General features: G+C 41.7%; 1 protein-coding gene across 1 annotated transcript; it reads left to right on the top strand.

Moving 5' to 3' along the window:
• Positions 1-51,406: 51,406 nt before the first annotated feature.
• On the top strand, positions 51,407-136,627 carry EPB41L4B (erythrocyte membrane protein band 4.1 like 4B; the record flags this gene model as incomplete). Its single annotated transcript, XM_080610401.1, has 16 exons — positions 51,407-51,688; positions 102,949-103,053; positions 113,105-113,147; positions 115,324-115,402; positions 118,404-118,448; positions 119,252-119,304; positions 123,484-123,604; positions 124,228-124,315; positions 124,871-124,959; positions 125,659-125,728; positions 125,901-126,070; positions 126,158-126,267; positions 132,026-132,056; positions 132,532-132,565; positions 133,609-133,676; positions 136,480-136,627. The coding sequence occupies 16 exons, from the start codon at positions 51,407-51,409 to the stop codon at positions 136,625-136,627; spliced, it is 1,536 nt and encodes a 511-aa protein (XP_080466527.1).
• Positions 136,628-144,179: the final 7,552 nt, after the last annotated feature.

Raw genomic sequence — 144,179 nt, 5'->3', positions numbered from 1 at the left:
TACCAAAGCCAAATTACAGCTTCCCTGTCACTGCAGTTCTGCCACGTGAGGCAAAAGCAGCACAGAATCCTGAGAGGGGAGCAGAGGGTGCACACCTTCTCACTGCAGCTGGGGCACAGGCATCCCTTGAAACCTGAAAGGGCAAAGGGCTGCCATTAGGTGTGGTCATCCAAGAGGGAAAGCTGTGATAAAAGTGCTGGGCAGTTGAACTGAAACAAAGAAACCCAAATATCTTCCTGACGCTTTCTTTAATCAGTGGCTCTGTCTTTAATCAGCGACTCTGTCTTCTCAAACTACTGTGTAACATGACTTCACTGGAGGGAAGGCATCTTCCATCTGAATGACGTATAGGTGGTCCGGGGTCCTGCTAGAGGAGGCGTGCTACAGAAGCAGGCTGTCCAGCCCTTCTGCATGACATGTCCCAGCTATTACCCAGCACCTGCTTGTTTCTTTTTTGGCATCACTGAATTACATAGCCTGTGCTCTGGAGAGTGCCTTATGCCCTACAACCATTTTGAAATTACTAATACTTTATTTTGCTTTAGAAAGAAAGTCTTTCACAAAAGCAGAGATGGAGACTTTTAAATTATTCAACTACACTATGGAAATCGTAACTAATTTTTGCGATGCCCTGGTGAGGTACATAATTACATGGTATCCTTTCTGACAGGCAGATACATTAAGTTTAAATCACTGGCTCCAGACCAGAGGAGAACTTTGAACTAAATTTTCGTGGGCTCAGGTGAAATTTTAGGTAAATCTCTGGTTTGATCAAAATGTGGTTTTTCATTTTCCATTTTTGTCTCATCAAGAAACCAGGCTTGGAAGACTATCCCCTGGCTGAGCTGCCAGAATATGCTCATAAATGATTCACTTGAACCTTTTACAGTCAAAAATGACACTGAGAGTACCATGGAAATAAATTTTTGAGGGTAGATGAGTCACCTGGGCTTTATTGCAAGTAATGACAAAAGCTGATTCTGTTACTCACATGAATTTTACCCTTGCTGCCTAAAATTCTATTGCTGCATCCTCTGTGAGTGATCTGGCCCAACTCTCTTTCTGGTTTAGGGTCTTGTCACAGATGAGGCAGCATGGTTCTAGTGTGTTAAAACTGTGTAAGCCTGGAGCAATTGACACCCATGTTAGGTGCAGGCCCTCAGGAATCCGAAATTGGTTTGTGGTCTGAAACAGATTTTGTATCTCTTCAAAAATCTGCCACCTACAACAGCTCAATTATCTTGGAAATGACTCACTGAGCTCTTGTGGCAGTGAGCTCCCATCCTAATTTAGGGAACAACAACCTGAACTCTTTCCTTGTATAGCTTTCCTGTCCCCTTTCCACCTTCTCTCTGTCATTCCTCAAATTACTTCCCTTTGACCTGTCCCCACCTGTTTCTGCCCAAGCTAACCTTCCCCACTCATCACATGTGAATGCTCACCATCACTCTGAACCCCTTCTGCATGATTTAGGTGATCATGAGGGTGCACGATGCCCCAGGGGCAGTGACACAGGAGTTATGCAGCAGTGCTATGAAAAAGAGCACTGCTGCTTCTCCATTGTGACATCTTGCTAAGCTGCTGACTATAGGCGGGCTCTCACTGGAGATGTCAAATTGTACTTGCTGATGAAAGCCATCAGCCATGCTATCTGATCCCTGAGTACCCTGGGATGGGCACCTTTATCCCCGAGCCCATGCTACTCTGACACCACCATCACCTTTAGCTTCAGAACAAAGCAAAAATTGTAGTCGTGAAAAAATAAGGGAACTTCTGTAACTTGTCCTGCATTACACAAAACCTTGGTCCTGAAAAGTACTCCCAGCCCAATCCTCACAAGAACTGCAGCACTATAGAAGCCTTGTAATATTTCTGAAACAACTTTTTGTGTTTCTTGACAGGAAATTACAGTTTTCACATGCTTTGAAAGCTCATTCTTGGAAGAAAAAAAAAAGAAACCAAACCAAAACAACAACATTATTTCCTAAAGTAGTAATGTACAGAACATCACCAAATCTTTGCCTCAGACATTCTATAAAAGATCTCTTCATCCTGATTTTTTAGGGGTGGAGAATATGAGGCAAAGGATGATGAAGTAGTTTGACAAAAGTCATTCAAAGTCTGCTACGACAAATGAGGTTTGAACTGAGAACTGTGCTATACTTCTACTTTTCTGATATGCTGTTCACTAAGCTACTCAGTATCTATGCTATAGTTGTGCTTGTTTATTTTAAATCCAGTGTTTAGAAAGCAGAAATCAGTTCTTCTAGTGACGCATGCATGTGTGTACAAGTAGATAGGACATGTAGCTCCTTACCCTTTACTTCATGCTAATACACATAGAAAACTGCCATCTGCCACTGGCCAGGTATGGAACCGTGAGTTTTGCTATGACAGGGGGTGGGGTTCTCTTTGCAGCCAGGGTACAGTGAGATGTGCTCTTGCTTTAGCATCCTTCATCTTAGACCTTTAAAATGGAGGATGAAGACTTCCACTCCAATATGGCAAGGCTTTTTCCACTCTTTTAAATAATGCAAACACAAGTATCATTAAAGATGACAGTCTTATCAAATGGATATAAGCCATCCTTTTTTTTGTTTGTTTTCAGCCCTCATTGTCAAAAAGGGATTGAGGATCTGCTTGTGATGTAACTACCAACAAATCAATACAGTTAAATATCAATTTTCAAATTCAATATATCGTGTCGGTTGTTATAATAATTCAGGGTTTTAGAAGCATATGAAAGAGAGAACCTGAAGAGAGGCCTCACATAGGACAACTGAACTAATTTATCTGAGTTTTCTGGAGCCACCTCAACACATTTATTAATTTAATAAACACTCTTTGCTCCTGCTGGCTGGATATAGCGCTCACCACAGGTGCTATTTACCTCTGAAATGCACGATGACTACCAGTCAGACTCAGGGAAAGGCACATTTTTCAATAATAGATCAGTGTCTGAATGTGTCAGCAACTCCTTTTACCTCATCGCATACTTAAGTCTTGTAATAGTAACATTGAAAACAAAGGTTCAGTTAATAGATTTAGAGGATTTAGCTAAGACAAGAGTATATCAACTACAGTTTTATTACCTCAGGTTTTTTTCCTGTAATACGTTTACCCATCTTGTTATCAAAGGCATTCTCTTATATCGTTGCCAATATCTGGGCATCCCTGTGAGTGTACACTTGTTACAGATCTCTCTCTGGACATATGTCCCAAGGTCACATGTGGAACCAGGAGCATCAGCTGTGAGAAAGAGTCCTTATTCCCATTCTCAGCAACTTTCATCCTGGCCAGAGGATAAATAGAGAGCAGTACATGAAACTGCTGTGAATAATGAGAGGCAACAAAAAATAAAATAAGTGTGAAAAGGTAGAAATCCCACTTCAAGTACATTTGAAGATAGTAGGTCCAGCCTTGTGCAGGGATATACCAACAGAATGTGGTATTCCTGTGGTTTTAGCAATTTACATAGCTCTAACTTGGCTCAGGCCGGAAAACTGAGCTTTGTTTTGTTTAAAAATACAGGAGTTTGAAACTTTCTATTCTGAACAGAGTGAAAAGAAAACTGTCTGGCTTGGAAAAAAGAGCATAGATAGGATAGTATGAGCATGTCCACTTGAATATAAACAATAACCTGGAAATTACTCCGTGGACAGAAATTATCTGAATGTGATGGTAGAAGACCTAAGTCTACCTATGCTTACCATGACTCAAACAGCTTCTTAGATGAACAGATTTATGAGGAAAAATCTTTCCCTCCTTATAGGAACTATTCTAGTTTATATATTTAGCCAAATACTTGCCACTCTCAAAAGAGCGGTCAGAATTCAGTTTCACTCTTCTGTATCTCAGGAGAATTCTATAATCATTGTGTACTTGTTGATATGAATCTCAGTCTTTTTCACCTCCTGGAATCAATTTAGCGCTTCATAAGCCTTCTGGATCAATACAGTGAGTTAATTGAACCTTCCCGTAGAAAATTTCTGTTTCACCTAACTGAAGTCTTTTTCTTGGAAAAGACTCAGAAAATAACTCCATACCATTACTGCTTTGTATGTGCTGCATGAGAATGCTATCTATTTTGGCGACCTATTTTAGTAAATATATTTGAGTAAACCACAGTATTTTTTCCAATTGCTTTTTCTGATTCTGCTTAGACACTACACACAAGGGGTGGCTGAGAAATTCCTTTTGCTATATTTCCTCTCTGGATAGATTTTTTTTTACAGCTCTGCTGAAAGGAGATGAGCATCAAAACCTAGAAAATACTGAAACTGTCTCCCTAAAAAAGAAAAATCTACTAAAATAAAACAGCTCTAAATATCAGAATATCTCTCAAAAAAGTACGTAGTGTTCTGATGAGTCCACCTGATGTAGCATGGAATTGGAAAATGACAACCAGAAACACAGTCCCATCACTCTGTCATGACTGGCCCTACTGTGTTATGTGCTCTGACTTAGAGTGGGTTTGTAGTGTCATCCACATATCACAGGGTGCTTTCTAACACACAATCAAAAGTGAGACTTACACAAATGTGATGGTGATCTTGAGGGGTGGCATTCATCAATAAGAGGTAGGATTCACAAAAATTATAACTTCCAGATACCATCATGAATACATAGTTTTTCCTTCTGTTCATATTACTAATTGTTGCGCCCAAAAGAAGGCTCCAAGATCAATCAGAAGAGATTAATGAGGTAATAGCTGGTGGGTACAGATTATAAGACATGGGAGAAAGAAGGGAGGAAAATAACTATGAAAAATAGTAGCATTGTTTGAGAAATCAAAGCTCAAGTAGCCTATGAAGTGTAGTAAAAGTAATAAAGAACTGCAGAAATACGGAGATGTAGGCTTTGGAGTAAGCTTTAAAATCCTCTTTGCCTAAAGCAGATGAAGTGCCTGAAGAGAGTATTTCACAATATCTCTGCAAGTTCTTGGTCTCAAATCTCAGGAGTGAAGGAAGGCATCTTACTCACGTATAAAATGGATGTAGCTGAAGTGAATGAAGTGAATAATGAACAGCCACGTGGAGGGACTGCCGGTTAGGCACCAAAATAAATGAAAATAGACTGCTCAGCACCTATGCAGGGATAGAAGGTTGGATTGCTTCTCATATAGAAGTCAGAGGTCAGATGTTACAACTCTGCAGCTGCGGCAAATGATGCAGAATTAGAATGTGCTTGTAGAAAATCTATTAACAATTACCAACTGTTTCAATGCCTTCCTTCTCCCTTTCCTTTTCATGAGTGTTTCTTAATTAGACTATTTTTCAAATGTGGCTACTAGCTAATGAGAACCTTCAAAACACAACAGGGCTAAATTGACAATGATTGTGAAAATATGCCTGAGTCTTTTTGGCTTTAATCCTCCATGCCAAACAAACTGATGTTTTCCCCACTTTCATAACTTATGTCAGAAAATTTGGTTGCCTCACAATGAGCATCTGCAGACAAACAAGAAGACAGAGTTTGCTATAAATGCACCTGCACCCAGTTTTTGTTCTCAGCTGCTCAGCATGGGTATATTAGTGCAGGAAAATAAGCAAATCCTACTGTAGCTAGAGTTCCTTACAGAGCTGTAAGCATTTACCACTCACCTTTTTAAGCACACTTTCCCAATAAGGCAAATGCAGAGCTATCTGCCAACCTTGTATTCCCTGGTGCACATTTGTATGAAAAACGATGTTTACAGTGCTCTTGCTGCCCATACATGAATTTCTTAAGCTTCTGTGGATTGGAGCTCTCCTGGCTGAAGTACACACAGCAGTGAAGCTTTTTCCCTGGAGACATTTTGATCAAAGGAAGCCCAGGAGGTATAACGCTGAGGGGCGCAGAAAAGGCAGTTTCTGTCATGGGAACACATCCTAAAGCAAGTGAATTCACAAGAACTGGAGGGGGAGGAGAGAGCAAAAAAGGTAGGGTACATGGCAGGAGTTAATTTCAAGGGAGGGCACAGTCAATGTAAGGAGCCTCAGGGAAAAGCAGGGCATTAGTAAGAAGTCAGAAAAGCCTCAAAAAAACATGGTGAGCTGGCAAGGTAGGGGAGAAGATAAGGACAGAAGCAAAACTGAATGCTTTGGAGCTACATCGAACGTTAGATAGAAAAAGGCAAACTAGTCTGTGTGCCTAGCATGACCTACAAAGTGAAATAAAAAAGTCAGTGATGGAAACAGAAAGAAATGCTTGATGCTGCTCAAATGTATGAGGGATAAAGGAGAGAAGCCAGGAGAAAGAAACTGCAGGTTACAAAACTACAGGTTCTCCCATGTTTCTCTGGGTATATCCTTTTCTTTTTTCTTCCTAAAAAATCTAGATGTGGAGGGCTGTTACAGCTTAATGGTTCAACATTCCTGGACTTAGCTTGGCTTTAGCCAGAGGCACTATGATCTCCAAAATTCCTGACCCTGTGGAGAGTTCAGGTCAGTGGGACGACATGGGAAGTTGTTGCTGGCCCTCCCACTGCCAAAACCTTGCCACATAAACCCATCAATGACTTGCATAGCTAGATAGGTCCTAAGGATACTCAAGACAGAAACTGGGACTGCTTTGATTACAAGTTAAACCGAAGAAAAGGAGAAGGCAGGTATTACCTCATCCATATTTCATAGAATCACAGAATAGTTAGGGTTGGAAAGGACCTTAAGATCATCTAGTTCCAACCCCCCTGCCATGGGCAGGGACACCCTACACTAAACCATGCCACCCAAAGCCTCATCCAACCTGGCCTTGGACACCGCCAAGGATGGAGCATTCACAACCTCCCTGGGCAACCCATTCCAGTGCCTCACCACCCTAACAGTAAAGAATTTCTTCCTTAGATCCACTCTAAACTTCCCCTGTTTCAGTTTGAACCCGTTACCCCTTGTCCTGTCACTACAGTCCCTGATGAAGAGTCCATCCCCAGCATCCTTGTAGGCCCCCTTCAGATACTGGAAGGCTGCTATGAGGTCTCCACGCAGCCTTCTCTTCTCCAGGCTGAACAGCCCCAACTTTCTCAGCCTGTCTTCATACAGGAGGTGCTCCACTCCCCTGATCATCCTCGTGGCCCTCCTCTGGACTTGTTCCAACAGCTCCATGTCCTTTTTATGTTGAGGACACCAGAACCGCACACAATACTCCAAGTGAGGTCCCACGAGAGCAGAGTAGAGGGGCAGGATCACCTCCTTTGACCTGCTGGTCACGCTCCTTTTGATGCAGCCCAGGATACTGTTGGCTTTCTGGGCTGCGAGCGCACACTGCAGCCGGCTCATGTTCATTTTCTCATCGACCAACACCCCCAAGTCCTTCTCTGCAGGGCTGCTCTGAATCTCTTCTCTGCCCAACCTGTAGCTGTGCCTGGGATTGCTCCGACCCAGGTGTAGGACCTTGCACTTGGCACGGTTAAACTTCATCAGGTTGGCATCTGACACTACCACCATTAAAATAACTGGGATAAAACCTAAAGAGCATCACAGAACGCAAGTGTCTCACTGTCTGCCTTGAGTGGTGGGGCACAATGATGAGGATTCTATGGGGGTTTCCAGGTTTTGGCTCCTAAGTTGGGCTTGCAGGAGCAGGCAGTTGAGGGTAAGAGAAATCATGATGGCAAGTACAGGAAGGGAAAAAGACACAGCATATTACTTTTCAGGGGATTGTTAGTTACACAGTAAGACAAATATCATCTGACAACTTGACACTTTTCTATGCTTTCCTACATATACATATATGTATACATAGATATATAGGTAGTCTTTCTTTCGCATGCATAGTTATATCTCAACAATTCCTTAGAAAGTTTCTTCTCTGGTACTTTGCATGTTTTATTCCCAAGACAAGAGAAAAGAGGTGGAAACAAAACTGTTCTCAATACAAATCAGATCAGCCCCTTCAGATTCTTTGTTATGGTAATTGGTAATTACAGGAAAAAAAAATATCTTAATTTAAGATGAAGATTGCTCCAAGTACCTTCCCTACACATGATCTGTCAGCAGCCCACCTATGGATGACACCTACACTGGAGGTTAGAACAGGTCATACGAGCTCTCTGAGCAGCCACCAGCCATGGGTCTCTGCTCTGCTTTCCCCAGCATGTGGGGAACAGCTACAGCAGTGCTGAGACTTTGAGAGTCGAAATGGGATCCAAGGGGAAGCAGCTCTGGTACACATTATGTTTTCCTCTTTGTTTAGATCAGTGGATTGAAAATTGCATGGTGCTGGTGAAGTTTTCGAGCAAAACTCAGAAGCTTAAAGAGGGTTAATCCCTCTAAGGGAAGTCACTGCCTCATCATCCTCCTCTGGTGGAGACAGACAGATCCTTGTTCCTGGGAGGATGACTGTGGCTACAGGGTCTCTGCACACCTGCCTCTATGAACAGGACCTTCAGAGTAAAAACCTGCCCAGCTTCATGCCTACCTGTTGTACTTCAGCGAGGTGCTTAAGTGACTTCTCCAGAGTCAGCTTCTGCACATCCTGAGGAGCCACTTAATTTCTAGGGGGAGACTGACACATTTCTGACCAGCATTAAGCTATGGCACTTGCACTAACTTCCAAATTCAGGGTTGGATTTGTACCCAGTTCCTGTTTTCATCCTGGCTTGAACCCTTGGTCAGAGTTACAAGGCTCACTGCAGATTTCCCATCACGGGGTTTGACACTCCCCCAGCCTGCAGGTGAGCTTTCTTGGCAGTCTTTGGTAAGCTTTGCTCCCAGCAATGTGGGGGAACTGCTCTGACAAGTACCTGGGGACTTCCATAGGGAGAGCAACGGGAAATGGCTAAGGTCTGACAGAGGGCTGTTAGACCTATTTCCCCAGCTGCTTAATTATCTGGTTGCCTTCCTGACTGTGTTTCCTTGCTCACACACATACACATGTGTGTGTCTATGCACAAACACACACATTGATCACGCACTTCCAGGTTCAGATGAAAGGACTGCTATTCAAAACTTGGATTTTATTCTTTTTTTCCTGAAGCAAATAGGTGTCATCCATGCTGCAGAGATTAGATATGGGTAAATTCAACGTATGGTTAGCATCAGGCAATTTTCAGAGCGGAACCAACGTGGATGCCCCATCCCTGGAAGTGTTTAAGGCTGGGCTGGAGAGGGCTTAGAACAACCTGGTCTAATGGAAGGTGTCCCTGGCCATGGCACTGGGGTTGGAACTGGATGAGCTTTAAGGCACTTTCCAACACAAACCATTCTGTGATTCTGTGATTTTTAAAGTGGTCTTGGGAAAGGGGGAAATATTCATACTTCAGAAAAGTATTTGTTAACACCACTGAAAGGAGTCATAATTTGATTCAAGGATAGCCTTGTCTTTTGTTTCCTGCTAAATGCTTTCAAGAGCTTGCTTTTTAATCTTGACAAGATACATGTGCTTATGTATGCCCATTTTATACTGCTGTGCTCCTGCTTTTTATTTCTGAACTATTATATAAAGAAGGAAGCAAAGGAAAAAACACTGATGTGAAAGAAGTTTCCAGCTGAATTTGGGTGCTTGACAGTGTTTATAGATGTCCTGAAATAAAAACGCAGCCTCTCAGAAAATTTAAAGCAGGCATTCATGCACACTGTATGCACTGTGTGATACAGCACAAACAAATCTGCCAACAGGTAATAAATGACTAATGTCAGTGACTATCAACCTCAAACAAACATATTTCACTGTTAACCAGCGGATGTGTGCACTCAAATGCAGTCACAGATTATACAGTACCATTTTATAAGACATTGTATTTCTCCATAAAACCTTTAAACATAAAGGTAGAAGGAACTGACTTGGTATATTCAGTGAAAAATACCAGCAATCATGCCACACCAATTGGAGATACTATTGTCTGGAATGGAGCAAACTCAGTGTTGAGCCTTACTTTCATTAAGAGGCTGAGCAGTGTTGTATATAGATAGTGTGAGAAAAGCTAACAGAATCTGACATTATCTGGACTTTCTGGTGTGCAGCAAACACTTCTTTGTCTTTTACTGGTAATTTCTCAGTTCTAACTGACTTAAACTGTAATTGCATTGGTATTATCACTAGCGCTTTTCAATCTGGTTTTGCTTTATGAGATCTTTAAAGAGTTGTTTTGGTGTTCCCACTAATTCTTTCCTTTATCGTAAAACCAGTTACAGGATTGCAATCTCTCACTATCGATTTGGTATGTGCTGTGTTTGTATAAGATGCTGCATCAGAACTAAAGTAACGATTTGTGGTAATTGAGCTCATGTGGGAGCTTCTCATGGTGTGCACTGCCCATGAAAACATAGCCACTACATTAAAAATAACGCTTACCCCAGAGAACCGCAGCAGTTTCACACTGTGAGTCACACGTTCCCTACTTTTTACGCTTTTGGCCATTTGACACCAGAGGAGAGCAGCCACCACCAGCAACCTGTATCCGTGACAGCTGATTCCCTTGGCACTAAACCGCAAGGACTTTTGCTGGACCTGAGGCAGCCACTGTGGATGGGGAACTGCTGACAAGGACACCGCTGCCTTCCACAGAGATAAACCTTAGGTCTTTCAGCTACAGGTAGGTGACAAGGAGGGGCCGGCAACAAAACTTCAAACCAAAAGCTTTCTTTGAAAGCCTGTTTTTAATGTCCACTAACCCTTCCTCCATCAGAGGTCACACCTGATGCCACATCATTTCTGCACTGGTTCAAAACACCAGGAGGTCAGCCTGCCTTGGAAGGGCAAGTACCAGCTCATCTCCTAGAGGAGATGCCAGTTGGGAAATGCCAGTGCTTTCTAATAGCCACAGGCCAGCACCTTCACCCTGTCTCAGTAATGCATAAGTGCAAGTGCTGCTGCTTCCTCCACCACCATCTGCCAGCATTTTATGGGTTCTTCTCCAGGTCCCCTGTTCATTTACTGGTCAGGCCAAAACTTTACTGACCCTGTTAGTTCCATGAGTCTATAAAGGCTCTGACTCCCACACAGCAGCACATTAAAACTGAAGCTGTTATTACCTCCCAGCCACCCGTCACATCCTGCTTTAGCAGGCCAGGCTGAAAACTCACAACCACTCATACTTCTCTGCCTGGGTTACTTAAAAACTCACTGGTGCAGGGTGGCAGAGCATGGCACTGACTCCTCACACATATGGAAAGTGTCTGGTGGGTTCACACTGTAGTTTATGACCTTTTCCTTGGTGGGTTTATGCTCCTCCTTAGCATTTCCTGATTCACAGTTGTGTCCCTGACCCATATGAAGCCCAGCATAACCTATTCCAGTCAGATGACTCTCTGACACCATTAGTGAACAGAGTGGGACCATCCATACAGGAACCAGGACTGCAGCCACAGGTGTCCCTATGTCAAGCATGATGGCATCTAGCATGAGATTTCATAGGTCACAACTTACCTTCCGTTTTGTTTGCAGCTCTACGGTGCTACCACTTGCCCAAGCTGTCCCACACATGTCCAGTCACAGGCTCTGAGCAGCATTTGGAGAATCTGCTCACATTGTCCAGAGTTAGCTGGCAAACTGATTGGAGTGGCAGCAGTTGCGCTGACCTGCCTGCAGAGGTCCAGAAACGTCAGGCAGGCCAGCTCTGCCCGCTCCTATCACCTTACAGAGATGCTCACAGCATATCTGATATTGGCAGGCAGATAAGATGTACAGCATGTGACCCGTGCTGCATGCATCTACAACTGAGCAACTGCACTTGAAATGCATTTAGGCCACAGCTCATGTGGCACATCACACTCATGCTTCTCCCCAGAACTTCCCGGCTGGTCTCATGGCAACCCCATTTCTATGCCCTTGCTCTCTAGAGCTGCTTGTTGCAACATACTGGCCTCAGTCCTTGTGGGCTTTGGCCTTGTTATTCGTGCAAAAGTTTGTGATATTTTTAAGGTATAAACAAATGCTGTGCATTAGGTCACTATAGAGTCAAATATTTGGTGCAAAATCACATTCACACTTCATTTACCAGATCCCATAGCTCCAGAGGAATCAGGACCATTTGTTCCTAACCACGCTAATATAACTGAGAACAGCAAGCGAGATCAGCGGGGAGGGGTTATCTACGTTCATTTTAAAGCCAGTTTACAGGTCAATAAATACAGGTATATTCACTATAGCTGTATCCGGAAGCTGCATAGATAGAGTTGTACATTTGCAGACCATAAGGCTTTCTAATATTCAAGAAGGGTAACACTGAAATTGCTTCTTCTGCCCTTCGTGAAGGTGTGATGTAATGAATGACAGAGGAAAGCTACAGCCTTTGCTCAGAGACAACTTACACTTTCTAAGTGGCTCCTGAACAGATGAAGTCAACCAACTCATGTCAATGAGAGTGGAGTCAATAAAGATAATTGTATTTGCTTAGCTCAGGGGACTGGAAGTATAGGTGAACTGTGCAGAAGCAGAGCTTGCTGGGAACCTAAATGTCTTTTCCAAGGACAGTTCTGGCATTTTAGGCAGGAAAGAAATCCTTCTAAATTGGAACCAGGAGACAAAACCTTCAAATTTTACACTACATAAAATTTCTGGCAAATGTTGACTTGGTACTTAGTAATTTTCTCATGTCTGAGCATTTCAACAAGATAAAGACCTTTGTTTTTTCTTTACCTTTGTAATTAGTTTCATTTACAGATATGCCATACAAAATGTAATGTAAATTCCCCTAACTATTCAATAAGAATCTCTTCTGCCTCAACTTTTTGACCTGTTACCTATGGTATCTACTTCAGAAATCATCACATTCCTGAAGTCTGATCCCTTTTATATGTATAACAGAGTTGCAGTTATGGCTCTCTAGGTATTTTATAGTCAGATATTAACCCCACACTTATTACATTGCAGTTTGGAGGGTCAGATTATTTCTCTGTTGGAGCACATTCTGGGAGGGATAGGAAAGACTTATTGGAATATCCTCTGTCCTCTTAAGTTTTCATCAGTATTAACCTACAGCTTTCTCAGTCACTCTTGCTTCCATTTTTAATCTTTAATGAGCACAGGGAGAACTGGTCTGTTACGAAATACCAGCAAGATACCAACAGGCAATATCAACTGAAAGCACAGCAGTATGAATAGGTTTTAGCAAGATAGCAAGAAAAGCTCAAGTTCTACTCCCACTCTCCCCATACCTTAAAATCCTAAGGAACTTGACAGTGCTGTTGCTGGGACTAAAAAGTAACTTTGTTCTTGTGAGATGAATGAGGCCAGGCTGTACTTGGGGCTGTCATGCTGCAGCACATTAAAAATGGTCAAAAAGACCAACAAAAGCATCCCTGTCACACAGCTTGTCAAATCTGTGTGCCTCCTGGAAGGCCAGCACTCATTAGGTGCATCAGAAAGCATCTCAGCAAAGGTGTTTGTTATGCAGAATTTGCTGTATTTCACATTCAATTGATTTAAAGTGTTATTTCTCAGAAGATGTCATAATATGCTACTTTATAAAGTACATTGTATTTTAATTTTTCTTTATAAAAATACATACAAATACATTTCTATGTGTGTGCTCATACAAACTAAATTTAGAGCTGTGTTGACAATAATTTTTTGGGGTTTGCCTTTCATCCTTTTAATTATCAGTTTGTGCATCTGTTGTGTTTTCTCTGAGTTTACCTTGAATCAGTTGCCTAATGTGGGGATGCAATGGCTTTTGAGATGTTCTCTGCTCTCCCACCAGGCCTCCAGCAGCTGCTCCAGGGACCTGCCAATGCTGTGCAGACCTCTCTGCAGCCTGAGGGTGCCCAAAATGACCCTAGAGACCTGAACAACCGAATCCCAACTGACAACCTCTTCATTGAGGAAAATGATGGAGGGAGAGAAGCATGAGACACTGACATGGAGATTCAGGTTTCTAGCTGCTGCTGCCCATATTGCTGCTTTTTCAGCCTGGTGGTTGCTTCCTAAGTGCTGCTGCAGGGTGGCTTTGCTTTTTTAGTCTGCTTACGCTGCTGTTAGAGCTGCCTGTCAGGAGACGCAGCCCTTCTGTTTCCTGACTGAGTATGCTTATGTGGGGTTGGATTTAGTGAGGATCCCCATGGGAATGGCTTATAGGTGTTCTTGGTTCCCTTCCCAGCCTGATTTCTCCCCATGACAGACACCAATCCAGGTGCTGGCTGAGGGGAGGAGTGTGGAATTACCTGCATTCCACACGGAGCAGGATTTAGGATGCTTAACAGAAGAAAGGGCCTCATCTCTCCAGCTCTCTCATGGCTGCAGCATGTTGCCTGGACCAGAAATGGTGCTCTAGTTGCCCAGGTCCCACTACTCAGTGTGACTCCTCAATTCTAACCTATCTCCTGCACTTTGGTTTTTTACTTCTCTCTCTTCGCAGTTGCCTCTCAGGATGAAATTGTATTGTATTCACTTCATTTGAGAAAGCCTAGTGCTTTGAAAATACTTGTGTGCCAGAACTCCATGCCCATTTCAGTTTGCTTACAGGAGGTAGTTAGCACTGGCTTATGCAGAACAGACCTCCCACGTATCTGAGGGACAGAAATGGCAATGCATGAATCACAGGTCTTGTCAGGCTGGTTTTAACCAATGGTCCCTCTTGTTCCACCTTCTGTGTCCAGTGATGAGGCATCCCAGTGATGCTGGTGCTCCTTTCCAAACAGGAAAATGCATCTTAACCTCCTCAGATGAGGATTGTTCCATGCCCTGAAACATGAAACCATAAATTCCTCCTACAACCACATTTTCACTTCTGCAAACAGTTGAGCCATCTTCCACCTTTTTTGAAGCAGGGAAAAAAAAAAAAAAAAAAAAGAGAGAATTATTAGAAGTAAAATATGTTATTAAATGGGAGCTGGCATGTGTCAGGCTTATTGATGGGAACTTGTATAAAATGTAATATTACTTCATTCCTACCTTAATTGAAGATATTTTCAGCCTAAGTGATGTGTAACTGCTCAGTGATTTAGCTCTCTTTTATGAATAATTACATTACATGTATTCTCTCTGGATATTTCCATTGATACATAGGATGTGTTTCTCAGAATAGCCTGTAAAGGGGTCAGGCAGATCTTGCTTTATTGAATCCCTTTGAAAACAGCATATATTGCATTCTTAAAGTCAATGGTTAAATTAATAAACACAATGAGAAACCTTTCAAATGAGATGAACATTCCCTCTGCTTATGATCTAATTCCCTGGACACCCACTTACTAAAGACTTGACAGGAGTAACATGAAGATACAGCATTCACTATGTGGTTCATTTTTTATGAAACAAGACAGAAAGAATGAAGCCTTGTCTGTGTTTGAAAGCTGTATCGTGTTTCTGCCATTTCTTTAGGCATTCTTACAGAAACCTTTCAGTTCTCCCTTTCTCATCTTCTGCAGGCTAATGTATTAGCAATAGCTTCTCAGCGATTAACAAAATGATGGTGACTCCTGCATGAAGCATAGGAAGAGCCTCATTCTTACCTGTGTACTCATGAAATAACCAATTTCAAACTGTGATGAAAACAGAAATAATTATAAATACTTCAGCAAATAAAGAAATCTTCAAGAGCTATATTTAATATTAAACACTGCACAGAAAATTTCCCAGGCAACAGGCCAAGATGAGATTAACTGGATATTTTTTTAAGAGGCATTTGTAATATAAATTCAAAACCAAACAGTAAAACACACACTGACAAACCTTTACATTATTGCCAAAATCTCCATCTAGACCCAATAAAATAATAGACCGGAAAGCTGCCAGCATGCAAGCCAGGAGTATGCAAATGCCTTATTCTGCAGCTCACTGATAGCAGCTGGAGAGCTGAATTTGAAAAGCACCACTTCAAAGCTTTTCTAGGAAATAATTAAACACTTAATGATTTTAAAGTTCCATGATAGCTCTAATGCCAAATTGTTGTTTAAATTAATTTATGTAACTAATGATCAACACATGTGTCTGGAGGATGCTTCTCTGTGCATGTTTGTGGCTTTGCTACGGTGATGATTTTAAACAAGAAATACAGTGGGTCATGGGGCTTGTCCCAGGGCACCAGGGCAAGCTGGGTAGGCAGTTGGTTCTGGATGAGGTGAAGTCTTTCTTTCAGACCACCAAGTTACTTAAAATAGTATATTTGGTGCGAACTGGGTCTGCTTCCAGAGTGAACTAGGAGGGCATCCTTCTTCGAAATGGAACAAAAGACCCATACTTGCCTACAGCGAGGAAGAAATAACTTTTGCTTAAGGCTTTGCTGGGTGGTTTTGGTGTTTCAGTGACAGCTAAGGTGGCTCCTGACAGTCTGAGGCAGAGAAGACAGGGAGGTCAACCAGCAATGCCAGGACTGGGCAAGTACAGGAACTTGCATCTCTGACCAAGGTGGGGCAGAAGGAGCTCCCTGCAGAGCTGGTGTTGGTGGCAATGGTCCTGGGGGGGCATCACAGCAGGGAACCCCACTTGGGCAAGGGGTATACGGTTATGTGAGAAGGGTAATACAGCAGATAAAGATCCACAGCAACTTCAACAGCTTGTTCTAGCAAAATGCTTCTTGCACAGTTTTGAGGTCATTTCCCCTCCCAGAGCAGTTATACTATCACTTCATTTTGCAGTGATGAAAAAGTCTGAAGCACATGGGCTGTGACTGTAAGGGAACCCAATGGGCTTAACAGAGCTTTGCTCTGAAGTCAGCTAGCTCCTGTTTGAAGTGAGAAATAGTAATCTGGGCAAGGAGATAAGCTGGGTGAGAAAAAGCAATCAGTCCCAAAATCTAGTCTCACAGTGCAGAATCCCCCCATTAAAACTGCAGTTGTGTTTTCTCAGTGTACTGATGCCATCAGTGAGGACATACAAAATTTATGAAGATTCTTGACAGAGAAGTGAGGGAAACATGACAAAAGCCTTCACGCTCAGAAAAGGTGGGAGAAAGATGCATGTGAAATGATAATTCACAGTTTCTCTGAGTGCTAAGGGTTGAAACGATGGGGCAGCCCATTTAAAATAAAAGGCAATGCTGTTCCACACCACCTGTAACTGAAATGTGGCCTTCATCACCATGGCACGTGTACCTCCATTATGTGAGGTGAAGGTCGTCATGTGCTCCCCTCATGTTCCTGCTCACTTCCCATGTCCTAAGGGAACTTCATTTGCACCACCTCTAGGTATTCGCACTATATATGTCATGCCTTGCCACTTTTGCACATTGTCTCTTCTGGTCCCGGTACTCACTGTAACTTTGCCTGCCTTTCTGCAGGTCAATCTTGAAGTATGCTGATGGGTTAGTGCAAAGATGTTCATAGTGCCAAGGGCAAAATAGTTCTTGCCTTGTGGATAAATAGGAATTTTCACCCGCTGGGTCTCTGAATTAAAACACATGGCCTCAAAAGGCCGTAAGTCATGTTGGTGAAAAAATTCTCCACAAAAGTGCTGTGCAGAAAAAAGATTGAGAGCCTTGTAGCATGAAAGGGGGAAAGAGAAATTCCAACCAGCCTCGTCTTGTAGAGGGATTAATCCTTCCTTATAAATTAGCTTCTTTGTACCTTTGAAACGTGTTTGATCAGATTCCAAATCATGGCAGTGATTTGTGCCAAGTGGGAAGCTGAGGAATAGAGGAATGTCTGATATTTAAATATTTTACTAGCTCTCCATCTGGGTTAATATTTTATTAGCAGCAAATATTCCTCTTTGCTAAGGAGTCTACAATTACTACTCACTGTGGTGAGATAATGGGTGGTCTTGCACAAAGGTAGTGTAAAAGACAATTGTTGATGCCACTCACATCTCTTTTCTTAAAGATGCACTGCATGCATCCATATTGATGGGCTTTTGCATTCTCTGTGCCTTGATTTGCAAGCCTGAGGCATGTATGGGGCTTTTTCCCCATTCACGTTTTTTTCTGCAGTACATACCACCCCCTGCGTAGCTGCATCATCCTAACCATACCAAACTGCTGGGGCTGTGCCTGATCAGGATGGTGCTATTGAGGCAGCTGGCAGGTCAGTAGGATGGGGAGGTTTGGAACACTACGTGCTGCAAAAAGTAGTTCAAGCCTATCTCTGAGAAAGTGTTTGCTGGTGGGACAGGCATGCCCATGATTTGTGTTCCTTCATTCACCAGCAAATGTTTCACTGCAAAGGTCTATCAGCCTCTCCTTTGTAGGGGACATACACGCAGTAAGCTCTGGCAAAAGTCCTATCACTAGGTCTCAACAAAGATCAGACATGGATATGGAAGGGCAACCAACAAGTCCCTTGACCACAGCAGGTATGGGTAAGCACCATTATTTGAGGAGATTCTGCTTTTTTTCTGTGGCTGTGAACTGGAGTCAAACTTTCAGTTTGTTTCTTGAATGGACTATGCAACCAGAGGAGTGAAACAGGGTTGTGGTGCTGCCTCCATAGTCACATATATACCAATAAAGCGGATGTAGTAAACATGACTGCAGGGCTCTGTGCCCTACATAGTCTGGGACACTTCTTTTCTGGAAAAGCAGGATTCTTGGCTCACCAGGCACTCTTAATATTATTTGATCCTCGGACATTTCTTCTTTTTGCACTCCTTTATTTCTTTTAAAGGAAAGCAATTCCTTGAGTGCAGAATAGGATCTTGCAAGACGGTTAGCTTAGGGCTCAGGGTTCAAGGGCCAGAACAGGATTCAGGAGTAGATTCTGTACTGTGCTGCAAGCTGATCCAGCCACAAGAAACCATCTTCAGTATAAAACCCCAAGACAGCCTTTGAGGAGCGTATGAGTCAAATGGCAGCATAGGGGTGAATCAGCAGGCTGGGAGTATGGGGGAATGCAATGATAATGTAAATCATCCACACGAGAAGCTGATACATTACGGTAAAACTGATGTATTAGAGTAAAACTGGTGGGGAATTTGCCTGATTGTGTGATACTACCAAGTCTTGAAACTTTCATTTTCTTGTATTTTTATGCATATCTAGCCAGTCAGTTACACCCAGGCTTGCTGGCTGGCCAGCTTATACAGGAATATTTATTCTATCAGAAATGCTAAATTTATTTTCTTCCAGTATTTCGGTTGAGGAATACACAGAAGAATACCTGGAATTTGCATGAAATTTAGGATTAGTAGAGATTGTGGTAGTGACTAGGACCACCCTGCTTTTGCTCCTTCCTCCATCCTTTCATACTGGATGTCTTACTAAATTAATTAAAAAATTGGGGAGCCCTCCAGTGGCTAAAATTATAGAGCCTAAATTGTGTGTATTACAGAGGTATCCAAACATCTGATGGTGTCTTCAGACTTCACAAAAATCCATACAATTTAAACACGAAACTTTACAAAATGTTACTTTTTTTATTGAAGAGAATTTTTTTTAAGGTAAATCCAGTGAAGTACATGTGGAGATACTTGTGGGAAAAAAATCCTAAAAGTTCTTTTTAGAAAACACCCCCAAATGCAACACATAAACTATCAGCCTTCAGGTGTTAGAACCCCCCTTTAAAATGTAAGCTCCAGGAATTTTAGCATGTTCTGCGTTTGGCAACAAAACTGTACTCCTGCTCCTCGGACTGGTACTTGGCATTCTGTTCCTTATTCCCCAGAAATGTCAACCTCGGGGTGGTGATGGGAATCATACTCTTGACTCTTGGACAGCTCTACACTGATTCTTTAAAACCCTACATATTGAAGATTTATCCAGAAGTGATAACAGCCAACAAAGGTTGCTGGTAAAAGAACAGAGAACAGTACGCAAGCCTAAACCCAGATTTGCAGCCCAGAGCAGCAGCTTTTTGAGGTAAACAAAAAGTGCTGAGGGACTGTGCTCTGGATCATCCTTGATCTCTCTTTTAAAATGCTTATTGATTTCCATGAAAGGGCATTTGAACTAGAAGTCTGTGGGGAGGTGTTGTGAAGGAATATACAATTTTTTTGTCCTTAAGATAGTGATTGTGTCCTACTGCATGCTTCGTATTTCTGTTGGATCATGGAATTAAGCAGAGGGAAAATAAGTAATATTTTTATAAATGAGGACATTTGGGACTATTTCATCTGCACCTCATTCCAACAAACTGGAAACCCAATGCAAAGCCTGTTTAAGTCGATAGCTTTTGGCTCAGGCTCTTGGAGAAGGATAAGTGGATCAAACTAAGAAAAATGCTAAATCTCCCTTTGAGCCAAGAGACAATCTTTGCACAGGAAGCAACTGCTGGGCTGCTGGCCGGCTTTGCTGTCAAGTGGGGTGGAGGTGCCCAGCCCAAAGCCTGAGTTCTCAGTCACCTATGGGTTGTTGTCGGTGAAGAGCAGCCATGAGGCAGAGCCAGTCCAGTCACTAGCCCGGAAGAGCCTCCTGCCCTCTAATTAGCTGGTACCTTCAAAGATCTCCTGGTATGTTTTCTTCCCCTCTTCTCAAACATTGCAACACGTTTCTGTTGCCTTGAGCACTGCTCCACAGCCTACAGGTGGTCACAGCTCTTTGTAGGCAGCCTGAGACAAGAAACCCTTCTCCCCGAATCCACACAGTGGGACCTGCATCATACTCCTAACCATACAACAGGAGGGCTGTGCCATCACAGAGGCTTGTCTCAGGGTACACATCACCTACCCTGGCAGAGCTAGACTGCGGGGAATGACAGCTACCATAAGAAAGATGGAGCATCAGCTTCAACCTGATGGAAACATCCTTCTTCACAAGTACGAGGAAGGCCAATTTCTACCCTGCACCATGGGCTGCTGCACTACCACCACCATCTGCTGCTGGTGCTGGTGCAGTCTGGAAGGCCCTCTCCTGACTGCCATCACTGCACAAGTCCAGCAGCTGTTCCCTGTAGAAAAGGAAGTGCACATAGCAGCCTTCGATCATCTGCAAAAGCACAAAAATAGCATGGGATGCCTACAAGTTGAAAGCGGTCTGTGTCAAGAGCTGTCAAAAGCTGTGGTTGCCACAGGGATAATTGGTTTGTGCCAGCTGTAGTTGATGGGTACCAAGCTGATGAAAGGAGACAGGATAATATGCCTTCTGTTGTTTAATTAAGGATTCTTCTAAATCTGCAAAACTGAAAGTTCTGGATGCTGAAAACTACTCGAATGTATCCCAATATTCATGGTAATGAGAGAATGCTAGGAAACAAGATTCCTCCCAAAATGTGCAGGCACCTGCATAAAGTACCCCCTGTGCAAAAAGAGGCCGTTTGGCGATGTTCTTGCCCTTTATTTCCCACTGAACTGCTCCCTGCAGATTAACGCTTGTCAGAATCTTCCCTTATCGCAGGAGATACAATCTTTACTTAATACCCTGAAGGAGGGACATTTTGGGTTATTTTGCACAGTGCAAGTGATTGAAATACAGCAGTAAACCGTTAATATGATCCCAAAAGTACTGGCTCACAGCCCGATCTCTTTTCTACAATCATTTCAAAGAAGGTGATTAGTAGCACGTCAGAGAGCTGCTCTGTATACTGAACACTACTCGAAGGACTGTAAATAGATAAACCTGAACGATCCACAAATATATGGTGATATAAGAACAGGTACCCAAAAGATGCTGGGAATCTCAGGTTTTGAATTTTCCTTTTAATGGTTAGCTAGCTATCAAGAGGGGATGTTAATGGTAGTTATATAGAGGAGATGAATAGCTCTCAAATTAAATTTGCAGCTAATCTCATAGTAGGAGGCAAAGACTATCGTGCAGGCAAGTAGCCTTATCTGGAGGGTATAGTAATAAAATCCAACCTGGACAACACAAGCTAATACACCCAGAAGAAATGAAGAAACGTGTGTAGCTGTTTTATTGTGCTGGAGGTACTTGGAAAGCAGCAATGTTCTAAAAATGATGTGGGGAAAAGCCAGAAAACCAGCTGTAAACTCTCAGTGTGGCAGGCAATAAGGCTGGACAGTTTGTAAGAGCCTTGGTTCATGGTTGCAAGTCTGGGCAACATGAGAAAGGTGACTTTCACCTCACAGGACTGACTTCAAGCTTAAACAGGGGAGATTTCAAGAGTAAACAGAGGAAGTTTAGGATAGATATAAGGAAGAAGTTCTTTACTGTGAGGGTGGTGAGGCACTGGAATGGGCTGCCCAAGGAAGTTGTGAATGCTCCATCCCTGGCGGTGTTCAAGGCAGGTCGGATAGTCTTTGGCAACATGGTCTATTATGAGGTGTCAGGGCCCGTGGCAAGGGGGTTGGAACTAGATGATCTTAAGGTCCTTTCCAACCCTAACTATTCTACGATTCTGTGATTCCATGACATGCTGGGGTGAAAAAAAAGAAGACCACTTGTATGCCATCAAGTATTAAACTTTTGAAGAAGGGGACAGTGTTTTTCAGGGTAAAGGATTTCTCTGCAACACACCTCCCCCTTTGAATTTTCCCATCTCTCCCAAGTTACCCAGTTTTGCAGGGAAGGGACCTGCTCCTGGTGCCAAATCCTTTGCAGGAGCAGCAGTGGTGGCGCAACCATCCATTCCAGCCAGGGTACCTAGGGCACCCACTTCTGCTGGGCCTGGTGGGTGCCACACAGCCCAGCTGCACTCTGGTTCTCAGCTGCACAGGTGATGGGCACCATCAGAAGAGGTGACAGGAGCAGGAATACAAGTGCAGCGTCCCCTGCCCATCCTCAGATAAAGCAGAGTGGCTGGGGGACAGAAGAAGGAGGAGGAGGAGTGGGGCAGAAGAAGCAGGTCAGGCCTGCGCTGACTAATGCTAGACGCAAGGTTGGTCTCACAGCTACAGAGATAGTGCTGGTACCACATAATTGAGGTATTGCTTAGCAGAGGGCACATTTGTCCTCATCACAAATATGACAGGATGGGAAAAAGTTCAGAGATGGGTAACCAGGATCCTCAGAGGTGTGGAATAGCTTTTACACCAGGAGCACCCTCCAGGACCATCCAGCTCAGGAAACTATGTATCAAGGATGGATGTGCTAGAGGTTCACCACGTGCTATGAGAAGGTGGGTAGGGAATGACTGTTGATTGTCCCATGTGGGCCTGGTGTCCCACCAGTGACACCAGGGGGTGGCCAGGGCAGAACCGGCAAAAGGAAACGGGTCTTCACAGAGATGGAGTGAAATATTCACATTGGAACAAAATCAACTGGGTGACCTCCAAACATCCAAGGCAAGCTTTTAAATACCAGAGTAACCCTTTGGACCAGGAGCTGAAAATTTTTGAAGGCTGGAGGAATATTCTGGGGAAACATGCCTAACCTGTTCTTGTACTCTTGCTTACATGTCCACTATGATCGTGGTCAGAGGCTCGATACTGGCTCATGTTGACAAATACTCTGACTCAGTATGGCCACTCTGAAGTCTCTGATGATATATATGTGCCACAGGTTTCCTTGTATATTTTCTCTTGCCACAGCTCCTCTTGCCGCAGTGCAAAAGCTGCACCAGGCCACTCCTGGCGCCTTCTTTCTCTCTGCTTTATCGAGAGAGATGGTCATGATGAAGCTACATGTTTCTATGCCTCCAGTGACTGTCTCTTCCAGAGGTTACTATCTTCTCCAAGGCAGGACAGGCAATAACAGCCTCCAGCCCCCAAAACATATGCTGTGTGACTGCATTTGACTGAGTTGGGGTCTCAGGTTATGACCGCTCTTCTCTCCCATGTGCATCGGGCTTCGATCAAAACCTTGTTACTTTGCAGGTGGAACTGGCATTGGCAACTCCTCAGAATATGCACTGCATGTTCAGCTTCTCCATTTCTGTCCTGAGGTACACTCTGGCTGCTTTTGAAGATTGTAAAAATAATCAATAATAGATTAAACTGCACGTTTTCTTCAGGCACTGGGTCTGCTTACACATAATGAGCATTTACAAACTGAAGAAGGCATCCCAAAATTACAGAAACACTTTGGTAAACCTGAACCTAGATTTTTTCTGTATCTGCAAGTTCTGTGATACCAATTTTACAGTGATTGGGGGCTAAATTTAAATCACTAGCACTGATTTGGATGGGTTTGCTTTTATCACATCCAGAAACAGACGGCTAGTCCCCCCTTACACTACTATTTCTTAATGATGTGCTTTTGTCAGTGAAGATGAGTTGGTAAAGATAGGAGGATTACATTTAAATTCAGCTGTATTTGTAGTTTAAACATGCGGGAAATGAGATGAGGGGAGGAAGAGCTTATGCTAATCCAAACAAAGGGGAGAGCTCATAACATTTTCACATGGTTTATTTGAAATCACATTAAATTCTGTTTGGAACCTGACGCATCTGTGAAACTGGGAGTGCCAAAATACACTCACCTGTTGTAATGCAGCCTCTTCTGGTCTTTTCGTGAACACTTGCAGCACCAGGGATGCTTAAGTCATGCGCAGCATATGCAAAGCACAATAGAATTTATTAAATAACTAATCCATAAAGTCCATCTTTTAACTCATTCAGGGGGCAAATAAAGGCAGAAAGATGGAAGTGACCAGCTTGTGGCCCCACAGCAAACCTGCCTGAGCTGGGATGGCAGTGCAGCAATATGGTATTGCCCTCCCAAGCCCTAACTGTCCTCCCAAGGCTGCAGTAAGCCTGTACCTTGGCGTCCCAGATGAGTGATTAAGCACAGTCAGCAGTGTGTCTCCCAGCTCCAAAGCAGAGATTACTTTGCAGAGGAAAACAGTGCTGCCTGGGAAACTAATTAATCACCTCTTTCCTCTTTGAAAGGCAGTACCAGTTCTGCTTCACACCACCTAGTGTATGCTCATGTGCCCCTTTGGCTTGGCTGTTTCTGGGAGGTGATGCTGGTTCCCTCTGCCAAGTGCTCCATCACCCCTAGTCATACCCATCCCAGCTGAGGGGGACAGTTGGTCTTGAAGCCATTGAGGTGATGAAAGACACACAGCCCTTCTGCCTTAAGCAAAAGATTTGCCTTTCTAGTTGCAGAGCTGGCTGCAGCAGTGCTTCTACAAGTGGAATTGTCTGGTCTATGCTAACTTCATCCTTCACAATGTAAAAGAAAACAGATAGAATAGGGGTACTAGAAGAAAACATCCTGCCAGGGATTGGTGGGTTGGCACTCTTTGATGGGGAGCTGCTCCCATTCTGACTCTGCAGATGCTGCCCAGATCTACAACAAGAGGACACTACCCTAGACGTATTAACTTTTTGTTGGCCTAATAAGCACTTCTATGAAGAATCAGAGAAGGCAGCTCACCAGGTAGTTTTTACTGTTCCTTCATAAGCTACCCCAGCACAAGACATCAAAATGACGCTATGCATATCCCTCATGAAGCCATCAAAACTGTGCATGCAAGCTCCTTTTTCTGAACAGAAAGTGTTGTAGTCTTTTTTTCTTAGGAAGTCATCCTTTACATCAACATATGTATCCAACTGATTGTTTCCCTAAGAAATAAATACACATTAGGGATTTCTGGAGGCTTTTTATCCACTTTTGTTTCTATTCCTCCCTCTTACTCCTTTAAAACAAGCCTGCTGGCCTATATTTGCAATGCTGATAAAAAGTGTAACAACATTTCCAATATTAAATATTTTTGTTGAAACCATCTTCAGAAAATAATTTTTAATGAAACACATTTACTACTTCTCATCTCTGTGCGATCTGATTTCCTGACTCCTCAAAATGACAAAAAACATTTGTCTGTTCAGAGATGCTGGCCTAAAGCCCATTACACCCGCAAGCTGTAGTTTTATCATATGAAATGTTTGCCTAATTCTCCATACCATGGAATTATAACCTTAGTTAAGGGAAGAAAAAAATGCTGTTACATAAGCAATCCCACCAGAACATGGAATTAAAGTACAAATCCAATCTAGGCAACTCAGAGGAGTGGGCACGTATTTACTCTCTGAGATTACCTCTCGGCAAGTGCTAAGATACCACAGGTAGAGGTGCTGCTATAAACAGAAAACTCAGAATGCTGGAGCTAGAGCTGAACTGCTCCACAGAATACCAGAAAATACTTCTGCCTCTACTTTCTAGCACTTGCTCTCATGCAAGTACCCATGTGCAGCATGGGATAAAAGAAAAAAGGATGATAGTGCCTCATCGCGCAAGATGCAAAACAGTTCAGGTAGATGTTAAATTACCTCAACTCTTGATTTCAGTGAAAGCTAAAAGTGCTTTGTTACGCCACTGGATGAGGCAGAAGAAGGAGGATGATGTGCTCAAGGCTTTCAAGAAGAAGCTTTGCACATATGACAGCTTTCTTTTGTTATGGATGGGATGTGACACAGGTGGAATTTCTTGGTGAATTGCGGGTACATCTGCAAATCGATTTCATGACATTGCAGCAATTCAAACAAATAACATTACATTTTTCTCCCCTTTCTTTTACAAATCACTCATTTGTGTCTTGTAGGCTTAGGAGTATAATCATCGCCCAGTCACGTTGTTCAGTACAACATTATGTTTCTTTCTGACTTTCTCTGGTTACCTAATCTAACAATGTGCAAATAGTTCTTGGTTTTAACTGTATCTACTCTGTACCTCCTGATACCACCAACTCTTCACAAACAATAGATGAACTCTTTCTGCAGCTTTCTTGTTCCCCAAAATTGATGTGGCAGCTTCATTTTGAATATGCCATTATTTCCCAAACCCACATTTTTCAGGGACATTACGTTCTGCTTCTCAGCACACCCTGACATGCTCCTGCCTTAATGATGCTGAGCAGCGTGGGGGCCCATCTCTTATCAAACATTTCCCTTGCTGGCTTCTCTCCCTGTCCCACCAGCAGAGCCCAGTTTGAGGGCAATGTCAAATTCCTGCCCAGGAATGCACCGTAACAGTAGGACATACGCAACTGTCTTTGTCCGGGAAGGCACAGTCCCCTGTTTATGCTGCTCCCTTTTGTATGAGATAAATGAATGTTCATTGAGGGTGAGAAAAAGTACAAGAATGAACTTGCCTCTGTGCAGCCACAGTTACAGCTGGTGAGTTTGTGCACAGGGAGGGAGGAGATGAGATTTGCTCCAAGGGAAGGGCTTGGAACACGGCCCGTGCCCTGTCCCCAGAGGAATGCTGTGACTACACTGTCCGTGGGTCACCCATGTTCTCTTTCTCTCTTCCACTTTCTTTCTTCCACTTGGTGTTCAGCAATGCCAAGTGAAGAGTGACATCTTCTCCAGAAGCATGAGTGCCCCAAGTCCTGTCTCTCCACGCGTTACAGCCTGGGGAGGTGAAAGACGCTGACCTAAGTTGTCCTGTGTAGGGAACAGTCTTTTGCCACCTGCCTGAAAATGTTTTCTTTGGGCTACTTTGGAGCCTTCCTGTCGGCACGCTAACTCTGCCAGCACCACCCCTGCAGCTCCAGCACAGGTCACCAAGTCAACCTGGGCACTGCCCTGCCTTGGGCTTGGGCCTTCTTAATGTGAGTGAACACAGCCACACTTCACAGAGGATCTCGAATATAGAAGAGCAGCCCCCGTGAAGGCAAGCACTGTTCATAGGGGCAGGCCTGCATCAATGGTGGTGGCAGCCACCACACTCACTGTTTTCCAGCCCATGAGCATGCGGCAATAGAATGGTGAGCATGGTTGTGAGTGGTTGGCCATGGCAGCAGCACCAGCATTAGACAGATAGAGCCCACGAGCTGTGCAATAGGATGCCCCTGCTCAAGAGGGAGGTATCACTGTCCAGGACTTTTCACCCCTGGACAGACTGGTGGCTGCTCGGCAAGCAAGATGCTGGTGAGATGCTGTTTGAAAGGAGAAAAGGAAGTCCATGCAGCACAGCCAGCCCAGGGTGAAGAGAGGTCCTCGGCAAGGGTGAGCAGGCTAATGAGAGAAGCAGGTTCAATTTAGCAGATCCCATGTGTGCCAGTGAGCATACAAGCACTGCAAGGGCATGCACCTGCATTCAACAAGAGCCTTATGCAGCAGCTAGGTCAAGGCCTCCTCTCTGCTGAGCTACTATGCTTCTCCTCTTTGCCTGTGAATGGCTTTCTTCATAAACATCTACCAAGAATATACACAGCATATGCACCAGGGAACTGGCTAACTCTTGAGGACACAGTGAATCAGCTTTTAGAAATGACAGCAACTTCTTTCAACTGTTTCTTTCATCTGTTAGAGTAGCTGAAACAAATTAGCTACTCTGCTGCCTTACATCACTGATGAACTTCAACAGAGACTGTGTTTTTGTCATGTGAGGTTTGCGGGCAAAAATATTATTGTTAGATCAACTAGTATAGTTTGAAAAGTAGCCAGGGTTTGGGTCATTGGTTTCTTTTTTCAATCTGGAGTAGAAGGAACGTAACTAATACATTTCTTTTGCAACATGTGAATCAAAGTGATTTCTTCTTCTGTTTTGACAAAAGTTCATATTTTTTGCACCTGATTTTCACATCAGGTAAGTATCAGAAAAAAAACCAAAATGTTTTGTTTTAATTAGTAATGTAATAAACTTAGTCAAAAAAAGTGTTCACAACCAAAAGTCATTTTGCCAGGAAGATTATGTATTTGTGACAAAAAATGCATGTTCCAGACTAGAAACAGTAAACTAAAACTCCTTGTTCAAAGAACATACACTCATAGCCATATTCAAAACATATTGAAACCAGCAGCTGTATCTCAATAAGATCCAAATGACCTTTGAACAAGTTCCTTTTAAAAAGGAAAGAAAACCAAAGGGCTGTTACAGTGAAGCTCCCCCTTCATTAGCTCAATTAACAATAATGATTGCAAGCACTTAACTCCTTTTCAGGCTCTTCTTCACTGGTTTTTGCAAGGAGCAAATTAAAAGTGACTGTATTAGTGTGTGTAGTTACTCTACACCCTAAATGCTCAAAAGAGACTTGTTACCAAACACTCCAGGTTGCACTGTAAGGCTTCCAGCAGCTCTGGAAGAGGGATCAGAAATGCAATTGATTTGCACCCACTGCTGTAAATTCATTGTTTCTCTCCTGTCAGTCACTGTCAGGGGTAGTGTAGGAGAATGGCTGAGAAGCAGATGGCTTCATCTAATAAATTTTGCAGGCTCATTTTTAACCCAGTGAAGCAGTCAGCACTGACGGTGCTACGTAAAAACCCTTCTGCGCATCCTAATCTCTGCAGCAGCACTGAAAATGCACGTGTGTCCCTGCTGGTTGGTGGGTCAGTCAGGTAGGCAATGCCAGCTCCTGCTGGGACTGGTGATAGTCCATTTCTCAATTCCCAAAACAGTGGCGCAAGTTTCTCCCTCTATAACAAATATCTCCTGGGGGAGCCAAGAAGAAACCTGGTGGATAGGAGGAAATAAGAATATATTGTTCTTCAAACCATCAGCTTGCACCTATTTTGACGTTCCTTAATACAGCAATGTGTAGAATTGTCAGGTTCTCTTCAGTATGCATAAAGCAACCGGGACTAATTGGTAGAAGGTGCTGCTGGTGGATTTGCTATTCTCAGTGGGATTCTCTTTTTCACTTCCTGATATCTCTGGCAGGTTTTTTCAGCACTAGGTCAGGAAAGCCCAAGCAAAATGCTGAATATGGCTCCAGTAGCTTTTCCAAGCAATGGTACTTTATTGTACTCATATATACACTATTCATATATATACTATAAATACATGCACTATTGTCCTGGGTTCAGCAGCAGCAGTCAGTTTTTCTCCTTCTTAGTAGCTGGTGCAGCGCTGTGGTTTTGACTTTCGGCCTGGTAATAATACTGATAAAGCCGATGTTTTCAGTTACTGGTCAGAATGTTTACTCTGACCAAGGACTTTGTGAGTCTCATGCTCTGCCAGGGAGGAGGAGAAGCCAGGAGGAAGCAGGGACAGGACACCTGACCCAAACTAGCCAAAGAGGTATTCCATACCACAGCACGTCATGCCTAGGTGGTAAGAGAGTTACCTGGAAGGGCTAGCACACTGCTGGGTGGGGGGTGAGGTATAGGCATCGGTCAGCGGGTGGTGAGGTGTTGTATTCTCTTCCCTTGATATTTCTTTATCATTATTATTATTGGTGGTAGTAGTAGTGATTTGTGTTATACCTTAGTTACTGGACTGTTCTTATCTCAACCCGTGGGAGTTACATTCTTTAGATTCTCCTCCCTGTGCCTCCAGGAGCGAGGAGAAGAAAGAGTGGCGGGGGGAAGTAGACTGTGTGGTTCTAATTTACGGCCTGGGCTTAAACCACAACAACTATGCATATAGAATCATAGAATCATAGAATCACAGAATAGTTAGGGTTGGAAAGGGCCTTAAGATCATCTAGTTCCAACCCCCCTGCCATGGGCAGGGACACCTCACACTAGAACAGGTTGCTCAAAGCCCCATCTAACCTGGCCTTGAACACTTCCAGGGATGGGGCATCTATAGCTTCTCTGTGCAACCCATTCCAGTGCCTCACCACCCTCACAGTGCAGAATTTCTTCCTTATATCTAACCTAAACTTCCCCTGTTTAAGTTTGAAACCGTTACCCCTTGTCCTATCACTACAGTCCTGGATGAAGAGCCGCTCTCCAGCACCCTTGTAGGCCCCCTTCAGAAACTGGAAGGCTGCTATGAGGTCTCCACACAGCCTTCTCTTCTCCAGGCTGAACAGCTCCAGTTTTCTCAGCCTGTCTTTGTATGGGAAATTAGGCAGACCTGCTTTGCAGCTATGGCAAGCACCTTTTCTCTAAGGAGAATTCAGTGAATCAATTCTTGTTGTCAGCAGAATCCAGGGGAAAAAAAATCTGTCTTCATGGGTTCATGTAAGTGAAATATTTAACATATTCTGGAGACAAAAGTTAGTTTCCTCACATTTCTCCCATTTTATGAAGAAAGTAGTAGTGCATGCATATTCATGAGTATATGAAATTGATGGGGAATAATTATGCTATTCTGGGTAGTAGCAAAAATTGTTCCATTTTAGTCACTTTTAGCCTGAGAACCACTGTGGAAATAGTCAGTCAAATGTTTAGAAAATAGATTATTGATGAACAAAGGGTTCCTGGAGTTTCTGTGTGTCAGAACAGTCTCCATTTTTAGAAGGTCTGCAGAAAGTTTAGTGTGAGGTGTCCGTGTCCATGGCAAGGGGGTTGGAACTAGATGATCTTAAGGTCCTTTCCAACCCTAACTATTCTATGACTCTATGATTCTATGTGGCATATACTCTATATATTATAGAAAACATATATAATGACATAATACATTTTAAACACATTATTTTTTATATATGTAAAACACGAAGTGAAACAGGTAAATTATTGTTACACTTGATTTGCCTCTGGACAGAAAGCATGTTGCAGGGTACTCACCGATATAACTAGGCAGCTGTCTTGCAGGACTTCACAATTATCCATGGGGAAAAGGAAAAATGTTAAAGAACTCCTAACACAGTTTCAGAGCAAAATCACATCAAGATTTATTCTTCAGCTCACATTGCAGTTATATGAAAATTTTGAATTATTTTTAAGCAATAAATTCCTGACTAAATATGAAATGTTATTGGCTTGCTTTCTGTCTGTATCCTTGTATAAAAGCAAACATTTGGTTGCATATTCTTGAAAAGCTATTTTTGGTATATATAACTATCTACAACTTGCAAATCTTACATATTAAAATGCAACTCAGCACTTCAAACATGGTTTAAATACCATCAAACATATAATCACTTCCAGGTTGCAGAATGCTCCCTGTGTAATGCTAAAGATTTTAAACAGAGAACCATTGGCATGAAATCGGCCTTGAAAAAATTAGTCATCAAACACCTGATAAAAGGGCACTCTGCTCAAAGACAGAATGCCCAATTCACTGACAGATAGAGCAAAATTCTTGGTACCACTATGGCATCTCCCACGTGCTTAGAGAAGCCCTGGTTAAACCAGTGTCAGATGCAATGGCTATAGACATAATTAATGCAAATTATGCAGTGCTGCAAGAAGATGGGGTTTCTAGAGCTCATGTCCATTGCTGGCCTCTGCAACTCCAGGCTGCACCTGTTTGTATTAAGTATCTATTAAACATGTCCTTTATACCTTGTCATATGCTTCTGAGTTTTCGTGTTAAAGATCAAAGGCAGCTGATATCTTCCACCTTCAGATAGGTGTGAAATAGGTGTAAATTCTGGGGCAGGGAAACCAAAGAAAAGGAAATCACCTTCTCAAACTTCATATTTGGATCTACTAATATAGTATTAGAGATGGTGTTTTGTGATACAGACTGCTGATAACTGCCTCTCCAGACATGCTTCCCTCAGAGAGACAAGAGAATCTATAACTTCAATGACCAAAAGTGCCTAGTACAGCCTATATGCCCCAGCACTATGCATATACTGGTATAAGAACTTCCTTACATTAATCTTCTTTCTTAACTAAAAATATTTCACCATGGATGTGAAAATAACGTAGAATCCAAACAATACTTTTAATAAAATAGTGGTAGGATTCAAACCCTGCTGTGTTTGCTTACTGCAAAAAACTACCTTGTTTTTGTGAAGAGTCAAGTAAGACACGGCACTGTATAATTTGCTTGCTTTCAATGTATATGGATTGAGATTGCATTTAATTACTGGTTATGGAGCAAACCTTCTGAAACTGGAACGTTTTAAGCAGTATTCAAAGCAGAAGGTAAAGGGTTTTGCTGTTTCTTTTGTGTATTTTTCTTTCAGCAGGTATTTGGCCTATGAAAATAGGGCATGGCAAGAAAGCAGGCTTGTGAGCCTTCTTCGAGATTCAAGAGATTTAGTCTAGTATTGACATTTCAGAAGAGGCAGAACACCCAATTATGCTCACAAAGTACAGACGTGCAATCCTTGCTCCAGGAGAAACATGCTTCAAAGACCTGATGCGATTTACAGATATGGGCAATTCTATCCTTGCAGGTGATACTATCCAAATCGGGGAAACTTCTCTCCTGATGCAGTTTCTAGCAGCTGGAGATGTGCTTTTTTGATTTGGCCTTTGAGCATTATTTGAAATATGTTGTGATGCATTTACTTATGGTGGGTAACACATTACTCTCAGTTAACTCCCACTGAATTCAAGGAGTCTCCCCACAGCCCAAGGACCCATTCTGCAGTAGAAACCTGGTCTCAGGCATAACGTATATTTTCACAATAAAAATTTGTTTTGAGTTGTGTTTGCAGAAACACGTGTGCACCTCTGTGGGTGACAGCCATCAGTGTGTTTGGTGCTGCTTCCTATTTATTCTCAATGCTGTAGGGAGGAAAATCAGCATCAACTCTTCTTTTGAGGTTACATGAGTCACCAGGAGCACCAGCAGTGCATTTCTCACAAGCTGCTGTGTGCATCGCTCCCATCTTTTAAGGTTGAAGACTTTTGGGTCCCGATCAGCATGCTGCCCTCCACATTTATGAGATCCTGTGAAGTTATTTCTGCGCATTGAACGCATTTAGATGCCAGCACAGCGAGATGAAGTTTCTAGCCCAAATAAGATCCTTACAGCTAAGTTTAGAGGAAAGTCCACAATACCCTATTGATGATATCTTTTTTTTTCTTCTCAGTACTTAATTCAATTTTTTCACTCTAGAAGTATAACAAAATGATTGGATTGCATGTCCCATTTACCGGGATGTCATTCCAAGATAGTGACTGCCTGCTTTTAAAAGGACATAGACTCTCTTCAATCATCTCATCCGAAGGGGATACATGCACAGAAGCAGGCATTTTATTTGTATTAGTTTTCAGTGAAATACTAGCAGTTATATGGCTGGGCCACCGCAAAACTTTGATCCAAAAACACCAACACTGTGTTTACAAATGCAGGGGTTTCATCCTATTGAGATATTAGTTAACCTCTGTCAGAGTATAGAGGTATTTTTCGTAACAGACAATTTCATACTGAAACCACACTATTGTTCAACATAAATACAATAGAAACCAACCAAAACCTTTCTTCTGGGGAAGGAGGGAAGGAAAGAGAATAAGAGCCTCTTTTTCCATCTTACTCCATGAGGAATAAAAGAGTGTGGTCCCATGCTTAAGACTGAGATACAAATAATAGTCACTTTTTGTCCTCCAGCAAAACAAACCATATGTTTACACTGCAGCCACTGCAGGTCGCATGAGCAAACCCAAGTTGGGCTTCAACTCGCTGGCTGGATATCGCTCCCAGGCCTGCCTTGGCAGCAGGGAGCTCAGTGCAGACTCATCTCTCCAATCAGTCAGCAACCTGGACATCATTGCTGCTGCACCTATGGCCTAAGCAGTGTCTAAGCCAGCTGGCAGCTTTGTCTCTTGGAGCCTCACCAGGTAAGGAAACAGTACAGACAGAAAAAAAAGGGAAAAATGAACAGTGAACATGGTAAAAATCAGTATTCTCTAGAACAAGACCTGTCACAGCAGCTGCTCTGGGTTAACTGGCGAGCCACAGTTTAGACCTCTGACGCCCTTTGCTATGCAGGGACTCCATTGGTCTGATCAGGTTTCCCTTCTTCATTTCTCCTTTCCAGGCACGGCAGAGCTGGCTGTCCTGCGTGCTCTCCTCATGCCAGTACAGTGCAGATCTTGTGAAATCCCAGAGAGAAGGGAAAGATTGCAACATCAGTGAGGAACTCATGAGGGAGGAGAAAGCAGAGCAAGGTCTTGGGTGGCTCACACTGGGGTTTCAAGGCTCACTGGTAAGTGTGGCCAGTGGTTACTACTCTTTCATTTGCAGTGTCTGAGGTCTAGGGGACCATGGATCTCAAGATACATGAGCAAGAGGCAGCGTCTGAAGACTGAGCCACAGCAGCTTTAGCACAGTGTCCTTCCATATTTCATTTCATGGAAGGATCCTTTCGTTAACAAGTCCCCTAGAAGATATCAATGGCAGAATAACTGGTCCACACTTTTGCCCCCTGGACACTGCATCTGTTACACCCAACTCCTTACACGTTTGACTACTGAATTCTGGTAGAGTCCATGCCACATTTCTCCTGTTTACCAGACAAAGGAAAATATGAGAGGACTAAACAAGTAATTTGGTCTCCCTTTGACACCTCTCCAAACACCAGCGTTTAGCATTCCAGGTAAGTAGCACACTTTATGGTCCTTCCACAGGTGGTTGTGGTGGCAGCTCCTGTGCACCCCCGGATGCCTGGGACCAAGCCACAGCACTGCACCCTGGCAGGCGGGCACAGTAACTCCTGCACACAGGACAAACTAAACACAGCAGAGTAATTCACAGGTAGGTGATACACAGTTATAGGCACAACCAGATTAAAATGAGGGTTATTCCAATACAGAATTGTGGTGCAGTTTGTTAGAACAGTCAAAGCCAAATGAGACCCACGTTCCTCCTTCATTCCCATGGCATACTGAGATCCTGGCTTTGGTGTATTTATCATTAATAAGGGGTGATTCAGGCGAAGGCTGGATCCTGCTCTACACTCTCCCATCCCAAGTCAGGAAAGTAAATATAGAAAGAACTCCACAAGAAAATGAGAGTATTATGCTTCTATAAAAGAATTTCCAGAAAGTAACAGGTGACTAATATTACTGATGCAACACAAATACAATAGGTGAATTTCACCAGTAAATCACAATCATGATACATATGCCTTAGGGTTTTAAGACGTGATGTAAACTTGAGATCTTTAGAGACCTCTGATCTGTGTTCCATTACAGGGACCCAAAAGCAGTGTCTCATCAGAACAAGGCCGGGGGGGGGGGGGGGATGGGATGGGATGATATAACACTTGAGTCTTTAAAAAGCTGCTGCATTCTGCCATAGTTCTTACCAGATTTCTGATGTAATCATGAGCCTGCAGCATGAGATCTTGACACTGTGCTATGGTGATAAAATCCTTACTGAAAAGTTTCTGTGGTCTCGGTTTTCTTTCGTTATATTTAAACAGAGGTTCAAAGAAAGAAGAAAATTACTGGGAATGGCCACAACCAGGTGAAACAACACACTTCTTTCTAAGACAACAGTCCAACTGGTTCCAACTGGATATAAGCAAAAACAAATCACCATGAGAAAAACTGGGTATTGGAGCAGGTTGCCCAAGATTGTTGTGCAATCTCCATCCTTGCAGGTTTTCAGAACACAGCTGGATAAAACCCTGTGCAACCCGGTCTGATCTCAGAGCTGACCCTGCTTTGAGCAGGAGGTGGGACTAGAGACATCCTGAGGTGTCTTTTGACCCAAATTCTTTATGTTCATCTGAGTAGTGGGTGACAATCCTGCTCTGTTGTGATTTATTTTTTAACGTGTAGACATGGGGGTTCCTTTCTTTTTGGGGAAAAATGAAACCTTTTGGACATTTACATGAAAATGGAAGTGTGGGAGTGTCAGTTGCATCCATCTGAGCCTTCTGGCTAGGGTGGTGGCTCAAAAGGTGGGACACCCAGCTTCACATCTCTGCTGCATGACTCAGAGTAGGAGCTTGAACCCTGCATCACTCCAGATGAGTTGCAAATGGATGGCACTCCATTTGGATCCATGTTTGTGTCAGCCTGCTAGCCATCCTTGATTTGTTTGAGGTCACCTCTGTGCTTTTGGCACATGGTTTGGGGATTAAGTCCTAAACTGCCTCCAAACCCAGCAGTGGTCAAAGGTGGTACAGTGCCTGCTGTGCCTTGGCCCAACCCCAGAGGCTGCTGTAACTTGTTTGTGGCCCCTTTTTGTTCGCAGGGCAGCTCTCCGAGACTCCACAATACCCTGAGAAAGGATATGTTGCTGATTTCCTCTTTCACCTTGGCACATATCTGCCACAGCCCAGTTCTGGAAGGTAAGTATGGGATAAAAGGAGATGTCAGCACACAGATCAGTCTCCTTTGCCACCTTAAAGCCAGCATGCAGAGACTGCAAAGGAGCCCTAAGGGGGGAGCAGTGTTTTCAGCATCTCTCTGAGCGTCCATTCAGTACCTTTGGAGACTGAATATGCTGCACAGAGCAAGAAGCTTTTGACGGCTAACCCTGCTCCTAAAGTTGTCTCCTTCTGCGGCTTCAAGCACAGCATTTCACCTCTCTGTTGCAATTTTTTCATCTGTAAAATTGGGATAATGACGTTTACTAACTCACAGGACTGCTGTGAACTTTAATTAAGGCAGAGTTTGTAAAATGCTTTAATGAGGGAAAGCACTAAGAGCAAGCAGATTATTTGGTTAAGCTGGCTGATGTGGTGCTGCCAGACTTGCCCAAATAACTCAGGATCTGTATGTACACACCACAGATTGTTATTCTGTATGCCTTTAAAGATAAGCACTGCAGGGCTTGGGTCTTGGGCAGGCCGGATTCAGTCTGGAAGTGCCTCTTCCCATGAAGATTAGTGTACATCACTTACATTCACTGCCCACCTTGTTTTCCTTCATTCTGAAGGCAGCAAACATCTTTGATCTACCAAGAGCCACTTTAAAATGAGGTACAAAGCCAGATGGTGGGATAGTCTGCAATACCAAGGACTGAATGCAGAATGTCCTTTCTGATGCCTTGTTTCTGGGTATTGGGAAAGCTACTGGTACATACAAATTGCAGGTAAGAAACTGAAAGATTTCTGTACTGCAGTGGCAGGTATTACAAGGTGACAGCACTGCATCCTCTTCCTTAGTGTGTAAGCAGGAGTGGTGTTCTATGATGGAGCTGCTCTGTTTCACTGTCATCACACGGCCCCAGACCCTCCTCTGCCTTCGGCTGTAACTCATGTAAGGCAGCTGAGGCAGAGTTTCTTGCAGGGAAGGAAGCACCGTCTCCAGGGAGAGCTGCAAGGAGAGGGAAGGGATTGCCCTGCCTGCTGTCTCCAACTCTTCACATGCTCTCAGACATCATGTCGCTATTTTCTCTACACTGGGAAGCCAGCCAGCAAGGCTTTGGGCATCTGGCAGTACTCAGCAGAGGGGTGACTATCACATAAATCTATTCAAATACAGTGTCTCACAGGTATAAGTCCATCCAGACACTGTCTTTCATTTTGCACCTTACAGCAGGCAGCTGGTGATAACTGTCATCCTTGCATATTTCTTGCAGTTTCTTTCTGCTTTTGAGCCAAGAAAGAATTAACTGCTGTGAGCTACACTGAACATCTGAGGAAGTGGATGGAGAAAGGCATCATCACAAGAAGCTGAACTGGAACCAGCAATTCAAACCTGACAATCAAAGGTAATTCAGGCCCAAGCTGCACCTCTGGTCCTTCAGGCAGGCAGTCACAAGGACGCTGCTGGGACAACGTTCCTCTCTGTGGCGACCTTTCACTGTCCTTCTTCTACACCTACAGAGGTGCAGGTGGCACTGCAGCCTTGCACTCCCTGCTTGCCACTGTCTGCTTGTATCCTCCTGGAGCACAAGAAAGAACCAGTCCCTCCAGTTAATTCATATGGAGCAGTGGTGAGGCCTGGGACTCCATGCTCTTCTCTGAGGAAGATTTAATCTCTCTGGCTCTTATTACCACCCTGTTGCTCCTTGATCAAGGATTATTTAAGCTATTATTGAAATATTGTGCTCAGTCCTCTATTACAGCTGGTATTCATAGAAACAATACTTCTCTCTAGCTGAGCAAATAAAGTCGAACTGTTTCTTTTAGACAGAATTCCACATACTCACTTTATGTTACTTTCACGCTGCTGGTCAGGAACAATGATACTTGTCCAGGGCTACAAATAATTACTGGGAATCATATTTTGGTGACATTTCCAGCAAGCTTCTACAATGGAAAACCTTTTGCAGCATTTTCAATTCCTACGCATTTATTTAGGAATCAGACATTCGACTGGCTTTCAGGTTTTCTATTCTGATAAGTGCAAGACTTCCTCACTGTGTTGCCATTCTTTAAATTTTAGCCATGTTTGCAAAACATCAGACATTGAAATCAGTTTTTCTTTTGTTAGATATGAAAGATTATTGTCTGGAAAAATCAGCAGCCACTAATTAGCTAAATCCATGCTATTTGTTTGAAGGATCTAGTATAGACACCTTGGCTCCCAGGTATTCTCAAGATTAAGATTGTTCAGCGCAGTGGATACACAATCAGAGCAATGACCACAGATCAAGACTGATGTATTTAAATGTTTGATGTGGTTGCTCAGTTTAGATACCTAACATGGAATATAGAATCACAGAATCATAGAATAGTTAGGGTTGGAAAGGACCTTAAGATCATCTAGTTCCAACCCCCCTGCCATGGGCAGGGACACCCCACACTAAACCATGCCACCTAAGGCCTCATCCAACTGCCAAGGATGGATTCACAACCTCCCTGGGCAACCCATTCCAGTGCCTCACCATCCTCTCAGTAAAGAATTTCTTCCTTATACCCAATCTAAACTTCCCCTGTTTAAGTTTGAACCCGTTACCCCTTGTCCTGTCACTACAGCCCCTGATGAATTGTCCATCCCCAGCATCCTTGGAGGCCCCCCTCAGATACTGGAAAATGGACATATAGATGGACATGAATTTTCAAAGGAGAGATGCTTAGTCCAGCCTGAAAAATCAAGCTGCTGAAGTGAGCTTCAAGTCACGCATAACAAATTAGTAGATGCCATGGATAATCATGAACTTACAGCAAAGTTCCTGACATGATTTTTCTTGTTTTTAAATTGCTCCTGAGAATCACAGAATCATAGAATGATTGATAGAATGGCTTGGGTTGGAAGGGAGCTTAAAGATCATCTAGTTCCACCTGCCCTTGTCATGTGCAGGGACACCTTCCACTAGACGAGGTTACTCAAATCTCCATCCAGCCTGGCCTTGAACACTTCCAGAGAGGGTGTACTCTGCCACCCTGTTTTGTTTGTTTGCTTTTAATGAAGGTTCACACAGATATTTCCAAGGTACGGGAAAAAACCTTCAAATGCTGCCCCACTTAACAGAGAGTATTTGCACTTGCTGAGATTTGTCATGCATTCGAAAACTATTGTGTGGCAAATCCAATAATCCAAATCATTGTTTGCTAATCCAATTAGGCATTTTAATTAAACTGTGCAAAGTTCAGTGCTGCTGGTTTTATATCTGGGGTTTGGTTCACTTTATTTTATAGTTCTTGGGTGTCATCAGACAAAGGAGCTTTAGTTCAAAAAACAAAGGTGTCTGCATACTGGCATACCCAGCAAGTAGCTCTCAAACATTCCCATCACTTTCTCTGAACAGCCAAACTAGATAAAACTATAGATCCTATCATCAGCAAAGGCATCCAGTCCATTCTTCTGCCACCAGCATGCTCCCAGCTGTACATTTTCTTCTGTTTCCTCGTGACCTTCACTTAACCTTCAAATCAGGCCAGAATATTCTTACAGGATCTGGGCCCAAAACGTGCTGTGAAAACTTTGTTATATAAACTAACAAACCCCAGAAACAGAGAGAGAGGGGGTGCACATGAACTGCTAATTCCACCAGAAGTGAAGTACAGGCAAGCTGTAGTCGCTTTGCGCTTGACAAAAGAGCCCTGCTATTCAAGCACACCCTTCACAACATGTCTTGCTACATGTATTCTTGTGCTCGCAGGAGAGAAGGAAGAGAATGATAACTCCTCTACGGCCAAACATGTGAGCCCTTTCCCTTTATACAGCGAGCGATACACACAATGTGCTCTTCCTCCTAAGAAAAGCTGGAGGGATGCAGAAAATCAGCCTTCCCAAGTAGAGAGCTCTGATGAGTTGATACATCCTGGCGTGCTGCTTTCAGGGTCAGCACGAGCTTCACGCTAGCAGCCAACTAGGCTCCGAGAGTGCAACCTTTCCTTTTCCCTATGCACAAATAATACTGTTTCTGAATCAACTTAAAGTGACTGGCCACCCTGGTAGGCAAGAAAGATGACCATGACTCATCCTCTGCTTGTAGACTTGACTCACCAATGGACGGATGGAAAAAATAGCAATACAGTGCCCTACACAGGGCACAGGGGTAGGACAGGCACCCATCTCTCCTGACTCTTCTGGGGAGAAAGACTAGGTAGCATAGCTTAGACTTTCTTCCACGCTGCTACAACAACACCAGGTGGACATGAGGGAGAATAGAAAAGGCACCCTATATTTCTTTAATTTTATGGTTTCGAGCCTTACTCTTTTCTTTGCCATGCTCAGATGATCAGATTAATTTGTTTTATTTTTAATTATTTAGAATAGTATTTGATTCTTTTATTTTCATTATTTTGAACTATTTTGAATTTCTTTCATTTTCAATTATCTTAGACCTCCAAATGTCTCCTCCAAATCTCTCAGTTTCATGGCCCTCTTCCTGCTGTGATGTGGCATGTTAGACAACCCTTCCGGTTGACGGGTGGAGAGCCAGGTTTCATGCTGGCATCGGGGTTCTCATCAATTGCTGATTGAGATTTGTAAAATTACACATTAGCTGATAGCTGAGATCTGTAATTGCACTATTAACTGTGCCTGCCAAAGGAGGCAGGAGGAAGATTCAAGTCGGAAAGCCAAATGCAGACTATCATTCTTGTTGGTATGATCATTTGTTCTGTCCTGCATCAGCATTTAGGATCAGCATTTAGGATACACATGACCTGGGACTGGACTTCAAGGCTACCTACAGGCACCAGCGGCCCAGCTACCCATTCGTCTGATGCTGTGGAAAACTCAGCATCAGTGTCTCACAGGTTGCAATGCCTGCTCAATCAGTGGTTTTACTCTGTAGTAAGGTTATCTATGATCTGGACTATGGCCACCTTCCTGCTCACCCTTTTCCCCCACCAGCTGCAGAAGCAGCCAGGGAGCTTTTCTCACCTCTCCTGACACTTGCTCTGTATGTCAGAGAGGGAGGTAATTACCCCTGGATGGCTCCCAGCTCTGCCAGTTGGCTGGGAAGAACTCCAGTTTGGGATTGCTGACAGTCTTATCTAATCTATGGAGGTTTTTCACCTGAAGCCAGGCCTGAAGGGTTTTTGGTCCTCACGAGTGACTGGGATTTTTTGGCCTGACTTTTTACGAGAGGAGGCTATATCACTCCGGGTTCTCTTTCTTGTTTTCATGTAAACAACTCTAGTCTGTGTAGAGATGTGCCTCAAGGCACGTATAGGTACACTTTACGAATTGAATAAATACCTCAGCCACACATTTAATCTTGGCAAGTAGGGAGTTGCTTCCCCATGCAAGATGGAGATGGCCCTTGTTATGTAGGCAAGATAAGAGGCAGTTTTCAGAGCTACATCTCAATTCTAGCTTACACTTGGCAGTGTTCCTATCTGAGTTATCTGAAACCTCTAAAGTAAGATCTTTCAGTTCGGTGTGCTTGAAAAAAATCAGTTTTCATCCTTACAAAACCCTCAAATTTTCATGACTTGGCATGCTTAGTTTCAGCATTCGAGGGAAGGGAGATGCATGCGAGCCTATGACATGATGTTCAGAGACAGCACACAGTGACAGTGATTCAGGAACCAGACAAGGCTAAGCACAGCCCCATTTCTTCTGTTGCCTTGGAAAATAAAATGGGATAACCTTTTCTTGCCATGCCTAAGCGGGTCTTCCATAGGCACTGCCTGGCTAGCCGAGGGGGCCAGGCACATTCATCTACAACACAATTTTCTGACAAGCTGCTCTTTCAAAGAACTTGCACGTCAACAAGTAAACACTCATCTCCATCCTATTTACTTTTTTTTTTAACCTGAGACATGAGTCTTCCTCCCACAGTGAAGGAACACTTGGTAAACTCCTGACTGGGAGCCCAGCTGCTCCTAATATTAGCTTGCACCATCATGCAAATGCAGCCCTTGTGTTCCCACACTCTAGGGAGGGACGTGATCCCAGCTTCCCACTGCATCTAATAGATGCCTACAGCCCATGTCCTACTACCACTGAAGACTGGATCACAGTGATGAGCATTTGTCTCTACCTCAGTTCCGACTTGGTTTTGCTAGCCTCTGTCACTGGATGTACTTGTTGCAGCTGTGTTTGAGTCTCCCTGCTCCAGTTTTGAAATGCAGTGAAACATTAACTGCTGAGAATACACAACATCAGCTGCTAACACTTAAGAGAGATGGTGAAAGCAAGATTTTAATCGTAATGCTTTATCTCAATGTACATGTAAACCTAATTCAGTAACTTTCTGTTTACCTTTTCTGTAGAACTGTATAAACCCACTCAGCAGTTTCAAAAGACACTGAAAAACCACAAAACCCTGGGTATTTTATTTTTTAATTTAAACTCCCAACAAAGCCTGAGAAGACATTAAAGTTCCTGACAAAAAGTAAGCAGACTGTTTCTCCACATTCAAGAGACATACCAGTAGCACACTGAACTTCTTTTTCACTCGGGTCAAGTAAACTATATTGGCTCCAGTTCTCCATTAAATAGGATCCTAGCCTGAACACACTAAAGCTTGAATATTACAGGGTTGAAAGTTGATAAATCCTACCACGTGGCTTGATGGTCTTGGGATAAGTTTTGTGTAACTCATGCCCTGGCTGAGACAGTAACATAGTGCTGTACCCTTGTGGAAGACCAGACCTATTAGAGTTGAGGTCTCCCTTTTCTTCCCACCTCTCTTCAAAAGGCCGCCTTACCTCACTGAAGTACAGAAGGGGAGCAGCCAGTAAACCTCACTGCCAGCCACAGTCCCTGTTTCACTGAAGCAGTTAGAAACCCTCCTCGCTATCATCGATCCTCTGCATTGCTCCATGCAGGATAACCTAGAATAGAATAGTTAGGGTTGGAAAGGACCTTAAGATCATCTAGTTCCAAACCCCCTGCAATGGGCAGGGACACCCCACACTAAACCATGCCACCCAAGGCCTCATCCAACCTGGCCTTGAACACTGCCAAGGATGGATTCACAACCTCCCTGGGCAACCCATTCCAATGCCTCACCACCCTCTCAGTAAAGAATTTCTTCCTTAGATCCAATCTAAACTTCCCCTGTTTCAGTTTGAACCCGTTACCCCTTGTCCTGTCACTACAGTCCCTGATGAATAGTCCATCCCCAGCATCCTTGTAGGCCCCCTTCAGATACTGGAAGGCTGCTAGGAGGTCTCCACGCAGCCTTCTCTTCTCCAGGCTCAACAGCCCCAACTTTCTCAGCCTGTCTCCATACGGGAGGTGCTCCAGTCCCCTGATCATCCTCGTGGCCCTCCTCTGCACTTGTTCCAACAGTTCCATGTCCTTTTTATGTTGAGGACACCAGAACTGCACACAAGACTCCAAGTGAGGTCTGACGAGAGCAGAGTAGAGGGGCAGGATCACCTCCTTTGACCTGCTGGTCACGCTCCTCTTGATGCAGCCCAGGATACGGTTGGCTTTCTGGGTTCTGGGCTGCGAGCTACCAGCTCATGTTCCTGACTGGACAATGCTTACAGCAGTCCATTTTCCCATTTAATTTTGCGGATTTCTGATGGTAAGAATACTTAAACATCCAGAGAATACTTCTGTTTGCTTCCCTGTTAGCACAATTTTTTTACGCCTGCCTCCAAAACTGGAAACATGGGAATCAAACATCTTTCATGCTTTCAGCAGCGCGAGGGATCAGAGTGAGGTACAACTACTATAATTTTATTTCTGGCTTGGATTTTTTTCTTAATTGCCAAGAGTTTTAACACAATGATCTTACACACAATATAAAAGAACTTACATTTAAATAGGCTTACAATTATTTTCACTATATATTAATAATTTGGATGACACATGCCTTACTCTTTCATGAGCTGCCAAGGTAAAAAAATCCCATCGAGCCCAGCATACTTCTCTCTGCATGGCTTCACATCAGTGAACAAGAAAAGAATGCTCCCCAAATCTCCAAGCTTCACCTAAAGCCACCCAGTGACTTTGCCATGTCTGCAAGTGGTCCCATCTATCAGGGTTTAAGGCAGATGTTTGCTGCGCTGCAGCTGTTAGGAGAATTCACGTTCAAACTTGTAAAGAAGTCAGGCCACTGCGTCTGAAATATATATGCACCCAGTCAACTGAGTTCGTGTGTGGCTGAAAGCATGCCGAGTATTTAGGAGACAATACCTATGGGGATTATTGTTCCTATAAAAACTAAAGGTATGTAAATGGATTTGCTCATATCAGGCAGAATTCTCTTTATCAGTTGTGTTTGCTTTTAGAGTGATTTGATTTTTAGACAGATTTCTGGTGAAATTTAGATAAACAAAGAAATAGTTGTTTCTGTCTCTTCATCAATATCTTCTAATATTGCCAAAGCTATTAAGCTTTCTTATGAAAATATTATAAAAACATTTCTTTATAATTAAGTACTGGGATACATATGAAAAAAGGACACATATACGTATGACATTAACTGTCCTTTTCTTTTTAAGTTGCCCTGATTAAGATGTGGTACCCAGCACTTTGCTGTACGTCATTATGCAGCCCTGCCTTAGAGAAAACATGTCGCTCTGTATCACTGTATGACTTTTAAAAGGTGAGAAAAATAAATTAATCTCTTTGCATGCTTGGGACTCACTGCCTGTCCTCCCGATGAACTTCACAGGATACAAATTTCCTTCCAGTGATGTAAGGAGGATCCTTCTGATCTTTCCGCATGCTCCAACCAGTCTTCATCAGTTTACTTTTGGGAAAGGGCTCCTGCAAACCTGTCAGAAGTTTTGCCCAGTGACTCCAACTGCTGAATTGCTATAAAGTATGGGAAAATCTCAAAATGAAGATGAGATGAACCCTTTTCTACCCTCAGCAGCATCTTTCCGTGGTCTAAGCATCTCTCCACCTCACACTACCACCATCTGACAGAGGATCTAGAGAGAATAAAAATACTGTTAAATAAAAATGGGTTTATATGACAACAGAAAAGAAAATAGCCCCAGCAGAACATTAATGTTATGAGGCTGTCATTGCAAGATGGCATAGGACAACGTATGTAGCACAGTGCAGAGCAATAATAAGAACGAAGTGTTGGGCAAGATGGAACCCCTGTTGACAGTATATGTATACATTAATACTTGATGGAGGAGGTGAAGGAGAGGAGGAGGATTCAGAGAAGATTTCCTTCAGCTGGTGCTGTACTTCTGATAAAACAAGACCCCTACAAACTCAATAGGAAAGCAGGATGTCAGAAAACTTAAGTGATCAAGAATGTGTTAACAAATTTAATATCCTCAGAAGATTTTCCCCCTCTGGGTCATATATTACAAAGAAGTATTGCACTCTAACCCTACCACGGAATTTTTTTTACTGTAAAATAATCTTGGATTTGTGGCTGACAGTCAAACTTTGAAGCTAAAGCCTGTATACACACAAAAGAGGACTGTACGCTTTCCCATCAATGTGTCCTACAACAGAAATGAAAAGCCATACTGTGGGGTGAATAAGTGATTCAGTCCTCCTTCGATTTTCCTCTTTTGAACATCAATGCAGGTTCCACCTGAATGGCAGATTTTCTTGTTCTGTGGGAAGTAGATGGCGTTATTTCACCTTATACTCAGGCTATCAGACAGACACTGACTGCATTTTAATGAATATATACTTTATGTATTAAAATAAGCTGTTTGCTGATTAGGAAAATGCAATTTCTAAAAAAATAACAGTGACAAACATTTCTACTTTATGATCTACTTTACAATAATTCAACAGTTTGCTTCCATGTCTCTCAGTTTTCAGCAAAACCTGTGCTAGAAAATGTAAATTTACAGATTGGAAATAAAGATTGTATTCTTTCTTTATTTCTATTTTTATTTAACCTACTGGCACTGATGGTTCAGTCTTTCGGTCCTGATTTTTCCTTCCATTTTTCTTGTTAGTGGTAGACATAGGACAAATAGACTGACTCAGCAGACATGTCAGCGGATGCATCTTTTTCTTTTTTGCTGTTTCTTTCTCTTTTGTTCCCTTAGAAATACTTTGGTTGACTCAGCTCTTCATTTGTTGACTAGTTTGTCTCCCAAAAAGCTTCCCTTCCTTCAGGTACAGTGCCCTGTCCTTCTTCTGTCCCTTGTTCTCTGACTCTGAGAACAGTTGAAGAGGCGAAGAGTCCAAGTCTCCACATGAGAAGAGGATCTCCTTTCTGTTGCCAAAGCTAGCAACAATGTCCTGGCAGTGGAGTAAAAATTCTCAAGCAGCTGACTTCAGCTTCTTTGAATTATCCACATCTAATGTGATGTTTATTCGTTATAACCTCCACCTTTGTTTTATTTCTAGGGTGATTTTTGATAAATACTGAAGGTTTCCAGAGGTTTTCATAACCGGTTCATTGCTCCATCATACCTATACAGGGTACCACTAAACACTGCTGCGTCTGTCAAAGGGCTCTTTATTGCAAGATTCAGATCTTATTAATTCCTGCACAGCACAAGAAGCCATGGGTATCTCTTTTCAGTGGAGATATAATTAAAAGACACATAATTACAGCCAGAAAATATTTCAAGGAAACATTACTGTTTCAGCATGCGATGTTTGTTAGTAGGTAATATTCTGAGCAGTCTTCTAGGCTCCCCTAAGATTAATATCAAAACAGTTCACCAGTGCAAAGATGCCTTTATTTTTCATCTGAGCATCTGATATCTTTGCACTCTAACACAGCATTGAAAACTTTTTTGCTAATGCTTTAAACCTAATCATAGGTTTGAATATAAATAATTTCTATGCATTGAGGTCAGTACAAATCTGATAAAATCCTCACTAAAGGAAAGAACATCTGATTAACTCATACTGAACCTGCTTATTGTAGGCATTGCAAAGTGTTCACTCAGCAAGAAACTTTTTATTTCTGTAGATTTTCTAATGGCAAGATTTTTGCTCTTACATCCTTATCAATAAACCTCTCTGGAATATACTAGAACAGCTCTTTGAGAGGACAAACTTAGTCTGGAATGAGCCACTTTTCTTATTTATTCTGACAGAAAGAATTTTTGTCCCCAGAACATAAGGATTGTCATGACCAGCAATACCTGCCAAAATTCATGCCTACTGTAACAATGGTATTATTCCAAATAGAGAAATATTAAGTTTCTATGCTAATGCAGTTCTTTTGTAACGCATTGGGGAGATAGTTGATGCAGTATAAAGGAAAATCCAGCCTATGATTGTGTGGTACCTTTTGCAGGAATACATCCACTAGCCCCAGCATCACGGCCATACCATTTGCATAACGACACTCCGACTATCCAAATTCATACTTCTGTGACAATTATATTAGAGAGATTCTTAGTATTATTTTTTTTTCTGCTGCTAAACAGCCACCGCATTTCAGTGTTGGTGAAATAGTTCTACATATAGTTCTCTTCTTTTTTAATGAAAGTGCTTTTCTTCTTTTTTAATGAAAGTGCTTTGCGCTCTCTCTAGCTGAAAGATGGCATAGAAGTGCAAATTATCCTTAGCCATGTAACTCAGAATTACCTTTGCATTTTATTCTTGATCTGTATATAAAGTAATCCTGAAAAACAGAGGCATTAAGCCTGCTCATATAATTGACATGCTTTCGGGGAAAATGAACAGATAGAACTGCCAACTGCTACATCAATGTAATCCAATGAATGCTCATGCTGAACTCCTGAATCTCCTTTTTTTTTTTTTTTTTTGACAAAACAGTTTAATTACAAGTTTAAAAACAAAACCCAGCAAATTCATACCCTAAAGTTTGAGTGAATGTATTTCTTTCAAGTTTCTTTCCCCTCCCCAGTTTTATTAACACAGACATTTACGAGACTGTTAGCAGTCTGCTCCCCATCCCCGTTCGGGTGGCTGCCACCATTGGGAAACTTTCAAACAGCAATCAGAAAGATTTGAACAAAACCAAAACTCTGAATTGAAAGGGCAAGAATAAAGGGCTTATCATACTTTTATTTTGTTATTTAGCCATGACCAGCAACACTGTCTCCAATGCTTACAGATCCCCCATCTTGGTGTCGCTACTCAAATGTCAGAAAGGATTTTGATAAATACATTTATATTTACATTTTGATAAATCCCATTTACACACTGCTTAGCACTATGGCAAAACCACTGCTAAGGCTGGTTGCCTGCAAGGGTTGCTACTAGAACTATGATATTGGTCAGTACAACTAGGTCACCACCTTTCCCGTGGCAGCAATCAAATACTCCATCAGATGTAGACGTTTAAATCAAGAGATATTTTGATAAAGATTTACAAGTAATGCCCTTAACTACAGTACAGCTAAGGATCATAGCAGTTTCTGCTTGTGCTTCTCATTGAAAAGCAAGCAAGTAGTAGGCACTCTAAGGAGGGACTGCAGGGCAGAGGCACCAGCAAACCAAACCACTTCAGGGTTTGCCCACCCGAAAATGGAGAGAGGATGTAGATGGGTGGAATGTATAAGTACAATCCAAATGTAAATACCAGTTTAAATACCTCTCATCTTTCAATAAATGTATCATGACATCCCCAGTACCCACAGTTGCTCAAGTCTTTTGTTTCAAGGCTAAAGATAGCTCTGCTGTTAACATGAGACAAAATACTGGTGGAATTGTTTTAGTCCAGAAGAGGCTGGGTACTAAAGAACAAGCTTTACGTCCTCCCACCACCAAGCTCCTTCGGGAAGATCCTTTACCATGAGCATTATCTCATATTCTTACTATGAGATTCAATGGGACCTCAGCATCTCTATGGCAGTTCTGTAAATACAGCACTGCCTCTGGGGTATGACCACTATGGCCTGTACTCTGTGTGCTGCTAATGCAAGTCAAGCAAGCCTAGGTTTATGTATTTTGAAATAGCACACTTCTATTTTCATGACAAAAGTTGAAAGATTCAAAGGGCTGAAGTCTCTTTACAGCTTTACAGCTGAGTAAATAAGCTTTTTAGCATTGCAAAGACTTGCTCAGTTTTCTGCCAGGCCAGACCTGACTGAGGCCCACCTCCCTTCCACCCCCCTCTCCTTTGCACCAGGATTGCTGTTGCCTTGTCAAGAGACAACAGTATTTCTGCTGAATTTCTAACCTTTAAGATAATTTGTGTTGCTTAAGGTATGCAAATGAGCTTTATGGGACTATGATGTCTTCATAGAATCATAGAACGGTTTGGGCTGGAAGGGACCTTAAAGATCATCCAGTTCCAACCCCTTGGCACGGGCAGGGACACCTTTCACTAGACCAGGTTGCTCCAAGCCTCATCCAGCCTGGCCTTGAAACTTCCCAGTATTCAAGGCAGTGACAGAATCCCAAGGTATGCTGCACAGGATCTGAAAGAAATTCTAATTTTGCTCCTAATGCAAAGAAAAAAAATTAGGAAAAAGCCCAAAATAAGTGTCTGCTCTTGATGTGAACACTACCAGGCAAAGATTAGCACCTTTCCACTCTGTTTCTATAAAAGCTCCTTTATGCAGCTACACAGTGCAAAAGGACTGGGTATGCATCTTTGCCAAAGACCATGCAGTTTAGTGACAGTCTCAGCCGATGACACATTTCAAGACCTGATCTAGTGCATTGGAGAAACATGGAAAAGGATGCAGAAGCAGCAGGTAGTTACCTAACACTACCAAGTCTCAATAAAAAAAATAATGACAAGCTGAGACATTTTGGCAGGCTTTCTGAATACCTAATAGGCAATGCTTGTGTAAACCAGCCTGGAAGCAAGGTTAGTAAACCCATAGCAGAAGAAAAGAAACCCACCAAAATTTAGAAGCAGCAATCTTAGCTCAAAGCCCCTTAGATCATATCTGTCCATAGGGTGACATAATTAGTCCTACTGATTGTGTCCATTCATGTCCGGTATTTTATATATGGCAACTAAACAAACGTGCTCATGCCCGAACCAGAATAACTAAATATTTAACTTATTGGAAGAGCGACTGCGTGAGAGTGTTTGTACCTATGGAGTTGCTATGACACTTAAATAAACACGTGCTGCTTCCTCACAGCTGCAGAAACTAAAGGGAGCGAAACCCCAGCAAGGTCTGGCTGGCCCGCTTTACCACGGGATCACATTCTCGTATGTTTCCTCAAATCATCAGACCACGTTGACTGCAAAGACAAATGCAGGAGCTTTTTCACACACCAAGCAGACGCGTTTGTGCTCAAGGGCTACAGGCAGCAGCACCATCGGCGATGGTGGGAGAAGCGGTGCGGTGTCCTCCTCCCTCTCCCTGCGGAACGCGCCGCTTCGGCCTCCCCCGGGATTGTTACTTCTCATCCCCGCTTGTCGCTATTTCGCTATTAACCTCCTCCGTCCCCTCTCTCGCCCGTCCAAAGGGGCGGAAGCGGCAGACGGAGGGAGGGAACGCAGGGCGGGCACAAAGCAGAGAGCGCGGTGCGAAGGACGGGCCGCCCCTGGCCCCCGAGTGCGCGGCTGGGCGGCAGGTCCCGGCACACCGCCCCCCAGAGCGGAGGCAGCACCACGAGGAGGCAGTCCCCGCTGCAGGCCTGATCGGCCCGGGGGCGGTGGCGAGGGGCAGCCACCGCCCCAAAGGTCAGCGTGGTCGTTCCGACCACCGCAGCGCCGGGGCAGGGGCAGTTGCTGGAGGAGCGGCGCGCCTCGGCACTGCCCTCTCTGCGCTGCAGTGCTGCGGGCGGCGACGAGCGAGGCTGAGGCGCCGGGACTCAGCGGGCCAAGGGCGAGCGCCCCGGCCGCGCCACCTCCACCACCACTACAGGTGGGCTCCCGGCTGCCGCCTCAGTAGCTCCCCCTGCCCGCCGCTCGGGTTCCCCCACCTCAGCGGCGGCAGGAGGGGCCGCAGCGCGTCCCGCCCTGCCGTGCCGGTGGCGGGCGGCGCTGCAGAGGGCGGGGCGGCCGGCGGGCGGCTCGGGCTGGCCCCCGGCGGGCGGCGCTGCTGCGTTGCCCTGGGAGGCGCCGCGGGCCGGGCGCGGAGCTGCGGGCTCGGGGGTGTGAGCGGCCGGGCAGGGCGCCCCCAGGATGCTGCGGTTCCTGCGCAGGACCTTTGGCCGGCGGTCGATGCAGCGCTACGGGCGAGGAGCCGGGCGCGGAGGGCTCGGCGGCGAGGGGGACGAGCGGGACGGGGGGCTGCGGGGAGCAGCCGCCGTCGGCTCTGGAGGCTTCCCCTCCTCGCCGCACCCCGGAGGGGTCGCGCATAGCGCTGGAGCCCCCGTCCACATCCCAGCGGCCGGCGGCAGTAAACCGGTGCTGCAGTGCCGCGTCCTTCTCCTGGACGGGACCGAAGTCAGCGTGGAGGTGCCGGTGAGTAACGTGCGCTCTCCTCCCCTGCCTGCGGAACGGCGCTTGCATCTCCCCTCTCCCCTCCTCCGCATCGTCCCCCCCTTCCTGGTGACAGGCACCTGCGAGTGCCCCCCGCCGGCTGCACAACATGCGCCGTTCTCCGGGCAAGCCTCGCTAGTTTCTTTCCCTCCGCGGGCGTCCTCGCCGGCCTGCCTGCACCTGCTGCCAGGTGCGCGCCGTGCCTCCCCGCCATGACCGCCGCTCCGCTCGCCCCCCGCTTCCTGCCGGCTAAAGCTGCCTGCCTCCCTCTTCCTTTTCCCCAGAGCGAGCGTGGAGGTGGGCACCTGCTTTCCTCCCCCTCCGCAGCCAGTAAACAGCCCCCTGCGGCGATGCCTTCAGCGGCGCCGCTCCGGGGGGGATCGCCCCTGTGGTGCGGGCGCTACCTGTGTGTGTCCCTGACTGGGGAGAGGGGATTGTCCGCATATCCCGCTCGGCGGCACCGCCGGCCTTGGGGGATACCGGGGCGGTGGACGGGAACTGGGGCGCTCTGAGAAGGAGCGGTGCCTTCAGCCTCCGCAGCCGGCCGTGGCGGCCCCAGCCCCGCAGCACTTGTGGCGCCGGCGGGGAGAGCGAAGCGGGGCGAGGCCGGCTGTGAAGCGAGACCGCGCTGCGCCCACCGCGGCGGGGGGCGGCTGGGGCGCCGTCTTTCCGTCTCTTGTTTCTCTCCAGCCCCTCTGCCGGCGGGAGGAGAGGGGGGCTGGCCGGGGGGCTGCAGCGCGGAGCCGCATTGCCCTCCGCCTGCGGGGTGCTGCCCCTGTCCCGGGCAGGTGTCCGCCGCGTGAGGAGAGGCCCGCCCGAGTGCAGCGCCGAGGTCCCGGGTAACCTCTGCTGCTCCGGGGCGGCCGGGCCGTCAGCGCCTCAGGCGGCGGGGGGCCGGGTCCGCGGCCCGGGCGGGTGCGCGGATGATGCCGGTGCTGAACCTTTCTCCCTCCTGCTATCCTGCTGGAGGAATGAGGAAGGGCCGGTGCTGGCCTGCTTGGTGAACTTGGGCCGCGTTTGTAGGCGTGTTGGCATCCCTGGAGCCCATTGTGTATCCTCTTGTCTTTCTTAAAGGAAGTTGCACGGTGTATATTACTAATATGCAAGAGTTTGCGTTGTGCCAGTCATTCTCCACAGCTGCTAAATACTTGATACACGTCCTTTCTTGCCGACTTTTCCTATCCCTCTTGAAAACGAAGCTTCCCGTGAAATAGGATGGAAGTTTATCATAATTGAAAAGCATGTAATCTTCTTTCCATTTCAACCCAAATAATCACCAGCCATTAAGGCTGGTCTACAAAAACTGGTGGAAAAACTTACTAATAATGAGCATCACAGTCTAATAAATTCCAAGTTAATTTATTCTCCAGTAGTGTAAAGGAGATTGTTTTTTTTCATAGCACTTTTTGAATCTTGTTAGCTGCCTTTCATATTAATAATTATCTGTGTATATTTGGCATCATTTCACTAAAACATGGGATTTGGCAACTCTGTGATTTCTGTTTAAAAGAAACTGAAAAGATGGAGTAAGACTCTTACAAGTGAATGTAGAAGTATGTGGATAGAGCCATCTAGAGATGCTTGCTGTAGAATTATCTGGCCTCTCTTACCTTACAGACTAGATTGTGCATTTCCAGATATTGGAGATGCTAGTATGTTTCCTCTCACATCTCCTTCATAACTTGCTGCAGTCCTTCTAACATCCTGGCACAAATAATTTTCTTAAAATGGCATGATGAATGTTATTAGCATGCTAAGATTTGCTTATAAAGGTCTTTGTAGGTAAGTTCAGTAAATATTTTGCTTGAGGTTATACTCCTGATTTATCAAGAGTTCAGCTTTTGCTGTAGAGCCTGCTTAAGATGATCTGTGGTTTTGAAGCACCAGAAAATGAGGTGATGGCAGTCTTTGTAGTCCTTGAGGGTTGAAAGTAGATGGGAGCATCTGCTTGGTCTTGCTTGAATTTGACCTCCAAACGAAGCCTAAACTGCCAGCATTTGCAGAATATGAGCTGCACATGTGATGGCTGTAGTTCATTTGTCTGAAGATGGGGAAGAAGTTGGTATTTTTTTTCCACTGAAATATCTAGATTGGTGAAGGGCTCTGGAGCACATAATAGCTGTTAATATTTTCAGGATTAAATACTGTTCTGTTGAATTACATATCTGTTCTTCATGCTTTTTCCCTTTCTTTCACAGAAAGTAACACCCACACTGAGAGTTAGAAAAACTGAAAGAGGCGTTGCACCATTTATAGCAGTTCATCAGTAAAGTTTCTCTGAGCTTTGCAGCTCTAGATTTTATGGCCTGGAACAGAACGTGCTTCAAATGCTCTGAAGTGGTGGTACAGGTCCAGTTAAGCTGAATGAATCAAGTAGCATCATTTCCATTAAAAAATAAATAGTGTATGATGGTTTCTCTCCGTTTCAGCTCAAATCTTATGGAAAGGGAGGGAATGTGAGCTTCATCAGCAGTGAGCAGCTTACCCATGAAGTCAAGTATGGCGATAATTGCAGAGGACTTTACTGTGCTGCTGATTGTGTCTGCAAGCACTTTTCAGGAGATACTGGCATCTGTAAAATGTGCTCTTTTTACTACCTACTAACATTACACCCAGGTTGTCTTACCAGTGGAAAAAGGAACTTGTTGATACTAGGACATGATACTCTTGAAACTGCAGCTTTTTAGGCTACTATCTAGGGCTTCATTTAGTAGTCATTGAAAGGTTTATTAGATTTTAAAGACTACAGGTTCTGTTTGTTTTGAAGAGTGACAGAAAAGATGAGGCTGATGGAAAAATGTGTAGAAAAAAAAATGTTTCAGGCGTTTTTGTTGTTGTCCTGTTTTGTTTTTTTAAAAATTCAAGTAAAGCTAAATCCTTGAAACTTTTGCCCAGGTTAAATGTAGCATGCTCCGCCACAGTGTTTTCTTATATGTGGGGGCTGATGGTGGTGTTGGAAAAATAAATCCTACATCAGTAAGTTGGTAACTGTGTTTGGCGTTAACATTTTCATTTGTGAGATAGTGTCTGTATTGGAAACTGCACATCTAGTATGCTCTTGTCTACTCATGCTAGTAACAGAAATAGAGATCTACCCTTCTAATCTATCTGTCTTCCCTTCTAAGGAATCCTTCCTTAGCTTGTTCTTCTTTAGGCTGCATAGCAATATTGTGACCAGTGTCACCTTTCTTCTCTATTTGCCTTTCCATGCCCTCTTCCTTCTGGGGCATGTGTACTTCATTCTTTTTCCTGCACGTCCTCTGCCCCCAGACTACCCCATCTGCTAGCCTGCTGTCCTGTGGAGCTTTCACTTGTGTTTTCTGTTTTCCCTAAACTTGTTTTCCACCCAGCTATCCCTTTGCAAATGTCAACATAAACTTATTCTGAGCACTGTAGATACCCCTGGACAGTGGTTTCTATACTAAGCTTCTTGCATGAAATTTCAAGGATTGCTTAATGAATTATGGTTTTTTTGTTCACTTGTAAGTCAGGAATCGTGTACTTTGAAAGTATCCTTTCTAAAAGGGATAATGCACTGGATGGCTTTTTAAACCCAGGAGCTCCTCAGGGCCCCGTTATTGAATGTGAGATGCTATTAAGGTTGGATCTGTTGTGTAGGAGTGAGTGACAGTTGACCAGTTCTGTTGCTGTGGGGTGATTTCCCATGGGAAAGGGAGCATAAATGGTGCCATTACTTCCTCTTGACCTAATATCACATGTCTGCACATTTGAAAGCTGGTTATAAAAATTGATGCAAGGAGAAAAATACTTGGCACTGCAAGCCATCCTTTCCTCCCTGTCACACAGATATCCGTGTATTTCTTTTTACCACTGAGAACCTATTCAGTATCTTTCATGTTGCATCTTCACTTACATAGGAGGCTGTTACTTGTTTAGGGTTTGTAACTCAGCTGTAGGTAGATGGAAGGCCACTTGCTCACTGCTGTCAAAACAATCCTGCCTCTGTTTTTCTGGAGGATTCATAACTTTAATGAAAGACAAACTGGTTATGGGCGATGCTGTATAAAGAATGCAGGGAAAGATCATTGACATTTACGAAGCGGTGATGATGGCTGCTACTTAATACATAAACGGAACAGACTATAGATGGCTTTCAGATGAGGCCCAAAAGTCAAATCTTTGTTGACTTTCAGACATGGTTGTTGGCATTTCTACAACTGGAGTCTCTGATTTTTAATTCCGTGCATCTTATGAAAGCTTAAAGGGAGGATATGAAAGATGGCTATTCAGTGGGAGTGTCCAGAGTAGCAGGAATTAATGTCCCTTTTCTTAATGCCACTGAAAACAGTATTCTGTGCTAAGGTGGGGGAAGGCAGGAAGGGAATGAACACAGGTAAGGTGTTCCTGGGTTTGTGTAATGTAAGTGGGATAAAAAGGAGCAATGGTAAGCTTACTCTATTTGGAAATCCTCATCCTGCGAAGCAAATACAGATTACGTTACATTTTCTGTGACATGAAGCTACAGCAGTCAATGTGTTGCTTGTTATAAATACTCCTTTCTAAAAATCTCCTTGCTCTGATAAATTTCTGTGCTGTTATGAATGTCATTGCAAAGACCTGTGTGATGTATTCGAAGAGTGATGTTTAATGATTAAACTAATGAACAAGTAAACTATAACTGTTCAATTCTATGAATTGTTTTCAGATGGATAGCTTTTGTACTATTTCTTTGCCTTCTTTTTGGTGTATCTTTTTTTTTTTTAATAATTGTTTCAGCTGCTATGGAAACACTTCAGGATAGGGATAGTAAATATTCTTCCCTACTCTTTTCTCATCTCTGGTCTTCTATTTGTTGTATTTTTTCTTGTTGGAGTAACATGAAAATAAAAAAAAATCTGTTATCTGGCCTCTATGCTTACATCAAAGGTAAATGTAAAATTAACTCTAGAGTAGTCATCTCCATCTTACAATTATTGGTTAGTATATTTGATTTGATAAACTTGTAAGTATTGGGAGAGAAGTACAACTCGTTTTTTCTCTCTTTTGCATCATATGTGATTTCCTAATAGCATTTCAGGAATATTAACTCCAGAGAAATGCACTAATACGCCTGTAGACACTTGGATTCAAGTAATTCTCTGGAGCCTCCTAATTGAGGAGTTACTTTCCACCCAGATAGATAAATTACATGAGATGGGGAACAGGACTTTTTATTAATTTTTAAAGCTTTTGTCACTTACAAAATTGGTAATATGCCTTCTTTATGCAGAAACTACCTTTCAACAACATAAAATTAGAGTTCTTGCTGGAAAGCGTTAAAAGCATATTTGCAGCAATGGAAATGCCTCTTATGCTGATGAAGTCCTGTGGGCACTAGCACATGTAGTCCGCTTCATAACAGATCAAGCTCCATTTTTAGAAGGGGTTGGGTATTTTGCTTCTGCAGCTCATGTTGAAATGCTTTTTCATTACCTTGCAGCTCAGATCAAGTAACTGTAGCTACAACTCAACCTATTGTCTTCTGGCAGTAGCCTTTAATTATGTTATCCATGTATGCTGATGCATTGCTATGAAGAGTATTCATAGTAGAATCATGTACAGAATCAGGGACATAAACAGCCCCAGAGAAATAGGAATCAGATGGGATATGCACATGTGACCGCAGATTTGCTTCGGAAATGCAGTGTTAGGTTCCTAAAAGAGAAGAGGGAATTTTGGTCCCTTCATGTACTCACCAAACATCCCAAATAAATCTACAGCAGATAAAAGAGATTTCAACACTACATTGTAGAAGAGGGAGACAATGGACAGCGTTTTGTTTTGGCATATGTTAGTTCCATTAGTTATTTATGGAAACCAAAACCATTTCTTAGTGCAATACAGGTTGACAGGATAACAAGACTGCTGCTACAGAGAGTTGACAACCAGTGAGGGGGAGAAAGCCAATGATGGCAGTAGTATATAGCAAAGACAAAAGTATCAGCACCTGGTACTAATTCTCTGATGGAGAGTTTATGTGTCTGAAGAGATGAGGAGAAGATAAGGTTGTTGGATGCATTCTTTCGGAAGCCTTTTTACAATGGACTAGAATACAGCTATGCTTAGGAAAGTAATCATGTGCAACGTCAGTGTTGCTGGGCCTCTTGTTGTCAGCACAGAACTGTAGTTTGGTAGCAGCTGTTTGCAGTAGGTGCAACTATGTGATCATAAAAGCTGGAGAAACTCTGAAGACCACCATGGATTTGAATGGAGATGCTCTATAAGCAAGAAACTGTCAGAATAGTTAGAAAATAACTATTTTTTTTATCAACAGTGAACGCATGTTGGATTTTGTTTTGTTTTTTTTCCCAGTGGTTGTGTTCTACAGCAAAACTGTAGTTTCAGGCTCATAATAGTGGTCCTGAAAAGGAAGGAGAATGGATATGTAAAAAGATCCTACAAGATGGGAAATAGGAGCAAAGAGACTGGAAATGCCGCCCATATAGAAGAGTGAGCAGAGGACTAGTATTTTTGGATAGCAGGAGATATATTGTCTATGCATCCTTTCTGAAATTATGAGGGGACAGATGTCTCTACTCTTGCTTCTCTCTGCATGCTTTTCTTCATGTGCTTCCTTGTGCTTCTACTTGTGGTGCCTCTGTAAATATCTTTTTTTCCTGTAACTTTCTCCAAGAGTCTGGTTTCATTTAGTGTCTTTCCTTCTCGAAGCATAGGCACATTTCCCAGTTCAGGGCTTCTGTTTTTTAAATTCCCAACCATTTTCACTTACCCTTCTCCTTTTCAGTCTTCTCCCTAAGCAATTTTTTATACTTTTTCTGTGTGGGTATGGTCTGTATTACTAGCATGATACCTACTGAGTTGTTGTTGTTATTATTATTATTATTATTAATTTTTATATATAAATGAGAACAGATTTCTTTTAGTTTTGTGGGGTTCTTTTCCCCTACTCTGTTTTCTCAATCTATAAAAGCAGTTTTCTTTGCCTACTAGGAGCAGCTACATAAGCTGTGAAGCAGTTCACCATGGAGGATCTCTTCTGGGAGACACTTCAGAAAGCACTAGAGGTCTGCTTCCTTCTGGATTGTGCCTCAAGCATAGCTCTCTGTCCTATTCCCTCCTATCAGTTTAGGTAATTTCTGTGGTTCTCTGAAGTCCTGTTCCTTCCCCATTCAGTTAAATTTCCCAGCTGTAGCCAGGGGTCTATGGCTAGTTCAGCAGCTCATTTAGTGAGCTTAACTAGCCAAGCGCCCTGTCTGTCAGGGCACGGATGGTACAGGTGACCACTTGTCCTGACCATTCCCAGTTGTAGGGCAGATATTAGGGGAACATTGGTAGCGATTGGTGGAATAATTCATTCAAAGGTTAAACCTCCTCACTTTAAAATTGGATGTTTTCATATGAGACAACAAAACTAGACCTGAAAACTCAGATGGTGGGGAAAGAAGGTTGAGAGAAGAAGGGAGAACATACGGGTAGTTGAATTTGTAGACCCTTTGCAAAGTAAAATATAAGGATAAGTACAAATAATCCTTTATTTTTTGCTAGAAGGATGAAGTCGACAGCTGTTAACTGTTACAACTTGTTAACAACGTACAGTGTTGCTGGGTTAATATTTTAAGTCAGTTAAGAAACACATGGGTTTTTTTAGTATTTTTTTTCCAATGTAGACTGTGGTTCTTTTATTATTTTATTAGATGTTCTTTTCTTTCTGCATTAGAAATACGAGGTTTGGAGGGTATTGAAGAGTTTAGAATGACCATCTGCTCTTCATTTGACTTGCTATTTCCATTTATTTCTATGTATCAATTTAAATATGTCCCAGACCATTAGCTATATAGCGATGAGATTATTTTGAAATAGTTGTTGAAGTTCCAGAGTCAGACTCCAGCTATGAAGCATGAAAAAATATAAAGGATTAATTTATATTATCTGGGTTTGATTTGTACAGATTCAGGTTATTTCCCTTCCTTGTTGTTATGGAACCACAGTTAGTTTATCCAAACAAAAGACCAAATGCTGTCTTTTTTTTAGTATACTGATAAGCACATTGAATTGAGATGCTACGGTATGTCATTATTTTAATAGATGTGGTACAGTTTATATGATAGAGACTGGAAATCCTAATAGATTCAATTAAATGTTTGTGAAATACAACAATAACTACACAAATATGTACAGAGTATAGGTCTTCTATTTAGAACTCATACGAACATACTAGTATCAAATATATGGTTAGAAAAGCATGGTGCTATAACCCAGGGATTGTAACCTGTGATTAAATTATTGCAGACTGCAGCATTATTTCACGGAATAACTTATCCAAGGATGAATTGTGTTGTGGCTGATTGAAGATAATGCTTTTCACAGTAGTTCTTTGTAGTACTAGTAATTGATCTTACGTGTTGTTTTTGTTGGTGGGTTTTTTTTTTATATATATGTATTTATAAAAATAAATGTAGACTTAAGAGGAATTCTGTAGCTTAGCAGTCTTGACTGGGAAAACACCAATTTATTTTTCTGCCTAAATTGAGACTAAGCAAGAAAATCACTTCACATTTTTATGTTCAGAGTTTCTTACTGTGTATGTTTCACTACATGAGGTCTTGTAGGTTAGATGATAAGGAATTTCAGTTGGCTGTGTTAAGCTTTAGCATTATTCTAGGGTGTGAACAAATCCTCATTATTGATGGAGAAAATAAACACTAACTGCATCACATCTTTTTTATTGGTGTTGAATGAAATTGTTGAATGTTCTACTGTTACCTGCTTTAACTGTGCAAGTGAAGGTTTTCCTCATTTTTGGAAACAAGGAGCAGTTCTATTAAGTTTTTCCTTCTCACTTGCTCCCATCCAGAATTGATTGAGGCTGTTATTTAAATAAATCTCTTTCATACCTTGTTAGTGGTTCCCAGAGCTGTGATATGGTATGATTTTAAATTGAGGGCTTACATTTATGCAGAAAGACCAAACCCAAAAACTTCAGTTTTTATAAGCAGATCTGAAAACACCAGTACTCTGTACAATCGTTGTGTTGCAACAAAGATCACTATTCAGCAGAGATGCAAATCCTCAGTATGTAGGTTTTATATTCAGGCTACTTACTGATTAGAAATTCTTCCCGAATAATGAACCTTCCATGAGTGCTTTGCTTTGAGAGATGATGAATGATGAGTCTGTTATCTCTTTGAATTAAGCAAATAAGTGAAGAGTGGTGTTATTCTTCAAAATAGGTCATATCATAGGCAACACCCTGGAAGTGTAAAGACCAGCGGGCAGTATTCCCTTACTTTCTGTCATGTTGTGATCTTTGGATGCAGATGTATATCTGTGTGAATTAAAGCATCCTCCTATAGCTCTGTGGAGGAAAGAGCTGGTTTAATAAGGCAGCAGTGGAAAGACTTTTTCTTCTCCTCCCTCTTCTTTCTAGTTCATGTATTGTGCTTGATTTAGATTTTTTCTTTTTCTTTCCCTGCTGTTTAGCAATGAAGGGAGGGTGGCAGGATGCTTTCCTCCTTGGTACCAAAATGCCCTTTCCCTGAGGAGGAGTGTTCCCAGGCCTGCTCCGTGACAGTTCCTGAGCCTGGGTCTCATCTGCCAAGGCCACATTATGAGCTGTCGTTTGGAACGCATAGCTGTAGGGTTCGCTCTTCGTATGCTCAGGGTCGGCCTTAGAAAATTCGTTCTGTGCACAGCTCTCAGCAGTGTGTTGGAGTTCTGCTGTTGACTTCCAGTTAATTAGAAGATGTTAATTTTAATGAGTTTTCTTTACTGCTTACTAAGACAGCAGAGATTGCTGATTCCTTTTACAGAGGCCAGTGAAGCCATTAAATGTAAACTGTAGCACTTTTCTCTTTTCTCTACACTCATTGCTTAACCTATCATCTGCCCGTATGTCTGCTCTGTCTCTCTTCACTCCCCTCCTCTCCTAAGATGATATTTCACAGTTGGCCTTTGTCTTTTGGATGATGAACTGTTTTCAGGTGTGAAAATAGGGGAGCCTTTGGACCATCAAAACACTTGCCACAGTACTCTGTTTGTTGCAAACAGTAGGCACTTGGAGGGGAAACTTTTTTAATTGATGGATTTTGGTAGTTCAGGAAAGGTGCTTAAAATATTTTAGAAGGTCAGGCTATGAAGAAATAATCTGCACAACAAATACTTGTATAGTAGTCTTAAATTTAGAATTGGAAGCAAGTTGAGGTTACTCTCTGCCTTCACTTGTTTTTCCCCTTGAATTCTCGGAGCCATCCCCTCTTTTGTTGGCATTGTTAACAATTGCTTTTTTCCTGTCTAGCATGTTGATGTGCAATTCGCATTATAAATTTATCTGATAGTAAAGCCTTTCTGATGCATCAGAAGTTTACAAAGTATGAGCTTGAGCGTTTGTCTGTAAATTAGCAAAAAAATGGACTGGAATTGATGACTGCATTTCCTGCAGGGAGAGGGAATAGAAAAAGTCAGTGCTGCGAAACAAAACCAGTTGGGTTTTGTTTGCTGGTATTGAAATTTGCTGGCAGATATTCTCATTTTACAGTTTGTGTGCTTGGATTTTGATGTATTTTCACATTAAACACCCAGCATATTTTGGTTTATAATTTGAGCACAAAGTGTATTTATTTATTTATTTATTTAAAGTTCAGCTGTTTTGACAAAGATTCTGCTTTAAGACTATGGTTATGGTGAGGAAAGGGGATCTTGATTTCTTCCACCACATTATTGTATTAGCTAGTGATAGAAGTATTTCTTCTAGAAGAATTTCATCTTTGACAGAAAGGGATCATCTGATAACATTTCCAGCGTGATCATAATCTGAAAAATTGTCAAAGCAAAAAGATGGGGTCTTTCATAAATACAAAATATTGTTAATCAGAAGTTTGTTTCAGAAAGCAGATTTTTCTGTTACAGCTGTCAGTTTCTTGGCATTTGTGTAATCCAAGGAGTGAAGAACTTTCCCAGCTATTTCAGTAAGCTGAGTGCTGGAAGCTTTCTAGGAAGAGAAAATAGTTTGAAGAACCTCTATGGCTTCATTGTGACTTTCAGGAGCTGTTGAAAGTGAGCAAACTGAAGTGCAAGTGCTGTCATGAAGGATAGCCATCAAAATGAACTCTGTTTCTTTTGCTTTCAGGATTTCCAAGGCATCTTACTGTTTACTGGAATTGAAAGTTATTTCTTAATTTAAGGCAGATACAGTTTTAAGTAGTATCAAAATCTTCAGGGTGTTTAGAAAAGCTGGTTTTGGCAAGCTACAGGGCAAATGAGCGGTTTGGTTGCAAAGAAGGTAGGGCAATATTTAAAGAGTACAAATTCCTCTTTATTGCATATGTACTAACCTCATTAACAGGATAAGGCTGTCAAGACTAGGGCAGCACTAAATGACTTGTGAGAGCTACTAAATATAGATCCCATGAAAAGTCCCAGGCCTGGGAGCTCTCACTGCAGAGAGCAGCTATCTGAGCAGTGCTGCCTGCTTTCCTGCAGAAGTTTTGGGTCAGACTCCAAGTCCCAGTACATTTCTGGGAAGAAAGCTTTTCTCCTAGTTTTTCTTTTGTGACTCTTACAAACTGATACAAAAAGTTTGCAGTTTCCTAAGGTAGTCTGCATTACAGAGCTGGTACAGGTGAGATGGAGAATGAAGATGTTCTTTTGTTTCTGTGGTCTTGTACAATAAAGTGAAAGCACTCACTGGAAGCAAACAGCCAGATACTTGTCTGATCCAGTGCAATCCAGCAGCAGTTTGTGGTGCTGAAAAAATGTCCCTGAAGGCAAAATATGAGTTCAGTGCAGTTCCAGAGAGGCAAGATGTGACCACTTAGTCTACTTCCAAGACTGTCACCTGCTTTGTTTGAGAAGTATGTTATGTGAAATTCCAAACTTGGGTAACCTCTGCACAGATGGAGTACAAGTAAACTCTCTGATAGACAAACCATAGAGTGAGAGGCTGGGTGCAGGGCTGATGAGGAAATATGTGCTCTGGAAAATTCTGTTTCTGCCCTATTATGGGAACATAACCTGCAATGCTAATAAACTTGGTGTGGTTTCATCACAGGCACCATAGTGGTTTCAAACAGGCACCATAGTTAGGGCTAGGAGGCAAGCATGCAGCTTTGGTTTCAGAGCTAAATGAATTTATAGTGTTCTTCAAAGCGACTTTTGTATCTCAAAAGCACTTGTGAGGCTGTTGGTTCCTATGGCAGAAAGTAGTAGAATGGATGTTTGAGGTAGCTAGGATTTATGATTTTCTATGTGTACTTCTGTTCTGGAGTAGGGCGGGAGTGAGTTTTCCTATTGCCTGAATAAATGAATACAAACTTATTCATGCTAACAGGACTTCCTGGTGGGTTTTTGTTTTTTTTTTTTTTTTACACGCAATTATTTTTCAAAGAGAATTGTTAGAAGGAGGGATTTGCGGAAAATCTCTAATGTGCCTGTTGTTACCTCTTTGTATCTTCCCAAAGTCCTGGGAGCTTCATCACCACTTCCAATAGAGCTACCGCATTTACTATATAAGAAAATTTGTTTTGGGTAAACAGCTAGCAAAGGTTCCAGCTGTCTCTGTTCCCATTTATTCCTCCTTTTAACATCTCATGTTAAGGCTGTTATAATGATGATAAATGGAAGTCAATTGCCTGTCCTCCCTAGATATCATTTGGATTATCACTCTTAAAGAGTCATATGTCTGGCTTATAAATGAATAGGTTCTGAACTGTAGGTTTGTTTCAGGTGAGAAAGGATCATTGTGAACACTTAATCAGTTCTACTTCCCTGGTCAGTCTCTAGGATTTCTTCTAGAACATGCTTTCACTATTTTTTCAACATTTCTTCTAGAACATGCTGTCACTTTTTAGCATCAGCTCTTTCCTTGGATCTTGTTATTTTGTCTGCCTTTAGGTGTCTTTAATGAGAAGCAGTTACTTATTCAGGTTCTTTGTGGACTCTTCAGAGTGATAACAGGTATTTTAATGTATCTGGTATTTTTATGGTTCTTGGTACCCCCTGTCTTGGTTCTTGAGCAGGCATGTGGTGAAAAGTCCTGGGATTATGAGAAAAAAAATATTCTCTACATGAAGGTATGTGAAGTTCACATGCAAGCCACCTCTTAGTCTTATCTTTGATTGTCTAAATAGATAAAAACAAAGCTTATTTCCAGATGCTTTTCAGACTAAAACTATTTGCAGCTTTTCTTCTGACTTTGTGCATAATGTGCAGAGTAAGCTGCGCACAGCAGTGTTATAGTGGCTTGCTGAATGCTGTATGAAATGGCATTGCCCTTTATTTGATTTTCCCTTGTTAAGTATTCATGGCTCACTTTCTTGGTGTAGCATTACACTAGGAGCTCGGGGTCGGTTGTTTTTCTGTTGTTACACCAGAGTTCTTACAGTGCTTCTGAAATCGAGGGCACTGTCTTGGGGCTGGTGAGTCTGAGTGAACTTGTTCCTCTGTGTGTGACCTGTGATTTCAGTGAATTCAGCTAAGGTGTATTGATGCAGTTCCCTGTCCCCAAGAGATGCAAATCAGTGTGTGCAACCAACAAGACCCATCATCTCCTGCTTACTGTGCAAGTTTTGTGACATTCAGCAGGGGGGATTTTACTAGTTCCCTCCCAAGAAAAAACTGTGAGCAGAGCACTTCAGGATTGCATTGACAGTGCTGGTGGCTGCTTTCTTTCCTTCCCTTCCTGATTTCCCCCCCCGCCCCCCCCCCCCCTTAAATCTGCCTGTTATGGACTATACACATCTATTTTAGGAGTACTTACCCTTGTTTTTGTTGGACTGTCTCATAGGCTGTGTTTTGAGAGTACAGGTATTTCATGATCAATAGGAGTTCAAAGAATTTTTGGCTGCCTGTTCCAATCCTGGAGCTGCAGGCAGATACCTGCCCTTTCAGCTGTTTGTGGGACTGTGATGAAAGCCGGGTCAGGGATCAGATCCAGGGATGTTTCACTGTAAAAAAAGAAAAAAAAAAATGCTTTTGCGGCATTGTATGTCAGAAATTTGTTAAAGGTATGGCATTAAGTAAGGGGCCAAGCAGTACGGAAAAACCTGATGGAGGGCATGGGGCTCTTTAAAGTGAAAGTGCTTTAAAAGCCCATGTGTTGTTGAGTTGGGCCTTGAGGGTATAAATAATCACTTTAGGAATGGTTTGATTCATGTACCTTGTGCTCTCATAGTTTGATCATGTGAGTGCTCCTTGTCTGCTCCGCTAAAGTCAGACAGATTAGTATGAAGCGGAGAAGAAATGCATAGTTGTTGCAGCAGTGTGGCTCAGTTACAGAAATTGTGGCAAGTAGCTCAAACTAGATCTGCAAGAGGTCATCTGTGCCAAAGTCAGATATCATACAGAAACATATTGTAAGGTTCCTTATTGCACAATCAAATAAAAGTGTAGTCTTACGGAGGAAGAAGTTAGACTTGTTTAGAAGACTTCATTTTCTTGAAATCATGATGAGTGGTATAAATTATGCTGCTGTTCTTTAATTTATTGCTGACGAGACCCAGCCATCTCTCATTTATTTTTGTAATGTAACAGGGAGCCAGAACTGATAAGAACAACAAAGCTGATACTGAAATTAGAAAGATTCTAGGAATTTTAGAGAAGGGCACCTTTATCTAGGTTCCATCTGTGGGGATTCAAATAGAACCAGGACTGAAAAGTTCTTCTTATGGCCATTTACTTAATGTGAGTATCCTGTGAAGAAGTATTTCTACACTCCTTTTTCCTTTGAGGCTGTTTGCAAGTGAGATGAAAATCTTACCTGTTGAGTGGAAATTACATTGCATTGAGCAGAGTTTGGATTCCTAACCTGTCAGGGATCCATAAAATTCAAATGGTTTCATTGTAAATCTTTATTTGTAGATATTCCAGAATTGAGTCTTACTGCTAGTACAAATCCAGTAATTCTTGATTGTGAGTAAAATGGAAAGATACAAATTGAATTGACACTTTTAACTCTCAGTTTTATTTATTTGTTTCTGAGTGAGAGACTGTAGATGAGTTTGAAATTCATATTGTCTTTTCCAAATTAACTTTACAAGCTTTAATGATGATTAAATTATCACTTTTATGGAAAGAAACTTTATTTAGGAACATGATCTAAACCAGCATTTTTAAGAAGCAGGTGGAAGATTGTTTGTGTCTTGAAAGCACAAATGGACAGTTCTGAATAATGTTGAAAGAGTTTCAGTGGAAAATATGCTTTTAGCTCCAAATCCACAAGTTACAATAGAAAGACAGGTTTCAACTAGAGTGACAACTATTTTAAACATTTGAATTAACATGCCCTTTTTTTTTTTTTTTTTAGGGGAAAAACAGTTTATGGTTTTGCTTCAGGATTTTCTTTCTTTTTACCAACTAGTTGTGTTCTTCTGATGGCTTGTGGAATAAATCCAATTTTCAAAATGCTTAAGAAAACAGAGTTCCCAGGCCATCTGGTGCTTCTTTGTGTACATGCATGCCTGCATCCATTTACAGTCAGGGATGTTGCACTGCAGCTGCAGGGTGAGTGAGATAACTTGGGTTCCTGGTCTGGGAAGCTAAAGGCTAATGCATCCTGACCAGGTTGCTCAGAGGTGCTAGTTTTAGGGTTCATGGGTGAAGGTTTCCAGTTCAAGATTTGCTTATTTTTTATTATTATTTACTTATTTTGAGCTTCAGGCATTTGCTGCTCCTCTTGTGATGCTCCCAAAGCATCTTTGGAGGTGTTATACTGTCTGGGTAGTAAGGTGACAATGTAATCCCCATCTGGACAGAAAGACTTGAAGCTTTGATAAACTGCTGCAAAAAGATTACTGGAGATTGTGTAAGATATTATTGCCTTTAGCTGTCCTGTTTTGTGACTGAAGTGACAGAAGGCTGTGTGTGCGCCTGTATCTCAGCCTGTCTGTTGAATAAGCAGATGTGAGTTTCAACCTTGAGATTCTGCAGTGCAGTGACCAAGCTAAAAGTGTATGTTTTGTGTTGTGGAGGAAATGGTGGTCTCTAGCTGAGTCATGGGAGCAGGAGGTTTTTAGAGGGTACTGGTCTATTCAAGTCGTGCATTAAGATTGCCCATTTGGGCTTCCACCTGAGTAAGAAAAAGTCCGCTCTTCTAGCATGCTTCACCAGCAGAATCACCAAATCCTTTGCACTTGTGTTACCATGAGCTCGCTGTTTCAGTTTACAGGCACTCTATGGCTGTAGTATGGCAGATGTCATGGGAGTGGAGCATTTGTTGTGGTTCTCTGAGAGGCTGGGAGCAGCAGTTGGTTGCCCTAGGAGGCTTCTTAGTATGATTCTGGACGGCTCTTTCTGCATTCACAGAATTCCTCTGTAGGGGTTTTTGTCTGGAAGACCCCCAGAAGCTATGACAAATGTACTTCGGCAGCAAACTGAGTTTTATACTGGCCAAAATGGGATATGAAACCCTGTCTGCAAGAGAAATTGGGTTGATAAACTACAGAAACATAACACATAGTCTGTAGATACAAAGCCTTTTGACTGCGTGAGACTGAGGAAATTAGTTTAGCTGTAGTGTCTTTTTATTTGGACTTTGTTCTGGAAGCACAATTTCACCTTGCACAAATACTGGAAGTTGACTAAGGGTATTGCAGTGTTACAGTACAAAGTTCCTTTTGCTTTGACATTCTTTATCGGATTGAAATGATTGTCTTGTGATAACCTTGTAGGGTGGAAAAGATGAGCTTCCATTGTGGAAGACCCAATAAGCCTAAATTAAAAACTTGCTGCTTTTTACATGAAGCTGGCTGTGAATTTGGCTAAGAACAGTGCTAAAACATAGACTAAGCTGGTAATTTACTAAAATACAATTCTGTCTGTGCTACAGCTAATCTAAACAGATTATAGGTATTCTAGGTATATATTAGTGACTTGTGACACACTTGTAATCACAGAAAACCAAACATTTGTCATAAACTTTCCAAACCAGTAGATAAAATTTGATTTGATATTCCCCAGCCCAAGTGCTTTAGGTTAGCAGGGTGGAGGGTGGAGAGGCAATTCCAAACTAGTGCAGTTAAGCCCTCTGATCATCTGAGACTTTTTTTAAACATTTCTGCTGATTCTGAGAGGAGAAGGAAACAAAGTCCTCATGTGAATTTATATAGTGTATGACTTGTCTAAATGCATGACGTACTAGTTCATTCTGTCAGTATACAATAAATAAATATAGGCAAAATTTAAATGCAATAGTCGTATCTTTTGCACCACCTAAAATGCTTTAGTGTACTTCATTTACAACTTTGTCAGCCTCAGTGAAGTGTGTACTCGAGAACTGGCAGATTTCTGTCAAATCGGTTTTGCTCTAACTGCTGTCTTCAGAGTGTGTAGTTCAGATAAACTAGCAGCATGAGGGCTATCTGCAGTTGTGATAGAGATGACAAATCAGTCTACTGTGCTATTTTTGTGTTTAAAACTTTGTTTATATATACGTGTATACCTATATAAGCTTGTATGTGGTTTGTAATAACCATGTGTCTAATTATAAGAAGGATTTATCTCAATCTCAATGTACTTGGTTTTGATCAAGCTGCATTGGCCCTAAAGAGTTGCTGAAACCCTATAGCTGAGCTGCTTTTCCTCTAGAAAGAAAAGAAAAACTTTCTCTACTTATTGCTGATGTTGCTTTTAAGCTTCTGCATTTAAATATGAAACTCTATTGCCCTGAGTTGGGTGTGCTAGGTGCCAAGTGTGAAAGCTTTACTGTACTTCCTGGATTGGGTAACAAGCCACAGAGTAGAAAGCAGTAAAATTAGTGTTGCTTCCAGTATTTTAATATACCAACTTTACATGCTTTCTCAAGGATGGTCTTGGTTTGAAACTTGCCATTCTTGTAGTGCTGTGGAATTGAATATGGTTAATTGAACCTTATGTTAAGGAAGGTGAGGAGAGAAAAAAACACCTTTTCCTTTCTTATATTCCTTCTCTCCTTCTGTCTCTAAGCTGATCATCCTTCAAATTCAAGCTGATAACTCATTCAAACTAGACTTTTCCTTTTTTTGATACTTTCGGCATGAGGTTGTCACAGTAAATTATGATCAAGATTTCAGCTATCATTTGAGTCTTAAGTTGATTATCAGCATGGCATGTGTAACCTGAATTGTAAGTGGATTTGTTTGTGGGTAACAGACTTGAACGAAACTTAGAGAATATGTTCAAAAGAAGGAGTTCAGATCGTGTTCTTTCAAAGATACCATTTAAACAGAGCTGCATTTCAGGCTGGTCCACCTGAAAAGTATTTTTTTCCCTCGCTGATAAAGATGGGGGGACGGGTATCTGCTTTTTATTTGTCTTGGTGTCATCTCTAGTTTGTTCTTTTTCTGCATGTTCCTGGGCAGTGTTTAAAAGCTGTGGATGTTCTATTCTTTTGATATGCATACCTCTGAGAATCTGCCAGGTGATCACTGCAGCTTTCTCCCAATTTCATGCTGCTGACACAGGAGACAACTATTTTACTTTGATAATCTGTTCCCATCAGGTTCAGCTGCATTGGCCAATATATTCAAGACTTTACATTAATGTGGTACCGTAGCTGGATTTTTTTTTTTTTTGTCTTAGTGTGCCTCTTAACGGAGCTAACCTGTCTTCCCTAGTGATTGTCCTTCTCACATCAGTTCTGTGTGCTTTGAGTTTCATTCTCTGAATTTAAAATGATCTATGTGCCATGGCCATAGCATATTGCTTTCTAGCCTGGTGGACTAAATGTATACTTGCATAGGTACTATGGGGAATGAGTCAGTCACCTTCCCCCATCTCCAGAAGCATACTCTTTTCTCTTGATATTTTGGGTTGAACTACATCTTTTGTTAGGAAAATTTCAAGGCTAAAATTTGTGGTTTTTTTATGATATGAAGCATGTTTTTGATATTTGATGACAGGGTGTTGAAGAAGTGTTTACTACTTTTGCCTTAACTTTATCTGGGATCTTGGTTTTGATGAATGTGGACCTTTCAAAAGCTAAACCCGTGGAGGAAATCTCATTTCTGTGGCGGAAATTTCATTTCTGTGGAAGGCATACCTTATGACTATCATCTATAAAGTGTCTTTTAAGAACAAAGACAGGAGAATGATGCTGCCAACCTCAGACTGCTAATGTGATTTTAGACAATACTTTAAGCGAAGTAGGACTATTGTATTTGTTTTTTATTAGATGAGGAGAAATGTTGTAAACTGGCTTCTGTGAAGACCTAGCAAATAAAGTATTACTCAGACAGTCAACTAGTAGAGATCATTATGATGCTCTGGAGTTTGGTACTTTGGTGTACACTTTGTTCAACCTGGGGGAAAAGATTTGACAAGTTGTTCTGCTTCAGCCTTCTAGTGAGTAAGACCATGTGTTGAGGCTCGGTAATAAAGTAAGTCAAAAGGTGGGTTAAACTGGGTTTTACGACCTTAGTGATAACTTGGATTTAGTTAAATGGAATGTTAAGCATTAACACATGAAAAGATTAATGGCAAAATACTGAAGTTAGAAAATGAACAGCTTACAGCAATCCATGCGATGTGCATTGTTCTAAACAAAGATGAACTCATATATTTGTCTTAAAGGCAGAGATTGCATTAACTCTGCTCCAAGCCTGTGTAATTTGTCATAATTTGCTTATAATAATAAGAAAGAATGTTACAAACCATGCAACTCGCCATAGTCGTCGTTCTTTTTGACACATTGAATTTGTACGCTCATGCAGCAGTCTTGACAAAAAAAAAAACGTGTCTTCAATTTGCTACATGCCTTTAGGAAAAAACTGAAGTCAACCTGAGATTGTCCAGTGTTGACACCCTTAAGAATTTGAAAGTGTTTGCTAACTCGCATAGAAATAGGTGCAAATATGAGATTATGTGAGTCGGGAAAGGCTTTTTTAAATACATAACCACTTGGTATTCTTGAATAAAATCTACTGCGTTCCTCAGTGATCTTACACTCACAGAATGCAGTAACTTGGTGGGTTTGCTCTAATAATGCTAAAGTACAGCTACCTGTTGTTCGGTAAGACTCCATTATGTATGCTTTGTGACTATCAAATGATCTCTGTTTTGAGTTACCATGACTCATTTGGGGATGGGCTATGATGACAAGCCAAACACATGACACTTAACTGTTTTTGTTATCTGTGTTCTCTTCCTGAAGCTGTCATACTCTTCACATGAATTTTTAGTGAGTGGTTCCTGACTTCCTAACTTAGTTGTTGGTGCATTCTGTGTTTGCTTTGTGCAAAGGAAATTCCAAGTACAGCTCTGGGACCTAAAGATTACAGAGTGATAAAAACTTGCTTCTAAATCAGTACATAAATAAACTGGCACCAGTACTTAGCAGAGTGTTGTGAAAACTGTCTTTGGTGTAAAACCAAACTTGAACCTGGGAAGATAAATGATGAGTTTGTTTATAAAAAGAGGGGGGAAAAAAATGGTGCCTTTGTTATTCCAGTGTAGAGGATGTACTTGTTCAGTTTGAGGGGAGAAGTGGAGCAAGAAAGAAAAGATTTGTGGTCAAAGCTAGATTTACATTCCTGAAATAAAAAGATTCTTCGAGAGGGGGAAAGCTTGATTGCTGTCGTTAGTATAAATATCTCCTATGGTCAAGCAGTAGGCAGATAATTTCTGATTGCCTTTATTACAGAGCTTCTCTTATAGACAGCCGGAAGATCTTTTCTTTATATAATTTGAACTGTCATGCTTGCATTTTCTAGTGTTGGATTTTTTCTTTTCTTAAAAATTTTACTCTAACATTAGTTTTTAAAATCAGGGCTGACAAAAGGTTTCTGGAAACTAATGAGCCTCTGCTGTGGAAGGTGTGGTGTAAAGGCTGGGAACCTTGTGTTTATTTAAAATGTCACATGAATAAAAGAGCAGTAGAAGTGAGAGGAAGGGCAAAGGCAGTAAGAATGTGACTTTGGTGGCTGACTGCAGTATGTGCGCACCTTTAAAGACTCCAGACCACAAGCTCGCTTTGTGGATAGTCATCACCTCAGTGAACTTCTGCCAGTGGCATAGAATGAAGCAGGACTCCAGCTTTTCAACTAATTGCACTGAATGTTACACTTTGCTAATAACAAATTCCAGCAAGGTACACATTTGTAACATACTTCAATTCTGATTCTTCTTCCTATCCCCTCCCTCTTTCAGTAATCATGATGTCTAGTAATAAAGGTTTTCACAAGCACTTTGTACAATTTAAAAGTCCAGAAAAGCTGAAGTACAAATTATGATGTTGTTTTGTTGAGAAACTGGGATGACAGGTTGCCCAGGGGGGTTGTGGAGTCTCCTACGTTGGAGATATTCAAGGCCCGGCTGGACAAGTTCCTGTGTGATGTACTCTAGGTTACCCTGCTCTTGCAGGGGGGTTGGACTAGATGATCTTTTGAGGTCCCTTCCAACCCTCGGGATTCTGTGATTCTGTGTGACTGTGCCATCTTTCTTCCAAAATGAAGAATTCTGGCAGCCCAAAATGGGCAAGAAGTAAAGCAGGAAGTAATATCTGAGTAACATCCTTATTTTAAAAAATACAATTCCAGAGTGATCTGGAAAAGTAGATGCAGCTTATCCAGAAAACACCAATCATTAAATGCTGTCATTTATATTGTCCATTTAATATGTGTCCATTTAGTATGAGTGCTAATTTTCAGATAAAGAAAGTTGATGGGAACAGATTCAGGTCAACAGAGTTGGTTTTATTCCTTATGTTTTAGGGATTATGTTCTTTTAGTTCATGTTGTTAGAAGCTTTTTGCCAGGAAAATGGATGAAAGATGAAACAAGTCAACAATAAGAACTCCATTCAGTAGCTAAAACATTCTTCTTGGTGGCAGTATTTATGTACTGAAGTTGAATGCTTGTCTACTTTGCACAGGTCTTCCAAAGTAATCAGCATGTATATACTGTTATATAGTAATTAAAACATTGGCAATTTAAAAGGCTCTAAACTCTAAAAATGCCAGGCTTGAGGAAACCATGCATATGTGTGGTTTCTGGAGTAATTTGTCACGTGAATTGGGAATGAAGCCCCTATTGAAAGCAAATGAACTAGTAAAGAACTGATCCAGCTCAATTGTAAATGAGCCTTAGAAATGAGTATAAGGCCAGTGTTCATTCATACTGAAAATATAAGATAGCTACTTGTGACAGTGGAAGGATGTTTAAGTGTTGCATGATGATTTTGTTTTCCGAAAGGGTGTGAGGTAAGGAGGTAGGAGGCAGGGGGAAAAAGCCACTTAAGGAAAAATGATAGTGGCATACTGTCAGTCTTGGTACTAAATATGAGTGGCCTTAGGAGTGCTGTTTAAATAGGGGCATGTGGTGAAAGTATGTCATTGCTAATAGCAGTGAATTGTAGTAGTTCATAATTGGATATTTTTGCCTGCATGGATCCGTTTTTTGACGATCTGCAGTAGGACATACTGAGATTGTGTTCTTTTTGTTCAGTAGCATAATGTATGTGGGCCATATGAGCTTGCATTCGCTTCCTTGAAACCATGTTTTGTTCTAGTTCTTGGTCCCAGAGAGCTGTTTGACCCCACACCACTATACTTGAAACTTGGGAAGATACCACTAAAAGTTCTGGACAGAACCAGAGTAAGATTAGTATTTCTGCGTTTATTGTGGTGCCAGCAAGCTGGGACCTGCTTACTCCAGTGCGCTACCCTTGTCAGGAGGCAAGTAGGCAGTGCAAACAGTAATATGTCAATAGGCCTTTCACCTGGCCAGAAAAAACACAGATCTGATGGACTATCTTAGCAGATGATATGCAGCCAGCATGATGAATTTCTATTCTGTAGTTCATATTTGGTATAGATCTGTTTCTCTGTACAGAAAATACCATGCTTAGTGCTCTGAATAGGTGTCAAGCTTCAGACTGCCTTTATTGTCTTAGTCTTTATGCCTACTTCTTTTTAAGTATGGTTTCGGGGAGCTGGGATTTGAAGAGAGTCAGTGCAAGTCTCGCAGTCAGAAACATTTAGTTGCTCCTCAGATTCACCGTTTTCCATTTTGGAAGCTGGTTTGTTAAAAGAGTACAGCGAGACTCGTATACCGTGCAGTAGAAACTTTTTGCAAGATTGCATTACTGATAAAAGTAAGTGCTTTTTCAACTGAGCTCATCCTTTATATTTCACTATTTGAAATTTTCTAGGAGGGATGTTTTATGCTAGCTCTAGTTCTGTATTTTCAGCAATTTTTGTCTTGACAGTATTACAGCCTATATAGTAAGCAATTTTTGAGCCCTGCTAATGTAATGTCTTCAGTTGCTCGTTCTCACAAGTTTGCTCCCTGAAATCAATGCAGTATGAAGAGCTAGGTAAGCCACTGTCTGCTTGAGTTAGTGTGCTGCTGTGATCTTTCTGTCTCCTTTTCCTACACTTTCCAGTTGCTTAGCATGTTGGGTTTGTTTCAGTTAAACCAGAATGTGAGTTGTACTCATTCTTCTCCAAGTCACTTTTATGCCAGGGAGATTTTTAGGTCCATTAGTTTTGTTGGATGAGCAGATGAGGACTTTGTTCCTGTTTTGTCCAAGGAGACAGCTCGCTAGCAGAGGTGCTCTTTTCCACTTCAAAAAGAGGTCCTGGCAGCTTGTGCCAGCATAAAAAGTGTTCGTGTATTGGATGTCTGCAGAGCTGCTGCTTCAGCCTAGATGTTCCTTCCCTCAAAATAATTCAGCAGGAGCCTAGTTCTTTTGTTCTTATTTAGGTACCTTTAAGGTACCCAAGACTCAACTGATTCTTATCTTGCAGACTTTGAGATTTGCTGTTTGTTGCCACAAGTGGGAAGAGAGTAGGAGAATGTGAGGGAACAGTTCTTGCACAACCTGTGGTTATTTGGACTCTGCGGTAGTCTTACTTGGCTCGCATTCCTTCTCTGCCCCCATTTCTTTATTGTGGTTGGTGCGGAGATGAGGCATTAGCAAGGGAAGCAGGAGAGCAGAGATTAAGCCACCTTTGTATAGAAGCCACACATACCTGCGGTGATTAGGAAGTTCTAAAGCTCTGCACAGGTGAGCAGTTTCCATGGACAATAGCAGCTGGATGCTGTGTGAGAACTCTGAGGTGCTTACCTGGGAGACAAGGAATCCTCACAGACATGTTTTCTTTATGGAAATCCAGTTGCTGAAGAGAGGTAATGGTGGGGAAGCTTTTTGCCTGTGTGCAAGGTGGCACCATATCCTGCTCTTTCCAAGAAAGAGAGAGGGCAGTGGTGAGCACAGGTACAGAACAGAGGAATGTTGCTGGGCATTGAAACCAAAATTAGGTTTTGATTGTCTTATCTCCCGCCTGGCTTCTGATAAACATGGAAACTGCAGCTAAATTTCGCCATTTGAACCTTTGGTATATGCCTCTTCATGTCATAATGTAATATATTGTATGGTAATTAGTCATCCAGGACATAACAGAAGCACATAATGATTTTTGTGCTAATTATGCTGCGAACTTTGTGGCTAAATGTTTGTGTATGGAGGGGGGAAAAAATCACAGCAGTATCCACACAAAATTGATGTATTGGTTGCAGATACCTCTGTAACCTTGTCTGGCCATCACAAATGGCCTTTGGCAAGACATTTTATAATTTGCATAGGTACCATTCTTGCCTGTGATAACCAGATGTAGAGATGCAGTACATAACTGCATATGTGCTTAGAGGATAGGTTTTGCTACATTTCAAGCTAAGGCACAGATTTGTAGTGGTGGTCTGTTGTACCTTGGCAGATCTCCAGCATATTTGCTGTTCACTTGTGCTCCGATCTGCTGCAAAGGAGCTAGTCATACAAACACATCCATCTCTCTTGAATCTATTACTGTATAAATAAAATTTTGCTGAAAGCATCCAAAAATAGTGGTGGTTTGTTGTATTTTTTTTTTTTTTTTTTTTTTTGAAGCATGCCTCAATCCTGTTATGTAATGTAGGTATGTATGACTTGTTGTTCAGTTGCTAAATGAAAAGATAGAGAAATTAACATTCCCTTAGGAAGATAAACAGTTTTCTTGGAATAGCTGCTTAAATAAATGAGAGATCCTGTTTTACCCTTCCTCCCCTCAAAAAAGGCTGAATTAATGGATGCTTTCATACCAGCCCTTAGGTATTCTGAATCTTAATTTAAACTTGAATGAGGCTGGAATGTTGTTTGCTCTTGTGAGTGTGTGCGCAATTTGAAGAAGACATTTACGCTGCAGCTCTTACTGGTGACACCTGCTTTGATTCCTGATTGTTCTCTTTCTCTGCTGCTAAATGACGCACATGCCAGTAGGAGTTTCTTTTTTTTTATGTAATTTTAAAGAAAACTCATTTTGGTGAATTTCTGGAAGTACTCTCTTAGAATAAAGGACCCTTACTCTTATTCCATGTAAATATTTATATGTCAGTTTGACTTTCTGAATGCAGTAAATCTGTTCCTGAAAGCTGATAGCATTTAAGAAAACCAACGGTTTAATGACTTTTGATGGGTTTTTCATGTATGAGAACAAATTACTGAGACAATTAGAGCCTTAGGAACAATGACATAGCTAGAACAGATAATTTATTTTTTTTCCCCAAAATAAATTGGAAGGATATGGAACAGTTCTGTGCAAGTAAAGTTGCTAAAATCCCAGGTAGCAGGGAAGTTAGAAGTTTCAGTAAATTAGAGCATTTTGAGTATGTAGAAAGTGGCCTTGATTGCTTGTAATAAAGCAGCAGTGCTTCAGGTGAAAGCTGAACCCACATTCCGGGATTATCTGATGTGTATTATCAAGAAATGTTCCTCATGTTGGAGGAAATATAAACTAATGCTATTAAATAACCTGGAATAAAGCAGGCTTCTACCAGTCATGGCTTGCTTGTAGCAGAGTGTAATACACAGGAGAAACTAATGTGGAAAGAATTATTGCGAACCCAAATCTCCCCATCTGAGTTTTGGATGTTGAAACAGCAGAGTGATAACTGAGAATTTGCTTCCGTGCTTGGAAGCTTGCAGACATGCAAAGTGACCCAGAATAAAGAACACTATTACTAGCAATAGTATTGGGAACAAATGCAGCTGTTTATAAACTATGTTCCCAATGAAATTATTTGGACTTTGTGCAGGCTTAACTGAAAGCAGTCTAGACCTCTGCCTGTGCTCTACATTGTTTTCATCTCAGAACTTCACAGACAGCTGCTTAACAAAATGGAAAAATAAGGGACTGAAACAATAGCAAAATTTAGGGTTTAAAATAGGAAGTCTGCTTTCAGGGCCAAGTTCTATTTGTTGTTGCGTGGATTTTTTTCTTTGCATTGTTTATTTGTTCTTCATTTGAACCTGAAGCATAGCCGAAGGTTTTGCCTTGGAGGGTGGTGGTGTGTGCCCAGATTTTTCACTTCATTTCAGCTGGGTGCACGTTCCTTTGGATTGCCTTGCAAATACAACCTCTGTGTATGTGTGTTTCTTTTTAATCTTGATAGCATTTGGTTTGATTTTGGCATGCATATATATTAGCCCCCAGTAGAGATGAGTCACAGCTGAGACACCGTACAAGTGCAGTGCTGTTTATCAAGTAGTAATTTCAGACTTCATTTAAATATATTTCATTTAGCTTGAAGGTGTGTGCGCCTTGAAGAACAGGCTTGACAAGATCTTGAAGTGTAAGTTGTAGCAAGGCAAATGTGATCTGTAAGGAGTTTATAGCTCTAAAGAGCAGTATTAAGAGTTGTTGAAATGATGCAGTGAACAGAAGAAAGATTTGGTACAAGATGAAAAATACAGAAGAAAATAGAGAATAGATAATGTATAAAATCAGACAGTTGGGAAACAGATTGCTGAAGTCAATCTTGGAAAGAAGAATACAGCTTATAGAAGGAAAGTTCTATTTACCATAAAGCTAAGCTACTAAAAAGGATGAAAAAGAACAAAAATATGAAGTAGAAATTAAAAAGAGGAATAAACAAGAGGAAAAGAGTGTTTCAGTCCTTTCTCCTTTTAAAATATGCCTAAATGCTGTGTGGCAGTGTCCGTTCTCAGGTGTGTATGAGTGAGACTTCAGTGGTTTGAACTGTTCTGTCAGGACCTTCCTTGCATTTTGTGACTTCTAATTCTTGCACTAAAGCATGGAGGAAGTGCATGTCCCCTCTCTCAGGTTCTTCTTACAACAGTGGTAGGGAGACAGAAATCTAGAAACCATTTAATCTTTTATCTTTGCTAAGAGTCATAGACTGGCTTGTTATTCGGTTACAAGTCTTACCTGCCTGTTCCTCAGCAAAGGCAAGGGCCAAGTCCTGCATCTAGGGGTTGCTCCCCAGGCAGCTGTACATGCAGGGGGGAGGTGTGGGAGGTGGTGGTGTGGAGCATCTTATTGATGAGGGTGCAAGGAAGATGGAGCCAGGCTCTTTGCACTGGTGCCCAGTGGCAGGACCAGAGGCAGTGCTCACAAGCTGAAGCACTGGAAGGTCTGCCTGAACATCAGAAGAGGTTTTTTACTGAGGGTGACCAAGCACTGGAACAGGTTGTTCAGGGAGATGGAATCTCTATCTGTGGAGATACTTGGAAGCAATTTGCACAGTCTTGGACAAACTGCTATAGTTGGCCCTACTTGAGCAGGGGGGTTGGACCAGTTGACTTCCAGAGGTCCATTCCAACCTCAACCATTCTGATTCTGTTCTTAACATGGCAGTTGTTAATTACAGAACAAGCCCGCTCTAAAGACACCAGGGACTTAATACTGGAAAGGCATTTTGTACCACAGAAATGCAAGTGGTGATGTTTGTTTGCCCAAGATCCTGGGGCAGAATCACATCTCTCTGAACTGTTTGTCAGTCTTGTTTTTGCAAATCATCAAAGGCAAGAGATCCCAAAACATCCGTTGGTATCTTGGATTTTTAATGTTTTAACTGTGAGAAGTTTAGTCAAATCCAAATAATTTCAGATGCAAGTTTAAACTTTATTGTTCCATGCAGAACATTGCTGACTGCTGTCTTCTTCCTAACACACTTGTATGTGTTGAGAGAGTATACATTTAGACTGTTGTAGTTGGGCTCTGGGTTCTTAGGTGGCAGACAGAGTAGCCTTTTGCATTTTTGAGACAAGCATCCAAAACAGCCTCGTTACTTGTTCTTTATAAGCTGTAGTTGCTAAAACCATTATTCTTGCAGTTCTCTCTTGGGTGCTTTATCTTTCTTTGTCAGCAGTTTAAAACATGAAGCCCCAAACTGAGTATGGGATTCTGGTTGTGATTTGTTATTAGCGCCAAGGAACTATAATTGCTTTCCAGACATCACTGATTGTCCAGGATAACAATCCTCCTAGAAGTGGGACTTAATTCTTTAGGCAATGGTCTAGTATTGATCGTATCCAGTTTCTAATCCACTGTGATTGCCTCATTCTCCTCTGCTTCATTGGTTTATTTCCTTTGTGTAGTATTTTCTATTCGATGTGGGGTTTTTTGTGTTTAAACGTCTTTTGGTTGGTACTTTACTAGCACCCCTTTGACTTTATAGTCCAATCTTTAAAAAAAGCTTGGTGCAGAATTGTTTAGTTTGGACACTTTTGGCTAAATTACCTGAGCTGTGATCTTAATGCCGTCTATAAATGCTTAAAAGCATACCCATTCTGTCATCCAAACCAATAATTAAAACTGTTGGAAATAATCAGATCCAGGAAATAACTTAAAATGCTCTTCTGCTGGTTATTTGGCTGCTGTCTTGTGAGTGCAGTTGATCAACCAGATGAGTTCCCACATTGTTGTATATTGGATCATGTTTCTTCAAGTTGTTTATGAGAGCATTTAGGGAAATTTATGTTTGGAACCTATTGGGCTAGAACTATACCTGTGGCTTTCCTTTCAACCTCTGGGTTAATTGCTCTGTTGGAATGGAAAGAACAGGCTTTGCTAGGAGATAACATCAATCTTAATCTTCCCTTCAGATGTATCTTCTGTATTGGGGTCATTTGGACTCTTCAGTGGGAAACCTGGATACCTGTGGAAACCTTCAAAATAGTATGTCCTGTGGAAATACTTGAAATGCCCTTAGTGGGAGGGAAGGAAGTAATGTAACATCTATTATGTACTTCTCCTGTAAAGAGAAGCCAAGTATTTTACTTGTGTAAACCTCAAATGCTGAGAATTTGTGGAAAGAACCCATCCTGACTATGGAAGGAGGACAGTCCTCTCCTATTCCAATAGAGGCCGCAAGTTAGAGAAAGTAGCAGTTAAAGAGTTTCTGATTTACTATTTAAGTAGTAGGGTGGAAGAAATAGTCTATCAATAAGCTCCTAGCTTGTAAATACTTGTCTTCATACTATTTGCTGTAACATTTCCTAGACAAATCAATCCCCCTTTAACATATACTGCGAATAAATAAATAATTCAAGAGATGTTTGACCAAGACCTTTGTTCTAAGGGAACGTGGCACCTGATTTGTACATCAGAGGGACTTTTTTCTTTGTTCTTTTTAGTGGGGATTTGCTTGCTAGTAATGAGTACAGATAGGATCCAGTACTGTGGAAAGACTTACTGAAACTGCCTTCTTGGAGGAGACCAGTTTATGTTTTGGGAGCTTTTCTCTTTGTATTTATCTCGCTGAAGTGCCGCTGTGTTATTACAAGTATTTTCTTTGGATATTGCTCTTTTCCACTTCAGTGATAACTTCTCTTGTGGAAGAAGTGGTTATAGAAGCAGCTTTGCTTTTCTGGTATCCTAGGTTGATAAAGGAAAAGAAATACATGATTTTTCCCATTTCATAGTAGGAATTTCTGAAAAAAAAAAAAAAAAAAAAAATGGTGTACAGAAGGTTCGTTGTGATTAACAGTACAAAGCTTCTTTCTAACTGCTTCCTGCCCGACAGTGGGACTTTACAAGTGCAGGGTCCAGGAGCACTCTGCACCTCTAGAAAATGCAAGCCAGCAGGCATTTTTGAGGTGCATGCTGCTGAGGTATAGTTGCATGTGCATCCCTTCATCTGCAATAGAGCAGAAAGATTCCACTTTGGCTCGTTCTGAACTGAACTTCATGGGGTGTCTGCAAACCAAGAAATACCTCATGCATGTCTTGTTCATTTTTATTTTCAAATTAGTTATTCCAGCTTTCTGTAGAAAATGCCACTTCTTTGCACCAGAAAATGCTATCTACTGCAGACATCTCAGAGCATTGTCCTGTTGGCTGCTAGTCAGTGCAGTATTTTTATTAGCCATTCTACTCTTGTGAAAAAGGACTGGGAATTCCCAATTGGGAATTTCTTCATAGGGAAAGTGCTGAAGGTCTCCACTTGGGTTCCATTTCCTAATACATGGTCAAGAAATTGCTACCTAATAGTGTGCATTTAACAAGAGTACGTTTAGCCAATCTCATTGCCTTCTGTGGCAAAATGGCTGCCTACATGAATGATAGAAGAATACTGAATAATATTACCTTTTGAGTTAACTGAAGTTCTGGAAACTGTCTGCAACTGCATTCACATTTTGAAGTTGAGGGTAGTATGGTCTGGCTGAAGAATTTGCTTAATGGGTTGAAAATCAGCCAGACTATTATCAATTGTTCGACATCCAGCTGGCAGCTGACATGAGTGCAGTGTGACAAGGGTTGATTCTGGGGTCTGTGTTTTTCAATACGTAGTGATTTGGATATGACATATTTGCAAATGACACTAAATTAGTGGGAGTGGCTGACATGGCATATAGCAAAGCAGAAATCCCAAGAGATCTGGAGAGACTTAAGGATTAGGACATCAGAGGCTTCATGGAAAAAGGCTAATGCTGCACACATCTGCAAGAAAGTGAGGGAAAACTCTAAAAGATATAGGCTTGTTGTGCACCTGAGGCATAACAATACTGTCAATCAGTACAGGCTGGGAAATGATGGGCTAAGTGGCACCTTTGCTCTAAAGGGCTGGAGGCCATGGTTGAAATCAAGTTGAATATGAGCCGATAGTATGCTGTTGCTGTCAGTAAATCTGGTATTGTGCGTGGCCAGCAGATCAAGGGAAATTATTGTTCCTCTGTACTTGGCACTGATAAGCTTACACCAGGAACATTCGCTTTGGGCCCACTGATTTAAAATAAATGTCAAGAAACTGTAGATATTTTGGTGAATGATGACCATGGTGGTCTGCATGACCTGCAAGGGGAGGCTGAGGGGAGTAAGTTTGGTTCGGTGTAGGGTAGGCTAAGAGGTGATTAAATAGCAGCCTGCAGCTATTTGGAGAGCAGTTATAACGGTGGGGAAGCAAGCATGTCTTCGTAGTAGACTGGATATAAGGAAGAAATTCTTTACTGTTAGGGTGGTGAGGCACTGGAATGGGTTGCCCAGGGAAGCTGTGAATGCTCCATCACTGGCGGTGTTCAGGGCCAGGTTGGGCAGAGCCTTGGGTGATGTGATTTAGTGTGAGGTGTCCCTGCCCATGGCAGGGGGGTTGGAACTAGATGATCTTAAGGCCCTTTCCAACCCTAACTATTCTATGATTCTAAGACCAAAGACCTGTTTTCAGCTTGAGAGGTTCACGCTGGACATTACAAAAAATTTCTTCCCTGAGAATGTTGTGTTGCATTAGAGCAGGTTATTCAGAGAAGCCATGAGATTCTACCCTTAAAGGTTTTCAGGAGCTGGCTTGACTGTCCATGCATCCATCCTTATTGTGTCTGGATCTGCAAGAAAAAGGATATATTGGAACCTTGTGTCCTTTTATAATTTTACGTTACCTTGGTTTGGTTTTCTTTTATTTTGCTTAGGAGTGTGTATGTATAGATGTGAAACCTCTCTGAATTCGGTGGAGATGCTTTAACATGCTCAAGCAGCATGCTTTGCAGTTAATTGATGTACTTCCAGTGTATAGGGAGGGAGAGGTGGGGAAAGAAAAAACAACACCATTGTATCTCTTTGAACAAGAATGCTTTGTTCAGCATTGGCACCAGTAGTCTTTTGGGCTTTTCCTAGGGGAATGTGGTAATCTTTCTGGCTGCAGGGTTGCAGTCTGGTTTTTCTTCCTACCAACAGACCGGAGTCTAGGCAGATCTACTAGGCAAGGGGTTTTTTTTGTTTGTTTGTTGGGTTTTTTTGTTTTGTTTTGTTGTTTTGTTCTGGTTTTTTGCATGTTATTTTTCAGAGTGTTGGGGATTTTTGGTTTATTTTCCTCCTAATGATGAGAAACATCCTTCTATTAATGGAATTCTAATAGTGCTCTTGGGGAATCCTTAGTATCCTAGTAGGCTTCGCTGCTTTTAATCAGCTTCTTGACAGAAGTGAGACTGAGAATGCAGGATCTAAGTGTGCATGGGTACCTTCACATGTGCACCTGTGCGCATGTTTGACTACTTTGAGGAGCTGGGAATTCCTCAGAAGCACTTCTATCTTAAGCTCCTTGTGTTTCACTAAATCAGCATCTCTGTCACAAGGGCGCTGTCTGTCACCGATGGATGCCAATTCAAGTTCAGCATAATAGGAAGCAAGAAACTTGAAAGCACTAGAGAGCTTGTGAAATTCTGAAGAGTGTGTTTAGTAATTCCTGTCTGTGTCTTCAAGAATTAGTACAGACCATGTATATTCACATGAGAAGACTGAGTTTACTTTTTGAGTATAAATATTGGCTTGCTGCAGCAGTGTAATAATCCAAATCTCTGTGCTTAGTATGTTTAATATGAAATAATCTTTTATTCTGAGTAGTACAACACTGATTATCCCTCTACCTAAATCTTAGTTGCTGCTTAATTATTATCTTTCAGGAGTAATGTGCCATACACTTGGTATTTTTTTTGTCTGGAACCAACGGTAATTTTGTACAAATCCTTAAATCCAGCTTTCCCATGGTGGGCATGAGCTGTGAACATGAAGCACAAAATCCGAGTTACTTATGAGTTTGTGTTTGAAAGCCATTCCGGAGTAGTGGGTTGTGTGAGAGCTCTGCTTGCTTTCTCTTACTTTGGGGCACAGAATTTGTTGCACAATTTTCTGGAGTTGTTCATCTGGGCAATGTGTTGCTTGGGCAATCCTTTGAGTATGGGCTGTTGATTCAGGGCCTTCTGCCGACTGATTGCCCAATTCATTTTCCTCCTGTACCTTAATTCTTGCCTTGCAATCTGTTCTCTAGTACAGTTATATACACATGGAAGAATTTTGTTAGTTTTGGAAAACTTTTATCAGTTTTAATATATCTGTCCATAAATATCTTGTCTGCTTTGGTTTTTTACTGCCATTTTCTTCCCCCCCTTCTGGGGCCTCCAGATCGGGCTTTTACATTTGGTTCTGTAATGAAAGAAGCTCCTAAGTAGCTTTAAATTACAACTGTGTTTAGGCAAAAGTTAGAATGTCTCCTCTCAAGTTTTACAGCAGTGCAAGGCCAATAGTATGAGATACTAGATCATGTTAGTGGTGTCCAACCAGGCACCATGAAGGCATAGCTGTACTGGGCATTGCAGGATTGGGTGGCAAGATGAATTAGTTACCTTAAACAGATCTTCTAAGACTCAGTAAATTGTGTTTGCCATCTAATCAAGAAAGGTGTTTGATATATTAATACTAGCAATAACCTATGGGGTCCAGGCTAGTAGAAGATGACCAGCTAGCTTCCTGTCTTTCTCCACATTGTCTCTTCCCCAGGCTGCATTCCTCAAATGTACCTCATATATGTCAAAACTTATACCTGCTTCTGTGGTTCTTGTTCCCTTCTTCTCAGTTTTATTGCTGTCTTCTCTTGATTCTTACGTGCTCCACATTAGTTGTCAACCTTCACTTCTTTCAGTTAAAGCCTTTCTCTGCTTCACAGCAATGACTGATTCTTCAGTTTCTGTATCAGTAGCATGTGAGATGTTAGATATATGCTCCTGGTATTGCATGCTTTCTTTGCCAGGTAGCTTATCTGCCTGCTATGCTTAATGCAGACAAAAATACTCCTTTTGTATTAATATTGTAACATTACATGAACAAAAGGTTATTTGGCTCTTAGCCCCTACTCTGTGTGAAGACATCAAAGTAAGATTTAGTTAGTTTATCAAGATGCTGGAAAAAGAATAGGATCAATAGCTGAAAGTGCAAAAAATACAGATGCCATCTAGAGCTGTTAAAAAAAATTAAGATGTGGTTTTGGTGCATGATAAAAATACGGTGTGATGATGTCTGTTCCAGTACATATTGTTACATGTGAGCCAGCTTGTTCTGACATGTAAATAAGGCAGTTGTAGCTTCCTTACGAAGTTTTGTAAGTAGTGCAGCATAAATGCTACTAGCTTCCAAAATGAGGAAGTCATTTGCGTAAATTCTTATCTCTAACTATGATGTAAACAACTCTAGTGAAAAACACGTAGTGCTCTACTTTCCACACTCAGTTCTTAATCATCCTGATAGGAGGTTATATTCAAGGATTTCCTTATTTTGAGCAATGCCTTTGAACCTTTTTTGATCTTTGAATCAGTCTCATTGTGCAGCGGGAAATGATAGTGTTTAATCTGGGTTTTTGTATTAAGATTTAGCAGCATCAGATACATAGCCATAGTAGTTCTAGCAGAGTTGCTCTGCAGTGGTTACCTTGCAGACACTCTATTCTGAAATGGGTGCTCAACTTCCTGAGAACTTCCTCTTTCCAAGGTGCAGAAGTTACTCCAGAATAAATTGCTTGTAGCACAACGTCTCCATGGGGGAAGTGCAATGTCAGTTACCTTAGGGGGGGATGCTTTCCCAGCCTTTTGTGGTTAGTATCCAAAAGGTAAACAAGCTATACTCAGTCCTTCATCCGTGTATCCCTTCCAGGCTCTTGGAAGGTAACTGGCAGTTCTCTGGAAGATGGTGTTTTAAGCATTGACTTGTGTTGGGTTAAAACAAATGGGTTAGACATGAACATTTCTGATCTTGTGACCATTGAACCAAGTGTATGGATTTCTTTTTTTTTTTTTTTCCCCAATGTTTGCTTTTTTCAAGGCTTCCATTTTCCATGCACTTGACTAGGCATGGATTAAAATAACAGAGATGATTGTTTAAGCTAGAGTTTTATGCCTACCATTATCCTTGTGCTTCAGCAAATTCCTACAATTTAATACTCGCCCTAGTTCACGGTTTATCCTGAAAATTCAAAACAACCAGCAGCTTTAACGGTGATGAAAGCTAGAAGACAGCTGGAATATAACATGAGAAAATGCTTTGCTTCTAAATGCTGCATTGTAAACAAAACTGCATTAATTCAGTATGAGTTACACACCAAGTCAAGAAAGGCTTGTTACCAACACACTGTCAATCTTATGTCTGTTCACTTGCAGGAAGCTTAAATTAGGGGTGGGGGAAAGTGGGAAAATTTATGACTCATGGATTGGGAGATAATAAATCTATATCTACGTTTACATTTACAGTAACATAAAGCTTTAAAAATGCTCTTAAAGTGTTAAGTATTTGTCACATTGTGGTTTGTAAAATTTGTGTTTTTATGATTCACCAGGGAAAATGGATTCATTGGGAATGAGAGAATAACAAGCTGGACAGGGACGATTTCAGATACATGAGATTGCACAGCCCCTGAATGTTGGGCGAATGAAGCTGGAAAGCATTTGGTGTTGCTTGGAGGCACGTGTGTGCTCTCCACTGGCTCTACGGCTGATGCAGTCTTAGCACTTCACTTTGTGTGGAATCTCTGAGCAGGAAAGAAGGAGTGCTCTTGCATCAAAATAACCTATATTTTGGTGGGTTGATAGTGCTTATATCAGTAAATATATTATAAAAAAAATTTTAATGGAATGCCCACAGTTACTGAATAACAGAGTAATTTCCTCCTCTGAATGTTGGGGGTAGAAGGGAAGGATGAGAGAGACAGACAAAGGAGCCATCCTGTTTCTCTGAGTGAAAGAGGTTTTATTCATTGAGCATGTGAGTTCGTCTGTATTGTGAATAGAGAGTGTTGCCTTTTAGTAGCAATGAATGTGTCAGATCTGAGATAACCTTCTTGAGCTAGGACAGTAAGAGTAACTGAGGTGACTTCCTTCCCTCCACCCTCCCCCTGAACACTGGCTATTTTGAATCTCCTGCTGAAGGCCTAGTAATCTGCATGTGATGTGTGAGAAGCCTAGATATTGAGGTCAAGACTGCAGGGTCTGCAAGAGAGGGTAGGCATTTGTATTGGGCTTACATGGCAAGGTTTTGGTATCAGTGGTGCCGCAGGGATGGTTTCTGACAGAAAATGACAGAAGCTGGCCCCATGTTGGATGGAGCCAGTTCCAGCTGGCCTAAAGATGTAGCTGCCTCTGGCTAAAGCTGAGCCCATCAGCAATTTTGGCAGCACCTCTGTGATAACTTATTTTAGAAGGGGTAAAAACTGCATAATGGCAACTGAGAGAAAGCAGTGAGAATACGTGAGAGAAACAGCTCTGCAGACACCAAGGTCAGTGAGGAAGGAGGGGAGGAGATGCTCCAGGTCCATGGTGGAGCAGATATCCCCCTGCAGTCCATGGAGGACTCCACAGTGGAGCAGGGGGATGTCCAAAGTAGGCCATGACCCCCATGGGAAGCCCATGCTGGAGCAGGCTCCTGTCAGGACCTGTGGCCCCATGGAGAGAGGAGCCCATGCTGGAGCAATCTGTTCCTGAAAGAGAAGGGTCCAATGCGGAAGCAGTTCGTGAAGAACTGCAGACCATGAGAAGAACCCACACTGGAGAAGTCCATGAAGAACTATATCCCATGGGAAGAACCCCCTGCTGGAGCAGGGAAGCAGCATGAGGAGGAAGGAGCAGCAGAAAGGAAGCATTACAGACTGATTGCTATCCCTGTTCCCCAATGCTACTCGAGGAGGGAGAAAGTAGAAGAATCAGGAATCTGGGAAGAAGGTGTGTGGGGAGGTGGTGGTGTTAGTTCTGTTTTTATTTCTCACTATCCTACTGTTATTAATTGGCAATGAATTAAATTAATCTTCCCCAGGTTGAGTCTGTTTTGTCCATCATGGTAGTGATGTTCCTGTACTTGTCTCAATCTAATGGGGCATATGATCTAGCCTCATAACATCATTGCAGCCTTTTCCAGATCTCTGGTTTGTTGGCATCCTTGCATGTTACCTTCACACAAGTCACCAGTGCACCCCAGCTTGGTGTCTTCCAGAAAGTCAATGAACATGTGTTCCATCTCTTCCTTTGTATAGTAGATGGTGTTAAATAAGACAGGTTCCAAAACCATCCAGTGTCCAGGTAGTGTGCAAACCATGAATTGCTACCCTTTGAGCTTAGTGATCCAGCCATCCACAGTAATCCACCTATCTAGTCTATAATGTCCCAGCAAGGATGAAAGGATGTTGTGGGAAACCATGTTGAAGCCCAACAGTTGAGATAAATAACTTTTGCTGGTCTTTCATCCAGGACTTAAAAGGAGGGTATAATTTAAGATCTTCATTTGTGTGTGTCTGGCGAGTGATTGAGCATTCAGTTTTAGTTGCTTGTTTTCCACCAACATACGGTATTTTCTATACAGTGAAATGAAGAGCTGAGTCTCTCTTAATCTACACTCTCTGGCTGTATCAATAGTCATATGTGCTTTACTGCTCAGCCTGAATAAACTTCATCACATGCTGTCTCCTTCTGAATTGATGCAACTGAACAAGTGAGCTGACACTTGTTCTTCCTGCGTCATTGGTACGGTGTTGTATTCAGTTGCAGTTAAAGGCTCTGCTGGCTACATGTGTATGACTTTGAAGTCAGCTGAGTTGTCAGTGTTGTTTAAAAGCTGTTAGGCACCAAAATTGCCACTATAGTCAGAGTTTGGCTTGCATAACTTTGCTTCAGCAGAAGAACCGGAGTTTGCTTTTGACTCTGTCCAAGTCTGCAAATCTGGAAATGGGAAACTCTGTTTTCTGTTAATAATCTCCCCAGGGAAGTGGGGTACTCCCCAACCCTGGACACTTTTAAGGTTCAGCTGGACAAGGTGCTGGGCCATCTTGTCTAGACTGTGCTTTTGCCAAGAAAAGTCAGACCAGATGATCCTTGAGGTCCCTTCCAAGCTGGTATGATATGATTCTGTAATTAGTGATAGAATAGGGAATTAAGACAGCAAAATCTGGTCCTCCAGTAACTTAGTCACTTTTCTGTCGGTCAGTATGCTTGGTATTAATGCTGGTGGTGTAAGTTTAATTGAATATACAGTTGAAGTATTGTGAGTTTGTGAGGATTCTTTGCTCTTTTGTTCGCTTTTATTGTGAAATAAAAAGCTTCTGAGATGGAAAGCTCCCTGTTGATTTTGTTTGCTTTATACACAAAGGTTTTTGTTAATACCTACATGGAGGCTGTCCTTCAACTGCAAAGAACTGGTGCTACAGCATTTGCCAACGCTACCACAAGTGATTTCATTTTTAACTAGTTCATTATCCCTCCTACTGAAAGCTATGCTGTGAGGTGGCTTCATGTTTCAGTGGCCTTTGGATATGGACTTGACCATGCTGAGCATGATTTTCATACTGTGATTAAAGAATTCTTGCCATTTGTTTCCCTGAATTAGAGAAAACCCAATGTTTGGCTAAAAGACCAAGTTACTGCTTTAAACAACTGAGACGGTTGCGGTTCAGCCATGTGTGACTGGCCGATTTGGAGTGTTTGATCTAATCTGTCTTGAGGTCCAGGCTCAGAGAAAGACTTTTGCCAAAGATGTCAAGCATAGCAAAACTTGTGTTCAGGTGAAATGCCCAGGTGGAAAGAGCCAGCCAGAAGGAATGCTCCATTAACCTGCCACAGTAAACTGTGATCCTCACCAGCTTAACAAGTTCTACTGAATCTCTGGCAATCACTGTGGCAATAGTGAAGTTTTCTGTGTTGTGTGATGGTCTGAATCAACAGCGTAAGCTCCTGATGAGTATCTGTTAATACACAGCTAAAATAAGTAAGCAGAAAAGCAGATATGCTTTACTCCTTTATTGTGCTTGGGGTTAATTTCCACTACAGTCTTTCAGATTCGGTTTTATTTCCCTTGACATGTAAATGGCCGGAATCTGTTTAATGCCATGGAGACAGGCAGGGCAGCCAAACTTCAAAGACAAAATTGAAACCTTCCAGCAAATTACTGAAAACTGCAGCCTGGTGCAAATGGATTTTCAAATGAAACCATATGCAGGGTAGCCTTCTAACTCTTGCTAACCTGTCTATTTTTTGGAAGGTATGGACATGTAGCATGTACCTTGGGTCTTGTATTTTGCTTTTCATCTGCAGTCTTTCAAAGTGCATCCAAAGGAAGTGCTGGCATACAATGTTACCTCCAAGTAGACAGCAAAAATTGCAGCTTGCAGGGAACCTGACAGAGGAGAAGTCTGACACTTGTGCAGATTTGTGGTTCCTCTTACTTGTCTGTCTGTCTTTTTTGCAAATGTCACTTTTCCAGATTCTGATAAATACTGTGATTTTCTGCATCCTAACAATGGTGTCAGAGGTTTGGTTAATAACCATTGCCTTTATGTTCTCAGCCTCTTCCTTTACCTTGATAGGATGATCTGTTGGTTGGCATGAAATATAAGTAATCAATTTTAGCTATAACCCAGTCTTTTTGCTTCTCATGTTGACACTCAAAACTTCTAACTTAAATGTGGTTTGGTTTTTTTTCTTTAATAAAAAAAACAAACTCCAGACACATCAATCCTTGTTCATTCTTCAGAATGAAGATAAACAGCATGTTGTGCTGCCATGCCTATTTCAGTGCTGTAAGGTGTCCATTTCCCCTTCTGAGATGAATATTTGTAACAGAGCAAGAAGCTGGATTCTGCAGCATGATGAGAAATTGTCTTGACTTGTATGATTCCTTTGTGTCAATGAGGAGATTAGAGTGCTGGGCTTTTCAATACAATAAACCTAGGTCTGGCATTGGATTTTTCTAACTAAGCAGTGGCATCATCTGAGAAGTGGTTTCTCTAAGCTTGAAATATTGTTTATTTTAACTTTTTAAACTTATACTAGTAAGGATTTGTGGGTTTTTTTGGGGGGGGGGTGTTTGTTTGTTTGCTTGGTTTTTTGTGTTTTGTGTTTTTTGTTTTTTATTTATTTTTTATAAATCCACATCCACATGGCTGTTCTGCCATCTTCTGCCTTGCTAGAAATAAATGTAATTTGTAGTGATTTTCCTTAATTGCATCTACTTGGCTAATTATGTTTGTGTTTAAAAAGAATTATGTCTTCCTGGCTGCCCACTAAATAAAATATTTTTAGTGGCAAGCTTCCCTGGTCTTTCTCTGTTTTCTTTAAATTGCTGATTATAAACCTGCAGTAGAAGAGGTTTTTACTGACTTTTCTGAACCTCTAGATTTCTGGTTCTCTTCAGAGAGAAGCAAGTAATTGGAGTTGATTCTTTGGAGAGATCCTATGACTTAGTGTATAAAAGAACAAAGAGTGAAGAGTGCTGAAGTCTGTTGGTTGTCTGAATAAACAGGTAAATTCTTAAAGAATTTGTCTTTGCGTTTTAAATCCATAGAGCTTCTGAGGAACTACGACCTTAGAGCTTTGTCCTCACCTTCTCCCTTTGTGGTCACTGCGTCTATGTTTGAGATCTTTGAACTTTGTTTACTGGCAGTAGCTGTCAGGGTGATCAATAATTTATACGATTTATATGGAAGTTTTAGCACTTTGTAAGACTTTGTACCAGGTAAGGGAATAGGGAATTAATGCTAATGTTAGCATGCATGTGGAATTTATTTTCTGCCTTGAAAAGTGCTACAAATAGTATGCATTTAAGTAAAAAACAAACAAAAAACTCCGCAACCAAAACAAAGAAACAAAAAAAAAAAAACAAAACCCATAGAAACAACTGACTGTGAATTATGTAAACGTAAGCAGTATGTGTTATTATGCTGGAGGAGAGGAGTGGTTCTAAAGAACTCTTAGTTTTATCTAGACATAGGTAAATGTAAATTTCCTGCAGCATACATGATGTGATTTTTCTAGAGGAGTCTGCACTCTTTTGGTTTTACAGGTCAGCAGGTGGTGGTGGTGATGTGGATCTTGTTCTGTATGTTCAAAGTGATGATCTATAAGGTATAGTGTAAGATACCAGGTTTTAGAGCAGCCCTTCTAGGTTTTGCCCTCTGGCCACAACACAGCTTTGTGCCCTCTTTCTTGCCTCAGTACTCAACTTTTGAGAAACAGCTTTTGGCATGACAGGCCCCATACCAGGCTGTACAGTGTGGCCCGTAAGAGTTTATGTTGCGAGGGAGTCTGAAAGAATTGTTAGCTTAAATTAGTAGTGATGTTACACTGCTGGAACTTCCCCCTGTAGGCAGTTCTTTACTAGGCATATAGCTGTACAGCTACACTAGCAAACCTCCTGGGTATGGGTCAGAAACAGAACCTGTAACTTGGTTGGCTGGGGTAGCAGGGACAGTGCTGGCTTCCTTTATATAAGCCAGAAGTTACTTCTAGTTTGTATGTCTGACTAGGCAGTACAGTTGGTCTTAGAGAAGTCTATGCTAGAGGAAGGTTGCCAGTAGAGCCTAATCAGTAAACTATTTTGTTGTAGACAGTCATAGTGTCCTATTTAAAAACAAGTTAAAAGAATTGGGAATAGTTGAGTCAAGCACATGTACATTCAAAATGTGTATGATATGAAAGACGTGTGTCCATATGGAAAATTCTGTTTTTACCATTGCATCTATTTAAAACCTCTTTCGTGGAGCATTCAAATGCATACATGTAAGAAAGCAAAAATGTCTTTTGAAACTTCGGTACTGCCATTACCATAAGATAATGGAGAGTCTTTACTAAACTCCCCTGTGATTCTCTTCTGATAGCATTTGCCTCTTTCTCCTTGTTCTCTTAGGTCAGCTTGCTTATGCTGGTGTTCTGTGTTATTTCTCAAATGCAATTTAAATACATTACCTAGAATCTATCTCTCTAGCAAAATGGCACCTATATCCCACTGTTATACAGGTGCAGGAGGGCAATGGTCAAGTCACTCGAGGGAAGAGTAGCATTCTGTGTCATGTGTTTGATGGTATCATCTCTTAGAGGCGGCTGCCACTTCAGGAAACCCATAGCTTAGCTTTACGGCATTCTACCTCTTCCTCTGGGGATGCAGAACTGTAAATTATATTTTGAGTGAAATCATGTAGGTTAAGAAGTCTCAACATAGGTTTTTGTTCTCCTCATTCTAAGATACTTTTTATCTCCTCAGCTGTATGCTTGAACCTGAGGGGCATGTAGTATTCCAAGCAGGTCAGGAGAGGGAGCTGGCAGTCTAGGGGTGAAAAAGAACCTTCTTTCCATACAAATAACCATTTCTTTTATTATGCCTCTGAGTGTCAAAGTGTGATGGGTAAGCTGTCTGTGTCTGAAATAACAAGAGTCTGGACCCACTTCTAGAACATTAAATTACCAGGAAGGATTTTTTTGCTACTTTGTTCTGTTGCTTATGGTAGTTTTTATCTGTTGCCTGAGAATCCTATTTAGAAGTGTTGACAGTGCTTTTCTCTTGAAAGAGGTCTGTGTTGCCAGCAGTACATGTGGGTGATAGGGACAGTAAACAGAAACTCTCACCTTTATCCGAGTCCAATAAAACAAAAATGTTGGTGCTGATTGTAATGTTGCCAAGAGTAATTGCACTTATAGGGCACCCATCACAGTATCTGCTTGCCCTTCATGTGGCTTTTGGAGAGATTAAAGTCTCTTCAAAACAGCATGCCCTTCGGATGACCACTGACATGATCAAAATGTAAAACTGCCCTGCGTAAGGATTTCCCCACTGTGGTGGGTTAGCCTTAGCCAACAGGCTCCCACCCAGCCCCTCATTCATCCTCCCCATCTGCAGGATGGGGAAAATATGGAGAGGAAAAAACAGGAATAAGAAAGCTCGTGGGTCAAGATAAAGACAGCTCCTTCCCAGGCTGAAATCTACTCCCTTCACTCCTGACTTTTGTACCCGCTTTCTTTCCACCACCACCACCTGTGACCAGTGAGTCCATTGTGGAGATGGCTGGAACCAGCTCCAACATCTTCCCTGAAAAAACTGCGCAGTGATGAAATTCTGCTTTCCAGATAACATAGGTCTTGAGACATGGTGATTTCATGCTCCTCTTTTAACCAGCTGAACGGACTTCTGATGCGCTAGGTATGCTACTTCAGTTCTTGAAGGGCTATGCTATAAGGCACGGTTAGCGAAAGTATGTGTGTTGAAAACAACTGCAAGAACAGATTTCAGTAAAAGTTAGCATTGTGCATATCGTTATACACAGCTGGTCCACCTGTATTTGCCCTCTTGAGAAGGAGGGAGAATATATTTTGGAGGTGGGGAAGGAAGTGAGTGGAAGCAGGGATGCGTGAACTGGCAAAGAAAACCTTATACTCACCCTTCAAATCTCACCTGACTTTCTTGAATCTGTTTTAAGTAGTGCCGTACATATGACATCTTTCCAACAATTTACTAGGCGTGGTTTTGGACTCTTCAATTATTGTTCTGCTTGTAAGGTAATTCCGTCTTTGCTATATTTTCTGTGTATTCTCTATGGTGCTGTGCTGCTCTTCTAATCTTTGATTCATCTCAATGAGTTTGTACTCTAAGAGTAATTAGAAATGTTTTTTTCATTCCTATTGCAGAGCTTGAAAATAGTATACTGTTCTTCCCCACCCTTTAGTCTTTTTTTTATATATATTTACAAGTGTCTGCCCTTACATAGCAGGCAGAAAGCTTAGGCTAACACAAGAGACCTGGCTGATGTCACGCTAGCATGGTAATGATACCATGATCTGACTAGAAACCCAGTGCCATTTGGGTTTATGTAGTGCTTTGGCTGGTACATATAAAAAATGGTGATCTATTTATTCTTGTTCAGGTTTCTCTTCCCTGTCAGTTCTATAGACTTTCTATCTTCAATCCTTGCTGTCCTGTGAAAAGAGGCAGAGGTGCTATTTGTCTTTTGCAGTCATTAATCGCTATTTCCAGCTTCTTCTAGCAGGGAGTAAACACTGATTCTTCTTGTCAGTAATTGATGGAGACATGAGAGTTTGAGTGCTGTTGGGAAATGCTGCTGTGCAGCAATAGTAAGGTTTATTATACCCAGTGTTTGGTGATTACTTCTTTTTCTTATAGCTATAATAATTTCTTTTTGCAAATTCTCATCATCATCTTAGGTGCGGAAACCTAGATCACTTGCTTTATGTACCACTCACAGAGACAATGTACTTAAATAGTACTGTGCTGTTTCTTGAGGTTTCCCTGTCTCCTTGATGGGATGTGGCTGGTAAGAGTCCTAGTATTTAAGAGTTATTTTTATCATAGGCTTTGAGAGTGGCTTGGTTTGTTGGTTGGGGAGGTTTTTTGCTTTGGTGTTTTGTCATTTTTTGAGTTTTGCTTATAAGCTTCTTTGCTCAGGAAATCACAATTTTAGTTTAGGGACTTGACAAAAATGACTGGCAGTGAAATGTTTATGCTTTCAAGGTTATAATAAGTAAATGCCATTCAGTGGATTTTTTTGTCTTCTGATGAATGTCTGAGGGTTTGGTGCTCTGTGTGTGTTTGGCATTTTCTGTTGTTTTGGGGTTTTTTGCAAGGGGAGGTTAAGGTGATTTTTTGCTCTCATTTTTAGCTAATTTCTCAGAAGAGTTAGAATTAATTTTGTTCTCCTTCAGCTAAAAGTTCATATGCATCATCAGTTGCATTTTCTTCTGGGCACGTTCAGGAATGCTGCTTGTTTCTGTGGTCTGTACTACATTTAAACATAATTTGCATGCAGTAGCAGGCTCTGAAGCAATCGTTATTTGAACAGTGGCACATTTTCAAGGGAGCTTGGAGCCAGAACTGAAAACTTGAGTCAATGGTTGACTGGTAAGAAAATAACCTAACATCTTTGCATAGCTTGAACAAGTTAGCCAGCCTCATAGAAGTATGATATGTTAAGAAATAACTTGCTTTTCTTTCAATCTAAACACTGAATTTATTTTATATTGAAATAAAGCAATATTTGCATAATTTCAAGAAGTGCAGCTGTCTCCACAATATTATGAATCTGTTCATTAGGCCCCTTGGGAGAAGGGTGGAATAGGCACCAACGTCATGGCTAGTTTGCAGAGAGCAGTGTGCCCTCTGCAAAGTATCATCTCTGGATGGAGGCATGGAGACTGGAACTTGAAAAGTGTTACCATCTTTGACAGTGCTACCTATAGCAGTGTTGCTGGGATGGACAGCGTGGTTTTCAGTGCAGCTTTTGTAAGCCCAGCCATGGCCTGAAATACACATAATTGGCTGAAGCTGTTAGATATCATAGCAACTGTGATGTATAATATGCATCTCTTTTTAGTTGTGCTGACTCTAATGTGCCTACAAGAGTCATGATCCAAAGGATGATTTCACTGTAGTCACATACCCCCTAATGACTAAGCTTAGAGGGTGCAGAGAGTGGTGTCTGTACCACCTTCTTCCCAAGGGTCCTAGTGAACAGATTTGTAAGAATATAGAATTTTGTTGCATTTTTGTGCTTAAAATTCTGTAAATGCTGTTTTATTTCAGTACAGGTGGCTGTGTTTGAGAAACTGACTAGAAGAAAGCAAGTTAAAGAACTGAAGCATCATAGAAATGTTTTGGCTTGGAAGGAGCTTTAAAGATCATCTAGTTTCGTGGGCAGGGGTGCCTCACACTAGACCGTGTCACCCAAGGCTCTGTCCAACCTGGCCTTGAACACTGCCAGGGATGGAGTGTCCACAACTTCTCTGGGCAACCTGTGCCAGTGCCCTACCACCCTCATAGTGAAGAACTTCTTCCTAATATCTAGCCTAAATCTACCCTCCTTCAGTTTAGAGCAATTCCCCCTCGTCCTATCTCAACAAGCCCTCGTGAAAAGTCCCTCTCCAGATTTCTTGTAGGCCTCCTTTAGGTACTGGAAGGTTGCTGTAAGTTCCCCCTGGTGCCTTTTCTTCTCTAGGCTGAACAGCCCCAACTCTCTCAGGCTGTCTCCACAGGAGAGGTGCTCCAGCCCCCTGATCATCGTGGTGGCTTCCACTGCACTTAAAAGAGCAGGTCCACATCCTTCTTGTGTTGGGAGCCCCAGAACTGAATGGAGTACTGCAGGTGGAGTCTCACCAGAGAGGAGTAGAGGGGAAAAATCACCCCCTTCGACCTGCTGGTCATGCTTCTTTTGGTGCAGCCCAGGATACGGTTGGCTTTTTGGGCTGTGAGCACACACTGCTGGCTCAGGTTGAGCTTCTCATCAGCCACCTCCGACAAGTCCTTCTCCTCAGGGCTGCTCTTAAGCCATTTGTGCTTGGGATTGCCCCAACCCAGGTGCACTCGGCCTTGTTGAGCTTCAAGGTTCTTGAAGTGTGTCAAGGTCCTACTGGATGGCATCCCTTCCCTCCAGTGTGTCAACTGCACCACACAAGCTTGGTGTCATCAGCAAATTTGCTGAGGGTGCACTCAATCCCTCTGTCTATGTCGCTGGCAAAGATGTTGAACAGGATCAGTCCCAACACTGACCCCTGAGAGGACACCACTCATTACTGGTCTCCAACCAGATATCAAGCCATTGACAACAACTCTTTGGGTGAACCATCCAGTCAATTTCTTATCCACAGAGTGGTCCATCCATCAGATCCATGTCTCTCCAGTTTAAAGACAAGGATGTCTCATAAGACAGTGTCAAATGCCTTGCACAAGTCCAGGTAGATGACATCAGTTGTTCTTCCTTTATCCACCAACTCTGTCACCCTGTCATGGAAGGCCACCAGATTTTTCACTAAGGGCATGATTTGCCCTTAGTGAAGCCATGTCGGCTGTCACTGATCACCTCCTTATTTTCCACATGCCTTAGCGTAGTTTTCAGGAGGACATGTTCCATGATCTTGCCAGGCACTGAGGGAAGACTGACCACCCTGTAGCTCCCTGCGTCTTCCTTTTTCCTTTTTTTAAAAATGGAGGTTTCCCTTCTTCCAGTCAGTGGGGACTCCACCGGACTGCTGCAACTTCTCAAATACAGTGGATAGTGGCTTAGCCACTTTATCTGCCAGTTCCCTGAGGACCCATGAGTACATCTCATCAGGTCCCCTGGACTTTTGTACCTTTAAGTTCCTGGTATGGTCTCAAACCTCATCTTCTCTTACAGCGGGTGGTTCTTTGTTCTCCCAGTCCCTGCCTTTGCCTTGTGGTTGGAGCAGTGTGGCTGGAGCACTTGCTGCTGAAGACCAAGGCGAAAGAGTTGAATACCTCAGCAAGGATAGCTGGTAACAAGCACGAGGAGTCGAGACTAGTTAGAAGCCCAGATGGCTTTAAGCATGTTTAGCCTTCAGTATGTCTGAAATGCTGGAAAACAACTTTGCCCATGACTCTTAAAAAGCAGAGCAAATTCTCACTACTAAGCAATATGGCCGGCACATAAAGCTTTAGTTATAGGTTTGAAAAATGGATTAATAACAGTTCAGGTTTAAGAGGACTGAGCAGAATATAGTTGGCTACCATGTTCCAGGAAATGCCTGGGAGAGGAAATGCTGATGTGTCAGAGCAGATGTGGAGCAGAGAATCGCCAGCTACAAATGCTCCTTTAGTAACTTACTAGAAGCTAAAACCTAGTGTTTGTGGCCGTGAGATCATAGCAGCCCACTCTGAAAAAATATTTTATGTATTGCAGAATACATGATCCTGTGTTTTCTTTAGAAAAAGAATCTAAATCTACCCTACCTACTCATTCCTGCTACTATCCCCTGTTCAGTTTGGGACACATTACAGTAAAATGGCTTTGACCTTTTTCTTGGCAGTAGTTTATTTTCCTTTTTTTTTGCTATCATTTTGTCAACTTGCAGGCTGTTTCATGTACCTCCTGGTGTATTTGACAGGTTGTTTTAACACGCACAACTTCACCTATTTCTGAAATCTGCTAATAGTTAGTTTGTAATACTGTGACCTCAGCTCTCTAGTATGACCCAATAAATACAGCCACTCCACTTGGGTTCACGTAATGCACTGTGTGCTTGGTTACCCGCATATACTTCCGTTTGGGGAAGATGTGCAGAGAAGCTCTCCAGCTTTGCTGTGTGTGCTTTGAGAGTGGTTGATAGCATTCTTGCACTGTATCTGCTCTAAAATGGGACATTTCTGGCTTGCATGTCTCCTTTTCATGCCCTTTGGCAAAAAGCTGTCAAACAACTCTGGAATAGCTAAAGTCAACAGTGATCAGCCTGTTTAGACAGAGCCAGTTGGTATAAGATGTCCCTGGCTAATAAATTTGCCCTTTCCTTCATGCCCACCAAAAGCATGTTAAAACCTGTTGCCTATTCACATGTCAAGTCTGGAAGAGTTTCTAATTAGAGAAGTTAATCTTTGTTTTGTCAGGTTTTAGCTGACAAGAATTTCCACAGATTCCCTGAGAGTGGAAGTCTTAGACAGCTAAAAATTTAGCCCACTTGAAATGTGGGCCATGCAGCTGTCACTGTGACTCTACGTGGTGCTTTATACCGATGCCGATTTGGGTCTTCATTGGAGGACCCAGCAATAAGTTCTCTTTAAATGTAAGAATTTTCTTTGATGCTTTGATGATTTGTGGTACCAAAGAAAATATGATGGGGAAAAGGTGAGGGGAGGGGGTATTTAAGAAGGGTTTCCAGGTTACAGAGTGGAGGAAACTAGCACAACTGTCAGGCAGGACAGGGTGACTGACATGAAACACCTTTTCCTAGATTACAGATAGATTAAATACAAGAAGTTCTTTACTGTGAGGGTGGTGAGGCACTGGTACAGGTTGCCCAGAGAAGTAGATGTATATTGCTTGTTGCCATCTACTCCCTTTTTTTAATAAACACTTGTCTTTTTCATCTGACAGTTCTGAACCATCTGTTTAGCAAGGTATGACTGTAAAATAGCTTAAATTTCTGTATTTTCAGCTGTCTCTTCAAAAATATGCACAATTTGAAGGTCTGTAGAGAAACTGTGATTTGCTAAATTCCAACTGATTAGACTTACTCAGAAAATTTTCTTGTAAGAGATGAGCTTCATGTTCTTTATATGGTAGCAGGTTTTGAAAGAGGAAGCATTTTTTTATCTTTTTTGTTATCTAGAAGGAGGGGAGAAGGAAAAGACTGTGAAGATCAAAAGTTTCTTATAATAAGGACATTTTTTCCATTACGGACCACTTTTACTCATGCGTATGCAATTCCTGAGGAAAAACCCTTCTATTTTGCCTATACCAGTTATATTAAATGCAATTATATAGCATTTAATTCGAGGCACAGGTACCAATTTACCATTTTGCAGTTTGACTCCCTAGCTTGTCATGCAGTGAAGAGGCAGAATGAAGGAGAACAGGTCATCCCTTACTGTTAGTAGAGGAAAGGCATTAGTCACTTTTATCTCCCCTTTTAGTGTAACATCTCAAAGAAAGTTTTTTGTCAGCAGTTTGTTGGCTGTAGCAGCTTTATCATCTAAGCAGTGTGAGCTGCTGGGAAAGCTCATTTAGTGACAAGTTAAATGTTATAATCTCCTGTAAACTATGTATGTAATACTGCATTTTATGGCCTAGCCGTGCCGTACAGAGCTATTCTCTGTGTAACACACATGTTGAACATTAACTTTTATTTGGGTACAGAAGGTGGAGTGTGCTCTCTCTGGTTTCTATTGGGTGTGTGACAGTCGAAGATAAACATACTGATGGTTAATGCCATAAAGCAAGCAACCAGAAGTAGAGAGATCATAGGGCATCAAATCAGTTTTTCCTAGTTTTATGAATTTCTCACTTCTTGCTGTTTCTTTTTCATTGCTTTGAAGGATTTTCTCCTCATTTGAACAGAATGAGTTTAAATTCTGTTGTGTTTTGGTATGGCTTCTTTTAACAAGTGCTGAATTGACTGCATATCAGAAAATGTGTTCTGGATACTTTTTAGCAAATTTTTGGTTTATAGCAGTTATTGTACATCTAAAGATGATGGTTTCTTAGGAATTTATTGCTATAAGGACCTGTTGTATTCTCATTTTCTTTAAGAATGTCTTATTATTTGCCTCTTGCCCTCCCAGATCAATCAAGCAGTACCTTACAATGATAAATTAGTGACTGATTTAGGGTTTTTTGCAGCTTGTTTTAATGGAGCTCCTAATACTGCTCCTGAAATTTGGTAAGATTTGACTTCTATGCTTCTGCTTTGTTAGTTTAAAACAAATAAACAAAAAACCCAAACAAAACCCCACCAAAACACCAAAACCCCCTCAAAATTTGATATGTGCACCTAAGCTTGCTTGGTCTTATTTGAAAAATAGAGTAAGATTAAACTCTTTATCTTGCCTTTGCTGAAGAAGACAGATTTTAGACAGGTTGAAGTCCTGGACAGCAGTTCTGCATCTTACGATTGATGCTGCTTTTGTGCAGAAGACCAAACTAATGGAACTGAATGCTGTTCTGTTCTTCAGCTGAAATCAATTAATTTTGCTACATTTTGGGATGAAGTGTGAATGCCTAATATGTTAGAGCTTTAAAAAAAAAAAACACCTCAAAGGTGTATGAGGTACAGCAGGCACAAAAGTGTTACCAGATCTGTACTTTCCTGTGTAAAATATGCCTGTAGCTTTGGTCTCTTACTGAGATTTATGACCCCTCATGTATTTTTAGGGGGTTTTGTGCTCAGGAACTTGAAAACTTCCTTCCCTAAGTAACTCAACAGGGTTTGCATGAAAACTTGTTTTGTTATTCCCTCTTAATACTACCCACCTGTAACCTCCAAGCTTTGCCTCTTCTAGTGGTTGAAGTTGAAGCACTGGGTATCTAAATTCTTGGCTTAACCTCAGAACAAGTATACAGGCCAATAGAGACTAGCTTTAGGATCAGCTAAATTTTCTACTAGTACTGCAGCCCATGATTGGGGTTCGTTTTGTTTCCATGCCTATGTGTTTCAGATGGCATGCCAAGTAAGAACTGTAGACTTCTTTTTTTCCTTTTTTGTTTCTCCTTTTAACGGATGTAAAAGTTATTGCAGTTAGCAACATTACTGAAAGATTCTTATCAAATTCAATTAATTTTCCTCAAAGTGCTGCTCAAGTATTCAAGCTGTCCAGAATTTATGTTGTAGCTGGAGTGCTGGTGTGGCACTACATGGCTGCAGATTTCGGGCAGATGTCAAGCAAGCTTTTCCTGGAGAATCTGGCTTTCTGAGGTTTAAAATGCCGGCTCTGTGACTTACAGGATATAAGCCTTTCTTTTCTCTGCAATACTTAAAGTTACAGTGAACTTTGACAGTTTTCTTTGAGAGTGAAGTCTAATGCTGTTGGAATAGCTGCAGATAGGAACAATGTGTCACTGTGGCTTTCTTGAAGAAAATAAATGCCAACACAATTCTTTAGAATAATTAGTAATTCTATTTAGATATTGTTTTCTATTGTGCATCTCCTCTTCCCCATTTGAACTTAAAAGAAACCCAAACAAACAAACCCACACCCACTCACAAAAAAAACCCAAAACCTTTGTTTTCTGTTACAGAAAAATGCAAAAGGACAGGAGTTGTTTGACCAGATTGTATATCATTTGGACCTTGTGGAAACTGATTACTTTGGCTTACAATTCATGGATGCTTCCCAGGTTACAGTGAGTATAACTTTAGGTTATTTTTGTGTTCTGTGATAGGTTATGTTGCCTATTATAAATGTTTTACTGGTGCTGTTGCATGGAGAGATGTAGGCATTAGGGGACATACTGCTGAAACAGCTGATACCATGTTTGGGTCTTGCACATAAAGCCAAATCCTCTAAATGAGTCATGTGGCACTTTATATGATATGCACATGACATGACTGCACATAAGTGAAAAAACAATAATTGTGGGTAGAGAAAAATGTTTTATGTTTAGTAGGCTCATGATATTAAAAACGGTTTACATCTCTCTTGTAAGCAAGGGTTTCTTGTAACTCTTATCTTTGCTGTTCCATATAGAGATTATTTTACTTTGTAGAGTTTAGTTTCATTTAATTGTATTTGAAGTAGAGAAAATGTTTCCTTCTTTTCCCGTGTCCAGTGACCTCCAGCATCTACAGGTAAAATGAGGAAAAGGAAGGACTGTATTTACAGATGCAGGTAGATAGATATATTAAGAAGATAAGGTTGAAAGACTGCAACCTTGTGGTTAAACTTTATTGCTGTATATTTAATCTTTTCCTTTCTTCTCCTTATGTGCTGAGGTATTGATATGACAGCAACCTGGGTTGTGAACAACGAATATGCAGACTTGAAAAATAAGCGTTTGCTTTTAGGTTATCTGGTCACTAAATAATTTGTTCCATAAAGCAACAGGTGACAGATGTATTTAGTGCTATTAGAATAAGATAGTCAGAAAATATAGCCACTATGTTGACATCTTGTTGAGCGTAGGTAGGTTCTACCTTTATAATCTCAGAATTCTCAGCTTTATTCTCTAGCAAGCTTGGAGCAATGTGATTAGGTGAGATCAGTGTTTTATCAGCTTGTGTGATCATCTGGTTTACTAGTGACTTTGGACAAGTCTTCTGTTTGTTGTTTAAATATTATAATGATTTGCCTATTGAGAAAGGGAATCTGTGCTTTTGGGGAAAAACGGTATTACCTATTTAAACATTATCCTGATATCCCAGTTAATTTAAGGGTATGTACTTATCATTGGAAACTGATGTTTGTAGTATGCTCATAATGGGATTGGGATTTTTAGGTAGATAGTCTGTATGTTGCTGATAAAATTTATTACATAAATTGTGCGTCTTTTTTTTGATGGACCTGATAATAAAAGACATAGCTAATAGAGCAGAGCTTCCTCAGAATAGCAAAATGGATTATATTATTACTGATTGTCAAATCACCTAAAACTTGATAGCTAGGAGAAGTTACCTAGGAAGGAGTTCTGTAATGTTTTGAAAGAAGGGAAGCAGAAAGGGAGAGTGAAGCATTCTTTCCTAGCAAGAAAGAGGTCAGATGAAAAGCAGACGACCTGGCTGAGGTAGCAGAGAATGCTCTTTTTCCTTCCGTATTTGCAAAACTGAAGGGCTCTTTTGAATAGTAAAAGATGAAGCAGAGATGCAAGCAAGTATGTTTTCCATAGGTAATTGTATTCCTGGCGTTCAGGGCAAAATGTGCCTTTATGTGGAAGTATTTTAGCTTTGTATGCTATTTCTTTCCTCTACGTTGGGTGGGGAGTAAAACATTGTGTCTACAGTTACAAGAGGGGTAAGTGCTATGAACAGCATCTGGGGGGGCTAAAAAAGCCAGTGATGGTTGGAGAGCTTTAATAGCAGGGTTATGGCTACCTGGATTAAGAGGAGTGTTTAGGGCAGAGTTCTTCACCTCCGCTTGGAGTGTGAGGCTGAAAGCTCTCATTTAGGTTGTGAGTTTGGGGGTTTTTGTCTAGCTCAAGCTGATCAGAGAGTAGAGCTTCAGGAGCTTTAAGGCACAGGCTTTTATGTTTCCCAGCACCCTGTGCAAAAAGGTTCCATGACTTAACATCCTTCCTTGGTCTGTTTTGAACTTGTGACCTACTCATTTCATTTGCATGGCTATTAATGTATAGCTTCTGTGTGCCTCTGCTTAGTGCCAGCCCAGCCACTAAGTGACGGTTGCAGGACTGGGAGGTTAAAGTTCTGTAAACTCCTTGAGGCTCTGAGCCTTTCTGTTTGTTATATTTTGTTAAGTGCTAAACATATTTAAGCCCCCATTATAAATAAGAGAGTAGAAAATAGTCTTTGAATAGTGGAAATTACTTCTGTGTGCTTCCAGACCAGCAGCCTTTGAGTGCACTATTTCCTGCAGTCCTGTAACTTTTGTCAGAGATGGGACAAGCAGTATTGATACCTGCGATTTAAAACAAAAAAAATCATTATTAGTGCTGGTCTGTTTCAAAAAAGAAAAAAACTTTGAACGGCTTCTTTTTAATACCCAAAAAAAAGGTTTTCAATACAACCAAAAACCGTAACGTTGTGAAAAGCAGGATTTCAGCAGCAAGGCAGAAAATGCTGTAAAGCCTAATTCAATGAACTCTGCAGCAGTTTGTATCTTGTGCTCTTTGAAGATATCCATGAATAGAAGAATGTAGACAGTCATCAAGTAGTTTATTCTAAAGCAAAGCTTTGTGTAGTGTTGTATTTTATCTGATATTACCTCCAGAAGTAGAAATACTCTGGATGACATGGATTGTTAAGTATTATTAGTGTGCAGAAGAATTGATCTAGTAGAAAACCTTTATTCATAAGTGAGGCTTAAAAAGCAACACAGATATAATGACTGCTGATGTTCAGCTTCTTGCCTGATCACAATTTATAGGTTATAATGAGGGATAAAACTGTACTGTAGTCGCATTATAATAGCTTTGGACCAACTCTTTTTTTCTGACAGACTCAAACAAAACTGAGACTTGGTGCTCTGCAGCTCTGTTCTTTCATTGTTCGCATCCTTTTTTTACATTTCTATTTTTGTGTATGTTTTATAATATCCATAATATAGTAATACAGTGAGAACTAGAGTCCTGGATGTTTCAGCAGTTATTGATTGGGTCAGGGCCTTGTAGGGACTTGGTGCTTCATGACTGCGTCTGCTGCAGCTGAATTTTCTTTTAAGGCTCATTGTCATTCAGATCAAGAGTTTTTCATGTGGTTGTTTTTGATACTGCTGCTGTGACTTTTTAAGGGTGTCAGGGATATGGAAAAATGTGCAACTCAAACTGGTCAGCCTTAGTGTGATATCTGGGAGTCTTTTTGCTTACGTACTGCTTAATATTGTAACAACAAGGGCTCATTAGACAGAACAAAATAGGGACAAGTCTCGCTGTTCAGTACGTTGAATATTGGGAGAAAGCGATACTGGTTAATATTTTGATGATGCAAACTGTTTCCTTTTCTGCTTCATGCAGAATCTGTGATTCTGTTTCACCTACCTAAATCTCTCTTGTTCCTCTGGATGATGAGCTTTTGGGGACTGTGGTTGTTGCAGGACTTGTGTCTGTGGGTTGTAGCCTAGAACAAGTACCAGTCACAGCTGGAGGGTCCCAAGAGCTGTACAGTTAACAGTATCCCGTGGTACTCGGTGCTTCAGTTACTGATAGTGTAGTGATATGAATGCCAGTTCAGTAATTGGAAAGAGGCAATGTGCCTGCCTCCACAGCAATGCAGAACACATGATCAATGACTGCTTTCAGCTGTGGCTGTCCAAGGATGTATTGCAGTCTAGGAACATGTGGTGAGAGACTCCAATACACTAAGAATTCCCAGAGCATCTCCAGGTTTTCATCTTCCAGTAGCACTTGCTATTTCGGGGAGGGATGTAGACTATTTCTCTGGCACAGACTTGAGAAGCAGCTGTGCAAGGCAGGTGGTTGCAATACTGTCTCAGTGATGCTTCTCCACCTCTCTTCTAAGTGTAAAGAAGTCAACTCTTCAGTCTATCCAGTACAATGAAGAGCTTTCGCTATTTTCTTTTGTCTTTGTTCATGGCCAGAGCGTAAGCTGAAGTGAGGGCTGTGGAGGTTACTTTTGGCAGATGCCAGAATGTGCCCGTGGTGGGCAGAGCCAGTTAAAAATACTCCAAAAGAGACCCATTGCTGGCTAAAGCTGAGCCCATCAGCAGCGTTGGTGATGCCTCCAGTGATAACAGATTTAAGAAAGGGGAAAAAACTGCTGTGTAACAGCAGTTGAGAGAAAGCAGTGAGAATATGTGAGAGAAGTAGTTCTGCAGACACCAAGGTCAGTGCAGAAGGGGAGGACCTCCAGGCATCGGAGCAGAGATTCCCCCTGTGGTGCAGACCATGGTGAGGCAGGCTGTGCCCCTGCAACCATGGAGGAGGTGCATGGTGGAGCAAATACCCCCTGCAGTCCATGGAGGACCTCACACCAGAACAGGGGGATACCCAAAGGAGGCTGTGACCCCATGGGAAGCTTGTGCTGAAGCAGGATCCTGGCAGGACCTGTGGCCTCATGGAGAGAGGAGCTCACGCTGGAGTAGATTTGGTGCAGGACTTGTGACCCTGAGGGGAACCCACACTGGAGCAGTCTGTTCCTGAAGGACTGCACCCATGGAAGGGACCCACGCTGGAGCAGTCTGCTCCTGAGGGACTGCACCTGTGGAAGGGACCCATACTTGGAGCAGCCTGTTCCTGAAGGATTGCACCCATGGAAGGGACCCACACTGGAGCAATTTGTTTAAGAACTGCAGCCCATGGGAAGGATTCACGTTGGAGAAGTTGGTGGAGAACTGCCTCCCATGGGAGAGGTGTGATGGAGCTAAGAGAAGAATCTAAGGAGTCCTCCGTTGAAGAGGAGGGAGTGGTAGGAACAACATGTGATGAACTGATCACAGCCCCCATTACTCGGGGGAAGGAGATAGAACAATTTGGAATGAAGCTGAGCCTGGGAAAAAAGGGAGGGATGGAAAATTGAGATTTGTACTTAGTTCTTGTTATCCTACTCCAATTTAATTGGTAATGTTAAACTGATTTCCCTGAGTTTAGTGCATTTTGCCTGTGATGGTAATTGGTCAGAGTGATATGTCTGTCATCATGTTTACTCCCCCTATCCAGTTGAGGAGAGGAATGATAGAGCAGCTTCAGGAGGCACCTGGTGGCCAGCCAATGTCAAACCAGCACACCAAAGCAAAAGCTGTCTCAATTTCTTTGCTTGATCTGTTGGTGTTCATTGTGTACCACCATGGAGAGTCTGGATTCATCTTCAGTACACCCCTTGGGTAGGCTTCTTGTCCTCAGGCTGAACACCCCCACCTCCAGGTCCCGACGACCTCAGTGGCTCTATGAGGGTCTCTTCCTGTCACCCTGGTGCAGCAGCCCAGTGGAACCCAGGTGGTGCTCTTCTCCCTTCTCCCTTGGGGCTCAGCCTGTAATTTGGGAGTGCTATAGTTGTCCATGCTAATATCACAGAATCTGTTTTTAAATAGTTCCTCCAGCCAGTTTAAAAATGCCTTCCTTTGCCCCAGCACTTTCTTGCTCTCTCTCTGCAGTTGTATTGTGTATGTAGTAACCCCATGCAGTTGTATCGTGCCCCATCATCCTGCTACCTATTGAAAATACTAGCCAGTATCACCCCTGGTGTTCATTACATCTTCAGCTGTATCTGAGCAATTTATCTAAAAGCAGTTCTTCTCTGCACCTACATTTTCAAGAGGAACATAACTTTCCAGGAGGGATCAAAGAAACTTGGATGAATGTAATGAACAATCTCCTCATCGTTTTAAGCTGTGAACTCCTGGGAGCTTATACCATTTCTAAGTATATGCTTGTGTAGTCTCTTGAGTTTCTACATGACCCCAATTCTCAATTTGTTTTTCTGCTTCAACCATAATATTATTTAAAAGGTGACCTTCAGAAGAAAAGAGGAAAGGGATTTTTCTCCTTTGTAACTTTATGACAAACGTCCCAATCTGTGGTTGGTGGGTAGGGTTTTTATTGACTTTGTTTTGGTGATTCCTTCCTTCCACATGTTACGTACTTTTTTATCCTCTCTGCTTTAGAAAGCCATGTGCCTAATGGCAGACAGCTTGGGAGGGCTTAGGTGCCTGGAAATCAGACAGCAAGAAGACAGTTGAAGGGATAATTGACTTTTGGTTTTAAAGGTGCCAGCTTTTGTTTAGCACACCTTCTTTTCCAAACTGAACATTTAGCACAGTTCTCCCTCCTGTACCTCTGGGTAAGGCTTGAGAAAGCATTTAAGCAATGTTTTTCAGAAAGCAAATAAAACTTCCAGTAAGAATGGGCATTCTTTTACTGAATGAGCATAAGGAAAACAGTCTGTTCAGGACATTCTTCGTGCAGTTTAAGCTAGCAAAGCAAACCAACCAAAAAGGGTCAAACACAATTTTTTTCCTTTTCAGGTCACCTTTGAGGGCTGTATAGAACAAGACAAGGATTTTTCATTCTTTTAGGAAGCAAGTAGAGAAACGATGGAATTTGCAAAGCTCAGGTGTGTGAAGGGTTTGTGTCAACCTGTGGTACTCCCCTTTTCAGTCGTCGTTTGGCAATCACTCTAGTCCTTACGTAGACCTTACGTAGAAACTATAGTTTATCTGCTGTATCTTGACACAAATACATCTTTCCCTTGCTGTGTGACTATTTTGAGAAAATACTGGTTGTTATCACTTATGAAGTGTTGAGGTACTTAGTTTTTCCCCTTCAGTTAGATAAAGCGATTGATCAACAGGAGAGCATACTGAGATACATACGTGCTTCCACTATTTTAAGAAATCTTTTTTAAAATGGTGTTTCTCTCATGTGGAATTGATTGGGGTGTATTTTCAGCACATGAATCCCTACAAGTAACTACTGGTTTGTATCAGTTAACACCATAGGAAACTATTCATTTGGCAAAGGAAAGAAATTATACTGGCATTAAACAGGAATAAATGGAATTTAATCCAGCATTTGAACTTCCTGTTTACCTGACAGAATTAAAGGAGCAACCTTATTACTTTCTAGAGCTTCTTGGGGAAGGGAAGTGGAAAGGGAGGTGCTGAGCTCTTCTCACTGGTATCCAGTGACTGAACACAGGGGAATGGTTCAGAGCTGCATCAGGGAAAGTTCAGACTGAACATTAGGAAGCGTTTCTTTACTGAGAGGGTGGTCAAACACTGGAACAGGCTTCCTAGAGAGGTCGATGCCCCAAGACTGTCTGTGTTTAAGAGGCATTTGGATACTGCCCTTGATAACATAAAGTAATCAGGCAGTTGGACCAGATGATTGTGGTAGGTCCCTTCCAACCGAACTATTTGTACTGTCCTGTTCTGTTTTGTTCTGTTCTGTTCTAAAGTAATCACAGAATCTTGATTACCTGCAGTTTGACTGGGGTTTGTTTTGTTTTGGTTTTTTTCCCCTTAGTGTGGTCCAGGTAGCTTAGATACACTTTCTATCATAACACAGTCCTAAACCAATTAGTCATTTTCCTCCTCCTTGGATACTTCTGAGTCCAGACTGGACTGGATATGAGGAATGTGGCATTGTATAGTTGAAATTACTGTGTCAGCCTCTGTCCTACTCTTTGAGATCCATAGTTAAGTTTCTTTGATGAGGTTGGATCCTGGAATGGTGTACAGTTGCTTAGATAGAGCTACAGAGACAGATGCTGGGAAAGAAAAAGTCCCCTCTTTTCAACTTCCTAGTGAGACTTCAGAATTCATTGCTTTCACTTTCCTGTTCTTGAGTCAGCAAGCAGTATGTAGCCAAGCCCAAACCTTTTTCTGGCTTTAGCTAGAATGCTGTTGCACACAATATCTGGCTTTTTAAATTAGCAAATCTGCATGAAAACTGCCAGGACTGGTAACTCTGGGACAATAATACTGCTGGTCCATGTCCTACCTCTGTTTTTTTTTGCTATCTGTGTGGTGGCCATATCACGCACAGCTGTGATGTGCAATGTGGGATGAGGGTAAAATGGCAGCTCATTCTTGCCTCTGAAGAGGGATGAGTTTAATGCTTGTTGTGCTTTATCTGCTGGAGCAGTCTGCCTCTGGCTGCTTGGGTATGGAGAGTGAATGATAGCTCCCTGTCTTGGTTGTAGACTTACTTAACGGTCTGCACAAGTAGTTCCTAGAGTCTTGTGAGCTATTTTTAAGCATTCTTTGAAGTATTTACACTTACAAATAACCAGTTTGACACTTGCTGTATTTGAGTTTCAGTACACCTAGAAGACCACATACCAAGATTGGGACTGTCAACTGTTATTTCATTGGGAATTATTTTAGTTCAGGCTGTGTGGTGCTTATTTCTGAACATGGTAGTAATGAGCCACAGATGGAAAAGTAACTGGAGGATTTTTGCCTGTAGAATATATGTTATTTAGGTTTGGTTTGATTTAATATGAAGCCAGACTTTTAGTGGAATCAGTACATTTGTCTTTGCGAGTGGTTTATCTTTAGCCAAAATAAATATTGAGGTGAAAGACATTTTTGTAGCTAGGTGTTGGAAACACAAAAGAGTAATCTGCCCTGGAGGTATGAAAGTAACAGCAAGTATAATTTCAATTAAAAAAAACCCCAAAAAAACAAAACAAAAACTCACCAAAAAAATCCACTACAGTTTCAATGTTACTATAAAAAATTTGAAATTTCACAAAGCTTCTGTGAACTGCTGTGTTTTCTGATGTAATTCTTCATGAAAGAGCAAAGTAGAGTCCGAATAAATTACTTTTAACTCCAAGGAATGTATTTGTATGAGCCACTGTAATGTCTTATTTCCATTCTGATAGAGATTTCTCAGATTGTAAGGATGGATTCCTTGACAGCCTCACTTAAGGGAGTCTAGCAAGTCTCATGAAAATAAAAGCACCTTCAGAATAAGTGTTATTTCTTTTTCACTTTCTCCTTTTTGTGAGATTTATTTACCTCAGTAGTCATAAGTTATCAGACTTTTGATCTATACCCTTCTCTATACCTGTGATAAATAACTTTTTGCTTTGGCTTAGGACAGACTTAGTAAGTAAATACCAGCATTACTATCCAACAAATATTTTTTTCACATTTATTTAGCTGTGGTAGTGTGGTGTTAGTGGAATGATAAGTAGTCATTTACAGATTCTCCTTTTTCTGAAAGCATGAATGCTTTAATAGGAAGGCAGGGTTTTTTTCCCTTAAGATTTTGTGCCATAATACCTAGTTTATTATTTTAAAATTAATATAGCAAAATATTTATTTTGAGGAATTCCAAATACCAGTTTATTACCTTATGTGACTGGAGCATTTACATAGGGTTGCTTTAAATCAGATTGCAGCATTGTGTAGGACATTGTGCAGAGACAGTCAAAGGTTTAAGCTAAGTTTGTAGGGATTGGTGCACGGACGGGAAGTTGCCAGGAGGGACAGGAACCAGCTGACTCTGGGGAGGTGCTTAGGCGGCAAATACAAGGAATTGTCACTGCGCAATAAATCGTTGATGACCCGCATTCCGTGAATGCTCTATGTCTCAGCCCTAGTTCGGAGGTAACTAGTGCTTCCGTCCCTCACCACACGAGTAGCGAGAAACTACAAAGTTTACACCAGAGATTGTTCATTGTTACTCTTCTGTAGATGCAACTTGCACTGACAAGAGAGTGCATAAACTTTGCTGGGAAGCATACATTTTTGTCATCATAGATACATCTATGAAAGATCTTTTGATTAGTTCAAAAAGAGGAGGTGGGTATGCATCAGTGTTTCCCATATGCTTTTAGTGAGGGTTAAGTATTCAGCTTATCTTGAACAAACTTGGCCATGGAGCAATGGAAGGCAGGACAGTGTAGGATCTGGAGGGTCTTCATCAAACAGGAGAGTTGAAAAGAGAATGAAACCTAGGGGTTTGGCCTGGTGTCCACAAGGGCACTTCCATAACAGATGTTAAACCTGGTATGAAAGGGTATTTTCCATACACCACTGCTTTGTGGTTTTGGTTTTTGAGGTTTCCTCTCTGAAAAAGTGAAACTTCCCTGGCAATACTGATGCATTTGTAAATCAAGCTTTCCCCTGTCAAAGAAAGTAAGTTGGTAAATGTGAAAATGCACACTTGTGCAAATGTGTAGAAGTTTAGGAAATAAATATAGCAATGTTTCCTCCTAAAAGGTATTTTTATCTGTTAAATTTTACTGTAATTAGTTTATCATGTCAACAAAATCTTTAAACAGAACTGCTTTTAAATGTGGGGTTTCTTTTTTTAGCACTGGTTGGACCATTCAAAATTCATTAAGAAGCAAATAAAAAGTAAGTACCATGTCTCTGCCTGTTTATTTTGTTACTTCCTGAAGAATATGAACTTAGAGTATTTGAACATGATTGTGAATGTTTAAACATGGCCTTTAATGGAATAAATATTTCTTAGGAAATAGATTTAATGGCTAATTGGCTGACTATATCATGCTAAATGCAAGAGCACGTATAAGAGATAGACCAGCCTTCAGCAGCCCTTGTTAAACATGTGCTGTTCGTCTGAGGCAGAGTAGGTTGTCAGGTAATTTCAGCCTGATCTGTAAAATCAGGTTGCCTGGACACAGATCGTGGTTTCTGTCACTGCTACTGATCCGGAACAAATTTTCTGATTTTTATTTTATGACTTTTTTCAAAGACTGAGTAATGGAAAATATTTCATTGTGTAACAGTTAAACTCTTTTTTTATATCATTAATAAAGCCAGCCGAAATACCTGTTGTTTCATCAAAGGAAGTTTTGGGTGGTGGGGTTGTGTTTGGCCACTGAGGATTTTGTGGAAATTGGCGAAGGTGGGCAAGTTGCTTTTGGATCTCTAATAACCTGGTTACAGGCTTGGATACAGTACGGCATCAGCACTAACATGTTTTGTTAACATACTGCAGTTGGCAGCAGCCATAGACAGGCATAGATAATCTAATGTGAGATTAAAATATCATTTCTGTGAGATTAAAATACAGTGTTTTGAAAGAAAATTGTTGACCCTCTTGCAGGATCTCACAGAAATGGGTCTTGATTGCTTCATTGGTGCTTTGCCTTTCTTTCTGATAAGTATCCAGATATCTAGATGATTTTTGTCAATGGTGGAGTTCTTCAAAGGCTATTATTCTGCTAGAATAGATGGTAAAGATAGCTGCTGTAGGTAAGGTTTTGGTGGTTGGCTTTCTCTCATCTTTTCATCACATCACAGGCTGCTTTACCTGAAGTGACTAAGGGATTTACAGGTGCACTTTCTGTTACAGCTGTGTCCTTTTCTTGATCTGCCTTAAAATGTGGAAAATCAATGATTCTGTAACACCTTCAACCAGTTTAGTTGAACTGTTTTGTCTGTTTAATCTGTGAAGGGCCTATTTTAAAAAGAAATTGGCCAAGCCATGCCCTGAGGAATGCCGAAGAGGGAAGCAATTTGATGGGTGTTGTAAAGGTCTGCCTCACAACAGGATACTTTTCTTTACCTTGCATTCAGCAGGTGCTTTGAGAAGAGTTCCTCTTTCATGATGGATGTGCTCACTGCTCTTTTTTTCCCAGCAGTGGGCAGGTAAGAGTCATTATCTCACTGATGCAGACCTTACCAGTAGTGCCTAACTGTCAGCTGAGGGTACTATAACCTGTCTTCTAGGAGCTATCGCTGGAGGCAGTATCAAAGCTCTAATAATTACACATTTAGCTGCACATGTTTTGGTAGAGTGGATTGTTAATATGCACATACATGCTGTGTTGATGTGGTGTTACAGAAGACCTTAGAAAGTGTGAAAGAAAGTTACTTTTCTAGCACTTAATGTACCAGCAGGCTGTTGGTCTGGAAGATGACGCTTATGCAGATAAGGAAGTATTGGTCACAGTCTCATGGTATCTGATTTTATTATCTGTGTTACATAGAAAGTCAGACTTAACGTTCGCCTTCTGGTATTAGTGGTGTTGGGAGAATTGTTTTCTTTGTGTAATCTATTAGCTGTCTGTGTTCATGGGTGCCTTTCAGAGCCCTCTCCAGAGATGTCCACAGTATTTATCTTACCCTTTCTCATTCACTTGTATCAGTCAAAATCTGATCTATTGGGTCAGGTATTTTTTGGAGTTGTGTTTGTGCCTGGTAAGAAGAAGCATCACCTTCTTCCTCCCTCTCCCTTCCATCTCTGTCTGCCTCCAGCAACAGGCAGTGTACTTGGAACTTGCCGCAGGCACGCCTCTTTGAACAAAAATGTGTTTGCCAAATGGACTGTTGCTGGATTAATCTAATAATTAGAGTATCAGAAAGTATGGTGGTAATCTAATTTCTTTTATTGCATGCATTTTACAATTTACAACCATGAAATATTGGCTTCTTTGAAGAATGTGAAAAACATACCTCGCTTTGGGTTTCTTGGGTTGTGGGATGGTGGCTGTTGTCCTGTCTTAGGAGATGCGCAACTAGTGTAAACTTTTTATTTTCCCATTTAAAATCTCTGCACACACAGTTGGACCTCCATACACGTTGCATTTTCGAATAAAGTACTATTCATCAGAACCGAACAACCTTCATGAGGAGTTTACAAGGTAGGAACTTTGTCCCCTTTGTCCTGAGAATTGGGGATGATTTAATAATTGTACAAAGGCCACAGAATTATGGGAATAGGCAGCTTGAGTTCTTGGTTAACATTGATTGACTGAATCTCTTCCACTTTCCCATGTGTTCTCTGTGGTGCAAAAGACTGCAATTGTATAAAGTCACCTTAGAATACCTGGCGGTGTTTTGTTTCAGCCTGGTGGGCTATTTTCAGGGCTGTGAGAACTACACCATGCTGGGTTCATAGCACCCTGGTGTGATCTAGAGGATATTCTGAAAACTGGGAAAGGAGCAGGTGGAGGAAAAGGGTTTACTTACCTTTTGTATCTGCCAACTTTGTGTCTTCTTGGTATAGTAATTATCATCATGTTATTCTATCTTTTTTTTTTTCTGTCTGTTTCTCACCATAGGGCATTTTCTATGTCTTCTAATTTGCTTGGCAATAGTCAGTGTACTCCCAATCAGCCTAAGGTGCTTAAAGACTGTTGATTGTTGTAGTTCATGTGCATGAGATGTTTACATTAAACTTACATTTGCAGACATAAGTTTACTGTCTCCTATCTGCTATGTTGACCATGGTGGGTTTTTTTTCACTGCCTGAGACAAGATGAAAGAGCTAATTGTCACTACCTTACGATACTGACATGGAGGATTTAATATCCGCTATCAATTTAGTGCAGCAGTGTTAATTTGATTAAAGGACATATTCCTATACAATGTGTAATTAACCTATAGAACTCCCTGCCACTTATGTGATTGAATACAAGATCTTTTAAGGGAATCAAAAAACCTGAATGAATTGAGGGCTCTGTAATGGAAAAATGTGGTTAAATTAGTAGGAATAATATCTATTTTCTGAAAATTGATGTAAGTCTTCAATACATCAGGGTGCATGTCTGACAAGTATTACATTTCCCATGCAGTCAAATTATTCCATTACTGTCTACTGCAAGATTTCTTGCTTAATCCTCTGAAGCATATGATCCTAGTCACTTCAAGATGTGGGTTTCTGAGCTATGTGATCATTGCTGTGATCAAGTAAGACATTTCCTCTGAAAGTATTAACCTCTGATGCTTCATGATCTAATTGTTGCTGAAATATGACATTTCAGAAGACTATTTTAATTAGAAAAACACTTTAGTCACCTAAATTTTCAGTGTTACGAAAAGTTTTATTTAATCATAAGCTTGACAGAAGGTGTCTGTGAAACTAGGGAAGGAAAATGAAAATGAGCTAGAAATTGATTTTACGGTAAACAAACAGTTGTATTTTTCTTTTTTGTAGGGGAGGGTAATTCTGAATGTTGCTGGGTTTTTTTAAGAATCATTATGCGGGCTGGATTGTGTTTTCCATGTAGTATGTTGAGTAAAAAGTGAGGATTAAAAACTATATACTCAGAATTCAAATGGGAGTAAGAGGAGGAGGAAGAATTACCGTTAACAGTAACCATGAACTGACCTGGTTGGGGGCGTATGTTCAAAATTCCTTGTGGAGACCTGTTTTCTGGTAGACTCCAGTTTGTAGTGAAGATGTAAATGTCACATTCTCATAATAAGCACGGAGTTCGAAACCCGTCACTCACTCTGTCTTTTAACAATTTAACAACACAGTTTAAATCTAGTGCATTTTGGAAGACATCTTCTGTCACCTTTATGGGGCCTGTTTAGGTAGGTTAGTTAGAAAACAACAGAGGAATGTATCTGTACATGTGTGTCATGGAGAATTTGCTGATTTGGAATATCAGCAATTGAGATGCTGATGCTTGTCATTCTGTGTGCAGAAAAGGAGCAAGAGTAAGCCATAATACCAACCAGAGCAGAGCCATGGTGCTGTACAGGCCAGCTGACACAGGCAGAAGAAGTGCCCAGATTTTTCTTTCAAATTTAGAAGAGTTCATGAGATTGTGAATCATCAGAGGAAAACAATAGAAACAGGAAATACACTTTTCTACGTTTAATCTATGCATGCAAATACCCAGGTTTGATTGTCATGTCAGGTGTTAGCCAACTATGTGAATCAAAGCTGTGACACAGAGCTAACGTGGATAAATCTGATTCTGCTTTAGTGTGTCATGAGAAGTCTTTTTAATCTTCCTTTTCATTTCTATTTCCCTGTCTGATTCCAACTATTCATCCTTCCTCACATTCACAGCACATCCACTGTGATGAAAAACACTTTGTCTTTCTGGCTCCTCTGTAAAGGTAGCAGAGGCTTAGTTTCATTCACATTTACTGGGTTGACACTCAGTAGTGCTTCGTGCTTGCTTCTCTTGCATCACGCATCATTGCAAGCCTCACTCCCCAGTGTCTAGAGCAGTGCAGAGCCTGCCTGTGCCACCTTGTCCTGAACAGAGCTCTTACATGATCTGGGGTGCTTCTGCATGCCTCAAACCCCAACTCTGAGTGGCTGTGAAACATGAAATGTGCTGAAACATGAAATAACTGAAAATTAGCTGCAGCTTAAACTACTACTGCAGTTTGAAGGCTACAAATTCCTACTTGGCCTCCTAAATAAATGTGTGGACTCTATGGAGTTCAGGTTTCTTTTATTCAGAAGTTTTCTGCTACTTTAAATGATAATTCAACCTGTGCTTTTTCTTTTGCCAGTGTGGACTCTTTCCCATGTTCTGCAATTGTGTTTGAGAAGGTAGACCTGAAGTCTTCATGCCTTTGACTCTAGATCCTGTAGTTCAATTCTTCCTTGAATTGGGAAGAACTCAGATCAGGAGAACGTCAGAATGTCAGTTATGTTTAGGTTGCTGTGGTGTATGCTCAGATAGAGCACATCTCTAAACAGCAAGGCTTTGGACAATGTCCTGAACACAGCCAGCAGATGAAAAATGTTCTCTTTTATTTTAATGAAAGCTATGGGAAGTTTGAAGGTTGCAGGGTGTATCTGGGTGATCCCAAAGGCCCTTTCTCTTAAGAGCCATCAGGGCTAGAAAGATGACATTATATATACTTCTAACTTTCTGAATTTTTATTTGTCAGGTACCTGTTTGTATTACAGCTCCGGCAAGACATTCTTTCAGGGAAGTAAGTACCTCTTTGCTCTTGCAACTGTAATTTAACGTATTTATTATAGCTAATTGCTCAGTGATTTAAAATGTTACTTTGACTGTGTGATCTTTTTAATTCTCTGTGGTATTCGTTCACAGATTATACGCATGATTTACAGTTCCACATCATGGGGTTTTTTTGCTTTAGAATACAGAGATAGATGACTTCATGTGCATCTTGATTATATTCTTGACAAATAGAATGGGTAAAGACCTTTAATGGATCGACCAGGTGATGGAAACACATAAAGAGCAAAGACTGTCCTGATTATTATTATGACTTGAAAATGTAACTTGTGCTTGCCATATTTTTCAGCATGGTAGGTAAAACACAGGAGGAAAAGGTGAAGTGCAACACTTTCTCTACAGGTCAACGCTGCAAAAGTACTTTGTGTGTTTATAGTCTTACCCTAGCCAATAAATTCACACCTGCTCTATTTTCCTTTTTTTTTTTTTATTACAAAATCAAAAAACCTCAAAGCCATGTTCTAAAATACAGTGTGGAAGCAAAAATGGTCCCTTAGTCAGTTTAATGTTGTCTCTATTAGTTCAAGTTTGTTTTATGGTGGAGTGTATCATGTGTTCAGTGCTAATTAAAATGTACCAAATTAGGAAGTAATCATATACAAGTAAAAATAATTTCAGATGTTTCATATCACTATTAGTTCATGGAAGTTAATGTTTCCGTTTCTTATATCAAGCTACTTTTTAGCTTTATTGCAAGAAGAATTCACTGAGAAAGACAACATGATTTTTATACCTTGTTTTTTTCTTTTCAAGACTGAAATGCCCATATGAAACTGCTGTTGAACTTGCAGCTCTGTGTCTTCAAGGTATGGTCTGTTTTCATTCTTTGTTACTAGTGCTTTCTCATTTATTATATGTAAATGCTATTCCTTTACCTGAGGAGAAGAATGTTAGGAGATCACTTCTGTGCCCTTCCGCCGTTCATAACTTCTGAACTCCATTGGCCAACATTGGCACACTTGCCAAGGGGAAGAAACCTTGAAGGAATGGATAGGCAAAATGTGTCATGGGAACCAGGGAAGAAAGACCTCAAATAGTTGCCTGCTGAGTGAGAAGCTGTAGTGTGTTCACAGTACTGCTGGCTCAGCCTTTAAAAGCCAGGTGGCCCTTCAGCCTATGCTTCATCGAATCAGCTAGGTTGGAAAAGACCTTTAAGATTATCAAGTCCAACTGTTACTCCAGGACTGCCGTGTCCACCTCTAAACCGTGTCACTGGGAGCCTCATCTACATGGGTTTTGAACAGTGATTCCACCGCTTCCCTGGGCAGCTGATTCCAATACCTGACCACCCTCTCTCTGAAGAAGTTTTTGTTAGTATCCAATTTAACATCCCCTGGTGCAGCTTGAGGCCGTTACCTTTTGTCCTGTTACTTGTTACTTGGGGAAAGAGAATCAGCCACATCCTTTCTCCATCCTCCTTTCAGGTAGTTGTAGAGCTTTGCACTAGGCAGGTCCCTGTGGGTGTAGCTTTGAACATTGGCTTCCTGCTGCTAAAAGTACAGTGAACTGGACCACCGTAGGCATAGCAGCAGCAAAATTAGTTGCAATGAAAAATGCTCTTTCTCCTTCATCTGGTGTTTGGCAATGGTGCATGGAGTGCTTAGGCAGAGCTTTTTAATTTAATACGGCAGTGAAGATAACTCAATGGATGCTAGGTGGACGTGACAATCAAAACTGGGATTTCAGTTCCAAACAGCAACAGGTATAAATCTTAAGGCAGTGGGTTATTTTTCTGCTCCAGTCTGGCACAGCTCTGATAGTTAGGTGTGCAAAGAACTACTGCAGGCAAACTCTGTGTCTTTTTAAGTCACTTTAAGAAAAAGTCTGGAGCTCATATTTAATTTGTTACTTCTATTTTGCATTTTCACAGATAAAAACAGCAGTAACCTTACCCCTGGTCTAAGCAAGTAGAACCAAGCAAAAGGCAATAGTTTGATGCCTCTACATTTTAGACAGTAACTGACACGTGTGATTACTGTGTAAATGTAATAATACCACAGCTATCCATCACGTTTATAATGTCCCCAGTAGGTACCAAAGCTAACTCTTCTTGACACTCTCTGTGGGAACATACTTTTATACTTTTCTGCCTTTTTTTTTTTCTTCCATTTCCTGCAATTTTAACATCATCACAATAAGTTTCTCCAAAATTCTTTCATTATTGTAACTAATTTAATATCTCTGCTGGCATACACTATAAGTAGCATTTGATATTCTATGATATAACATTTAGTACATTTTACTGACATTGGGAATTTAATTAAGCAGAAGAGTTGTAAGAAATGTCAAATGATTATTCCCTCCTCAGCAGATTACATTTACCTTGTAAAATCTAATCTTGTTCCTTAGTGAGCCTTTCCTAAGAGTCAAGAAAAAGTTACAAATGGCTATTTAGAACTTGCTACACTAAGGCCTCTGAAAGAAAAGCCTGTTCTCTTCATAGGACAGCTTTAAACTTCATACATTTTCTTTATCAACAGTGTTGTTCCTTTACAGTAATTCTTTCTTTGTTTCAAACAACAGTTTCTAAGGCTGGCGTTTGGTGTGAATCATCTTTCAAATATAAATTGTTAATTTGTTGCCAGGCCCATGAGGAAATTCCGTGGCAAGTAACATTGATTTGCAGTAGGGATAACTTGTGAAGCAGATACGTAATCATGTACTTCACCTAGGGATTATCTGCAGAAAGCTTGTAATCAAACTTGAATTGTCACTCTTAGAATAACTCTTCACCTCATTAGTCTTGCTTGGTTTTCCTATTCAACCAGGTATACTTATGAAACTACTCATTAAACTCAAAAGGAAAACATTCTCTCAGATCTCCAGTTTTCAGTTCTAATTGTAAGCCATCTTCCTGGGATAGTGTAAACTTTTTCTTCCTTCTGTGTAAAAGAACGAGCCATATAAACATGTTGATGAATGAACAATATAAACAGATAAGCGTGTTTTTGTGGTTTGCAAAACCTTTCTCAGAAACTTCATTTTAAATATTTCCCCCTGTTTATGCAGTTATTTATTAAAGAACATGGATAATGTATATGAATGCATTATATAACAACCCATCACCACCACCACCTCCAAAAAAAAACAGCAGAGGAGGGCATGCCAAAGCGTAATACTTTGTCATAAAACCTAAAATGAAGAGATGGATCCTCTGCTGTGCCCTTGTGTTGAAAAATGTTAGTGCTGCTGAGCCATTCAGGGAACGTAATTCCACAAGCAGAGTCACTAGTGAGAGCATCCTTGTACTGAGCCTGCTCTTTTCCCCTTCTTTCGCTCTACAGGGAGCTGGTGAGACTCTTGCTGGCTCTTACTGTTAAGACCTATTTCTTAGAGATCAAAATGATGACATAGTTTGTTTGCCTGAAAGTGAATAAACAGTGGCTGCAGCGTTTGGGAAACAAGGGTGATATTTTTCTTCTACCTAATACTTCTGCCCTAGCTTCTCTGTGTATCTTTTGTCCTACACACTCATGATTCTTCTCATCCTTACACATCCTCTTTATGGCACAGTCAGCTTTCATTCCCCGCCTTCTCTCTCAGTTAACTAGTAGAGAAATCTCCCATGTTTTTCCTAGATGGTTGTCAACACATCCAGCTTCACATTCTTACTTTTTTCCCTCTGAAGTCCTCCTTGCTAATGTGTGTGTTGTGGCTCCCTCTTACAGTCTGGAGACTGGACTGCCAGTAATTCTTTGCAACATGTGTTAAATAGGCTTCCCACTTAGATGAAACAGCAGCAGAGCTGAGCTAACTCTGTTAAAGAAGGCATATAGATAAGAATAATGTAACTCACCATGTAACTTCCTGTGTTCTAATGTATCCTGCTAGGTATTTTTGAAGACTGACAGTGAATTAATTACTGTTATGTCTAATACTGTCCTGAAGCAATAAAACTGTTTTATTCAAGGGAGTTTATTTCCCTCTATTATGTTTACCCCCTTTTTTTCTTTCCCTTTTTTCTTTTTTCCTTTTTCTTTTTTTTTCCCTTTTTTCTTCTTTATTTTCCTTTTTCCTTTTTTTTTTTTCTTTCTTTCTTTTTTTTTTCTTTTTTCCTTTTTTTTTTTTTTTTTTATTTTGGTGGTAATAGTAACAGTAGTCAAGAAGCAGTGACTGACAAAGCCCTGGTTTGGAATCACATCATATGTCAGGGGGTGACAAGTGGTACTGCTGAATCATATACTGCTGCTGATGTTTGTGTCTCCGTGCTGAGGCGATGACATTGTAGCCTCTTTGTATAGCTAAAAAGTGCCAGGGGCAAAGCAGGTTGCAGGCATAAGACAGTTCAAGGGTTTCAGTCACTGAGATGCCCAGCACATGCATCTTCTGCTGAGCTCAGTAGAGTTTGCAAGTGTTCTCCTCCTAGAAAAGAAGATACCAGGCTCTGAGCAGCTAAGTAGAAAGTGAGACCTCAATTATGCTAGTGGCTTTCCTTAAAAACTACTTAATAGGAATATTATAGCACCTCCGTGGTTTTAAAAAGAACCCCAAACTTTAGCACTGGTTTCTTAAGACTAAGTATTATCTTTGTGTTCTGACACAAGCAGTAACATAACTGAGCATGCAATGGAATGGGAAGTGTTTTGGAATGAAAAATACGCAATGAGAGGAAATTTCAAAGTAACCTCTTTTGAAACAGTAGTACATTGATTTTTGCTTTTGATAGAAACTTCATTTCCTTTAAATGCTTCAAAACCTGAAGAAGCAGCTTTAGTTAAGATGGTTTAGTTCTAGATTCTTGAGTGTCAGAATTCTTTATCATAACCTTACAGTGCTCCTGAAAATGCACTTGGCTGACTTGTGCTGTAAAATCTGGTTTAAGTTTGCAGGGAGGAGGTTAACTTACAATATCGGTACAAGTTCATTCTTCTACAACATACTTTAAAACTTACAAACATTATTGTCTGTGTGGAGGTTATGCACTTAAATGTTTCTGGTCATCGCATGATCTTTATGTTTTTAACTTTTCAACTGATTAATTGCAGCTGAGCTGGGAGAGTGTGAGCACCCAGAGCACACACCAGAACTTGTGTCTGAATTCAGGTTTGCACCAAACCAGACTGAAGCAATGGAATTTGACATTTTTCAGAAGTGGAAAGAGTGCAGGTAGGTACCTGTGTGGGAGTGGAGTCTCTAGCAACAGGAGGTTTTCTTCTAAAGTCAAGTATGTCCACAAGAACACCTTCAACAGATGTGAAACAGTGATAATATTTGTCAGTTGAAAAGTATTGTAAATAGTCTTTGAGCCCTCCCTTCCCCTAGAAATGGCAAGTGGTAATTTAGGGAAAGTTGGTGGGTGAGCTTTAATTCTTTTCATTTTTCTTTAGATAATTTCATAACAGGTTAAGCAGTCAGGTCTTTTTGCTGTTTATGTTGGAAACTGTTCTCTTTCTCTCTCCTCTCACACATATGCACATAAAGTTTTGTATTCAGGGTAATAGTAAATTCTTTTTCCTGTCTTTTGTTAGTAAATATAATAGATTTTGGTGATTCTGTCTTACCTGAGCTTTCATCCGTATTGTCAATTTTAGACCTTTTTCAGTTTTCATCCCTCTCATTTGCTTTTCATGTGGAGGGAAAAGGGTAAAAACATAAGCTAAGCTTGAAATATCATTCAGTGTCATTAAGATTGGGGTCCCAAAGAAAAAGATTAGGGGAAAAAAATTATAAAGATTTTAAATTGACGAAAATTTCATACCATGAAGTATAAATAAATCTTATGTTCTTAGGGGAAAGAGTCCAGCACAGGCTGAATTGTGCTACTTGAACAAAGCTAAATGGCTAGAAATGTACGGTGTAGATATGCATGTAGTTAAGGTAAGATCCATGTGATTCTTTATTAATGTGGGGTCCCTCAGGTGTGGGTCAGCCTCTCAGGGATGTCCTTGTGGTGATGTGGGTTGCTCCATGGCCTGTGGTCCCACAGAAGCACCTCCCTCCTGCAGGGCTTCTCCCAAGAGTGCATCTGTAGCACACGTCTCTCAGAGTGTCCCTTTCCACATGCCTTTTCCCATGTCCCTTAATTTTTAACTCTTGTATCTCCTGCTGGCAGCTACTGCTTGCTGTTAAACATAGGTGAGCTGAGGTGTGGGCTCCCCTGGGTGCAGTACCAGTGGGGGGCTGTTTCCATGGGCATTAGAGCCATCTGGGGCAGCACGTAGCCCTCTCCCATGCAGGGCACCCTGCAGCCTTTTATTGCCAAAACCTGCTAGTTTGCACCCAATACAAATGTATATTCTCCTGCTCTGTAATGTTAAAAAAAATACTCAAACCTTATTGTTTAGTTTAAAACCTACTGATTTTGAGATACTACTCTAGTCAGATTTACTCTACTAATGGCATATTGATTATTGATTCTGTGCTTGCTTGCAGGGAAGAGATGGTTGTGAATACGCTCTTGGACTGACACCAACAGGCATATTGATCTTTGAAGGAGCCAACAAAATAGGCTTATTCTTTTGGTAACCTGTTTTTGTGTTACATTCCTTTCTGCTAAAATGCTGCAATGTCTCGCCTTTGCATAGTGACATCTTGACTATACTTTGTAATGTAGATTGAGTCTGCAAGGTTGAAACATCAAGGTTAAATCTGAAGGTAGATTGGCTTGGTTAACAATACCACTTTCAAGTCACAGAGTCAGCTAGGTTGGAAAAGACCTTTAAGATCATCAAGTCCAACCATTACCCCAGCACCACCAAGTCCATCACTAAACCATGTCAGTGAGCGCCTCATCTGCACAGTTTCTGAACGCTCCCAGGAATGGTGATTCCACCACTTCCCTGGGCAGCCTGTTCCAATGTCTGACCACCTTGTCTGTGAAGAAATCATTCCTAATATCCAATCTAAACATCCCCGGCACAACTTGAGGCTGTTACCCCTTGTCCTCTCGCTTATTGCTTGGGAGAAGAGACCAGCCACCTTCTCTCTCCATCCTCCTTTCAAGTAGTTGTAGAGAGCGATAAGTTCCCCCCTGAGCCTTCTCTTCTCCTGACTAAATGTGAAACATCTGTTGCAAAATAGTCACATTTCCAGGAACTCAAACTTTCATTGCAATTCCTGAAGTGTTCCAGAATTTCAAACCCCGCATACGTTTTGTGGAATGGTCCTAGATTATAGAATGACATTTTCCCATTAATTTTCTTTTTACTTTTTGTGTTTAGGCCTAAAATCACAAAAATGGACTTTAAAAAGAGCAAGCTAACGCTTGTGGTTGTAGAAGATGATGAACAGGTAACTTTCTTCCCATAATTAGACCTGATCCAACAGAGTGTGGTGTGTGCTCAGGCTGGTAAGAACAAAAGAGAGGCTCAGCACACTGTTGGCCCAGGCTGTATTTCTCCTACCAAGGATAATAACTAATACCATGCATGCCAACTTCCAAAGCTTTTGTTTCTGCATTTAGGGCAGAGAGCAAGAGCACACATTTGTTTTCCGGTTAGACAGTGCCAAAACGTGCAAACATTTGTGGAAGTGTGCAGTGGAACACCATGCTTTCTTCAGATTGCGAGCCCCAGCAAATAGCAAATCTAATAGATCTGACTTCATAAGGCTGGGATCACGCTTCAGATTCAGGTATTTAGCAAAGTAACAGCAATATATTTGGGTTTATACAAAGGAGCAAAAGGCAGTGGTAAACTTTGTTTTCTTCTGTATTTGAAGTGGGAGGACAGAGTATCAAGCAACACATGGGACAAGGTTACGCAGAACTAGTACATTTGAAAGGAGGCCCAGCAAGCGATACCCTTCTCGAAGGCATTCAACTTTTAAGGGTAAGTGTTTGTACATGTGCTCACTGAACTGGTCATGCAGGTGTCCTGTTAACTTGTATAAATGTCATATTAAAACAGTAAAATCTGTACCACAGTATGAAAAGAAAAAACATGTCAGATCACCTAAAAAAATCAAGATGTACATGTGTGTTTTTCTCTGAAGTAGAGTCCATTGTTCGTATCTGCTGGTTTTAATCTCTGTCTACACTTAATTCTTCCATCCCAAATCTATGGAGAGGGAGGTGTACCTATGGTTTCTTTTGTTGCTCCAAAAAGCAGGAAAGAAAAGTTGGATCACACTCAATGAAGGAAAGCGTGTAACATTTTCTTTGAAGAAGCGCATTTGTTCTGTAGAGTGGAGCAGCATCCAAAAGCCTTGCTGACTTGCTTACCTAGCCAGACAGCAGTCTCATGCAGTTTTTGCTGCTTTCCTGACTGTGATGGCTTGTTATTCATCTATCCAAACTCTGACCTTAAATAGCTTTCTCTGGGAGTTGAAATGTGCTGAATTTGAATGGAATGACAAGGAATTGATTTCCCTTGTGGTTTCTATCATTTTTTCCTTCAAAACTGAAGCTGAAGTCTTCATTCCTTGTAGAAAAACTGAGGAAGGAGCAGTGCAAGACGACTCCTTCTAAATTCTGTATTACTTGAGGTTGAAGTTGTAGTTGCTGTGTGATGCAGGGTGACCTATATTCTCTTAGGATGTCTTTGCATTCCTTTGTGTTCCTAGAATATGAACCTCAGTGCCATGAGAAGTCCTTGTGGTATTATGGGGGGGCACTTTTATTTCTCATGTACAGGGGGGAAGGGTAGCAAGCAGGCACGCTTCCTAGGGGCTGTAACCTCCTCCTCCCACCTTTAGTGCTCTCAGTTTTTTATGGCAAGGCAAATTCATTAAATTTGTGAGATACTGTTATGTGATACATAATAGTCAGTTATGTGGTAAGTGGGGGTGATTTCATAAGTGGAAGTATGGATTATTATAATTTTATTTTTACAATAATAGCATCCGTCAGACCTACAGGTTATACCTTGTGTCTCAGTGCTTGTGCACTTATGTCTGGGAGGTGGGGGGAGACGAGTGAAAGTATGGCTTATGCATGATTTAGTTCTCTGTGCATAGCAGCCAGGCAGAGCTGTGTTTGTCAGAAGACAAACCCAGATGATCTCCCTCCAGAGTGCTCAGTGGTACGTTTAAGTTAATGCAAAAACTGCCTTTAGATGACTGAGTCTGACTGTCCTCTCAGACAGAGGGGGATGACCCGAGACAGCCCCTGCTCTGTAGCTGTTGCGCAGAGGTAAGGGACCAAAAAGACAATGAGGGCTGGAAGCGAGTTCCAGTTCGGAACCGTGGGCAACCTTCCTCCCTTCCTGCCCTGCTTCCCCAGGTGCCCCTCAGTAATAGGTTTGAGGCCCTGGATCTTGATGGAGAGGTAAGTGAGGATGTGGTGCAAGGCCAAACTTCAAGGTCACATAGGAAAAGGCAGTCGACTTCGCACCTCAAGACTGCCTCTGACAAGAAAGAAAGAAAAGTCATTGTCGTAGGTGATTCCCTTCTGAGAGGAACAGAGGGCCCAATATGCAGAGCTGACCCTCATCATAGGGAAGTGTGTAGTCTGCCTGGAGCCCGGATCAGGGATATCACCAAGGTGCTCCCCAGCCTGGTGCACCCGACAGACTACTACCCGCTGCTGGTCTTCCAGACAGGTGGGGGGGAAGCTGCTTCCCGCAGTCTGAGGGGGATGAAGAAAGACTACAGGGCCTTGGGGCGGATGGTGAAAGAGTCTGGGGCTCAAGTGATCTTCTCCTCGCTTCTTCCATCTTCCGGTGATGATGTGGGATTGTATGGGAAAATTCAGTCCGTAAACAATTGGCTACGAGACTGGTGCTTTAGGCAGGGCTTTGGGTTCTTTGATAACAGCTGGTTTTATAAGGCTCCAGTCTGGATGATGGCATGTGGGAAAGGTTTAACTCACAGAGGCAAAAGGATGCTGGGGCATGAATTAGCAGGGCTCATTTGGAGAGCTTTAAACTAGATTCGAAGGGGGATGGGGTTGTAACTGGGCTTGCCCCAGTGGGGCAGCACTCTAGGATTGATGAAGACCGGGAGGCCTCCTATAATGCTAGGGTGAAATTGGTGAGCTCAGCTCCCTCCTTGAAATGCCGATACACCAATGCATGCAGCATGGGAAATAAGCAGGAGGAGTTGGAGACCTGTGTTAAGTCAGGAGATTATGATCTGGTGGCAATTACAGAGACGTGGTGGGACAGCTCGCATGACTGGAATATACTCATGGAGGGCTATGTCCTTTTCAGGAAAGACAGGCCAGCCAGGCGGGGTGGTGGGGTTGCTCTTTATGTGCGAGAGCAGCTACAATGTACTGAGCTCTGTCCAGGAACAGGGGATGAGCGAGTTGAGAGTCTGTGGGTGAGAATTAAGGGGCAGGCTGGCAGGGGCGATACTGTTGTGGGTGTCTGTTACAGGCCACCAGATCAGGGTGAGGAAGTTGATGAGGCCTTCTACAAGCAGCTGAGAGCGGCCTCACAGTCACAGGACGTGGTCGTCGTGGGGGATTTTAACTTCCCTGATGTTTGCTGGAAGGACTACTCAGCAACCCAGCCACAGTCCAGGAGGTTCCTCCAGTGTATGGATGATAACTTCCTCATGCAAATGGTGGATCAGCCAACCAGGAGAGGAGCGCTGCTGGATCTCATCCTCACTAACAAGGAGGGTCTGGTCGAAGCAGTAAGGGTTGAGGGCTGCCTTGGTTGCAGCGACCACGAGATGGTGGAATTCAGGATCTTGTGTGGTAGGACCAGTACAATAGCAAGTAGAATTGCAACCCTGGACTTCAGCAGGGCAAACTTTGGCCTTTTCAAGCAATTGCTAGGGGAAGTCCCATGGGCAAGGCTGCTTGAAGGTAAAGGGGCCCAAGATAGTTGGTTGGCATTCAAGAATTGCTTATTCCAAGCTCAAGAGCTGAGCATCCCGACACGTAGGAAGTCAAGGAAGAGGACCAGGAGACCTGCGTGGCTGAATAAGGAACTGCTGGGTATGCTCAAGTGGAAGAGCAGAGTTTATAGGTCATGGAAGGAGGGGCTGGCCACTTGGGAGGAATATAAGGCTGCTGCTAGAGGATGTAGGAAGGCAGCTAGGATGGCTAAGGCCTCCTTAGAATTAAATCTGGCCAGAGGGGTCAAGGACAACAGAAAGAGCTTTTTCAAATACATAGCTGATAAAACTAATACCAGAGGCAAGGTTGGCCCACTGGTGAATGGGATGGGTGCCCTGGTGACAGAAGATACAGAGATGGCAGAGTTATTGAATGCCTTCTTTGTGTCAGTCTACTCTGCCGGAGGCAGTCCTGAAGAACCCTGTACTCCTGAGACCTCAGATGAAGTCAGGTCACTGGAGCGGTTTGCCTTAGTCCATGAGGAATGGGTTAGGGACCAGTTGAGCAATCTGGACATCCATAAATCCATGGGTCCAGATGGGATGCACCCGCGGGTGCTGAGGGAACTGGCGGAAGTCATTGCTAGACCACTCTCCATCATCTTTACCAAGTCTTGGGAAACGGGAGAGGTGCCTGAGGACTGGAGGAAAGCAAATGTCACTCCAGTCTTCAAAAAGGGCAAGAAGGAGGACCCGGGTAGCTACAGACCGGTCAGCCTCACCTCTATCCCTGGGAAAGTGATGGAACACCTTATCCTTGGTGCCATCTTAAGGCATGTCAAGGATAAGAGGGTTATGAGGGGCAGTCAACATGGCTTTACCAAGGGGAAGTCATGCTTGACCAACCTCCTAGCCTTTTATGAGGAAATAACATTGTGGATGGATGATGGCAGAGCGGTGGATGTGGTCTACCTTGACTTCAGCAAAGCATTTGACACAGTCTCCCACAGCATCCTCACAGCTAAACTGAGGAAGTGTGGACTGGATGATCAGGTAGTGAGATGGACTGCGAACTGGCTGAAGGACAGAAGCCAGAGAGTTGTAGTCTATGGGGCAGAGTCTAGTTGGAGGCCTGTATCTAGTGGAGTGCCTCAAGGGTCAGTATTGGGACCAGTATTATTTAATATATTCATCAATGATTTAGATGAGGGAATTGAGTGTACTGTCAGCAAGTTTGCTGATGACACTAAGCTGGGAGGAGTGGCTGACACGCCAGAAGGCTGTGCTGCCATCCAGCGGGACCTGGACAGGCTGGAGAGTTGGGCAGGGAGAAACTTGATGAAATATAACAAGGGAAAGTGTAGAGTCCTGCATCTGGGCAGGAACAATCCCAGGTTCCAGTATAGGTTGGGGAACGACCTGTTAGAGAGTAGTGTAGGGGAAAGGGACCTGGGGGTCCTAGTGGACGGCAGGATGACCATGAGCCAACACTGTGCCCTTGTGGCCAGGAAGGCCAATGGCATCCTGGGGTGTATTAGAAGGGGGGTGGTCAGTAGGTCGAGAGAGGTCCTCCTTCCCCTCTACTCGGCCCTGGTGAGACCGCATCTGGAATATTGTGTCCAGTTCTGGGCCCCTCAGTTCAAGAAGGACAGGGACCTGCTGGAGAGAGTCCAGCGCAGGGCGACTAAGATGATTAAGGGAGTGGAGCATCTCCCTTATGAGGAAAGGCTGAGGGAGCTGGGTCTCTATAGTTTGGAGAAGAGGAGACTGCGGGGGGACCTTATTAGTGTATATAAATATATAAAGGGGGAGTGTCATGAGGATGGAGCCAGGCTCTTCTCAATGGCAAACTATGATAAGACAAGGGGTAATGGGTATAAACTGGAACACAAGAGGTTCCACTTAAACTTGAGAAGAAACTTCTTCTCAGTGAGGGTGACAGAACACTGGAACAGGCTGCCCAGGGGGGTTGTGGAGTCTCCTTCTCTGGAGACATTCAAAACCCGCCTGGACACATTCCTGTGTAACCTTATCTAGGTGTTCCTGCTCTGGCAGGGGGATTGGACTAGATGATCTCTTGAGGTCCCTTCCAATCTCTAACATACTGTGATACTGTGATACTGTGATACTGTGAGTCCTTACCTATTAGCAACCCACAAGCGTTGGATTCTGTCCTAGCTCAGTCTCTTTGAGACTTCTACAGTGTCTCATGAAGTTTGTCATCCACTTTCTGTATTCAGCAGGGGCTTGGATTTTCAGCTGTATCACTCAGCAGTTTTTCAGTGCTCTTGAAATATATGCTGTTTGTCAAGAAAAGAATTATATATCCCAGTTACTCAGCTGCCTTCTTCACTGTTCTTTCCAGCCTGTCCAAGGCACAAGCCAAGAGCTTGTTGCTCAAGATTGCTGGGTGCCTTCCTGTATTCCCAACTGATGGGCTTTTTTGGCTACTATCATTCACTGTAATAAGACACAGGCTATAACCAGCTTCAGGAATACTCTGGCTTCAGTAAGATGCAAAATTCGTGTGAGGAGTAGCTTCAGATTTTCAAGGGACTCTGTTACTGACATGGTAGCTGCAGCAAAGTGGAGAAGTAGTGTCCTGGTTGTGCAGAACTTGATCTGCACATTTTTCTATGGGCTTTGCCTCTTGCAGAAACAGAGGCTTGTGCCTGCCTCATGCTCTATGTACTCACACAGGAATGGTACAAAGCACAGGGCTGTACTTGTGATTGATGCATTTGTGCAAGTATGTCTGTATGAGGATTGGCTTAAGCTGTAGTATAACATCCCAATCACAATAGCTGCAGAATGACTGATACTTCACATGTCTTAAGTTTTTTTGTTTTATTTCTTTTTAAGCAAACAACCCTGTGAAAGCAGCACAACTGTGGTGAGTGCTCAAGTTCTCTCTATTGCTGTTGTCAGGCAAAAAGGAATCTGAAGACCATGTCAACATTAGGATTTGTCAAAACAAATTCTCTGGTGTGGGATGAATGAATTGCTTTGGGATCTCTCATTATGCAGCACCAGATTCTTCTTGGGGACTGCCTGTGAGACTTTAAGTGCTTTAATTTTTTAGTTTTCTTTTGGTGTTTGAGATCAGACTAAAGTAAAACATATTTCCTTTCTGCTCATTGCTATTGAGCATTGCTTGTTCCTGCTTCACAAACGTAAAATGAAGAAAAAAAATTTGCACCCCTTTCACTCTAATTCCTGTAGTGTATATTAGAATAAAATGTTTGTGTCCTTAAGAATACAAATTTTACTTCACTGTAATACCTCCCTAAAGAATAGAACCCTGAAATATAGGAAATGTTGGCATAGATGTATTGATTATATAAAAGCTAATTTTCTTTCTCCCTTAGTGCTAAAAATACTCCTGAAGTCCATAACTACCAGGTAAGAGCATAACAATTGTTGAGAATATTGTCATTTTGTTATTTAGAAGTAAATCTTTCTGCTCTCTATAATTACCACAGCTGTTTTGCTTCCCCTTCCTTACTCTGGGGTGAGATTCTCTGAGGAGGTTCAGAAATTAGCAGCATCACATTGGGAGTTACAGGGAAAGTGGAGGGACTCTTCTCTATTCCCCTGCGTTCTTGGATGCTCTGCAAGCTGAATACGCTCCATTTGCCACACTCTTTCCCTTCCCTTTCTGTGAAATCACAGGTTAAAGCCCTTGGGACAGTGAATATGATAGACCCCAGGAGACTGCTCTGTGAGCAAGCTTTTGTCTAGAGCAGCCTCTCACACTGGATGATCTCTGCCAACAAGCTCAAAGTTTCAATTATCTGCCCCATCACAACAGTTAAGGAGTTCATTGCTGGTCAAATGCTTGTTTGTTGGTTTGTTGTTTGTTTTTTTAATAAGCTTCTTTATGCACTTCAGGGAAAAACCTTACCGTTTTAATTTATGATACTAGCAGTCATTGCTACTGAGAAAGCAAGCTGTGCTTTCATCCAAACTGAGTGTGTGCAGCAGAACTTAGTCTTTATACTTGTTTTTATTAAAAGCCTCACTAGTGATTTTGTTTCACTGTTTCTCCTCAAGATCCCATGGATATGAGAGAGTAATGCTGTCACCAAAGATAGCTGACCTTCTGAAGACTGCTATTATTCTTGTAACCTTTCTCACTCTCCACCTTTTATTAAAGCTGACATTCTTTTGATGTGCTTTCTATGAGAAGCACTAGATGTGCCAGGTTGTCTCTCAAATAGAAAGGCAATTTTCTTTGCATTTTCCCGTAAGTGTGGCCTAACAAGAAAGCTCATCACTAAGAAGTCTCATGTATATGTTTAATGGCATGGGAGAAGGTCTGAAGTAGGAGGTTTCTAGGGCCCTCAGGGAGCATGTTCCTCATGGCCTCAGGAAAATAAAAAGTAAATGTTAATAGGTAGTTTTTATATGATTTCGTTAACCGGGTTCAATGTTTTCACTTGCAGCCCCAGTATCATCCTAATATACTTCCTGCTCAGCCACACTGGCATCCACATACACCTGTGAATGTAAGGTAAGCAATCTTCACTTTGTGAATGAGATGATTACTTCTTTTGTTATCTTAATCTGTTGGCATGAAGCTTTGGTGGATGTACTGGGCAGTTTTCTGCACATGAAAAGCAAACAGAAGTTAGACTTATGTGACAAAGGGGCAGTATTAAATAACTTCTATTTAGATTTTGCTTTGGAGTGGCCTAAGCTCCTTGATGGATTGATTTTTAATTCCGAATTTGAAATACAACTTCATTGTATTTCTGTAGGGAGTATGTATGTTGGATGGGAAGGTGCTCAGTAGCATCGATAAAACTAATTGTAATTTGATCAGCGTTTAACTTTCTAAGACAAAGAAGAAGCTAATTTTAGGGTAAGATTAAGTTATGAGTGGACAGATTCTTGCATTGCAGCACTTTTTCTCATCTTTTACAGAAATATATGTGGAAAAATAGCATGTATGTGGAACAATGTGTCAAACACTTTCCAGATAATTAGTGAAATTACATTATGGAGTTTTGAGAACTGTTTTCACAAAAATACTGCTATATGTGGTTTGTGCTATCTTCTTGCATACTTTTTATTTTGTAACTAGTAAGGAGAAAAATTGTGTGAAAATAAATTTTGGAAGAAGTTCAGTCTGAGTTAGAAGCAGCTTGGTGGAATGCACAGTGGAGGCATGCACCTGCTGGTAGATATGTGTCTGTGCATGTACATGGGATAAAAATCAGCTGCTATTTCATCCTAATGCAGATTGACCTTTTTAGGCTATTCAGTGTTTTAGACAAATAATCACTGTCTTGACTGAAAAATACCAATACCCTAATCTTCATTCCTATTCATCTTACATTTTTATCTCTATATTGTTTAACCTTGGGACAGGTGGACTTCATTCTTAGTGTAGGAAAGCTCTGGAGACGAGGCTGAGCTTAAAATGGTTGAAAAGACAATTTGGTCCAAGTTTGAGTCTGAGAATGCAGAAAACGGCAAATATGTTATTAGAAATACTTACTAGGCAGAGAAGCAGACATACTCATTTTCATCTCAAAATTCCTAGCATAGAGCAGTAAAGCAGCTACGAAATTTTTGCTGCAAACAGAAGACTTTAAAGTGGGTAATTAACTTTGCCTGTGCTTCATGTTCAGGATTCTTCCTGTTCAGGGTTTATTTGTTCTTCTAGTTGTGCATGGTTTAAAATGTACAATTTCACACTGCAGAAGAGTGATTGCTGAGAGGTTAATGGTTTTATAAATCATTTGAGGTTTTGCTGAAATTTTTCTAAAGATTTCTTCGCTTACGATACAAGTCAGTAACATTTTATAGCCAAATACTTCACCCTGGAGCAGAGTGATACTAAAATAAGCACAGTAATTTACTGTAATGTGGGTAGACATTCTCCCCCTTCAGCCCCTCCACTGCATGGGCAAAAATAAAGGTCAGTGAAATATGAACAATGGCTTTTTTATAGCTAGGCTTGTAAGGTTAAAAACCATACTTAAGAGCTCAGTCATGCAAGCTTGGTAGAAAAGGTGCTCAGTTTTTTTTGTCCCAGTCTGGTAGAAGCATTTAAATATGTGGTTAAAGTGGAAGCTTCAAGTTATTCTAACTTGGGGTCAAAGTGGAAGGGTTGGATGTTTAACATTCTGGATAGCTTGATTTGAGAAAGCTTAATCCATTCAACTATGAACTTGAGATCAAATCACATATTCATGAAATTCTTTCTTTCTGCTGGACATGCAAATCTAGAACGGGCCAACAGCTGAAATGGAAATATCTGTGCAATACATGTTGTTATATATGGGGGTTTTTGTTGGTCGATTGATTTGTGAAATAATATGTGAAATTGTGTCTGTTGTCTTAGTAAGATCCTTTCAGTGAAATTATGTGTTTGCAGTTAACTTAAGTCTTCTGAGAAAATTCCTTCCAGTTAACATTTGTCAGTATATAACGTTAGGATATCTAAAAAAGGTAAACTCTAAACCTGCATGTATATCTGCTATCATAACAAACAAAAAGCATTACCAAAATAAGAAGTGCAACTGCAGTTTGGTAATAAGGGAATCCCTAGTACTGTGGCTTCCTGCATACTGTTCAGATTTTGTTTTAGTTATTTATCCCAACACACACACACGCACACAAATGATTAGGAGACACTGTAGGAGTGGTTGAGGTTGATATCTCCAAGCAGCAATAAATAATGAACAAATAAGGAAAAAAATATTATTCCTCCTAGTACTTCTTGCTAGTTTCACTGCAGTCACAGACAAGTACTGGTACTAACTATGGACTCTTAACAAAATGCGACTGTGTAACTCACAGGCTGCTTCAGTGTGATTAACTGCATCAGTGTTGAGTGAGGAACAATTATCTACAGAAGAGCAATTTTTATTCTTGATAGGATTGGTTTTTTGATTTTTTAGACCTTAAGGGTGTATTTTCATGAGCTCAACTTTTTGCATAAGGTTTATTTTGCTAGATTGTTGTCAGCATTTAGCTTTCCTATAGCCTCCTCCTCCCTCCTCACCATCCCTCTGGGATTCAGGAGCAGTGATGCACGACACCTGTCTGTAAGACTTGAAAACAGAAAGGGTTTTTAAGGGCTGAGCTCTGATTCAAGAGCTTTTTGAAATCAGCTAAAAGATTCCCATTGCTTCAGTGGCTTCTGCATCAGACCTGTAGGTCTGTCAGCAATTCCCTCCCTTGCTGGTAGCTGCTCATGCCATCATATGCATGCTTAGCACTTGCTGGATGAACTCATGTTGCTGTGTAGCACTCATAAGTTTACTTCCATCTCTCACTAACCAATAACTGTGCAAATGGTACAGGCCACCCTATCATGATGACAGGCCATATTGGAAACCCCTCACAAGTGGAGAGGACAGCAGTTTACGATATATCCAGGAGCAGAACCAGAAGAATTTAGGAGGCGTCCAAAGCATGGTGTACCAAGACAAACTCATGACGACACTCTGAAAAACAGCCATCTTCATTTCACCTGCCATCTCAGATGATCATTGCATTCCATGGTCCTTGTCTGTCTGCAGTATGTTCAAAGTGTATTGTGCGTAATGTGTGTGTCTTTGTATGTACATCCATCCTTGTTTTGTGTTCATGGACATTCTTGGGAAAAGTATTTTCCATATCTTTGTAAAAAAAAATCTTGAAAAACCTTTTGTGAAAGCTGGTGAGAATTTCCAGTGCCCCGAGACCAGAAATATTTCTGGGGATTTACATTCCACCACACTTTGGAATCTGTGACCCTCTGCCTGCTGGTGAAATCAGCCATTTGTGCCTTAGTTATTTTTTATCATCTTGGGTTTTTCTGACTCAAATTGATAGATGAAGTTTGAGAAACTTTGTAGTGTACATGCAAATAGGAGTTTGGAGGGAGGGAAAAACAGAATTCGCACTGGCAATCAAACTGGCTTGTGGACCACCAACAAAGGGAGCCTACTGAGGTAGTCATAGGTTTGGGTGTCTTTTGCTTTTAATCTTTTGTGTTCTGTGGCAAAAATAGAGGTGCTTGCCTAACTTAAAAACAAGTATGGAGAAAGAACACTATCATAAACTTCATGGAGTATGTGTATTCCTTTTTTCACTTACTGATTATATTGATAGCATTCCCCAAAACCATACCTGCTGCTATAAAGGCAAGAAGGTTAAAAATGGATCCTTGCTCAAAGGGTGCTGCTTGTCTTCTTATTTTTAATGTGATTATGGAAATGGAACTATACAATCGCATAAAACTACCTACTGATAACTTCTCTGAGTGGATTCAAAAACACAGCTCATAATGGGTACACTTCAAGATGAGGACAATCTGGTGAAATAACTCTATTTTTATAAAGTTAGATGTTTGTAAAGTTGAATGTACATTTTACAAACCTAGGTCTTTAAATAGGCTTGGCTGGTATTGATCACTTGCCGATTATTTTTTATCGTATTTTTAAACTGGAAATCATAGTGCCATATTCACTCGTGCACCTGTTTTAATCAGGCCTTGTCTCTCTGATCTCTCTGAAGTTGTTGAAGTAAATCTTCATTTGGGATATTTTAAAAATGAAGTAGTTTTTTACTTGATTTTGATAAATACACGTTTATAAATGGCTGTAACTGAATTTTTGTTCCACAGCAAATTTGATAGTGTTTTACTTTTTGTGAAATATATTTGTTTAAAAATGCTATCTTTTAACATTTGTTTTGATCTTTCCTGTTTGTGCTAAGTACAAATAAAAATTTTCAATCTTGTTCTGGTTATGATGCATTATTTAATTTTGAAGGATGTGGGGGGAGGGTGGGTAAATATGATAAAGCTTATGCTTGTACGTGTTTTGTCCTGGAATCAGTAATGTTATGCTGCATCAGCATTTTCAGTGCAGTCTGTAGAGGGCAAAACAATAAAGCAATTGTGCCAGTAAGATGTGTTGATGCCAGGGTAAGGCCTGAGGTAGATAATCACAGAGGCTGACTTCAGTTTCTCTAGTCTGCTTTTCCTGTATTTCAGCAGTGGCTTATGTGGGGAAGGAAGGAAGGAAGAGAAACTTTGCTGGAGCTGTTGGAGCCTGGCTTAGCTGCCGCTCTGAATGCCCTCTGGAGGAGGCTTTTTTTTTCCCTTGAATACTCACATTAAGGTGGAGCATTGTTGCTTCATGATTCACACTCCTACGTTCATAATACAGTATCGTTCTTGTCATATAACTGCATTGGCTTCTCTGTGGTTTGTTGTCAGTGTTTCTCCTTATGTGCTGTTATCTGTGGTTTGGTTTATTGCTGAAGGTGCACTGAATGAGAGATCTCCCTGACAGATGTCAAGACAAGACAGCACAAGGCCTAGCTGATACTTAAGTATTAAAATGCCACATGCAGGAGGTCTGCCCACTGGTGAAGAGCAACCTGCGGGACTTGTGTGTTCTGCAGTTTGTGTGTGTCACCTTGAGGGAAGCACTTGTCACTCTGCTTCTCTGGAAGAAGAGTTCATACACTCTGCACTGTCATTTTTTCATCCCACAACTTACTTGCTGTGTGCAGAAGTCTCTGTACCAGCAAAATTGCTGAGCAATCAGATAGGTAAGAAGAGATCAATTTCTGTGTCTTTCCTCGCTCTAGTCTTAGTTGGCTTCTTGCAGCAAATGGGCTGGGATACATTTGAGAAGAGGGGGAGTATATCTACCTGCTTCCTTTCTGACCCCAGCACTGCTGTGACCAGCCTGTGCAGCTTACCTTGCCTGAGCAAAGGTGGATATGGATAGTATCCATCTGAGCAGGGTAATACAAATAAGTTGTTTTAAATTTGAAGGCACACTGGGTTTTCTAAAATTAGCACACTCATTACTGACAAAGTATTGTTTTTAACAAGTGGCTAATACAGGCTTTGTGGTGTTAGGAATTCAGTTTTGTCTTTGAAGCAATGCAGAGCACTGCAGGTGAAAACCAAATTACGTGGGGAGAGAGGAGAAAGGTGGAAAATGTTTGGTTAACTCTGCTGTTAATTGTAGTAGCACCTTTTGTTTGAAAGTCAAAACACTGGGAAAGTTCTGGCAATATAAATTGATACTGCATCCTAAATTCATGCTACTACAGGGAGGCATTGATGTTTATAGATGCACAAATTCAATACAGGGACTTGAGAGCCCCGATATATGAGTGTTTATATGTTATGTTGAGTGATTTTTAACTAGGAGTTACTCATGAGGAAATGCCACACAGTTTACCAAAGAGCATGTTATGCAGTCATGCTGGATACAGGAAACTCAACACACGTGTACTAAATACACAGGGAAGTTGGTTTTGTTATAAAAAAAGCCCTTCAGACTGCTTGCAGGCGGTACCTACCACCTTCTGAATCCAAAGGAAGCACATTCTCAGGGTACCTGTTGAACCCTGAAAGTGCAAGCTTTCTTCATCCCATTTTGAAGTGTGTTAATTTTGCATGGCTGATACTGTCTTTTTACAAGTCCAGCACACACTTGGAAACTCTTCTGTAATCTGATTACAGGTGATAAACACTATCCTCACGTTGAGATGGAGGGTGCTATTAGGCATCTGGGTAATCACACTGATCTGAAGTCCAGCGTGTAATCAGCAGCATTCTTCCACTGGCTGGAGAATTGCTTCATACTTCTTGGTTGAGGGTATCTTCTGATGATCTCTCTGCATACCTTCCTCCTGCATTGAACGAAGCTGGAAACCAATTCTTCCCCAGCAGAGCTCAGGCCTAGCTCTCCACTCTGTAGATTCAGATTTGCTGGGGAGTTACTTTTGCCCTGTAATAACTCTGTAATCCTGTGGCCTGTCCCCCAGGATCTGGTAGGGGAATCAAAAAGCTGGTGATACCACTTCTGTAACTTGGGCTGAAATATGTTGCTCTTCAGCCCCAACCAGGCCCTGGCATGCAAACGGATGGCTAGTATTGAATACTGAAATGCAACACTGAAAGTGGTGGCACTTTTCGTTAATTGTTTTAGTGTGGGCTTTTTCTTTAAACTTTAATTTTCAGCTATTTTTCTCTCGCTGATGTGAGTCACAAGCAAAGTGAACAAAGGGATTGGGTTTTGTAATACATTTCCAAAACTGGCAGCAGGGGGGTTGCACGCTTCAGGAGAAGAATTGACAAGTCCTTCCAGACCCTTTAATCAGTGAACCCACATGCAGATTGACCAAAAGGAGGATTGCTTTCTCACATTGTGGATGGGAACAAAGCGTATATTACAGCCTTTTGATGTAAAATGCCTTCCTTCTGGATGAGTGTTGCAGAAGATGCCTTCAGCCTGCAAGAGAAAGAGTGTTAGAGTTTGCAAGTAATTTTGAGAATGGAACTTGAGCTGCTGTCAAAGAATGAGCTGGGAAATGTCTAAGACAGGGGGAAGAGTGAAACCGAGTATATCACTTGCTCCTCAGGTGTTGAAGTTGGCTAGATGGAGCCCTCTGAGGGAGAAGAGGAAGACGATTCCGCACTGCAATAATCTGTTTTCAGAGGAGGTTTTCCAGAAGTCATTCCAGTTTGGGTATCTAGCAGACTGGCTAGCTCAAAGAAGAGAAGTTTTGACATGCATCCATCCAACCTGACACACCAAATCTCTGGAAAGACTGTTGGTGATGAGTGGTTTTCCTCATGCTCTGTGAAGGAGAACCAAGGACAGCAGACTTGAGGGGTGCTGTCATTGTAGCATTGCTAATGGTAGCCAAAGAGACTGTTTGAGCCAGAGTTGCTGTAGATCAGGTGGCATTAATGGACATTAGGAACTGTATGTTTTCTAAATTGATCTCAGACTGTGTGCTGAGGGGTGATCCACCGCGACCCTGCCTTTTTTGTCAAGACTGTGCTAGTCCTGACAAAATCTGCTTTGAGAGCCAGCTTGAACTAGCATTTTGCTGGTCAGGCCTCTGCACCCTAGCCAAACTTGTGCTACGGTGTGAGGATCAAGGTTTTGAGCTGTTTCAGAATAAATACTTTTCTCTATAGTCATATTGCAATGCTTAGAAAAACACCATGCCCTTGTGCATGCTCCCTAGTTTTAGTATCAAGAGGCCTGCAGGAAAACCAGTCGTCCTTGCTCAGCTGGCACCAAACACGTACAAAGATGAAGCTTTTGGACAAAGCCAATGCTAGTCGAAGTACATAAGAAGAAATGTGTAAAGGGACAGACCACGCTTTTCTACCTGCCTCTTGCAGTACATTGCAAAGCAGCCTGTGGAAATAATGAAGACCTTGTTTGGCTTCACTTGTTTTCCATGTACTGTTTGTTGTTCTTTGAAGTGCCTGGCCAAATCGGCTTCCTTTCTGATTATGTGTGCTGTTGCTTTTGTTGCTGCTGCGTCGCAAAGAACAGGTAGAAGCTTGATTCAGCTGGAGACCTCCCTTGATATGAGTCACTTCTAGTAATAAAGCTTCTGCAGACTAAATGCTGCTCTCAACTGCTAATGACTGTTTCATGACTCCTTTAAAGCAAAACAACTTACTGTGGGTTCCACAAGTGTTAATCTAGATTTAGTTTGTGAAGTTCACAAGCCGAGCCTCTCTGTGCACTGCCCACTAGTGTGTGTATATTAGTAGGTGCATGCTACAGAAAATGCAAGCATGTCTGTAATAACTTGCATATTGCTTTTAATTTCTGAATGCATTATACCTCCAATTTTGAACAGGAGGAAAAAATATTGGATTTTTATTTATTTTCTTCTTTTTTAATACTGTATTTCCCATCCACATTTCCTAAAGATGGTGGTGGTGTTTTAATTGTTTTTTTCAGATACAATCTTGGCAGTCTTGGCACACAGATTGATGAAGATGAGAAGTTCCACCAGCCTGATATCTTAGACCCAGTGTTACTTCTTTGGTTTGTGTTTCTGGAATACTGGCTTTCTCTTAACTCTGTGGGGCTACTTTTGGTTTGGTGGCATCTTCTCTTCCATGATCTGTTGCATGTGTCTTTCAGAAGAAATCTAGTTCATTTTCTCTCTAGCAGAAGCAGCATTCATGATGACTGTCTTAGTCATCACACCTTTTGAGAACTGAGAAATATGCCAATTTAAAACTAAGATAGATGTTGAGCTAAGGCTATTGGGGAACCAGTGGAAATGCCCCTTGGGTTCTGTTTTCAAGTTGCCACCACAATTACATTTCCACTTTAGATATTTTTTTTTTTTTTTTTTGTACTTTCTGTCTTTTTAGTTTGTAATAGGCTTGGTTTTTCCTTTCCCCTTTTTCTTCTTCCTACTTTCTAGCACTAGTGATACGACCTTCAACTTTCAACTATCAAACAACAAAACCTGCAGCTCATCATATCAAAGGTGAAGATGTATTGGATTAAGCAAGAAAAGATGTTTCATTACAGGAACAGTTCGAAAAACATGGAGTTCCTGCCTTAATGATGTCATATGTTGGTGGATTATAAAAAAAAAGATCCTTTTTTTTAATGAGGCAGTGAAAAATATCTTTTACTCTCTGTGCCCTGAAGAAAATGAAAGAAGCAGCCATACTTAATTAGTAGTAGGAAGCACTGATCTAATACAATTAAACTCCATATAAGAAGCTAATTATTTATCAGTTGGTTTTTTTTTTTTCCTCACTAAACCTATAACGATCTGTGCTGGAATTATAACCACAGTGGTTTCCTTGCCATTATTGATTTCTGCAGTTTTGAGAACCTTAGAGAAGTAGAAATACAAAGCACTAATGAATCTCCAGTGCTCTCTAAATCGTATATTGAGGTAGCCATGAGCTGAGTAGCTAAACAGATGACGCAGTGGCTGTGTTTCGTTTCATCTCCGGGGGCCAAGCCCCTGAGTTTTGATGCCTCACTGGCAGAGCCAGCAGAGCCAGCATGGTTGTGTCCTCGAGCCAAGTCTTTCTCCTCAGTAGGTGTGCAGGAATCAGACAGGAAGGAAAAGCTCAGGATAGAAATGGACCAGGGAAACAAAAGAGTTTATGAGAAGCAGAGTTTTACAGTGGAATGTGCAATGGGAGGAACTGGAAAAGAAAAGCAATGAAGTTTGCTAGAGACCGTGGGAGTGGAGAAGAGGAATGAAGGAGGCAAGGGAGCTTTGAGAGTTCAGCGTCTGTGTCATCAGCACCTGAAGCTCACTGAATCAATAAGCAAGGCTGACCTGAAGCAAGGCTTCAAGGAACTTGAATGTTAAGCTGGATGCTGCTCCTCTATCAAAAGTCTGAGCCCAGGAGGGAGCCGTTTCTTATCATTCATTTTCAGATTCTACTGTTGTATTTAATGTGTCTCTCTCATTCTCCATTTCTGACTTTAAAAAATGCCTGAAAATCACTTTTAAGATGTGAACGGTTTCTTGCTGTAACTCAGGTGAGTTGCCCAAGTGTTGCAGTGAGAGCAGAGATGGCACAAGTTGCAGATTCATAAATAAGAAACACTTTGCTGTGCTGAATGATTGATTTTTTTTGTCTTACTTTTACCTGTTAATGCTGCCTGCTGAGCAGCTTACTGGCTTCACTGGTAACATGTTAAAAAGGGCAAAAACCTATAACCTGAACTGAAGTCACTAGTGTGGCACTAGTGTCAGGTATGTTCAGGTATGCATTCTGGGCTTTAAAGTTACAGCCAATTACTGAAATTCAGAAGACCATGCATTTCTTTGTAGGGCATTAGCAATATTCAGAATCTAGATAATTTAGAAGTATGAAACTTCTACAGTTTGATTAATTTCTTTAAAAAAATGGGGTTTTTTCCAGGTATTTTAGCTTTGCAGGGACAAAGACAGAAAGGAGATTTTGTAGGATGGGAGCTTATTGTTAAGGGAAGCCAAATCCGGTGAATTGGCTTTAAAGCTGAAGTCATTTCACCTTCCTGATCTGCAAGATGTGAGGCTGCTGTAGTTCCTGGTTTCTAAGGTCAGCCTATAGAGATGGTTAGCATGTATTCCAGATATGTAAAAGCACGTAGAGCACACATTCATCCATCCACACAGACAAAAGGGGTGGAGAATAGTGCCTTTACCAGCAGGCACATATAGCTGACACATATAGCAGCACACAAACCTGGGGCAGCACTGAGAGCTCAAT

This window comes from Psittacula echo (genome assembly GCF_963264785.1).
Source record: "Psittacula echo genome assembly, chromosome: 2".
Taxonomy (NCBI): Eukaryota; Metazoa; Chordata; class Aves; order Psittaciformes; family Psittacidae; genus Psittacula; species Psittacula echo.
The sequence above is the reverse complement of the archived record's forward strand: the minus strand, read 5'-3'. Positions and strand labels throughout refer to the sequence as shown.